We start from the raw sequence: 144179 nt of genomic DNA, 5'->3' as shown, positions 1-144179 counted from the left end.
GTTCAATATGTTTATAGCTACTATAAGATTGTATAGCTACTATAAGATTGCAAGGTGAAGATACTAATAATTGCCTACTAATAATCATATATTCTAAACTTAAAAGTACTGTTAAAAGATAAAATGACCTTTTCACAATTCATCTTCCCTCAGTCCATATGAATGAGTAGAGGCAAGCCAGTAATAGGTAATTTATTACCTTCACTGCAAGCAAACAAGTGGAGAACCTTCACTGCAATAAGTACCATTGCATTAGGCATGCCAAGGTAATTTATATCAAGTTGTTTCCAAAATAAGTCTTCGATCCAATTCTGTATGCTGTAGACACAAAATCAATTATTAATCAACAAACAACATGGGACACCTAAAGCCTAAGAAAAAAATAATTGACCTTTCTGGAAGTATGAAAGGAGAAGAAGAGGCTCTTGCCTCAAATGGTCTTCTGTCCAAGATTTCAGAAACATGCTTTCAAAATCTTCAATAAATCCAATCTACAAAACCCACAAACACAATTGAATTGAAGAAAACATGACAAAACTAAATTGACCCATCAATGAGATGCTAGCAAAACCAATGAAAAATGGCCTTTCCTTTGCTCAGCAACCTTTCGTTTTCCAACTCTCCTGAAAATAGTAGATCTCCAGGACCAGATTTTCTTATTCATAAGAAGCTCTTTGTTGTTTTTCATTTTCATCAGGAATGCATCCACAAAGGCACCATCATAAAAATGAGATGTGCACAAAATCCATCCAGTGAAAATCACAAGGTTTCCTTTTCTATTTGATCTCTCATAGCAAAAGTTAAGTGACAAAATACCCAAAAAAAACACACAAACCAAGGTGACAATATCTTCACAAATAGGAGAAAATAGAGAAACAGCATAAAGAAACATACTCTTGCTTGACTTGGGTACTGTAACCTGCTGTACTCTGTCCACCCAGTCCCACAGTAACAGCCTTTCCTGAGTTCAGCTATATACCACATTGACCAACCAAGATTACACCGATACTGTTAGACCCATGAAGAATGTATCAAATACATGGACTAAATACATATGTACAAGATGATAACCTTAGTGGAGGATGTTGGGAGAAGTTTTTGAGCCCAACCACGGCTGAAGATTGAAATCAGACGCTTTGCCATGTCTTCTTCCTTTGTTTCATGACAATTAAAATTAAAAAAATTCCACCATGAGAAATACATATATATGTTATAAGAGAAGAGGACTGGCAGGGGTATCAATTGATTTAAATCTGGTTTAGGCTAAATCAGACCAATGTATTGCTGGTCTCTAAGACTAAAATGTACAGTTTGATGAAACAATCCAAACAAACAAAAGAATGTAAACAGATCCAATGTTATTCAAGGATTGCACATTACCATAAATTGGCATATTCAATAATCAAATTGGGTTTTGTGGGATTTTAGCACTGTGTTAACGTCAAACAGGACCCAAATAAGGGGTTTTAACTGATCTTGGAACCCTTTTTTTCTGGACCCAAAATGAAAATCTAGAGTATCAATCTACTCAAGTAATATAACACTAATTTATTACTCGTAAAAACACCCGAAACACTTATAAGATGCACAGAAGTCACCCAAAGAAACTAAGAGAACTATATGCTTTAGTAGGCTTTTGACATATATAACAAGTGCTGCAGCTTGGTTTCAAAACCTAACAAAATGGTGCTGCTTTATGCATCTTCCCCTCAATCAATACTTCTTTGTAATTGTTTCAAGACTCTTTAACTTTCTTAACCAAAATGAATACAAAGTCCCGAGACAGTGAGAACGATTAATTCACAAATAATGGAGATATACAACTTGGCAAAATCAAAAGCATCCAGTCAAATCTCATGAACCAGCAATTGCAACCACATTCAAAATATCAAAACAACTCAAAACTATAAAGCAATCAAAACAAAAGTTATACACATGCCTAGAGGACTAAAGCAGTCCATGGTTTGTGCTAGTATAACTGAATCAATTAAATTAGATTTGCAACAGTGAAACTTGCTTCAATCTTTTCAACTCCCAACTTTCAATCTTGAATTTCTCGGGTACCAACCAGAAAGACCCAGAGAAACTCCATCGACGACTAAATCACGAAGTGGGATGTAATGGGTAGTATAAAAGAGGAGTCTTTAATGCTTTTAAGTTCATGGGTTCAGCCAAAAATTCCATCTTCCACCGCAACCAAACAGAAACAAGAGCCGAAGATCAAGAAAACGTAAGCGAGAGAATTAAAAAGCTCAAACCTTGAGGTGTGCTTCTGAAAGGTGAGACTTCCCGAAATGACTGCAACTCTGAAATGGGATTTTGGTATTTAAAGTATAGATTTTCTGGCGGGTTTCTCAGCAACAACGCTTGAAACCCAGCAAAGAGGTGAGTGAAACACCAAATTGAGTGAAACCCAGCAAAGGTGCACCACAAAGTTTAGATAGGTTATGACCCGAAAAGTGCAAATGCAAATGGAAATAAAATGCTAACTAACCTATCATCTCCTTCTCCGATTCACGAACACCCCGCAATTCGAATCCAGGGGGTTGGTTAAGCTCCTTCACCGATTTCAGAGACAAATCGTACCTTCGAAAAGGAAATTTGAACATAACCCAGACAAAAGATAACCTTGTATCCCCAATTCGAATATAACCCAGCAAACACAAATCAAATTTGAATAGAAATTTTCAATTAAAACCCTAAAACCCAATCCAAAAGAAACTCTAAATAAATTGATTAACAGTGAATCGAAGGGCTTACCCAACAATAGTGAAACAATAAGGATTGAAAGCGTTGAAATCTTCTTAAAACCAACAAGAACTCGTGAGAGGGATTGAGATGGTTTGGCTGTATGGTTTGAAAAAGTGATTGAGATGGCCGGGTTCTGTGTTTGTCGAAGAGAGATGGGGGAGATTGAGTTTTCAGTTTTGATTAGAGGAGAGTTTAATGGGGGAGATGTGCCAAGAAATTTGTGTTGAGTTGGGGCTGCTGGGTTCTTCTGTGCCTAAGGGAGAGCGACATAGATAGGGTTTCTCAGATGTGGAATAGAAAATTTTTCAAAGGGTTAAATTTGTCGGGGAGAGAGAAATAGCTTTAAAATTTGGCATATATCCCTTCATGCTGTGCCAAAAAAACAAACAGCTATGAAAAAAAAATTATCTCCTTTTACGAGACGACAGTTATCTGTCGTCTGAACAAAACAAAAAAAAAACCGGTACAACACGAACCGAAATCAAATTTATCTCCTTTGATTAGACGACAGATAAATGTTGTGTGAAGACAAACCTAATTCTCAAAGCTAACTTACCATGGTATGTTGCTATATTCAGACGACAGTTTTTACACTGTCTGTTGTTAAAATATATCAGACGACAGAAACCAACATGTCTGTCATCTGATCTCTGTCGTCTGATGAGGTTATTGGCATAGTGGCAAGACGCCTTGCAATGTTTGCTGCACATGACTTTTGGCTTCCATATTCCCCAAAGACTTGCTCATGGTGCTTAATTCTGATATATAATCAAGCAACTCACTGTCTGCTATATATCCTTTCCTTGATTCTGAAAGAAATGGGAAGTGAAAACAAAGAAACTTTAGAAGAACCTCCGTTTCAATTGATTTGACTGCTCAACAAATAATAGTACACGATGAAACAGAAGAGTCCCTCAAGGAACATACCGGGCATTGTTTTAGAGAAAGCAATTTTGATACTTAAAGCCAGGAACCTGTCACATACTATTGAGGAAAGGAATCCCATATTGATTTGGAGTATTCGTTATTGGGATTTTCTGTATCATCACAAGTTAATTAAGAGATTTGTATTATTATAGTTAGTCCTATAATTATGGAAAGAATTAGCATCCTTGTTGTATAAAAAGTTGTAAACCGTACCATTCTGAATGAAAAGAAGATATCACATATTATTCACACTATCAAATCTCTTTATGGTATCAGAGCAATTACCCTTGAGAACCTAGAAACCTACACAAACAAAATACCTCATGGCTGGTGACAAAGAACAACAGGTCATTGAACACAAGAAAGACCAGAGCTCTTCCAAGACCTCAGAACCATGGGAGAATTCCAATCATCCACTTTTCCTCCATCACTCAGATCAACCAGGCGCCGTCCTAGTTTCACAACCACTAATGGAAGACAACTACGCAACGTGGGTGCAATCAATGAGCAAGATCAAATCAGCAGATCGATGCCAACACGAATGATGCCACCAGCTACTAGAGAATTTGAATTCGACCAAACAGCCTTTAGCCAATCTTGTTGGTAACATTCCTAACTATGCGGAGCTCTTAGGTAAAGCATTTGCCCTCTCACAAGATAATAAAGATGTAACATGGATCCTAGACAGTGGGGCTAGTGACCACATAGTTTGTAATTTGGCTTTCCTCACATCTTTTCAACCTATGCACAATCGTACAGTGAAGTTGCATGATGGTACCACATTACATGTTTCTCACATTGGGACAATGTCATTTTCTTCACAATTTGTCCTTCACAATGTTCTATGTGTTTCATTGTTTTACCTAAATCTCATCTCCATCAGCAAACTTGCATTTGATTCCTTTTATATGACCATATTTCTTAAACAAGTTTATTTCATACAGGACCTTCAATCAGGGAGGATGATTGGGACGGGAACTGAAAGTGAAGGACTCTACTATCTCAATCTGCCAAAGAAAGGAACGTGCAATGTGGTGAACACCAAAACACATGACTATGACATCAAAGGCTCGGACACATCTAGCAAAGTGTCTTTATTATTTCCCTTTTTGCAAAATAAATCTTGCAATGCAAGTCATTGTTCCATTTGCCCTTTAGCTAAACAAACTAGAAGACTTTTTCCATTGAGTGTTTCTTCTAGTAATTCTTGTTTTGATTTGATTCATGTGGACGTATGGGGTGGCTACCACGTCCCATCTCTTTCTGGAGCACAATATTTCTTAACCATAGTTGATGATCACTCTAGAAGCACTTGGGTTTATCTCATGCATCACAAGTCAGAAACACAAGCCCTACTCATTCACTTTGTCAACTTAGTTGAGAATCAATTTGGCAAAAGAGTAAAAATTGTTAGGAGTGACAATGGTCCAGAATTTAAATGCACACAATTTTACTCTTCCAAGGGTATTTTACATCAGACCAGTTGCATCAACACGCCCCAACAGAATGGCGTCGCTAAGCGCAAACACAGGGACTTGTTGAACGTTGCTCATGCACTACTCTTTCAATCAAACTTGCCTAAACCATATTGGGGGGATGCCATACTCACTGCTACCTATCTAACAAATAGGACACCGACACCACTTTTGCAAGGTAAAACACCTTTTGAGACGTTATTTCACAAATCACCAAACTACTCTCATTTGCGTGTTTTTGGTTGTCGTTGCTTTGTGTCTACTCATCCACTCCGGCGTAGCAAGTTTGATTCACACTCTACTGAGTGTATCTTCCTTGGTTACCCTCATGGTCAAAAGGGATATAAAGTCTATAGCCTGAAAGATAAGAAAATGTTAGTCTCACGAGATGTCATCTTCTTTGAAATCGAGTTTCCTTATCAATCCAAACTCTCCACATCTTCGCCTCCTGTCAACTCTTTCGTTCTTTATCTACCTTACCTCACATTGATGACTATCAACTCTCCTCAAATCACTCGGAATCAAATCTTGATTCTAATCCCACAACTTCCGCTGATATCTGTTAGTGTGAGTCATAGTTCCCTATTAGGAATAGACTAATGATAGGAGCATAAAATGCTATAAATATAATGTAAAACCTTTATACTTTTCTTAGCTATTTCCTTTAAAAAGTCAGTTTTAACTTCGTTTTCTTTTTAGGTAGTTCATGAAGTGATTCAAGAGAAATAGGAGCTGAAAGGGAGCAATGGAGCCATATATCATGAAGTAATGATGCAGAGGACCAAGTTTGATTAACCATCTGTCCAGAAATTACAAGGGAAGTCCATGGAAAAAGTTGTGCAAAACAGTTGCAGCAAAGCAGAAAACTGCAGTTTCAGAATCAGCTTTCTGGGAACGGTTTTGAGGAGCAATTCTTGCACTCTTCCAGATGCACCTTTACAGAAAAGGCCAGCGATCCTTGAAGACATGATTTTATACTTCAACTACAGCCAAAGAACGGGTCAGAAGTGTCAACGAGACAGTAGGAAATCAAAGTCGAAGTATGCTTCCCAATAAGGCAGAAACTGTCAGCTTTTCACGAAGCTTTTTGGGAGATCTTTTCCGGCGATTTTCTTGGAGTTTTTCCAGAAGTTTATTAATCAATCTAGAAGATATGGTGTCATAGAGCATGTGGGATCAAGAATCATCTAGAAACTTGTCAAGACGAAGTCGTTCCTCGTCCAAGAAGGAAGCTTCAGAGTCAGAAATTGAATCCTAGTCAAAACAGGACAGTTTGGCAGAAATCTTCTTTGGACGGATTTCCAGGGCATTTTTGGAAGGTTATTGCTGCTGCAAATATGAAGGAGAGTCCTAGAATGATTCCTCAAGATTTTGGGAAGATTATTAAGGCTTGAAAATCATTTAATTATGCACCAATGAGAGTAATCCTCAAGCAATTAGGGGAGGTTTTCAAAGCAGAATTGGAAAAGGAAACTTGAGGGTGCTCCACATACACATAGGGCTTCTGCAAACGTTGAAAATTACCACCCTACAGCGCCATCTTCTGTCCCAAACCCTAGCACACAGTCTTGAAATTCCCAAGTCCTCCAAGAGCAAAAACCGTGCACACCATCATCCATCTTCATCAAGCCTTGCCGTGTACCATCTTGAGGGGAGTCCTTGCGTCCAAGGCTGCCTAAAAGTGAATTCGTGGCTCTCATCTTCTGCCCTTTACGGTTTTTATTTTCTTGTAATTCAAACTTATATGTTTCTAGTTGTGAATTTTGAGACAATGTGTGGCTAATCTACTTTTGTTAGGGGTGAGGTTTGAAGCCCCTAAGATATGTTTTTGACAATATTTTGATTCCTAGTTTCGTGATTGCTTTGTGGTGAAATTGTTTATTTGGTTTTGGTTTACAGATAACTCTTGCATGTTTATGTTTTATGAATGCGCACATAAAATATTATGATCATGTGAGTGGGGCTAGAAATAGGTATTTTAATCTCCTAAACGGTTAATAATGCTTGTTTCAATGGTAGTAAAACCTATAGGACAATAGGTGAAACCAAATAAAAAGGATTGCATGCTAGGTAGGCGTTCCACACTAGTTTTGCATATTTGTTTCGATCAAACTTCCACACGTGATTAATGCTTAGAATGAATTGTTGATAGGATAGCGTTCTATACCTTGATTGTTTATTCTAAAGGCTTAGTAATGGTGCATTCATCTTGCTTAAGTAATATAGGGAAGTAATAAGAACTCACGCATGCTTCATGGTTCGTTCTTGATTGAGACCTTTTTCACGACTTAGTAATTGAAACTAGGATGATAAACTTGTCTCAAGCATATTTTGGTGGTGGATTTCCAAGTTCCTAACATATTCATCCATATCTTTCAAAACCCTAAATTCAAAATTGTGTTCTTTTCTTTATTTTCTGTTTATTTTCGTTAAAAACCCAAAAACCCCAAATCAGTTTCGTTTCTAGGATTGCAGTGCCCTCTTCTATCCCCTCTCTGACCCTCCATCTTTCTTTCTTCTTTTCTAGTGTTTAACGTTTTCTTTAGTTTAGTTCAGATTTTTGTTATTCTTTTTTTTATGTGTTAGTTTAGTTTAGTTTAGTTTTCTTTTTTGTGAATTATAAAGTTACCCTCAATCCCCAGCTTGAACGATCCCTGCTTACTCTATATTGCTAACGACTACATCTTGCAGGGTTAAGTTGAGCGTCTATTTTGGGCGTATCAACTAACAAGGGAATATATTGTTGTAACTACTTACCTTGTATATGTTGTGTAGTACATTAGTACACAATAGTTGTAGTATGTTGTAGTACGATTGTAATTTGTTTATATACACCACAGAATGGGTGTAATGATATATCAGAAAATTCATTCTCCATAGCTTGTCTTATTTTAGGCCTCATCAAAAAGCCCGCGAATGCCGGCCCTGAGGGTTAAAAGCCCACAAAAGCCCTCCTCGGTGGGTAGTGGGCCGGCCCGCAAAAAACCGGCCCAGCCCGCCAAAGGCCCGCTAAGCCCGGTCAGTAAAAGCCCGCTAGGCCTGGCCCGTAAAATATTATATATGTAGATATTTGTGTGTGTGTTTATAAATATATATATATACACACACACATATAGATTTATATTTGTGTGTGTGTTTATATATATAATATATATATATAGATATATATATATATATATATGTGTGTGTGTGTGTGTGTGTGTTTATATATATATATATATATATATATATATATATATAGTGTGTGTGTGTGTGTGTGTGTTTATATATAGATATAGATATAGATATATATAGAGATATATGTATCTATATATATATATATAGATATATATATATATATGTGTGTGTGTGTGTGTGTAGAAGTTCTTATACTTCTATATAGAATATGTGCATTAGTGCATATATATATATTCTACATATCGGTTGACCAATTCGATTGGATTCTAAAATATGGTGAAATTGGCTAAATATTTTACCACATTCATAATTTATTGTAATAGTCTCATCCAACGGGCGGTTTTTCCATTTTCTTTGAATTGATAGGGGTTGCTCTTTGGAGTGTATGATATATAGATATAGGTTTATAAGAGTAATTAAGTTTGACCTAGTGGATCGAATTCGAGACGAGAACCAAATTGGCTGAATTTTCTACAACCACCATAAAACATTACAATCTCTCCATCGAGCAGTTGGTTTCTCCGAATTCATTTTCCACTTCATGGTTGCTTTAGAATGAACCTCAACAATTTAAATGTAATGTATAAGTCATACAACTTTAGGAAGAAAATTGGTATAGGCCAATGTGTTTGTAATTAAAATTAATTTTTTTTATCTCATGTCCACACACATCCGTCGATGGAATATTGACAAAAGTGATGTGAAAAAATAAATACGTTTTGCTGTCGTCATGCCATCGGTCAACCAAGAAAACATACAAGTGACGATGGTTGACCAATTTGATCGGATTCGAAAATATGGTGAAATTGGCTAAATTTTTTACCACACTCATAATTTATCGTAATAATGTCATCTAATGATCCATTTTTCCATTTTCTTTGAATTGATAGGGGTTGCTCTTTGGAGTGTATGATATATAGATATAGATTTATAAGAGTAACTAAATTTGACCTAGTTGATCGAATTCGAAACGAGAATCAAATTAGCTGAATTTTTTGCAATCACCATAAAACATTACAATCTCTCAATCGAGCGGTTGATTTCTCTAAATTCATTTTCCACTTCATGGTTGCTTTAAAATGAACCTCAACAATTTAAATGCAATATACAAGTTATACAACTTTAGGAGGCAAATTAATATAGGCCAACATCTTTGTAATTAAAATTGAAATTTTTATCTTATGTCCACGCACATCCATCGATGAAATATTTACAGACGTGATGTGAAAAAATAAGCACGTTTCGCGGTCATCATGCCATCAGTCAACCAAGAAAACATACAAGTGACAACGGTTGACCAATTCGATCGGATTCGAAAATAAGGTGAAATTGGCTAAATTTTTTACCACACTCATAATTTATTGTAATAATCTCATCCAACGGTCCATTTTTCCATTTTCTTTGAATTGATAGGGGTTGCTCTTTGGAATGTATGATATATAGATATAGGTTTATAAGAGTAACTAAATTTGACCTAATTGATCGAATTCGAAACGAGAATCAAATTAGCTGAATTTTCTACAACCACCATAAAACATTACAATCTTTCAATCGAGCGGTTGATTTCTCTAAATTCATTTTCCACTTCATGGTTGCTGTAGAATGAACCTCAACAATTTAAATGCAATATACAAGTCATACGACTTTAGGAGGCAAATTGATATAGGCCAACATCTTTGCAATTAAAATTGAAATTTTTATCTTGTGTCCACGCACATCCATCGATGGAATATTTACAGACATGATGTGAAAAAATAAGCACGTTTCGCGGTCGTCATGTCATCGGTCAACCAAGAAAACATACAAGTAACGACGGTTGACCAATTCGATCGGATTCGAAAATATGGTGAAATTGGATAAAATTTTTACCACACTCATAACTTATTATAATAATCTCATCCAACGGTCGGTTTTTCCATTTTATTTAAGTTGATAGAGGTTTCTCTTTGTAGTGTATGATATATAAATATAAGTTTATAAAAAATATTATCTTTAAAGATTTATTTGTAAATAAAGCCCGCAAGGCCCGCCCCAAAAAAGCCCGCAAGGCTTAGCCCTGCCCGGCCCCAAAAAGCCTGCGAGGCCCGCATTAAATGGATGGGCCCGGCCCGACCCGCTACTATTTAAAAATGGAGTAAGGCCCGGCCCAGCCCGGGCCAAGCCCGCTACCAATGGGCCGGGCTCGGCCCTGCCCGGCCCCTTGATGAGGCCTATCTTATTTGACTTGGTATCAGAGCAGAGATCCGAAAGGACTTTGTCTCGTTGTTTTAATTTCAGTTTTTGTTCAAACTTGAGGAGTTAGAACCCCGTTGTTAGGGTTTTTCACATCTTAGCGACGTTACTATCATCTTCGTTTGTCTGCATCCTGAGCGTCCATCAAAGAACGACCAGTGTCTTCTTCTTTGACTTCAGTAACATCATCTCCAGATCAGATCCGGCATCAAAGGTTTCAGTCCCCTTCGTCTGCATCAGACCCGATTCCCTTCTTCGTCCGCATCAGAACATACCCGGCTGTCTTCATCTGCATCAGAGCAGATCCGTCGGTCTTCGAATCACTCAGAACTGTCCGTCGCCGTCAATTTCCAGATCGCCCAGAATCGATGATCCTCACTCAGATCAGAACCGGAGATCCTCGCTCGCTCTGCTCCGTTGCCCAACAACCAGAGATCGACGCTCACCCATAAAAGGCAGTCCTCGCTCCTCGCTCCGCCGTCAGTTCTCTAGACTAGACCGGCCTCGTCTCTTGTCCAGACCGCCTTCGTCTGCCTCTTACATCAGAGATCGATCTCCGATCTCTTCAGTTGGTCAACTCAGTCACTCGGTCAACTTGATCAGTGAGTCAACTCAGTCAACCTAGCTCAGTCAACCCGAGATCTCCAAGTCAACTCTAACAGGTTCTAAAAAAAAAAAATCTGTTATTATTAATTTTGGAGCCGTCTATTCTTCTTAATTCTGCTGCGTACTTTGGGATTTGTGTGTTTTTCCTCTATTGTATTATTGCTGACAAGACCCACCCCGAATTCCACCCTGGAATCCGAAGTGGCCCTGCGGGACCCACCTTTAAAGGAGGTTTACCAAAAATTTCAGCATAACCTCCCTTAAAAATGGACAATCCAAAATCCTGCGGAAAACCAAAATTCACTTCTAATAATCCAACCACAACTCCTGGAGCCACCCTGCTCCCATAATTCAACCAATCCCATCTCAAAGATAATAACATCATACATAATCTCCCAAAAGGTAAAAGATACTACAATCACCAAAGTTAGGTCATAGACCTCAAATATAATTCATACAAGTCCGGGTCACATATCCCATAGTAATCATAGCATTCTAGGAATATAAATGGACAAGGAGTGCAGTAGGTTAAACAGGCAACCTACAGAATGTGATGGCGGAAGCAGGTTCGGTCACTATGGCTCACACTAGTACACCGAGCAGCAATACTGCAATCTGGGCATTTGAAACCGAAGGGCCCAGGGAAAAGTATATAAAAACGTTAGCGTGAGTGGACAAAAATAAATAATTGAAAGGAAAAAGAAGTTTATACTTTTCCACATTTATATCAATAAAACTCCCGATGCATGCAATAATTAAGAAAACCACGAGAAGCTCCGCTCAAGAAAAACCGACTAGCCCCGCTAGTCAAGAACAACAACAAAATGATATGGGGAAAAGAGTTCACCATACGGGAATGGAGCCCCTCAGGCTCTACCTAGCCTCGACTGCCACTCACACATAGATTGTGCGAGGAGGAGAACTAATAACCTCTACTTCCACTCACACATAGATTGTGCGAGGAGGAGAACATTACCTCGACTACCACCCACGTGAGGAGGAGAAAAGCTACCTCAACTGCCACTCACAAACACAAAGTAAGTGAGGAGGAGACCTAATCACATGACCCGCGTATGGTGAGGAAGAAGATCGTTGAAAGTCAATAAATCTGTATAGTTTCCCCACATTTCTCACGAAATAAGAATCCAAGTGTACAAAGACGTGACCCCGCAAGCCAAGATCATCTCAAGTTCAAAATAAATAGGATACAAATAAGTATAAAGTTTTACTTCATCGAAATCTCATTTCGTAATCTCATAATAATCTCAATTCGCTGAATATAAATATAAAATAAATAGTATAAATTCTGAATCCGCATAAATCAAAGTAATATTAGAAATCAATCATAGAAAACGTAATACGATAAACAATTTATCATTCGGAAGCAAATAAATGATTGCATGCATCAATCCTTGGAAATAAAAGTCCACTCACAGTATGCGGTCAATCCAGACGTCGCTCGTGATTTTCCTCGTATGGAGACTCCTCTCGTCCTGTACGAATAGCATTCATAAATATATATATTTCACAGGACGGAATTTTAACTTTACGATACTTAGAAATGGAAATTCAAAACATGCCCCTTCCAAAAATCCAACTCCTCAACTCTCCACAATATCCATCCTTAATACTCCAACATTATTCATTCATCGATGTAAGATCTAAAGTGAATTCGAAAGAAATTCGGCGATCGAATTCACGAAAATCAATAATTAATCGTTTAAACTCAATTCGTAATTTCTCCGATTTCCACCAAACTTCATGTATCAAATTCTACAATCATTATAGGATTTATGGAACTAAAACTACAATTAAAACGCAGCTCTACGCGCCACCAAGCGCCACCTACAATGGCGGCACGTGGGGTCCACGCGCCGGCGACCACTACCTCCGATGACCACTAAATTCCGACATTAGCATCAACACAACAGACCCAACAATTTTCCCAACAGCAACACATTCCAATTTTACCTTGAAGTAGTCGAATCAAGCCGGTGAAGAAAAGCCCCGAAACCTCAAGAACCCTAGAAATGCAAATCGTTAATTCAACCTCTACAATGCAAATTGGAATGAAATACTTTAGGGGAAATGATCTCCGTCAAAAACCGAACCTTCGACGTTAACTTGGTGGCCGGAGGTGGCCGGAATTGCCGGAAATCGACGAAACCCCCAAACTGCAACCGGAGCGAACCTTGCTTCGATCTGGAATTTCTCGGCCAAAACTCCAAAATCCCAGGTCACTAGGGTTAAGAGAGGGATGAGGTGCTTCTGTGGTGACCGGCTGCACGCCGGTTGGTGGCCGGAAAGTGGGGAATCGAAGGGAGGAAGAGAAAACCCGAAGGGAAGGGAGAAGAGTCGGGGGAGAGGAGAGAGAGAAAGGGGTGGGTTTCCGGTTTTGGAAACCTACCCGGTAACTTTCCATATTTATCTAAATTTTTACCATGAATAGTAACTTCTGTAATTCACTCATAACTTTTGCATACGAACTCCGATTTTTACGTACCACATATGCACGCGCTCGGTTTAACGTCCTCTACAACTTTTATGAAGGAAATTTTCTCAAATTATTAACCCATAAAAAGTCAATTTTTAGCCACCCCCTAAATGTTAAAATTATAACCGCGAATGGTAAACATACAGAAATTCGTGTAACTCAGTAAAAAGGGTACATCAGATGTGGGGTGTAACAATTCAATTGCAATGGGCGGTGATGACAGTAAAGGTTAGAGTTCCAAGGTCAATGATGTCCAGCAGGTTAAGGTGCTTGTGCGAAGTTCAGATGGAGGTTCTTTTGGGGGTACGGACTCAATGGTACAAAGGCCAAGTTGCCTGCACCTTTCCTGCAGCAGCAGAGTTCACTCCCCCTGCATCAGCCAAGTCCTCTACCAGGCTTCACTAACCGCCCTCGTCCTCAATGCTCTTATTGCAATGACCTTGGACATGTTCGGGAGACTTGTTGGAAGCTGAATGGGTACCCCAAAAAGAAAGGTTATCGTCCTAAGGCAAAGGTAGCTGCAGTTCAGTTAATTCAAGAACCTGACTTCTATGGCGTAGCAGGACATGATCATCATACTGCAGGTAGGGCTACTCCTACGGCCTCTATAGCTGGTTGTGGTAAGATTGGTATGGCTTTAAAGGTTTCTAACTTTGTTGGTTCTGATACATGGATTATTGATTCTAGTGCCTCTGATCGTATGACTTATGATAAATCGTATTTTACTGACTTGTCTTCACCACCAGTGTCCTATGTCACCAATGCCAATGGTGAGGCTTTTCCTGTGTTAGGGTCAGGGTCGGTGCGTATTACTCCCACTTTAGAGCTTCATAATGCGTTATATGTACCTGACTTGTCTCATCACTTGATATCTGTTCCACAGTTGAATACTGAGTCTAAATGCTCTATAACCTTTTATCCTATGTATGTGATTTTTCAGGATCTTCTCACCAGGGAGATAGTCGGTCGGGGGTATCTGAGGGGTATGTTGTTCCATCTGGATCAGACATACGCAGGAGAGAAACCAGGAGCACAGTCCCGAGTTGCTTTGACTTCGAATTCTAATAAGATAAGTGAAATTTGGTTGTGGCATCGCCGTTTAAGGCATCCTTCTTTTAATCTTATGAAAACAACCATGCCTACTCTGTTTATTGGTGTGAATGAATCTGCTTTACATTGTGAAACATGTGTTTTGGCCAAGAGTCATCGTGCTACTTATTCTCTAAAAGTGTCTCATAAAAGTGTTATTCCTTTTGAGTTGATTCATTCTGATGTTTGGAGACCTTCTAGAGAGCCCATTGTATCGGGTATGAGATATTTTGTATTGTTTATTGATGATTGTACGAGATTATCATGGGTTGCTCTTCTTAAAACCAAAGATGAAGTTTTCCAGCATTCCAAACTTTTCGTACTCTTGTTCAAACACAGTACCATAGCATCATTAAAGTCCTTTGTTCTGACAATAGGAGAGAATATGTTAATCATGTTTTCCAAGAGTTTTTTAACACCCATGGGATTGTTCACCAAACCACATGTCCACAAACACCTGAACAAAATGGAGTGTCTGAAAGGATAAACCGTCATTTACTTGATATGGCTCATGCCCTTGTCTTTAGTGCCCATATGCCTAAGTATCTTTGGGGCGATGTTGTATATGCTTCCTCCCATCTTATCAATCGTCTTCCCTCTAGTGCCCTTCAGGGAAAAATTCCATTTGAGGTTCTTGCATCTCATGTCTCCTTACCTTCATTTCATAATCTTCCAGCTCGTGTCTTTGGTTGTGTTGCTTTTGTCCATGTTCCTAAAAACTAGAGGTCTAAATTGGATGCTCGGCCACTTAAATGTGTGTTTGTTGGATATGGAGAGTATCAGAAAGGGTACAAGTGCTTTCATCCACCTACCAGGAAGTATTATGTCACTATGTATGTTACTTTCTTTGAGGACATGAGTTATTTTTCCTCTTCAGGTACAGCTCTTCAGGGGGAGAATTCATTTTTTGAAGAGCTGTATCATGGAGAGGGGAGGAATCAGAAGGAGGAGAAAAAGCAGGTGGTATTTTGATGGATCCAGTTGAGACCATTAGCTCACAGCCTCCAGAAGCAGAAGCTCCAAACATCCAAGCACCAGTTTCTATGGCCGAAAATGATGTTGAAGACACAACTGTCCCTCCTACCATTGCTTCTACCCCTGACCCACAGCTTCTTGGTACTGAAGATCACTTATTTGAGGTATTTCCACCCACTAGTACTAGTAGTAATGAGTCTAATGTTGGACAATATGTTTTACCAAATAGGACCACTCGGGGTCAATCAGCCAAAAGATATTAACCTACTCTTACTACCAAATCAAAATACCCAGTAGCCAATTATATGTCCACTAGGAGGTTGCCTAAGTCATGTGAATCTTTTGTGAATCAAATATCTGTTGTATCAGTACCTAACAAAGTGCAGGATGCATTGGGGGATCCAAAGTGGAGGAAGGCAATGGAGGAAGAGATGGAGGCGTTGCAGAAGAGCAATACTTGGCAACTTGTGCCTCCACCACAAGGCAAGGAGGCTGTAGGTTGTCATTGGGTGTTTACCGTGAAGCATAATGCAGATGGATTAGTGAATCGGTACAAAGCACGCCTTGTAGCAAAGGGGTTTACTCAGACATATGGTATAGACTACGATGAAACGTTTGCTCCTGTCGCCAAGATAAACACTATTCGGGTTCTGCTCTCATTCGCTGCTAGTTTAAACTGGCCACTCCGGCAGTTTGATGTTAAGAATGCATTTCTTCATAGAGAGTTAGCCGAGGAAGTGTACATGAGCCTTCCACCTGGGTATGTAGTTGCTTCTCCTAGTGATTTTGTATGCAGATTGAGAAAATCTCTTTATGGTCTTAAACAGTCACCTCATGCTTGGTTTGGAAGATTTTCACAGTTCATACGGAAGGTTGGATACAGACAGAGCAACTCAGACCATACGTTGTTCCTTATGCATCAACAAGGGAAGGTAACAGCTCTAATTATTTATGTGGATGATATGGTAATCACTGGCAATGATATTATTGATATGGATAGACTGCAGAGACAGCTAGCCTCTGAGTTTGAGATGAAGGACTTGGGTGAACTTAAGTACTTCTTAGGAATTGAGGTAGCCAGGGGGAGAGAAGGAATCTATCTGTGCCAGAGGAAGTACATTCTTGACTTTCTGACAGAGACAGGTTTGTTGGATTGTAGACCTGTTGATACTCCTATTGAGCAGAACCATTGTTTAGCTGAGTATCCAGATCAGGTACCTACTGATCGAGCTCGCTATCAGAGGTTGGTTGAACGATTGATTTATTTGGCTCATACTAGACCAGATGTTGCATATGCAGTGAGTGTGGTGAGTCAGTTATCCCAAGTGAGAGTCACATGGATGCTGTTATGCAAATTTTGAAGTACTTAAAGTCAGCTCCAGGAAGGGGCGTACTGTTTTCTAAACACAACAACATTCTTGAGGTTTATGGCTTCACAGATGCAGATTGGGCTGGAAACATTACAAACAGGAGGTCAACATCGGGTTACTTTACCTTTGTGGGAGGTAATTTGGTTACATGGAAGAGTAAGAAACAGAAAGTTGTGGCACGATCTAGTGCTGAGGCTGAGTATAGGGGTATGGTTCACGGAGTGTGTGAATTGTTGTGGCTAAGAAATTTGTTAACGTGATTTGGGTTTCAAAATCAAGAGTACCATGCAGTTGTATTGTGACAACAAGGCAGCCATTGACATATCACAGAATCCAGTATAGCATGATCGTACTAAGCATGTGGAGGTTGATCGTCACTTTATAAAGGAGAAGCTAAATGCCAAAATTATTAATTTTCCTTTTGTTCCAACTGAAGAGCAACTTGCAGATGTACTTACCAAAGGGGTTTCCAGGAAGGCGTTTTATGACTCACTAAGCAAGTTGGGCATGGTTGATGTATATGCGCCAAGTTGAGGGGGAGTGTTAGTGTGAGTCATAGTTCCCTATTAGGAATAGACTAACATGGGAATATATTGTTGTAACTACTTACCTTGTATATGTTGTGTAGTACATTAGTACACAATAGTTGTAGTACGTTGTAGTGCGATTGTAATCTGTTTATATACACCACAGAATGGGTGTAATGATATATCAGAAAATTCATTCTCCATAGCTTGTCTTATTTGACTATATCAATCCCACAAATCACTCGGATTCAAATATTCCACCATCTCCTTCTCCAAATACGTCACCACCAGACGTATCCACATCCCAAGATGCAATACCTCATTTCTCGCCTTTCTGCTATTGATTTGAGATACTTTTGGCGTGTGGGACACGTCGATGATATTTTCGGCTTACTGTGAGAATTGGGGAAGCTTTATGGATTTACTTGGTTTTCGGATTTCTGTTGCCATACTTTGGGTGATTATTTATCATGCTAGCATTGATATGTCCGCCTTTGTGGCGAGGTGATGGGATCACAGAAGCCCGTCCGCCTTTGTGGCGCTGCTTACTGTCTTTGTGACAGTAATGCTGAAGCCCAGTATCCTAATCGCTACACTAAGTGGCGTGTGGGTATATAACGGGAGTATATGGGAGTACTTTAGCCTGGGAGGCTATCACCCAAGCCTAGGAGGCTCATTCGTATGGCTATCTTCTTCCCCTACTTTTATATTATTTTTGACTAGCGGGGCTAGTCCTATTTTCTCTTAACCAGCGGGGACTGGTATGTTTTCATGAGACTCCGAGTTTAAACGATATACGTTTTATAAACGTTGCATGCATCGAAATTTTATGAATTTAAATCCGTGGGAAAGTAATACAACTTCTTTTCTTTTAAATTATTTATTTAGTTGTATATTTATGTCCACTCACGCTGATGTGTTTTTCAATTACTTTCCCCTGGGCCCTTCGGTTTCAAATGCCTAGTTTGCAGACGAAATTAGTTGAGGTCGAGCGTACATGGAGTTGAGGCATAGTCAACAACATGGCTTCCTTTTTATTAGATTTGCTCTGACTACCTGTGGGATTAATGTTATTCAAGTTGCCTTTTGTGTTTTGTGAATTGGACGATGTTGTGATTTAGGGAGCAGGATGGCTCCAGGAGAATAAGGATGGGTAATATGGGTAATTTAGAAGTGTAAATTTCCTTTCTACAGGTTTTGGGTAGTCCATTTTAGGGGAAGTTCTGCCAAATTTTTAGAAGAATTTCTTCTAAGGTGGGCCCCACAGGGCCACTTCGGATTTCGGGGTGAAATCCGGGGCGGGTCCTGTCAGTTGATATCAGAGCATTAGGTTGTCAGATTCTGTAGTCTTGTTTCTATCCTGTTACCTTACATGCTTGATGTTACACAGTACCTCCCGAGTGATGGCCCGACTGCAGCGGTTCCCCATCGTTTACTCTTCGGTGCTGATGTATTCATTAAGTGTGTAAGGTACATGTCTAGATGATGTTCCCTTAGGTGCTATGCCTCTTCTATGCCGACCTCCTAGGGTTTTCTTTGCGTAGCGGATTGTTCGCATGTTTTGCACATTTCCCTACTGATGGCAGAGTAAGACTACTCTATAATTTCGAGTTGTGCTACGAAGTATGATTCGAGGAAATGTTGTGGTTATTTCTTCCTTGGTGCCAATAAGTTTGTTGGAGCAGGGTTTAAGGTGCGGGAACGGAGTTCGATTTCGTGTTTGAGTGACTGAGACGAGCGACTATAGCTTTGGGCTGTCTCCGAATACTTAGAATCAGAATCGTTGTTTGAAGTGGGACTAACAGTAATAGTGGTTCTGACTTTGAACCGAGTTTCGGGGGATGTGTCACGTAGACGTGGTTGGTGTTGCAAGCAACATTTTGGAACGATATTTTGCAATTCACAAAGAAACCCGGATTGGAATTTTCCTCTATTTGGACACCTTGGTCTGTTGACCTGACCATGACTTGTGGACATAGTTTTGTTCAAGTGAAGGAAATTGATTTTTGGCTCTTTGAGTTATGAATATGTCTTCTTAAGTTTTGGATCGTAGTGAGTATGGAGATGGACTGAAGTGAGTTTTGAAGTCGTTTTGTGTTTTAAGTTTAAGTAGGCGGGACACTTAAAGTTTTGCAATGGAGTTTGATCTTGGTCGGTGAATAATGGAGAGGATTAGAATTAACTCTCTATAAATGATATTGGACGAGAGTGTGTGTCTTTGGTTATTGATTTTAGGTGAAATGGTTTAACGCAATTTCAGGTATTGATTGTAGTGACATTGTTGGGTATCCATAGTGGTTCAAGTGAATTACTATGTGATACGGAGTTTGATTCGGATTCTGAATCGTGAAGTCGAGGGATTGAATTGTGGTAAGTTTTTGATGGAGCAATTGATAGATGGAATGGTTGAGATTTTATAAGAGTAGTAAGAGTAACTCTAAGGATGTGGGTTTTCCCAGCTGACTAAGGAAGTATTTCAGGTCATAGTTTGACCAGAGTTCTAAGTTATATTTTGAGTCAAACCCCTTATGGGTTGAACTTGGAATTTGATTGTTGGGTGGTGGGACCACTTTTGGAATCTTGGTATCGCTGGAGGTGATACGAGATGTTAGACAACAGAGCTTTTTTGAAAGTTTACCTGCTGACCAGAAGCTCTTTCATAAGTGTTTAGAATCTCTCTAAAAGCATAACATTCTTCAGGAGTAGCTGAACCAAATAATAAACTGTCGTCTGCAAAAAGAGATGATGCAAGGTAGGAGCTTGTGGACACATCCTTAACCCTTGGATAGATCCAGAATGAACAGCTTGAGAAATCAAAGCAGATAATCCTTCAGCACATAGAATAAACAAGTATGGTGAGAGAGGATCTCCCTGCCTTATACCCCTTGTTGGCTTCACAGTAGTAGTAGCCTCACCATTCACTAAGATAGCATAACTCACTGAGGTAACACACCTCATAATCATATTGATCCAGTTGGAAGCAAAACCCGACTTTTTCGTAATATTTATTTTTCTTTGGATTCTTTGGCCATATATTCATTTCTCATAGGAAAACCCTAAGCGCCGTCAACCTCTGTGCGACGCCTCCAAGCCTCCGTGCATACCAACTCTTTGTCGTCGATCATGTGGCAGGGCAACATCCTCGTTTGGAATTGTCGAGGGATTGTTAATCAAGAAACACAAAGGGCACTTATTGATATGGTTCAAGCAAAACGTCCTCAATTGATCTTTCTCTCAGAAACTGATTGACACCATCACTGGTCGTGTAGGCTTTGTTGGAAACTTCTGTTTTCCAAAGCAAAAGGATTCTCGGGGCCTAGCTCTTCTCTGGGGTCCTGAAGTGCATGGGAATTTTCGTTCTTCTTCTCCAAATCATATTGATGTAGAAGTGTGTGAAAGTGGAGCTCCTGCCTCTTGGCGCTTCACAGGGATTTATGGTGTTGCGTCAAGGACTGAACGCAATCAAACTTGGTCCATGATTGAAACCCTAGCACAATAAAACTGCTCTTTGCCTTGGCTTATGGCGGGGGACTTCAATGAAATAATGTCTCATGCTGATAAATCAGGTGGAGTTCCTCGTGCTGCAACTGCAATGAATAAGTTTCGCCAAACTATGGTTGTAACGCCCCAAACTGCACCTCACCAGCTTGAGCACGTCACAGCGCCGCGAGACCCCAAAACATAAACCGAAGATTCGATTTACATTCCAGAACCCCGCAAGGCATTTTATTAAATAATTTTTCGTAAACCGCACAGCGAAAACGTCTAAAATAATATTGAGGTGAAAACTTGAAAACTCTTGAGTCAACAAGGAGTCAAGAAATAATCGACATCTCCGAGTATCGAATTTAGAATAAATGGTAAATGATCAATCAACTACTTCGGAGATAACACTAAATAATCAAGAAATGGAATTAAACTTCGGAACCTGTTCCCATTACAACTATTTATCGAAGTTGACTCCGCTCACCCGCTCCGTCCTTCAATCCCGTCACCAGTGCACAGTACCTGCATCCACACTGTTGTAGGGGTGAGCTTTCGTCCTCGCTGCTCATTAGGGACTTCACCCCGGCTAGGTTTTTAAATAGACTTTTGTGGCGCCAGTGTAAAAACATATGTAAATGCATTTTCTTTAAGAATGACAACCTAAATGGTTTTCCGATATAAAATCCGATGCATGAACTTCAAGTAAATACGGGCCCAAAACAATACCTGATGGCCGGTCCCATAGACCAACTACACGACCTTACCTCAAATCAATTCATAACCAGGTAAGCGTAGCGAGAGCGTCCGCTACCTAGCTACACACACGGAATCGGGTCGTCATTACGATCGCGCACCGTCCGACCGGTGTAGCTAACCCTCCGGAGGTTTTGGGGATCGAACCCAAGGAAGTCAGAGCCACCCTTCGCTCTCAAGCCATCAACGATATCTCTCACGGAATGGTTAGTATGCATTGCATTTAAACATAACCATACCATATAATTTAACATGCATCATGCTTCACTTTATATAAAACGGGAAAACTACTAACCGAGAAAGGCCCCGAATCCCCTACCTGGATTCCGAAGTCGTCCGAAATTCACGAACCTTCCGTTCCTCGGGTAACTGGAGTCCTAGATTCCGACATAATAATCGTTAATGGTCCGTTAAACACTTAATTAAAATCGCGACGATTATCTAATCGTCCAACCCACTTTCTTGGTTTGACCAGGATTGACCAAAGTTTGACCAAATTCAATAATTAGCCCAATTACCGAACATTTCACTCACTTAAAATTGGAATACTGACCAATTTATATGCCTTTTAACATTTAATTTCTGTTTTTCTTCACAATCACGTCACATAGTAATTTCATTGAATTTACTATGGACACCCAACAACTTTCCAATTCAAATGAAGTGTGTCCAAAACTACTAAGGACACCCACTTAACTCTGCAGTTGTACCAAAACCCGAAACCCAGAACTAGTACCAGGGGCGGAGCCACATAGTGGCCTAGTGGGTCCTGTGACCCACTAGAGTTTTAGTACAAATATATATTAGCTTCTCCACATTGTAACAAAGCTGCTCTGGTGTAGTGGTTGTCCTATTGAATCCATAACAATATGGTCAAGGGTTCGATGTTTCTTGTTGTAAGCTTTGTGGGTCTTTTTTTTTTCCTTTTCTTGTTTGGCTTGAACATGTGGGATTATATATAATTATGTATTACATATGTAGTTAATTATATATTACGTATGTAGTGCTATGGTTCTACTTTTGAATTATAAAATTAATATAGTTATGTTATTGCTTAGACAATTTACAAGATGTATATCACTTTAGTTTTTTTTTTTTTTTTTTTTGTAATTAAGTTTTGATATTTTGTGAGTGCCCCACCTTAAATCGAAACCTGGCTCCGCCACTGACTAGTACCATCGACAATTTCATTCATCAACCAAAATCATTGCAAACCAAATCACTACTTCAATTCCGATTAATAACCATTTTCTTAATCTTTACACTTTCACCTCTCCAATAACTTCTCCCTGTTCTTTACTTTCAAACCAAAACTCCATGCATAACAACACCCATCCGGCAACAGCAACCAAAATTCTCCAAGGCTAAAGATAGATAACGTAGCTCACCTAGGCTCAATTTCAAGACACAGTACTTCCCGGAATTTCGACGATGAACAAACGGAGGAACCAGAGTACACCAACCCAGCAGCTTCGAACATCCAGCTATAGTCGAGGTTGACACGTCTACAGGTGCAGGCAAGACGGAAAACGAACCCAGAAGAGCTAGAACAGCCGCCGGCGTCGAAATCATGGCGGAGCCGAAACCAACCCAAAATCGAAAATCATTAAACTCGACCAAATCCAAAACTAATTATACCCAGACGTATAACTCGACGAGAGGAGTACGTTTCATACCTCAGAAAACCCAAACGATGCCGGAGTCGCCGGAAAAGCTTCAAGTTTCCTAGCTTCGAATCTCTCCCCACGAGCCGTGCATGTATAATCCACCACCATGGGCGTGTTGACGTTGAGAAGAGGAATTGAAAGCTGGTGGTTCTCTGCCTGGAGATGGCCGGACGGAGGAGTTCCGACCGGGTCTTCTTCTAGGATCGTCGGGACGCGTCGCGGGTCAGAGGGAGCTCGAAGCATTCCCGAGCCTTCTAGATCAATCTGATCTCATCCCATCCAATTTAAAAGAAAACAAACGGCCACGATCAGTCGGTGGAGGAAATAGGGGGCTGAGATAGCTCCACGTGTTTTCTTAACAATTTCCTTTAACAATTTCTTTAATTCCAAACTTCCAAAATCCGTAAAAAATAGCTCAGGTATCCGAAAAACTCTCCGGAAATTCCCACGGACTCGTTGTGTCGTGTCTTTTATTATCAAACCCTTAAATCAAGAATTTCTCCTTGTGAAAAATTCTGAAAAATATTCCCAAGTATTTAAATAACCATCGAGGTCGAATATTTAACCCCTCAAACGATCTCACTAATATTTTTACATTTTTCCGGGGCTCACAATGGTCTTGGATGGATTACTTGACATGGGTTTTGTGGGATGCAAGTATACATGGTCAAACAAATTCACAAAGGAGCGCTTGGATCGTGATTTCCAAACTATTCAATGGAGAGATTTATATCCTTTTAGCAGAGTGATAACTCTCCCTCCCTCAGACTCTGATCACAATCCCCTTCTTATCGAAGTCAAAATGGAGAAAACTATTCTCAGGAGACATGCACTGAAATTCAGGTTCGAAGAAGGATGGTATGGGAATGAACAATGTTCTGAAATTATTCATCGAAACTGGGCAATACCCCTTACAGGTAATGTTCTACAACAACTTGGCACTAAGATTAAAAATGCTGGTTGTCAACTTATGCAATGGCACAGAGTTGAGTTTCAAAAACAAAAAACTGAGTTGCATGAAATCCAGGACAAGCTTTTTGACATTATGAAGCAACCCTACTCTCCAATGCAATATGAAATGCAACGGAATCTCCATGTGAGGCAAAGCAAACTACTTTCGCTCCAAGAAAAGTATTGGAAACAACGATCGCGTGCCCTTTAGTTGAAAGAGGGTGATCGTAATTCTGCATTCTTCCATAGGAAGGCTTCCAACAGGAAATGTTGTAACACTATTAAAGGCCTTAAAGATGATAATGGGGAGTGGCATAATGATCCAAGAACTATCAAGCACATGCTCTTGGAATATTATCAGAAAGTTTTTGCAAATGAAGGGGTGGATGATGATGCCATTTCTACTGTGTTTCGTGCCACACCAATGAAGGTTACTGCCTTCATGAATGCCGACCTAACTCTGCCATACTCTGATGAAGAAATAAAAGTCGCTCTATTTCAGATGCATCCCTCAAAAAGTCCAGGCCCTGATGGTATGTCCCCATTCTTTTTTCAAAAGTATTGGCATATTGTGGGACTAGATGTGTGCTTAGCCATTCGGAATTTTCTGGAAAAGGGTGAAAGTTGGGATGAGTCCAATTTCACCCATATCTATCTCATTCCAAAAATTACAAACCCTACTGATGCTTCACATTTTTGTCCTATAGCACTTTGTAATGTGATTTATAGAATTTGCTCAAAGGTGGTGGCCAATATACTTAAACGGTGGTTGCCTGAAATTATCTCACCTCTTCAAAGTGCCTATGTACCAGGCAGACTGATTTCAGATAACACTCTCATGGCTACAGAAGTTGCTCATTTTATGCACAAGTTGAGAACACAGGCAGAAGGTTTCTTCTCATTGAAATTGGACATCAGCAAGGCCTATGACCGCCTTGAGTGGTCTTTTTTGCAGGCTATACTTACGAAGATTAGTTTACCTTACACTAACAAGTTAATTAGAAAAGTCAAAAATTAAATTGGATCCACAAAAATGGAAAGAAAATGTATTGAAATCGTAATTAAAACCTATGAAATCTGATAATTGAAGAGGTAAGAAAATATCATTAATAAATTGAATTGATAAAATTCTAGATTCCATCATTTCAAAATTTCTCGATAATTTAATATTGTCGCATCCAAACGCAACATTAGGAAGTGTTCCTTAAAAGTCAAGTGAGACTTCATTAATACAACTGTTCGTTTATTTTTACATGAAAAAACAATCATAATGTTATTAATACTATGTAGAAATTCAATGAACAATAGGTGTATAACACAGCAATAATCAAAGAAAAAGTGCAATTAAGGAAGGTGTAAAATAGAAGTCATCGTCCACATTAACATTAAACTCAACTAACATGTCTTACACGAACAAATAAGTAATAAGTAGCTAATAATGAGCCAGTAAAGTTTACTGGGGACTTTTCCCTAATGGCATATTTACACTGAAATAGAAATCATCATCCACACTGAAATTTAAAGTCAGCTAACATGTCTTACAGTAACAAATAAATACTAAGTATCCAATGACTAGCTAGTAGAGTTCACTAGAGACCTTTACCTAATGGCATATTCACACTTAAATAGAAGTCATCATCTACTGAAACTGAAAGAACTAACATGTCTTGCACGAACAAGTAAGTATTAAGTAGCCAATGATGAGCTAATAGAGTTCATTGGAGACCTTTACCTAATGGCATATTTACACTTAAATAGAAGCCATCATCTACTGAAACTGAAAGAGCTAACATGTCTTGCACGAACAAGTAAGTATTAAGTAGCCAATGATGAGATGGTCAAGTTTACTAAGGATCTTTTTCTAATCGCATAATTACACTAAAATAGAAGTCATCATCCACATTGTCTTACAGTAACAAATAAGTACTAAGTAGCCAATAATGAGCTAGTAAAGTTCACTGGGGACCTTTTCCTAATGACATAATTACACTAAAATAGAAGTCATCATCCATACTGAAATTTAAAGTTAGCTAGCATGTCTTACACACAATAAGTACTAAGTAGCTAATAATGAGCCAGTAAAGTTTATTGGAGACCATTCCCGAATGGCATATTCACACTAAAATAGAAGTCATCATCCATTGAAACTTAAAATAAGCTAGTGTGTCTTGTATGAACAAGTAAGTACTAAATAGCCAATAGTAAAGTTCAACGGGGAATCTTTCCCTAATAACATATTCGCACTAAAATTGAAGCCATATATCATTCACATTGAAATTGAAAGTCAGCTAAGTACTAACTTGTCTTATACGAACAAAAAAGTACAAAGTAGCTAATAATGAACAAATAGAGTTCACTAGGAACTTTTTTCTAATGACATATTTACACTAAAATAGAAGCTATCATTCACATTTAAAAATCATTATTGTCTATTGAAAAATTTGGGATCAACAAAACAAGTATACTTTCAAAAATTAATTTCCTCATATGCAATATATTGTATTCCATATTAAGCAATTTCTTTTCAGATATCAACTTCCCAATCAATTTAGATGCCACGCCCCTGATTTTACACACATGAAAATCGATATATAATCCCATAATTACATATGCGTGAACGTTCAGCCATCAATACAAAATACCTAGAAACTTTTTCCCTTTTAACCCAAGTACATATTGATGCCCTGAACACACTATGTCAATATTGACCTGCTCCATAGAGTCATATATTACATAAGCTTACGAATTAAATTGTCAACAACAAATAAACGTAAATCCTGCTCAGAGTTAACTAAACAACGGAAGTCCTTATCAATGGTAAAGTCATAAAAATGGCTTCCTACCGTAAAGCTGCAAAGGCGCTACCTCAGCATCAGCCACGATTATCCTAACCTGCAGGATTAACCCCTACACCGTTTGAATGGTGTACCGGGTTGCTACACAACAAACCCGGTAAGCTTTTGCAAGCCCGTATGAGTAACTCAAAACCACACATGCACAACTCGCCCAACGAGGAAACCCATCAACTCGTAAAAAGGGACACACACCCTATTTTCCCAAAACAGCACATTCTTTTCCCAAAAGAAACGAATACAAGTCACCCCGTGACAAAGTCATATTAATTGAAAACTCTGACAATTCAATATGCATTTCCCAAAAATCACAATAAAGGTCACACCGTGACCAAATCATATAAATTGAAACTCTGACAATTAAATATGATACACAAGTCCTCCTAGGACAATTAAAAGAAAGAATCCCCGAACCTCCTTTTAAAACACATTCCCAAATCAACACAAGTCACCCTGTGACAAAGTCATAATAATTGAAACTCTGACAATTTAATATGATAAACAAGTCTTCCCAGGACATTTAAAAGAAAAAATCCCCGAAACTCCCTTTTAAAACACATTCCCAAATCAACACAAGTCACCCCGTGACAAAATCATAATAATTGAAACTCTGACAATTTAATATGATAAACAAGTCCTCCCAGGACATTTAAAAGAAAGAATCCCCGAAACTTCCTTTAAAAAAACACGTACTTATGAGCATCAGATAGCTCCCCGCTATCCCTCATGATGTACCATGGCAATAGACTAGAGCGCTAACTGATCGTATCCACTCACCCGCCCAAAGGTGTGAAGTCCCGATATATATGCCTGAGGTCACTCCCAGCAACCCCAAATCCTCAAACCTCCCCGGTCGTCAGATCAAAACCTTTCAAAATGGTCACTCAGGACCCAAAAGTTACTCAACTCACATAAAAGGAGATATCACCCCGTGACCTCCAATCATCAGACCTCCCCGATCGTCAAATCATGACATTAAATCAAACCAAAAGGAGAAATCACAACCTGTGACTCTCACATCCTTAGACCACCGGTCGTCGGATCAAAACGTTAAATCAAACCAAAAGGAGAAATCACAACCTGTGACTCTCAAATCTTCCGACCCCCGGTCGTTAAATCAAAACATTCAAATTACATCAAAGCAACTCACACCAAATCTTGACACTTTTCAACAATAGAAATTCCCAATTCCTACCCAATGTTTCCCAAAAAGTCAAGCCCCAAAACAATAGAATGAAACCCATCAATACCTATTGCTTCAATTCACTCATCAACCCACAAGAATATACATATTCCACATAAATAAATATATATATATATATATACGTCGTCATTCACTCAGGAAGGCCACTAATATCAACTATAGTTTGCAGTTAACTAAATAACTCTCAAAACAATAAGGTCAACCCATCCGTGAATGAACTTCGTGAGATTACTCACCTTGAAACTTCCGCTGCGTCTTCTATACAGAACCGAACTAACACTATCACCAACAACTCGTCCAATTCACCTTTAGAAGCACCTAATCACCAATGACCTCAAATCAGTAACAATTCACAAACTATTTAAGTCTGAAACCCCTGTTTTGAACTAAATCCCCAAAGTGACGCCAATCGAGGCGAAACCACATCCGAGACCACCCAATGTCTTCAGAACACTTCTACGATCGATATGTCCAAACCACAAGTTGATCGGACGCTCGGATCCTCACGGATCGAAGCATCAAACGGTCCGAAACCGTAAAAATCACAATATAATCATACGATCTCCAAAAATTGCGTATTATATATCAAAACGCTCATATCGACGAGTGGATGATATACAATACCAGAAACTAACCATTCCATGGCCGGAAGGCCACCATAACGCCTCCACAGTCGGCGATGCAACCACCACAACCACCACCGACCAAAACTCAAAATCACAACAATCAAGCCTACCAGAAATGTTCATCATGAAGAGTAGAGCAACTTTCATACCTGGAGCTAAGTCTGGTTCAGCCTAGATCGTCCTAGATCAAGCTTGCAAGATCGGCCAATCGCAGCCGTCAGATCAAGCCCTAGATTCGTTGTGCACCGCAGATTTTCAAACCTAGATCTTCCACTCCACACGCAAAATCGTCTTTCAAGGCGGGCATGAGGATGATCAGAAGGAGGAGGAGATTCCAAAACCAAGAAGGATCGGCCGAGACGTCACCGGAAAAGTGGATTTCTGGTCGGGTCCCGATCGCGTCGACTGTAGCTGCTCCGATCTCTACCTTTCGGTGAACCACCGTGCAAACCAACACCACAGGGAGGAGCGCACAGAGGAGGCGAAATGATCTGGGCTCGTCTGGTGGTCTGCCGTCGCCGGAGCTCGTCGGAAAATCCGGGTCGGATCCACCGGGTCTGGGTCGGGTCAGTCGAAAATCAAGAGAGAGAACGGAGAGAAAAGAGAGTTTCCGAAAATGGAAACTTACCAAAATGAAAATAGTAACTTTCCCGAAAGGGAAACCCCTATATATAGTAACTTTCCAAATTTTTCAAACGCTCATAACTTTCTCATACAAACTCCGATTTCCGCGTTCCACATGTCCACGAACTGGTATCGACGCGCTCTACAACTTTCGTGAAGGAAGTTTTCAGAGAATCTCAACGTATCAAAAGTCAACCTTGAACCCCCCCTAAAGTCATACTTTTCAAATAATTAATTCGTCCGAAACACTTCCGCTCCGTCCACGAGCCACGAAACCGTCCAACAACCATAAATTAGATTCCGGAAATTCCTCGGAAAATAATTACGAATTTCCGAGGCATCACATTAGATATCTAGGTTTTCAATCACCAGATTTTATGAGTTAAAATTACGAGTTAAATACATTTTCTTTCCATTTTTGTGAATCCAATTTAATTTTTGACTTTTCAAATTAACTTGTTAATGTAAGGTAACTAATCTTCCATTGATTTTATTAAATTTATTTATTAAAAGATTTAAATATTACTTCAATTTACCAGATTTCATGGATTATAATTACGATAGTAATATATATATATATACACACCACATTAATTCTCCATCGAAAATATATAAATTTTTTGGACGAATTATATATATATATATACACACACCCATACTTTTTTTTGAATATGTATAATGAAAACAATCCAAGATAATGAAAAAGAAAGAAAGGAAAAAAAACCAAACAATATTTTTTTAGAAGAAAGTCAAAATAATTTAGAGCCGTTATATATTCAACAACATATATATATATATATATATATTTATTGACTAATTATAGATAAATATATATATATATATATATATTCACAAAAATATATAAATATAAATTTTTTTAGACGAATTATATATATATAATAAAAAAAGAATAAAATAATGTATATTTTCTAGAAGAAAACTAAAATAATTTAGAGCCATTAGATTTTGAAATGATAAGATAGTCTTTTTATTCAAGAATGACATGACATGATTTAACAAATTAATGAGGTGTATAGGTGACATGACTTGACACCTAGGATTGAGGCCACAAATCTTAAGCTTCATTGAGGCCCTATATCATTGCCCTTGTTAATAATTTGGAACATTTCTATATTTTCTATAACTTAAAACCGCGTTTCTTTGATAGACGCACAGATGTAGATCCCCCTTGATGAGAATTGTCTTCCTCCTTATTACTTCCCCCTTGATGTAGATCCCGATGCTCACTAGATGATGAAATAGGTGGTGAATCATTAGAACTCAAATCCGAAGATGTAGTCTGACTAATAGAATGATCCCTAGAGGTGTTTTCAGCCAAGCTAGGATCCGTAGCCTTCACGGCCTCACCTTGCTTAGTAGGGCCGAAACCTTCCTCATCCCTAGAACTCAATCTTGAAGACGAACCATGTGTATCAATAGAAGTAGATGAAGTAGCTTCCGCCTTATTCCTCCCCCTTGTTGTAGATCCCTATATGATGATAAAAGAGTAGTGGGGCCAAAATGCACATGCTTAGGCGGTGCGAATAAAGAATTAGAAGCTTGAGACTTTGAAGATGTAGAATGAGATAAAGATGTCTTCCTTCCTTGTGCACCTCCGGGAAGTACATTTTCTTCCTCCCTGGCTTCCTTATCCACCCCCTTATTTCTTCCTTTTGTATACAAAGTCACATCACCCACTCCAATTTCCGGGGGTACATTTTCTTCCCCCGGGTTCCCATCCTCCTTTGAAATAAAAGTACGATGCATATGCACATTATCATTAGCAACATGACCAAGAGGTACATTTTCTTCCCCGTTGGCTCCATATGAATGCAACAAATTATCATCATTACTATCAATGCAATTTTCTACTAACACATGATCATCATCATTAGAATATGGAAATGAAGAGTGGCGATCATATATAGGAGTGGGAACATATGTATCATAAGAATGTGATATGGGAGAAGTGGGAGCATACATATCATCATGCACATTAAAATGGGAGTTGGAAGGTGTAGGCATGTGTACCTTATTGTCATAAATCCTCCCACTTCGAAGTGTAGTAATAGCCTTAGCTTGCTCATGTCTCGGATTTGGATCCGGTTATGTAGGTAATGCACCTTGTGGGCGTGAACCAAGCTCTCTAGCTAATTGACCCATTTGAACTTCTAACTTTCCCACACTTTGAGCAAGAGAACTTTGACTTTGTGTAAGAACCGAAATATTTTGCTCCGTCTTCACTTGAGATTTGGTCAATGCGGTTATTAACTCTTCCATATGGTTCTTTGTTGGCTCTTGAGTGGTATTAGGCACCCCTTGAAGAACTTGCCTATTTTGAAATCCGGGAGGTGCATTTTGTGCATGAGAACCATAAGAACCTCCATGAGAAGTACCAAATGAAGACCCTTGGCCATGAGAACCAAGAAATGAAGAATGTGGTCCTTGTTGCCCTCCATAAGAATAAACACCACCTTGTTGTGCACTAGAAGATCCTCCACTATCTCCCATGAGAAGTTTGGGTGATTTCTCCACCCCGGATTATAAGTGCTTGAATAGGGATCATTCCTTGGTCAGTTTGGAAAACTACCAACCGCTTTAGCATGCTCATCAACAAAATCCGGATAACTAGAGGCAAAATGACACTCACTAGTAGCATGTGTAGGTGACTCACAAAGTAGACATAGTGATGAAGGCATAGAGGCGGCCTTTACATGATGTGTAGGTGCACCATAATCTTGAGCTTGAAGAAGTAGATCAAGCTTCCTCTCAAGCTTTCTATAATCCGCACTAGAGCTCTCTTGAGCAACCCGTGTCTCATGAGTGCTTTTGGTGTCATAATATGGATCTTTCCTCAATCTTTCTCTCCTAGAGTCATGATCATCCCATTGCCTCGATTGTCGACCCAAGTGCTCAAGTATATCTCATGCTTCGGTTTGACCATGGCTATGAAATGAACCTTGTGCGGCAACATCAACCCTCCTCCTCTCATGTGGCAACAAACCACCATAAAAACCGTCAATCATCATCGACTTAGTCAAACCATGATGGGGACATGCATTGCAAATATCCTTGTACCTATCCCATGCCTCCCAAAATGTCTCATGATCGCGTTGAGCGAAGAGTAAGAGCTCATGCCTCATGCTAGTGGTCTTGTGTGGTGGGTAGTAAGCATCCAAGAAAGTGTCTGTCAACTCATCCCATGATCGTATACTCCTTGGTTGTAGCTTCAAAAACCATCCCTTTGCATCATCTCTAAGTGAGAAAGGAAATAACTGCATCTTGAACTCACCTTCCAGAAGTCCACTCTTTGACATAGTGCTTACAATCGCCTCAAAATCTTGCATGTGGTTGATGGCCTTCTCGGATGGCATTCCACGGAAAATAGGTAAGATGCTCAATTGTTGTGGCTTGATCTCAAAGTCCACATCTCTATCCGGAAGTACTAAGCATGATGCCGTATTGGTCATGGAAGGTCTAGAGAACTCCCGAATAGGTCTTTCCGCCATCTCTCTAACCGGTGATCTAATCGGACTCGGTGAGGGATTTCTTGGAGGTACTCTTGGCCTTGGTGGTGTTCGTGAACGATGCCTTGGTCTTTGTCTAGTAAGTCTTTGAAAAGTGCGACCACTTCTCAAATTGATAGGTAGTAACGTGTTGCTCATACACCTATAAAGAAACACTAGAAAATTAAGCACCTCAATAACCAAATAAACACAAAATATTCACCAAGTTTACTAACCACAAAATTTGATAATTAATTAGAGGGTGAGAAAAGAAGGAGACTTAACAAGTAGTGAAAAATAAAATTAAAAACTAAACAACTAAACAAAGAAACAAGAAACAAGAAATAAAAATAAAAGTATGCTAAAAGTGACCCTAAATGCCAATTACCAAGGGATTAAGATCCGAAGACCCTAATCCCCGGCAACGGCGCCATTGACTTGGTTCATAAACTCTTCGCAAGCGTACGAATCGTTGTCAAGTAAGGGAAGTAATTGGACCTTAGTTTATCGTACCTCGGGGATTAGGTGTTGGACCAAACCAAGATAATTGGCGGTAGGATACTAAAAGCACACAAGAAAAATAAAAAGTAAAATAAGACTATAAACAATCAAGGCACCAAGCCTTGGCAATGCTCGGCTTAACTCACACCAAGCCTATTCAAAGCCACTAACTTGTAGCCTCAAGGTGGGTATACACAAATGAGTCGATGGATTTAATGTTTGAGAGTGGATTTGAACTTAACAAAAAGTAATAAAATGTACAGCGATTAATAAAAATGCAAGGAAATTAAACTAGAAAAGTGTGCACAATATAATGGGAATGTCGGGTGCTAGGGAGGTTCCTTCATCCAAATCTCATGTGTCGGAAGCTAATCTAATGTAGATGCAAATTTCCTACTTTGGCAGTAGTCGTATCCAAGGCGGTTCAAGGCTCAAGGACCGAAATTCCCTTTCATGGTATTCCTACTCCGGTTCAAGGGTCGTAGGAACCCACTTGACATGAATTAGAGCCGGTTCAAGGGTCTCTAATTCACATCAAGAGGCCTAAAGATCGAGGAATTAGACTACTAAGCGACCCGCCCGCGCATTCACGCAACGGGTGTAAATCACCATGTTTATAACCCCTCAAATACGAAATTGAAGGTTTCTAGCTTAGGAATTAGAGGGGGTCAAGCCTCTAACTCCATCCTAGACATGCTCAAAATACACACCCTAGAGTTGACTAGGCTCCTAGACATGCATTTTAACCCAACAAAAATTGATATAAGCATCCAACAAATTAAATTGCATCATGACATTAAAATAGGCATCCTTTACGTAAAATTTGGACTAGGGCACACAACCCTAGCCCCCAACAACAAATCTACTCACTATCCATCATTAAACAAACATCAATATACAAAATTTAAAGAGGAATAAAGTGAAGAGAAGTAGGAGTAACAAGAATAAGCCACAAATTGCTATAAAGCAATTATGGCTAGCCTTGATTTATGGCTCCCCTCTTTTACCCAAATTTAATGGAGATGAATTTCTTGATGCTTGGGCTCCCCCTTTGAAATTTGTGGAATTGATGAGAAGATTGAATTTTAGTGAGGTAGATCTTGGTGAGGAGATCTTGGTGAGGAGGAAAGAAAATCTTGGTGAGGTGGGATGAAAAAGATGAGAAGGAAGAAATGGAGAGAGAGAGAGTTGGAGGTGGGTTGGTTTCGGTGGGAGAAAAAGAAGAAGAAATGGGATAATTGGGTCTGGGCGTGAGAGAGGGAGGAGAGGAAAAATAAATATGGGGTTTGTAAGAGAGAGGTCTGATGGGATATAGGGTATGCGGCGGAATTGGGGTTCAGAGGTCAGAGAGAATGCCATGAGATATGGGTTGTGATGTTGTGTATAAAGAAAAAGTGGTCGAGAGCTATAATTGTGTGGCTGGGCTGTGAGGAATAGAAGAGATAAAGGCCACTTGCCATCACGTGATTGGCTTAAGGATGAAAGAAAGAAAATTGTCTGAAATGGTCAGCAAAGGTTGATTAGGCAATGGGTCAATTGCTTAATTAATGGATCACCACGTGCAGATTCCATTCTTCATTTTTTTATTTTCTTTGCTTTTCTTTTCTATTCTTTTCTTTCTCCTTTCTTCTTTTCTTCATCTTTTTTTTCTTTTCCCCATTTTTTTCTTTCTTCTCTTCTTCCTCAACGCACTTCCACACATTATCAGAGATGGTTTGATTCTGCTCCCTTGATGGTGTTGACTACGGTTGACCCGCGTTGACTTTTTCGTCTTTTTGTCGAAAACTCCAATTTGCTCCAATTTCGCACCACTTTCTCTAGTTTCCACAATTCCGCTTATTTTCTACAAAATAAATAAAAATAGATTAATTACATATTAATTGACATAAGGATTAGCTTAATTCTAGTGTTTTAGATATAATTACACGCATATAAATGCGTATAATCATTGCATATGCAGTGAGTGTGGTGAGTCAGTTCATGCATAATCCGAGTGAGAGTCACATGGATGCTGTTATGCGAATTCTGAAGTACTTGAAATCAGCTCCAGGAAGGGGAGTGCTGTTTTCTAAACACAACAACATTCTTGAGGTTTGTGGCTTCACAGATGCAGATTGGGCTGGAAATATCACAGACAGGAGGTCGACATCAGGTTACTTTACTTTTGTGGGAGGTAATTTGGTTACATGGAAGAGTAAGAAACAAAAAGTTGTGGCACGTTCTAGTGCTGAGGCCGAGTATAGAGGTATGGCTCACTGAGTGTGTGAATTGTTGTGGTTGAGAAATCTGTTACGTGATCTAGGTTTCAAACTCAAAAGTTCCATGCAATTGTATTGTGACAACAAGGCAGCTATTGACATATCACAGAATCCAGTACAGCATGATCGTACTAAGCATGTGGAGGTTGATCGTCACTTTATAAAGGAGAAGCTAGATGCCAAAATTATTAGCTTTCCTTTTGTTCCAACTGAAGAGCAACTTGCAGATGTACTTACCAAAGGAGTTTCCAGGAAGGCGTTTTATGACTCACTAAGCAAGTTGGGCATGGTTGATGTATATGCGCCAACTTGAGGGGGAGTGTTAGTGTGAGTCATCATCCTCTATTAGGAATAGATTACAAGGGAATATATTGTTATAACTACTTACCTTGTATATGTTGTGTAGTACAGTAGTTGTAGTACGTTGTAGTACAATTGTAATCTGTTTATATACACCACAGAATGGGTGTAATAATATATCAAACGATTCATCCTCTCAATTTTTCCCAAGTTCTTACTCTCTTTGACTCAACCAACCTACAAGCCTGAAATTCACACACTTCTTCAGAGAAGCCTTGACATTGATCCCTACTCTGATACGCAAGAAATCCCCCAAAAACTAACTCCACAGCCCGTTTCTGCCCTCACAAAAAGACCAATTGCCTGGCCAATACACCGGCCTGTATTAACCACCATTTCATCATCCATATAGAGTGGAGGTAAACCCCGGATGCGAATCCAGAAATATTGAGTGTCTAATGAAACCGTGCAAGGATCTTCAGTGCCATTTGTAACCGCTACAGCAACCAAAGCCTTCTCAAAGGACCATGGACTGCCCCTCAAGATCCAACCAAGATCTGACTCCTGCTTGAATGAGAAGAGCAGTCTATTACTTCCACCCAGATTACACACCGAGATCCTCGACCTATCATGAGTTTTGGATTTTGGACTCCACAGTCTCCGTAAAGTACTGATAAGAGACTCCACTTTGTAATCCTTCTTGGTCAGTAATTCACATATCAGGAAAGCACGCCTTGGGCTACCTAGTAACGCCGACTACGGCATGACTACCTTGGCTTCCGTCTCCGATAAAGCCAATTTCCTGGAAAAACTACCGACAACTTCCTCCATCAAGCAAAGTAAGTGAGAGAGAATCAACCAAACTTCGATAAAGAAGCGGAAACAACCCAACATCGAACTGTAGAATCCCCGTCATCAAGTACACCTCCGTATCACAAATGAATCCGGCACCCATGCCAAACTCCCAAATTGTGTGAGAGAAGTGACAGTTGTGTTCAGTAACCGTCGCAGAGCGAACTTTGTCAGTAACCAGTCCTTTTATAGGAGAAGGAAGAGTGATATGCGTGCGGTGGCTAGCTCTTGTTGAACAATGGGTTAACTACGTGATCCAACAATGAAGATGAATTCGATTGTCCCCATTACTTCCTAGAGGTAAAGCTTCCCACTTGGCATGGGAAGATTGACAGCCAACTTAGCTTGTAATTGACATGCATGTATAGCTTCTTAGAAATACTCGATCTAATAGTCAAATTAATGTGGTCAAATATTGTCCAACTTAAGATTAGTTCACATGGAAATTAAAATGCCAAGCAAGACCGCCATGAGTGAGTATGTAGCAGCATTTTATTTGGCCAATATATGTATGAGTGTATAATCAGCATCAGCTTTAGCTAGTGTTGCTCTATTGCTTGAAGTGCAAGAAGTTAAGACCTATCAACGTCAATAAGAAAAATTAAGAACAATTAACCAAAAGCATCTAGGACAAGGCAATGAGATGATATATTCCTTTCGCATCTGGAGTTTGGGAACTAGGAAGGGTTTTCGACTTTTCAATTTTTCTTTTTGTATTTTCTCTGAGAAAAATTTAGAAGAAAATACTCATGTGTACATATCCATATAAATTAGAAATCTATTTAATTACGATGAAATGATTTGTCATGACAATGTCTATTAATTTAAAGTTCAAAACCACTGATCAATGTGAAATTTATGAATTTTGTCATAAAGGGCCTTGATCCAAAGCATCAAAATGGACTAAAATGGGTTAATTTACCCCAACAATAGGTTTTTATTCTCACCAACCCAATTTAAAGTAAAATGACAATTTTGCCCTCAGCCTAATTAATGAACTACATCCATGCCACTCTTCTCTCTCTGTCCAGCACGATGCCCACGACGCCGGCTCTCTCTCTCTCTCTCTCTCTCTCTCTCTCTCTCTCTCTCTCTCTCTCAATTCTGAACCAACATCCGATTCAACCTTCAGCAATAGATCCGAACCCGTCCAACTTCCCCATCCTCTGTTACATCATGGGCTACCTTCCCACCATTGGATCCAAGTCCACCATCAACGACATCTCCGACCTCGAGTCAATATAAATCGACGATGGCCAATCGCCGTTGATCAATCTCTCCAAGAAGTTCGAGAAGCTCATCCTATGTATATCGTTTGAGCTTGGTCACCTAGAAGAGCCAGAGCACATCGGAGCGGGACTGGCTAAACTTGGCCTGACACTGGGTTTTGAGGACGGCGACGCAGGAGAGAGCAAGACTGAGGAGTGGTTTCAACTTTGAGGTTTTTGGCTCTTTCTAAAGCAAGGTATTGAGCTTTCTTCCCATATTGTTTTTTGTGTGCTGCTCTTATACAAATCACAGCACAACAAAGGAGCTCTAGGTTGATTGCTCCTTTATGAAATGACGATGATAAGATATGGATCGATGTACGACCTTTTAAGGCAGAAATTTAGGCATCTGTTTGGATGCGGTTCAAAGTAAGGTTGGTTTGTTTGTTTGTTTTTTTTTTTTTTTTTTGTTAAGAAAAAGATTTGTTTGTTAATTGGTTTCTTTCAGCAGTGTCTGCATTTGTGGTGTATTAGTGTGAGCTATCAGCTGCTAGCAATTTGATGCTCTATCTAGCTAGGACACCACCACCTTCAATGATTTGAATCTTGAAATATAGACAAAAGATAATATTGCAGGTTTGATTATATATATTCTATATCATGTTTATTATACCGACAAAAGATAATTGAGTAGTAGTTACACCACAAAAGAGTAATTGAGTAGTAGTTTTCCTGCTTTTATTGGGGGTAATAAAATTTTTATTGATTTATTGCCTCCCAATAAACTTTTATTGCCCCTCAATAAAAGGTCTCGAATTGATATAATCTCCTTATCTTCTTCCTCAATTAAAGTTTTATTTGTCTAATTTTAAGAAGATTAGAAGCTTTTATTGCCCTTAAATAAAAAAGTTTTTATTGGGGGGGGGAATAAAGGCAGAGTCCGACAACCAGATTCAGGATTCCGAGGACCTCGACGGGAGTCCGCCTACCTCTGGCGAAGTCTTCTATGGCTTCTCTCTCTTTTATTTTCTCTCTCTATGTGACAAAGGGGTAAGGGCAAAATAGTCTCCAAAAAAAAAAAAAAACTTAATTGGATAATAGGGAACAACTTATAAGAGTTATTATGGGTAAGTGAGAAAAAAAATAAGTGAGTGGTGTAAGGGAGTAAAAAATTCCTAAAATTAGTGTAAAGGGACAAAATCCTTTTTTTTAAGGGTCCTTGACCTAAAGCACCAAAATTAGCCAAAATTATCTCATTTACCCTAACAACAGATTTTTATTCCCACTAACACAAATTAATAGCTAAATGACTATTTTGGGCTCTAAAAATTAAAAATTACATGTTGCCACTCTAGCACTCTCTCTCTCTCTGCAAGGACGCCGTCGACGACGACTACGAGAATCTTGATTATAAAAGCTGAGTTCGACCAACCCAACCCCAACGATCACTCCGAGTCCGATCCCGGCCTCTTCCCCGTACTCATCCCTTCATCGGACGACACCGTTTTAGCTCCTTGAGCGATGTAGAGAACTCCTTCACAGGGCGTGAGGCCACCTCCCGGATCATTGCCGTCTCCTTCTTCAACCCCTACCGGAGCTCTGTGAGATCACGGAAATAGGTCTGCAGCACCGATTCCGGTACGCAAAGAATATAAATTCTCTCTCTCCGTTTGACTCTGAATTGGTCTTTGAGTTGGGCTTTGTGGAAATTCAAGAACCTCACTAATTCCGTGCATAGTGGAAAAAACATGGAGCAGTCGTTAGTGACCGCGAAGAATCTCCACCGGATCACCAACGGCATCGCCCTTGCCGCCATCATGTTCCAAGGATTAGAGGATGGTTTCGGTGACCGAAGCCTCGTCGAAGATTTGTGAATAGATCACAGAGCCTCAACTGGTTCTCTAGCCGGAAATCAATTTTTGTGGGTGCCCAGAGCATTTTCTGGGTGCCCAAATCTATTTAAAAATAAATAAATAAATATTGGGGTAGAAGGCCAGGAAGAAAAGAAAAAAGGAAAAAAAAAGTTTTATTGAGGCAATAGACATCTGTTAAAGCGTTTACTGGGGCAATAGATGTTTTGAATTGATGTAATCTTCTCGTTTTTTTTTCTTTAATCAGAGTTTTATTTGTCTAAATTTAGGGAGATTAGTTCCCATTTCGGAGACTGAAAGTTCTATTGGGGGGTAATAGACATTTTGAATTGATGTAATATTCTCGTTTTTTTCTTTAATCAGAGTTTTATTTGTCTAAATTTAGGGAGATTAGTTCCCATTTCGGAGACTGAAAGTTCTATTGGGGGGTAATAGACATTTTGAATTGATGTAATATTCTCGTTTTTTTTCTTTAATCAGAGTTTTATTTGTCTAAATTTAGGGAGATTAGTTCCCATTTCGGAGATTGAAAGTTCTATTAGGGAGCAATAGACCTTTCTGGCGACCTATGATATTTCCGATGGCCGGTCACCGGATTCCCGCGGCCGGTGATGGGAATCCGGTGAATGTTGGCCTGAATCCAGTGACCGGCGACCGGAATCCCGCGGCCGGTGACTGGACTCCGGCGAAGTTTACTATGGTTTTTCTCTCTTCCATTTTTTTTCTCTCTCTCTATGTAACAAAGGGGTGAGGGTAAAATAGTCTCAAAAATAAACAAACAAAAAAGACTTAATGGGGTATTAGAGAAGAGCTCCTTAGAGTGTTTTGGGTAAGGGAGAATTAAAAAAACTTAATGGGATAAGTGGTGAAATGGGGTAAATGGACAAAAACCCTTTTTTTAAATATCGTGGTAGAAATTTTAGAAATTTTAAGACAATCATCACTCTTTATGGAAAAGCATATAAACATTTGTCTAATTAATATTAAATTTGTTTTGTGAGTAAAACAACTACGCACTTATCACCTTGATCATGACAAACGAAACTAGTTGTCTTAGCACAAATTCTTTTTGGAAGTTTGTAATAAATTATTAAAATAAAAAGAGTTGTAATAAATCAATTTCCGGCCACCAGGTTTTTCTTTGACCAAATTAGAATGAAAGATGTCATAAAAAAAAAAATTAGAATGATAGAAATACATGCATGCATCATGCATGGCTACCAGGTTTTGATTTTGACAGAATAAGTCCTTTGAAAATCACAATAAGTAATTCTTCTATAGGACAATTATTATTATTATTATTTACTATATATTAAGGGAGGTGTATTGTATACGAAATTAGTGGAACTTTTTAAGAAATTTATGGAATTTAAAAGTCTGGGTGTATTCAATATAGATTTTTAGCAGTCCATGAAAGTCTTGGGGTATTCAATTAGGATTTTTAAAGACTTTATGAATTCTACCAAAATCTAGGAGTATTCAATTAGGACTTTTAAAAATGAATAAAAGTTCAGATGTATTCAAAATTTCATTCATACTTATGGAATTAGAAAATCTAGGATAATCATGGACTTTGTAGTGTTAACTATACATACCAAGTAGGTCATAAAAGTGTTCACCGTCTTCCTTGTACGCGCCTCAGGCACCTTTCCAAAAAACCTTTAGCCGCTACCAAGCTCTCTCACCAATTGGCTGTCGTCTTCACCTTCTTCGGTATCTCTCTGGTTGTCTGAAAGTACTGGTGGCGACCCTGGTGTTCATCTTCTCCGCCCTTCCACTGGGAAGTGGCGGAGCCAGCGACTCATCGATGATTCAGCAAAAACCAGGGGCGGCCCTGAGGGTGTGCACATAGTGCCGCTGCACAAGGCCTCTGGAAATGGGCGGCCTCCGGCTTCGAGTTTCAAATATATATATATATATATATATATATATATATATATTGGTACAAGAGGAATATAATAAAGTTAGTTCCCCATATGTGTAGTCCAGTTGGTAGGCTGGCAACGTCTTGCGGCCATCATTCCCTTTTCACAGGTTAGAATCCCAGGCTCCGTACTTTAATCCTCCTTTTTTCATTTTCGTTCCTTTTTTTTTTCTACTTTCCGTGTCCCTATTTTTTTGCTTTTCTCTTTTTCTGTTTCAATCTTCCTTTCTTCTTTTCTCTTTTTTTTTTTTTTCTTTTTTTACTTTCGTACTTTATGATACCCATTTATTTATTTTTAAGTCATTATGCAATGTTCTTCAAAAAAAAAAAAAAATCATTATGCAATGAACACAAGACCTCGGTTAAATTTTTGCACTGGGTCTCTGAATTCTTAGGACCGGCCCTGGCAAAAACGTACCAAAAATGGTGGAGATATATCCTCTAATCTTGAAGCTCTGCGTATGGAAGACCTTGATTCCACCTTCCAACCCACTCCTACACTACAACCTAACTCGAGCTATGCTAGCAAACTGAAAAATCCTGTTGATCGATATCGACAGACCATGATAGAGGATTTTGAATTCACTGATGATGACTGCGTGTATACCCATGGCAAGCACGGTCAAAACGTCTCTTTCTCGAAGAAGGTACACAATAAACTTGACTATGGCTGTCATTGTGCTGTAGTTGTTAAGCTTATGGGCAAACCAAATTCTACAAACACCTTTGATTTCATGCTTTAAGGGTTTAAGAAGGAAGTGGCAGACCAAAGGAGGCTGGTAGCTCATTGATTTTCCTAATGACTTCTTCATTGTTAAATTCATTTCGGAAGAAGATATGAATAATGTTCTGTGTGGTGGACCTTGGATTTTGGCTGGTCAGACCTTAATTGTTAGGAAGTGGAAACCTGATTTTGATCCTATGAATGAGATTATTGGAAAAATGGCTTTATGGGTTAGAATTTGTGGTTTGCCTGTTAAGTATTTCAAGGATTACACTGTTGCTAAAATTGGCAAGATTTTGGGAGATGTGGTTAAGGTCAATCAGGTTACTATTGGCCAAGCTAGAGGAAAATTTGCTCGAGTATGTGTTGAAGTTGATCTAAGTAAACCATTGCGCCCTTTCGTGGAAGTGGAATATGTGGCCTACAATGTGGTGTATGAAGGAATTTCCCTTATATGTTTTGAATGTGGATGTTTTGGTCATGCCAAAGATAAGTGCCCTTCTGTGCATATTGAGCCTAATAGGACTCTTTCATCAACAATGAGGATCAAGTTATGCCCTCTACTGAAAAGGTTGATCTGCAGCATGAGTTGGACACTTCTAAAGTTCAAATTGGTGTTATTAAAGAAGATATGGGACCATTGATGTTGATGAACTATAGGAATAAAAAGAAAATAAGTGATACTGGGGGAGTAAAGAGAAATGCTAATAAGGGTTCCATATTTGCAGTTTTACAAGATGAGGATACAATTACTGAAGGTGAACCTAAGACCATTGATGACAATTCTGCAAAGATATCGACTCCTTCTATAATAAAATTGTGGACAAGTTTGCAAGATAAGAAAAAGAATTTGAATAAGGCCACTTCCACTATGACTGGTACGTCATCAGTTTTCAATGATTTTGGAGTTGGTAGTTCTGCTTCAGGGGCTATGAAAGCTACTCCTAGAGTTCCAATGCAAGATGTCCCTAACAATACTATTAGCAGTAGTGATTCCAAGTCTGCTATGAAGTATCAAAGGAAGACAAAAGGTACCATCTCTTCTATTACTAAACACCAGCCTAATGCTTCCAAAAATTTTTCCTTTGAAAATATTGATGCTAATGTGCTTGGTGATGGAATCTCTGCTATCTTTGGCCATTGTCCTCCAGAGGAGACTCTGATGGATGATGGGAAACACCCTTCCATACACCAAGCTTCTGACTATTTTGTTGAAAATACCTTTGCTAATAATAGTATGTTGACTATGGATGATAACCAACCTTCCCAAGTTGGGGAAGGAATGGTTGATGCTTGATTTGGGATTTTACCCTCCTCCCTCCTAATTGTTTGTATGGATCACATCCTCTTTTGGAATGCTCGTGGAGCTGGAGGTGAGAAATTTAGGTCCTCAATTCAGGACTTAGTTAAGATGCATAATATTGACTTGTTAATTGTTTGTGAACCTCGTATTCAGTTCAAGGGTGCTAAAAAGTATCTTCTTTCCCTTGGTTTCACTGATTTTAAAGTTATGGAAGCTAATGGATTTTTTGGAGGTCTTTGGTTTCTTTGGAATCAAAGAAAATTTACTATTGATATTATAGGCTCGACCTTTCAATCTATTTCTGTGAAAGTTATCTGGAATGGTTGTCAAACTTGGATGCTAACTGGAATATATGCCAGCCCATGTAACACATCTAGAAGTAATCTTTGGAGCTACTTGGATAATCTTTTCATCCATGTTAATCTGCCTTGCATGCTTGTGGAGATTTTAATGAGCTTCTATCTTTCTCTGATAAAATTGGTGGTTCCCAACACTATAGATTTAGGGGTATGCAAGACTGGGTCTATAGGATTGGTCTGATTAATATGGGCTACCATGGTGCAGGCTACACTTGGAAAAACAATACTCAATACTACAAAAATTGAATCAGACGACGGCTAAAAACCGTCGTCTGATATGGAGGCAAAGCGTCGTCTATCGAGGCGCCGTCTGATGAAGACTGATTGTAGGGAACCGTCGTGTGAAGGGCTCAGCAGCATGGCGCGCAGCATGTCGGCAGCATTAGCTGTTGCGTGACTATTCTTCAGACGACGGGCGACTTTAGAAACTGTCGTGTGAAGGCAATTCAGAGGTCACTTTTTTTTATGCCCGTTGTGTGACTTTCATTCAGACAACAGTTTTTTAAAGTATCCATTATCTATTTTACATTCAGACGACAGTTATTATTTTTCGGTTGTTGTGACTATTGTGCACATACGACAGTTTTTTGTGGTTATTGTTGTCATAATACAATGATTCAATGCATTATATTTGCTGGATGTGGAATCAAAAAAGACCAAATTAACTGATCAATATATATATAGAAGAAATTGTTATAATTCACATCATGCACCAAAATGGATTGTGCAAAGTTAATCTTTTATCCCCAAAAGGAGTACATCTAATAGCACTCTCCTAGCAAAATACATCCAGAAATTTACTTGTGTCTAGCTTTGCAAGCTTTGCTGCTCTCATGGCCTCATTGGAGTCTAGCTTTGGAAGTTTCCAAGCACTAACTCTGTAGGATTGCGAGTTTCTTGAAGCATCTTGCTGGTTCATGGATTACAAGCTCTCTAAAAGAAGATCATATCCTGCTCCCTCAGCAATCACAATAACCGTATGTCCTGCTCGAGGCTTATACATGTGTAAGTCAGATTAATAAGTCGGTGCAAGGGAAAGCAAAGTACTTACAAGAATACAATAAGTCGTTGTACATGACCTATCTTCAATTACTCCCAGACCCTCGTTCAAGGCATAGGCAGCTTTCTTTCCTATAAACTGTAGTAAACAAAATTTTAGTCAGTTTTGAACGCTGGTGATAGATTAGGAAGTTCACCAATTGTTTTCTCTAAGAAGCCTATATAGAAAGAATATTTAGATAAAATAGAACCAATCATAATCATCAAGTATCAGATAAAAGAAAGAGGAAACTATGGTGGCGAAATGTTATCTCTTAGTATAGGATAGAGAACATAACAAGACATAAACTTGTTGAATATCTTGAATGCAAAAGATAATGATCAAGTAAAGTGCTTACACATTTTGCACCAACTTGAACATAAAAGATAGAAAGAATTCCTGTGCCACAGCCAACATTGACTACCACCTGCCAACCAAACAAAAGAGGTTCTAGTACTGTAATGATGATAACTGCTATTTTATGTTCTTCCTTCTAAGGTAAGATTTGTGCCTTCATATGTTCAAAACATAATATGCTATTTCAAGCCAAACAAACAGAACATGATCATACCTAAGAGCACAAATATACCAAGTGAGAAAGGAGTAAAATGCAATCTAGTAACATATATTATTGAATGCCCAAGAGTCCTGAAACTTTAATCTATTAGGAAGTCACCAACAACCTATAAACAGAAGGCAATACCACCATGCTATAGAACCAGCTAGGAAGATTTGCCCGCGCCTTGCTGCGGGATTTGCTATTGTGATTGTTTTCGTACATGATGACAATATTATTGGTGTTGTAATGTACGGTACAGATGGTTTGGTTTGGTTGCACAAAAATTGAAGGTAGTGCAGCTCCAATTGAGGACAGTAAACATGTAATGAAGACCTGTAAATATTTGATAGAAGCGGTCAGTTGTAAAGATCAGATGCATATGATGAAAATTTGCAGTATATATTTGTATAATTCGTGGAAGCTGAATTGAGAAAATGTGTGAACTATAGTGTGAAAGTCATTTATCCTTGCATTCAAATATATAATCTAGTTTAAATTTTAGATATTTATCCCTGATAATAATAATCACAATTTGCAAGTATCATCAATAAACACCAAAAGGACTGAGTTTACAACAATGATAATTATATATATACTTATGCTAGTGCCACGCCTAAAATCATGTACATACCAATAAGGAGACAAAGAATTTAGTAACTATATTACATCAGAGATGAGGATGTAAAAATTTATAATTAGATGCAAGTTCAAAACATACAAACTAAACTCAAACTATAACCAAAATTACAGAAATATCTTCCTTTTTTAAGTAACCTAAACTGAAAAAAAAAAAACAAACAAACAAACGAAAGTCCAAAACAATAAAACCAAATTCTATCTTTTTGAACACTAAATATTTAAAGTTGAGAAAATTTTGACCTTCAAAGTCACACAGAAATTCAACATGGACTAATCATGAACAATCATTTGAATTATCATATCAAATGAAAATAATGAGTAAAATCATTTTAATTATGTAAACTAAACATGTTATCATTTGCAGTACCTATATACCTATGTAGCTATCCATTGGCCTACATTCCAATTCATTTGATCAAGTATTTTAAAAGATAAGATCTTTGCCTTTATTCTCCCCAACTCAAATCTAAATCTCTCTCAATGGGATAGAAACTGTAAACAACTAATTGCATAATCTGAAAGTGAAATTTCCATGCAACAAAAAGCTAAATCAGATACTCCTCTCACTATGTAAAAGAATTAGTCTGGTCAATTTAGAGGTAAGTTAGATTATAATAAAATTTATGCAACACTAAGATGTTAGCAGGTTGGATTGCAAGAAAATCAACAATCAATATGCTTTGATACATTTGGATTAAAGAATCAACTGCTAGCAGATTCTGCAATTATTCATTAAGAATGGCAAGAGTAGCTACTATTATGTATTTGCTGTTAAAATACATGAAGTGATGAACAAAGAATGGATTTTTAATGGCATACTAGTACTATTATGTATTCACTATTAGGATACATTAAGCGATGAACAAAGAAGATAGACAATTAAAATGGAAGAATACAAAATATAGACAATGAATTGAAAAGCCAAAGTAGGGATTAATGAATTAATAGTGGGTAGTACCAATTGTGCAAATTTGATCTTGTAGGGATAGTACCTCTTTGAAAACCCAGCAACCTGTTCAACCAAATTTTTCAATCTCTCGTCTTCTTTCTCTACCTCAACGATCTACCATCAAAATTAAAAACCTTACATCAAATCCAAAGGAAAGGAAACTACCATATTACAAAACTTCAATTCAATTCCCATTTCAGTTAATCATATTAGCCAAACAATAAACTGTTGGAAATTTGGTTGATGGATGTTACTTGAGTCACCATATTTTGATTCTCCTACAAAATCACACGAATACAACATATATTAGTAAAAAATAATAATCATAATATTATTGTCATAATAAATAAAATAACAAGGATTATAGAACTTATCTCTTCAATTTATAGGCTTCCGAAGGACATATTACTCGAAAAGAGTTTTAGGTTGAGGCGTGTGAATACTGCCCTTAAGAGTAGATTTCGCCACTCGGAGACAATGTCTCGGTGTAGCAGGTTTGTGGCGCCCTACCCTCCAGGGTACAACAACCTCGATCCTTGTAGGTGACACTCACAATACTCGGATCGTATCAAACAGGTTGAAACTTTCTTTTGGTGGAATAGATAAATTAAAGGAAACACATGAATACTTTGAGCTCGGAAAGGAAACAAAGGAGATTGAATTTCTTATTGTATATTTTTATCTGGACAGCTAGGGATTATATATATAGCAGGAATGATCAATGCGATGATAATTTAACAATAGCAATTAAGCTATGTAACTTATGTAACCGAAAGGAATATTATGACATTGATTAGGAAGAATCAAAAAGTCAAAATAGGAATGACATTTAAACTCTGTAACTTATGTAACAGAAAGACAATATATTTCTTGATATTGATGAGTAAATCAAAACGGAAGAAAGCAAATAAGGAACCATCATAATTGCAGACTTTGAACAAATGAATGATATATGAGTAAACTGATGAAATCTTTGTGTCAATCACAATCAAAGAGAGTTAATGGCTACTGCCATCTGCAATTAAAGGTCCAATGGAGGTTTCAAATATAGCTGGTATTTTGAAATATTCTAACTAAATTCCAACAATCCCCTACTATTTCAAAATACCAAAATTTCAAGGAAAGTGAAAGATAAGGAATACCAAAAGAAAGTGAGAATCAATGCATCAGAACTAGTGTCTTTTGAACTATGAACCAGCCATATGACAAATTAGTCGTGACCCACGAAACCTTGGTGAAAATAAAATTTTCTATGAACCAAAAATTTCTAATTGTGAATCAAACAACTAACCATCCACATTAACTCTCGAATCAAGCTGTTCGAAGCAGGGTGGCGCAAATAGGCCATGCGCCCTACCTAGATATTCATGAATGCTCTAGAGAGTATGCCTTGCTCTCATAGGAAGCGGCCCCACTTCCACATCCATATAGGTGAATCCATCAAGTGTGCACTGCAAACAAACACACCACCCAAATTTTTGGGCTATAAAACTCATTAAGAACATTTGTTCAACCTTACACATTACAGTTCAAGCACTATTTATTTACACCATAGGAAGGGACTATCAATAGTTTTATTTGATAGTGCAACACTGACCAACAAGTGACTTGTTCTTATCCATATGAACCTACTTCATGGGATCTCCAATCACATAGGTTGGGTTACCATCACTCTTGATCTTTGTCTATAGGCATAAGCCCTATCCCCCTCGATGTATTAACCACTAGCTTTGGCCTTTAGCCTAGTGGTTTTGTCAGAGTATTGGCCAAAATCAACTCTGACGTACACAGCTTATTGAATAATCTCAACAATAAGTGATCTTTATTGGATTTTTAGTTATCCAAACTCATTTAAATATAAGACTCGATTTTTCTTATTTTTCCTTGACCCTCGCATTTTTGAGTCTGCCTGAATTAGCCTCAGGCTCATAAATATAGGTAAGATAATATCAAGCCATATATATTTACACAATGAATCTTCACCGATCAAGGACTTAGAGAATTTAATAGGCAACATTATGTATCCGATTTCGTGACTTTGGATACTTTAGCCACCCCCACATTTGTAGCCATCAAGTGTCTCTTAATTCTTGATCAAAATTAAATTTGATCATGGAGATACATTGAATGTCTATTTTCTCAAAACATAAACCGAAGGCAGCAATCAATGAGATAGTTTTTCAAGGTGTCAGCATAAGGGACAATATCGCGGCGTCAATTAATAAAAACCTCATATATTTATTTGTTTTGAAGCAACATTGACCGAAAGGCAACAAAAATTCGAAAGGTAACAAAAATTCGAAAGACAACCCAAAACCTTAAGGCAGCATATGGAGCTAATCATCTTAGCAAATATGGCTAGGGAACCATGTTTAGAGACTTGTTGTCTCTGCATTATATCCGGAAGCACCAATAATATAGAATTAGGAAACTATTTTCTCGGTATCCAAATTCTCAAGGCAACCATGTTCATTACCTATTTTGACGTTTTGATTCTTCCTAATCAATGTCATAATATTCCTTTCGGTTATATAAGTTATATAGCTTAATTGCTATTGTCATCGCATTGATCATTCCTGCCATATATATAATCCCTAGCTTTCCAGATAAAAACACACAACAAGAAATTCAATCTTCTTTGTTTCCTTTCCGAGCTCAAAGTATTCATGTGTTTCCTTTAATTTATCTATTCCACTAAAAGAAAGTTTCAACCTGTTCTATACGATCCGAGTATTGTGAGTGTACACCTACAAGGATCGAGGTTGTTGTACCCTGGAGGGTAGGGCGCCACAAACCTGCTACACCGAGACATTGTCTCCGAGGGGCGAAATCTACTCTTAAGGGCAGTATTCACACGCCTCAACCTAAAACTCTTTTCGAGTAATATGTCCTTCGGAAGCCTATAAATTGAAGAGATAAGTTCTATAATCCTTGTTATTTTATTTATTATGACAATAATATTATGATTATTATTTTTTACTAATATATGTTGTATTCGTGTGATTTTATAGGAGAATCAAAATATGGTGACTCAAGTAACATCCATCAACCAAATTTCCAACAATCTTAAGAGTAGACATCGAAATCGTTGGTGGATGTTAATTCCCTTCTGGAAATAAAGCTTGGACATAAAGACAAGTCTGATATTCATTTAGTTGTTGTGAGTATAACTCTTTCTCATTAAACATATTAATTTTCAGCGCTAAAATTTGAAAAGAACATATTATGGGTTTTCAGTTTGCATTTGAATGTTGATCCTATAATGTGCATTTTTGGGTTAGTAATGCATGGTGTAATGATAATTTAAGTTGTGTACAACTATTAATTTTAGTTTAATTTGCATTCACTTCATTGTTCAATGCATTATGTAACTTAAAAACTAACTGTTTTGAACATTTACTTTTCTATATCAATAGCTATATATAATATCGTTTTACTATTTTCATACCATTTATCGTGCATCATTAATTGCTATTAATATTATGGTTTAGCAAGCGTTTTTAATTCTCTGTTATATGATTTGAACCATAATTATTTTATATGCACTAAAATATATTTTTACCGTTATAACTCGAAAAGTTGTTCCTTTGTTGTTGTCTTCGGAATACGTCCCTTCAAAATATTTTTTCTTCAAGGAAGAAAAAAAAAAATGTTGCCTTCGGATTATTGTTTCTTCAGAAATAATAAAGTTGTTACCTCTCAATATTTCCATTGCCTCTTGATTAAGATGATGCCTCGGTTGCCTGAAAAATAAATGTGTTATCATGAATAATGCATTGAGAAATTATTTTGTCAATTTTACATTGACGGTTGCCTATGGCAATTTGATGCCTCGGAAGATTAATGTCCCTACGGTTGATGTACTCGAAAAGAAAAGAAAAAAAATATAATGTTGCCTTAAAGTTTGGTTACAAGTAATAAGGATTGCCTCATTTACATCTTGAATGATGAATCAGACCATATCCTATGGATTAGATATAACGGTTGCCTCATACTTATTTAAACTCTATAACTTATGTAACAGAAAGACTATATATCTTGATATTGATGAGTAAATCAAAACGGAAGAAAGCAAATAAGGAACCATCATAATTGCAGACTTTGAACAAATGAATGATATATGAGTAAACTGATGAAATCTTTGTGTCAATCACAATCAAAGAGAGTTAATGACTATTGCCATCTGCAATTAAAGGTCCAATGGAGGTTTCAAATATAGCTGGTATTTTGAAATATTCTAACTAAATTCCAACATAAACGACTAGAGTTCAGATGAGCAATACAGATGATGAAAAGGCTTCCATACCATTACGCCCATTTGCCACAATTTCATACAAAAAAGGCTTCTCCCTGGAGCTCTACACAAACAATAAACAAAAAGAAACAAATGTAACAGACATGATGACAAAGAGTTGCTAATGCTCTTATACACAGTCCTTCCAACACCAAAATGTATGTAACAACAACAATCCCAAAATCATTGACAAACCGAAACCAAGCTCAAAACCCTGAAATCAAACCACCCACAAACACCCAAATCGAAAAGCATACAAACCAATAAAGAAACAGACTCAAATTGATTCTTAAAATCTCACTCACCACTTGTATCTTAGGAAGTGGCCATCAAGAGGGGCTGACTTCGGAACATCGTCGAATTCACAAACAACTCTGAGGCGGATACTGCCATTTACTTGGCCCCAATACCGCCAGCCTTGACGGACCTCCAAAAACCCTAACAATAGTCTTTGAATTCGTCCGCCGTAGATCGAGCCCTTTCGATTGAGATGACACGGGATTTCGAAGAAGGAGGATGGAGGGAGGAGAGGGGTTGCTCCGGCGCGTTTGTGGAGTGCTTGTAGTGCTGAAATCCCTCTTGGTCCCCTTACTACAACAAAGAAAACAATCGCATCAGAAATCAAAATCCCTAAAATTTAGAAGATCAAAAAGTTAGGTCAAAATCGAAAGGAAGAGAAATTGGATAAACTGTTTACCCATCGGTGCTGGAAAGTGAATGCTCAATTTGAGCCAAGAGAGTAATCTTTGGGGCCGGAGAAGCTCCTTGCAGATGTGGAAACTAGTTTGGTTGTTAGAGAGAGGTCTAGGGTTTCAATATGATGGATTTGGGGAATAGGTGTAGAAGATAGAGGGAGAGAGGAGAGAGGTCCAGGTTTGGGATCTGATGGAGAACAGAGATATGTGGTTGAAGCGGGGCGGTCCTGGTTGTAGGTTCTGGTTTTGGAGGACGCAGAGAGAGAGTGTGTGTGTGTATGTCTGTGTGTGAGAGATTTTGGGTTTTTGGTTTTGGTTTTGGATCTGTGTCGAGAGAGAGTGAGGAACTTTGGGTTTTTAGTTATGTTTTTTCCTCAAGCGTTAATGTTTCAAGCCCAGCCTATATTAATTTGGATACACCCTATCAATTCGGACAAGGACTCACACAACAGAATTTCATAAAAATGTGGTCTGAATGCAGCCATTTTTGTCTCCTATCAATTTGACTTCTCTATTAGGGGAGTTGGAGAAAACTGGTGGTGGAAAATCTCCCTCCTTTTTGTCAAAAATATTGATCAGACCACAGTTTTGTTATTTTTCGTCGTATGAACAAGTGCTACGTGGGGGGAAATTTGGGGTATGAGATGCGGTTTGGCACCACTTACATGGTGGGAAACTTTCCGTTCAAATTTTTTAGGATCATACAATGGTTCTGTCATTAAACGTCTTCTGAACTAATTCATAATTCCATATCAGATGACGGATTTTATAAAAACGACGTCTAAAAAAATAAAAATCAATCAGACGACAGAAAACTGTAATGCGTCGTCTAATTCAATTTTTGTAGTAGTGACTGTTAAAGAAAGGTTAGATAGAAGCTTCTGTACTTGTGAGTGGAGGCTTCTCTTTCTTGATGCTTGTGTGGTCCATTTGGCTAGGATGAAGTTTGACCATTGTCCCATCTTAGTCAGACTCAACCTTTTAGATTCCAAGCTATGTGGATGCAACATGAAAAGTATAATGATTTGGTCACTGATTGTTGGAATAGTTTCTCTGGTGACCTTTCAGAATTTGTGGTATCCAAAGAAGCTTGGGAAGACATGATAATCCTTTTCTTCAGGACCTTGAGAAGGAGCTGATTTCAAAATATGAAAAGATTACAGATGCTGAAGCTATTTTTTGGAAACAAAAATCAAGGGATAAATGGTTGTGTGAAGGAGATAGGAATACCAAATTCTTCCACTTAACTACAATGATAAGGAGGAGAAAAAATAAAATTGATGGATTGTTTGATGATGCTGGGGTTTAGTTTGATGACTCCACTATCATGAAACAAATTGCTATGGACTTCTTTAAAAATTTGTTCACTGCTGAAACAGGACAGGACTTGAGGTTTCATATTCCTATTTTGTTTCCTAATGTTGATGCAGGTGAGCTCCAGCTGATGGGCATGCCTGTTTCTAATCAAGATGTCCATAGTGCCTTGTTTAGAATTGGTAGGTTAAAAGCTCCTGGTGTGGATGGGTTTCCTGCTCTTTTCTACCAACAACATTAGCCCCTTTGCTCCTCTGAGATCATTAATGTTGTCACCACTGCTTTTCATACTGGTAAAATCCCTTCTGGTCTAAATCACACCTTTATAACCTTAGTTTCAAAAGTCCAAGCCCCTCAGCATATGCACCTTTTTAGGCCTATCAGTTTGTGTTGTACAGTTTACAAGATTCTATCTAAGATTATTGTCGACAGAACCAAGTGAGCTTTGTTCCTGGAAGGCATATTTTAGATAACATTATGATTGCTCATGAAATCCTTCACAAATGCAAAAATTCTAAAGGTGCTAAAGGGTTTATGGCTTGGAAGGTGGACTTGTCAAAAGCGTATGACAAACTTAATTGGCATTTTAGTGAGCAGGTTTTATATGAAGTGAAAATCCCTGATAATCTCATCAAGCTTATTATGAATTGTGTCTCTACTGCTAGCTATCAGGTCATAGTTAATGGCAAGCTTTTTGACTCTTTTAATGGTGATAGAGGTATTACATAGGGAGATCCTCTTTCTCCCTACCTGTTTGTGCTTTGTATGGAAAAGCTATCTCACTTAATTAGATCTGCTGTTGAGGTTTAGCAATGGAAGCCCATTCGGTCTTCTTAATCTGGTCCTTATGTGTCCCATTTATTCTTTGCTGATAACTTAATCTTATTCTCTGAAGCTAATACTAAACAGGCCAAGGTTTTAAAGCATTGCATGGACATATTCTGCGGTCTTTCTGGTCAATCTGTTAACTTTGCTAAGTTTCTGGTTTACTGCTCTCCAAACATTAAGAATGACATTGTTAAGGCAATTAGTGGAATTTGTGGATCTCCTCTTACTAATGACCTTGGTGTCTATTTTGGTATGCCTATGCTCCATTCCAGGGTAACTAAGAATACTTATGTTGGCATTGTCGATAAAGTTCAATCCAGATTGGCAAGTTGGAAAGGTAAGACTTTGAATATGGTTGGTCGCTTGACTCTTATTCAATCTATTAACTCTTCAATACCCTTTTTTGCAATGCAAACTGCCAAGCTTCCTATTTAGATTTGTGACAAACTAGATAAGCTTAATAGAGACTTTTTATGGGGAGACACGGAGCAGAAAAGGAAAATTCATCTCACTAACTGGGATTTAGTGTGCAGACCTAAGTGTAATGGTGGTCTGGGGATCAAAAAGTCAGTTGACATGAACAGGGCCATGCTTGCTAAGGCAAGTTGGAGAGTGGTCCAAAATGACCAGGGGCTATGGAATAAAATTTACAAGGAGAAGTACCTCCGTTCTGAGTCTCTTTTGCAGGAGGTTATAAAAAGCCTCTTAATTGCTCTAGTACTTGGCCTGGTATTGTCTATGGTGCTGGTCTTTTGAGGAAAGGGTTGAATTGGAGAATTGGGAATGGTGCTTGTGCCAAATTTTGGATTAACAAGTGGTCTCCTTGTGGTATCCTTAGAAATTTGGCCTTGAATCATGATACTATTAATATTCACTTTCTGGTTCAAGATTTTTGGACAAATAGATGCTGGAATCTGCCTCTCTTGCTTGCCAACCTCCTTGCTGATATTGTTGATATAATTTCTGCTATTCCTATAGCTAACAATGATCTACCTGATCAGGTTATCTGGGGAGGCAATTCTTCTGGTATTTTCTCTGTTAAATCTGCTTATAAGCTTGTTTGTGATGAACAAGGCTTTCAAATGAACCTATCCTTGGTGGAAAAATTGGTCTCTTCCTATCCCTCCTAAGCTCATCTTTCTTTGGACCCTTGTGTCAAGTAAATTTTTAACAAATGAGCAACGTTTCAAAAGAAGACTCACAGCTAACTCATCCTGCCATTTCTACACCAATGTTCAGGAAACTATGCTACATCTCTTTCGAGATTGTCCAATGGCCAAACAGGTATGGCAAACTTTTGATATCCCTACAAATATGATGAACACCTTTAATTTAAATTGGGAGGAATGGATTTTAGCTAACTTGATGCAAAAAGGTTACTACAAGGAAAATTTGAGCTGGAACATATTCTTCATTTTCTATTGTTGGTTTTTGTGGAAATGGAGGTGTAAAAGAGTTTTCGATGTGAATTTTTGTTATCCTCATAATCCTCCTAAGATTGGTTTTAGCTATGCTGCTGAATGGTTTAAGGCTATTGTTAAGCCTAATGTGAACATGAATTGTCATGTTGAAATGCTTTCTTGGATTAAACTTGCTATGGGAAACCATAAACTTAATGTGGATGGCTCAAGAGCAAACAATGGCTCAATTGGAGCAGGTGGTGTTATAAGAGATGATTCGGGTTGCTGGTGTGGTGGTTTTATGGTTAATATTGGTACTGGTGAAGTTCTACAAGCTGAAGCCTAGGGTTTGTATCATGGCCTTCACCTTGCTTTGAGTCTAAATATTACAAGATTGGAAGTTGAATCAGATTCTTCTATTTTGATTAGTCTCATCCACAGTGACAATGTTGGCTTACATCCTTTGGGGACTTTGATCACTAACTGTAGAAACCTCTTGAAAGGCTTTGATTTTATTCAGATTAAGCATGTTCATCGTGAACGTAATATGGTTGCTGATTTATTAGCCAAGAATAGTACTTTGCATGCCAAAGGAGTCTGCATTTTTCATGATCCTCCTGCGTTGGTGACTGAAGACCTTTTAGATGATATTGTCGAAGCTCCTAGAGCTAGAAGGTTTAATGCCAGCAGTGCTGGCTAGTGTTCCTTTTGTTTCTTTCTTTCTGGGCTGATTGCCCCACTTGTACCCAAAAAAAAAAAAACTATACATACCAAGTTCCAATAATTTTCTAGCCATCAGACCAAAGATTTGAAAAAGTCCATCAAAGATTTTTTTTTTTTAAATCTATCAAAGTTTTCTCTCTGCACGCAAAGAAGTTGGTTATCTATCATCTCTCTTTCTTGTTTTTTCTTATCTTTTCTCTAATCTTTCATGATATCAATATTTTTTGATACCCAACATGTTCATTCTAGTTGTTGAATGTGATTTTTTTTTTGTTTAATTGTGATACTTGGAACCTTAATAGCAATAAAAAATGATTTATGAAACCCTAAGACCCAAATATTGTGGTCTACCCCTAAAACCTTGAACAGTGTTGCTATGAAATACTAGGTTTTGTCTTATTAATTAATTATTCTTCAATATCATGGTTCAAGGAAAGCTTAAACAATTGAATTTCGATTGATTGATTATAGATCAAGACATTGATCAATATTTTTATGATATATGTTAATAGGTGAAAACAAAATTGATGAGAATAATTAACCATAAGCATCAAGTGATATATATTGTATTTTTTTTTTTTTGAATAAAGGGCGGTGCGGCAGCCCTCAAGCCTTGATAACATTGATTAAAGAAACTGTCGAATACAAGGGGGGATATTGAGCCTAAACCCCTGAATACAATAAGTAGCTAGAGAACATCCTGAAATACTATCATGAGTCTCTACTAAAAACTCGTACTCAACAAAGCACCAACTAGCAAAGAGCGCTCTACTGGCGACTCTATTTGCTTTAACTGCTTGAAAGCAGTGGTGACATGACGGAAAGATAACTTGATCTGCAACCCGACTGCAGCAAAGCATAATTACCGTATGCACAGCTTTCCCATCATGATGCCACTGAAAAATACATCCAATGACACTTAGTTTCTCCTTACCACTAGGAGGCAGCGACCATTTGACCAAGCAAGGAACTCGCCGCCTACCTAGAGCAGACATGTTACTGCCACTAGGAGGTTGCGACCATTTGACAAAGTCAGGAACTCGCCACCTACCTAGAGCAGACAAGACACACAAGGTGCAAAGACCGGCACAAGGCCCACTTCACCCTACCCAAACATGGTAGAGACTTATTGTCAACAAAACAACTAAACAAACAGAACAACTAAACAGTAACCAACAAAAGACAAAGCACAACCAGCAAGAGCCTAAGCCCAAAGTCCCGGCCCAATCACCACTCTCCCCAGTAAGGACCCCTAACGCCACAGGCAGCCATCGTCGCCACCATACTCTCTCTCCACCGCGCCGCCGCAACGCACCACCACGCCACCGCCTTGCCACACCACACCGCCGCATAGCATCGCTATACCACGGATCGAGTCCTTCTGACCACAGCAGCTGGACCCCAAGGCGGAACAGATCCCTTTCGAGATTGACTCTGTCCTGAGTTTGAAGTCGCTGCCATCGCCCAGATCTCCGGTGCTTTGATGACCCCAGAGTTCACTGCCGGCCAACCGAGCCATACCGCCGCTCCTCACATGCGCTCGCCCACAACCCGCGAAGGACAGATCGAGATTGCTCTGTCCAACTCGAGAGACAACCACCATCCACCAACCCTGGGCCACGTCTCAGCCAGAAACCCTCGCTGGAGTGCACAGAACCATCACCGGCCCGTCCGACGATGACGCCCCAAGGACGCGCCGCCGGACGGAGCATCATTCTCGCTCAAGGGCACCAGGCGCATGAGGCGCGTTCTCCAATCACTCTCGCTCAATCTATTATGGACACATAAAAGCATGAAAGAGTTTAGATAGAGCAAATAGGTAATGGCACCACTATTGGTTTTCCTTTTTAAGTTGATTGGGAGATTAGAAATTAGAACAAACTAGCTAGACATGGTAATAATCATTCATTTGAGTTAAGTTCTACTAGAAGATACTTGACCATTGAAGAGACAACTAGTTATTATCTTCTTTGCATTTGGATTGCATTGGTTGTGCTCTTTGTTTTTTATTTTTATTTACTAGAAAATCTATAGAAGTCATTCATAATAAAGTATATAGATTTTCAAGAATAATAAAAAGTCTGTTGCTAAAATTAATGGTTATAAAAAATCAATAGCAGTCTATCAACTTTTTAAAAAGTCTGCACAAATCCAAATACAATACATCCCCCTAAAGTTCATTTACCGTTCATTTAACAGTAAAATACTCTCTCAAAAAAAAAAATAACAGTAAAATACCGGTTTTCCCTAGAGTGCAATGGATAAAAAACAAACAGAACGCCAGATTTTGTAGCGGGTTCGGGAAGCCTCCATTGTTTTATCTTTGATGCTCGGGTTGGATTGAAAGTGAGTAAGAGAGAAAGGTCAGTCTTTTTCTCATCGGATTAGTTTCAGGTAGACGAAGAATACAATTAAGGAAATGATTAGAACACCAAACTGTCTGGCAATGGTAAGGGAAGCTTATTTGGTCAAGTGGCATGGGTTTTCTAATTTCTAGGATTTTTTTAGTGGGTAATTGAAAAGATTGATAATTCAGGTTGAGATTATGAATTACAGGATTGAGGGGGAGATATCGGGTCAACCTCTTATGAAGTAATAAATCCTTTCATGTTAAACAAAGGTATTTCAATTCATTCAATCTTTTTTCATCTTGCAAGATTAGGGTTTTCTAATTTCTAGGATTTTTTTAGTGGGTAATTGAAAAGATTGATAATTCAGGTTGAGATTATGAATTACAGGATTGAGGGGGAGATATCGGGTCAACCTCTTATGAAGTAATAAATCCTTTCATGTTAAACAAAGGTATTTCAATTCATTCAATCTTTTTTCATATTGCAAGATTAATTTGTTTTGGTTAGTTGTTTGAGTTCGCGTTTCTTTTTCTGTTTGTTCCAGCTATCTTGATTATGAGATATAGCAAATTGAAATTGGGTTTGTTCCTAGAATGTTGAAGGCAAATTGAAATTGCCGTCAGAGCTGAGTTGATTCTCGCTGACCTTCCAAAAGGGATGGGAGGAACTGTTAAGAAGGCTTATGACCTTTTGGAATCCACTCCAAATGCCCTTATACTCCAACAATTCTCAAACCCCGCTAATACTCAGGTACCGAATTATACAAATTTTCTTATCGTGCTTTCTTATACCTGATTTAATTAATTGTTAAACTTCTGCATCATTTTGGTATGTAGGACTGATCTTAAAATGGTGAAACAATAGGTACATTTTGAAACTACAGGACCTGAGATATGGTGACACCTTTGTAATGGGAATTGGTAGAGGAGGCACCATCTCTTGGGTTGGACAGTATCTCAAATCTCAAAATCCTGATTGTAAGGTAACAATCTCTTATGTTACATTACCCATATATTCATTTATTCATCTTTTTTGTGATGTGTCTCTTTATCTTCTATTTTATTTGTTCAATTCGTAATCTTCAATCTTCTTCTGTCATGATAGAGATATGGAGTGGAGCCTGGTGAAAGTAATAATATACTAAATGGTGGTAAACCAGGTAGACTAATGCTCGATTTCATATTTTTTTACTGGTTTTACCTTATTTCAAATTCTTTCTTTCCCAAATGCTTTGTAGAGTTAGTCTAAGGGTTGTAGAGTTTTTGAGGTAAAGGTCTATTGTCCTGTTTGACTTATTACTGCAATAGTAATAGGTCCTCATTCGATTACTGGCAATGGGGTTGGATTCAAACCCAATATATTGGACATGGACAAAATGGAAAGAGTACTTGAGGTGAGCACCAAATATATATATATATATATATATATATATATAGCGTATATATGCCTTTTATATGGCTTGATAAAGAGTCCATTTTTATTGATTTTGTTTCTTTACATTTCATATTTTGTAACTCTATGAGTCGAAGTATAATACATATATTTATTGTTTATACGAATTTCCATTCTTTTTACTAAAATCTGCTTTAATTTATTTATGTGCAGCTACTTCGTGTATGTGATTTCGCTGACAAAGTCTAAACACCAGTGGTAACTCTATGACTTGAGACTTACCTTCTTCATCCAACATGCATACTCTGTGCAGTAAACTGATAATCGATGCATGCATTTATTGATTAAGTATTCACAAAGATTGTTACAAAAAGAGACAGCTATAAATATCATATATCATTGAAATGTGTTATATTGTTTGTTATAACTGGTCTGAAATTCATGTTCTCATTTGTATTCATTCATTGCCAATACATTACTAAACTCAAAACAGGCTTTAAGGTGGTTTGAGAATTAACCATGAAAATCGTAGTTTGGTATTCAAACTAACTCCAGTTTTCAGATTTGTTTTCATTTGATTTAGAATATAAGTTTTTCTTTTTTTTTCTTGCAATGACTCATTTTATTTAGTATGGTTTAACTTTTTTTTTTCAACATTAAACCTCTGTCAGCAAAAAGACCACACTTTCTATAAGTATACTTTAGTTTTGCTTTGCTTCTATTCAAAGATAAGGTAAATTTTTTCTGTACAGCAATGAGATATGGCAATATCATGAAATGCTTTTTGAAACAAAAGCAATAAAGTTTACCAATTTTTTATGACAGTGCTTCCATTGAATGAAGGAGAGAATGGAGTCAAAATGGACTTTGACTGGATGATTGATCACTTTCTTGATTGAAGTGTGAGATTGTTTTGGAAAACCTGAGGTGCATGGTTTTGAAAACTTCTTACAAGTTGATCACATTATTTGCTAAAACAAATTTACTGATGCCCATGCTTTTTCAAGTGCATTTGTAATTTACTGATGCCCAGCAGAAAGAACACGACTTTATGTTCCTTTTCATTAATCTTTTTATTTAAACACAGTATCTACCTTTTGCAGAGACGAATAAAAATTTTACTTGGAAGAGGCACATGACTGGAAGCTTTCCACTCCATGCAGGTAAAACTCATCTACACAAATCTTATCCTTCTCTATCAACTGTCTAGAAAAATTGCTAAACCTGCATGATAGTTAAATGTCACTATTCATTTTAGTTTATTTTGTGCTGTTATTTAATAAGTACTCCTTTCCTGATTTATAACTGTCATCAACACCAAGAAAGGGCTGACGGTAGAAAATGTTGCATATGCATTACATTTCAATTCTGCAAGCAAATAAGGTTCTGATGTGATGTCTAAATTTTATAGCTTTGATTTCCTCAGTTTTGCATTGTGATTATATGTGTGTTCATGTGATACAGTTACATGTAAAGTATATGTTCTATTCAATACATTTAAGATAATCTTGCCTGTAGGAAAAATGAGTAAAGATAATCTTGCCTGAAAGTGCAGCAATGTAAACCTAAATGACAGTGTTCTGCAGATTATGCCATTCAAAGTGCACATATAAAATAGAAGCGCAGTACTGAATTTAACTTCTGCAGATATGAAAGCAATAAGTGATGTATTTGAACTTTGAACATCAAACGTGAAGTTATTTTGACTGAGACAAGAACTTGATCAACATAGTTCACGAAGAAAAAAAATAGCAATTAGACAATCTAGAGTGTAGAAACTTAATAATAAAAAAAATTAGGTGTAAAAAGATGGAGGTCGATGATATTAGGTGAAAATGCAATTGAAATTGCCTCAAGCTTTACCTTAGATGGTAAATGGTGGCAAGTTTTCAGATATGCGCTGTCAATAAGAAATGGTTCCATAAGAAATTCACGTCCATAGATAGGGCCAGAAGGATTTTCCTTATGTGGACAGATATGAAATTATTAATTATTTTTTTGGAGGAAGTTATTAATTGTTTTTTTTTTTTTTGGCATGCACTGCATTTTCCTAATGTGGACAGATATGAAATTATTAATTATTTTTTTGGAGGAAATATTCCATGAAGCTCATGAATGGAAATTAATACTCCCAGCCACTACATTATATTGATTCACTTAGAATACAGTTTGCACTGAAATCTTAAGTCCGGAAAATGTATTCTCCCGTAGTCCCATATCTAAATGAATCATGATCTAAACTTGGTTATTCCATTTTCCTTATTGTCTACACATCTTTTTCTGGTTGTCTTTTTGTGTCTTGCCATTTCTTTGGTCAATGCAGAGTTCTCTTTGGCCGGCCAGCACGTAATGGACCACACAGACTAAGCCCATCTGAGATGCTCAGTTTCACGAATCTATCAAATCAAAGTTGTCAGCTGCTTATTCAGCCAGGTAGAAATGTTTCTTTCAGGCTCCTCATTGATCTGTTATATAAATTTGCACACATTCATAATCAATGTTCAAATTAACTAGCTCCATATGATAAGAAAGATTGGTATATATATATATATATATGTATATGTATATATGTAGGTACTTCACATATCTATCTATTTTGGTGGAAGAAAAAAAAAACACTAAGAACACCTAGGATGAAAAATTGCAAAAAAATGGAGCAAAAAAATAATATTAACATTAAGTATTTCCTATTTCTGATCTGAATTTCTGAAGATTTTGGGTATGGTTGTTAAGTATAGGAGTCCAAACTGTAACTTAAATACAATTGTGTATAGACTTTTTGATCTGGGTTTTGCCCGATTATGAAGCTCGCAATGAGTAATGTTTGACTCACCCTGTATCCTGAGATATGCCTATTGAAACAAACAAGAGAGTTGGCTAGGGTATACTATACTATGAGCATTTAGTATTTATGTTTCAGGAAAAGGCATATATTTAGGTAGATCAAGTATGAGCGTCAGAGGTCATGGTTTTGGCATCAAAGGAGGTTTAATTCTATCAGAGGCTTCATTATGAAAATTATCTGAGATGTATAAGAATGATATGAATTTTGGTTTTGGTGTAATTTTGAGGTATTAGGACTTAAGTACTTCCAATTTTTTTTTACCCTTATTATCATCTATGAAGCTTTTGGTTTTTGAATGACTGACACTATTACCTAAATTCAAGTGTTGAAAAGAGTTGCCTGCTTTTACGATTCTCTGATGGCTTTTTCACAACCAGCTTCATACCACTATTGGGTTTATATTATTAGAAACTTTGGACATTTTGTATTCAAAAACTCTTTAGCAGATAAATGTTGATTTATCACATTAAGTCAACGGAATGATGATCTAGGCTTATAGAATATAGAAATATGGCATTATAAAGTGAATTTTTTTTTGTTTTAATGTATTAGAGTCATTACATGAATATATCTGATAATGCAAGCAGGCTTTTAATTTATCGATAGGCTCATATTAGCTTAATGAAAAGTGTAGGGGCTGCAATGAGTGTGTATTATAATGCAAGCAGTCAAAATTCAAAAAGCTAGGTATTTAGTACCAAATTTGTAATTTCTGACTATTTTGAAATTTGTAAATGCACAAGACTGGTTAGAATACCAGTTTTTGCAATCTGTAAAATAATAACAGCTTCAGTTACATTACATATTTAGCATGAAAATAAACCGATATTTCGTGAATTATATTTGCTACTTCAGTATGCATTGAATTTAAACTCGAATTTAAACTCGCAGCAAACCGCGGACAACTTTTCTAGTACACACATCTAAAGCCGAGTGACTGTTCATTCAACTAGTCAATAGCACTGTTCAGTAAACAGTGAAATGGCGGCTTTGCCCTTCTATTGAAAGATGCTCTTTTGCCGATTGCTGCTTCTGAGATATTCTATTTGTTTTGGTGTGGAGAGAGAGAGAGAGACTGTGAAAGGAAAAAAAGAAGTGATCGATCTGGATTTGTTTGAGAAAAGGCATAGAGATAGAGAGAGACCGTGAAGGGAGAGGTATTGTTGGAGTTTGGGTGGATTAGAGAGAAGAAGAAGAGGGATCTGAGTTTGGGTTTGTTTTGGGTTGCTCGGTGGAATTTGAAGTTTAGTGATCCTGTTGGAAGGGGGTGTGCAAGGAGAAGAGGTAATTTGAAGTTTATTGTGATTGATTGCTATACATACAATTCTTCTTCTTTCTTAATCTGCTGTTTGAGTCTGGCTTAAAGTGATTAAATTTATCTTTGTGAGTTGGAATGAATTTGTTTTCTAGTATTTAATCATTTTGAATGAATATTTTAAGTTCCATCTCTGATTATTTGAAAAAGGTAAGAGGAAAAGAATAGAACAAGGTCGGAATGTTGTGGACTGCAGTTTAAATTTTTTTCCTATTATTTTTACATGCTCTTCTTAGATTTGGATTCTACTTCCAGATAGAGGTGAGCATATAGACTCTTGGTTAATCTTGAAGATGACAGCTAAATGAAATACTTTGAATGAGTGGTTGTTGAAAGTATGAATGCAATCATTAAACTAATCAAAAACTAATGTTCATACTGACAAGGGATACCGGACATGCATATCATGAGGTTGATTGTAATATTTTAGTGGTATGATTTAAGTGTGCCACTGATATTAGAAACATGAAATGACGTCAGAGATCCTACAATCTAGAGCCATGCCACTGATATTAGAATTTCCAAGCCAGGTTTTGTTACTTATTTTTCATTTGTGGTATTCTTTTTCTCGGTTTGAAGTAGTAAAGTTCCTCTGTTCTTGAAAACCAAAGAAAATAGTAGCAGAAGCTGTGGATAGCATTTGAACTTTAGTGATGGTAACTTAAATTTTTTTATCAATTTTTGTTTTGTTATATCCTGTTTGCTCTTCTATGTTGAGTGTGAAAATGATATTGGCTTAATTCTTTTTTGTGAGTGTTTCCGAAGAGTTAAACATGAGCAACTGAGAGAGAGACATCTCTGTGTGAGAAGCAGAGAAAGAAGATGCACATTTTTTTTTCAATAGAAAAGGGTAGAGTGAAGATTAAATTTTTACAGAGATTAGGGGAGGTGCATCTGGGAAGTAGCAGTACTCCAGAGCTTTTGCCTCTTAATTTTTCCTCTTTGGAAAAGATCTGAGCTTCATGTATTCGTCTAAAAGTTTGTACATTGTTAATTTTTGCACAAATATGAAATGGGATTATATACTTCTCTTTTCTAGCTACTTAAAATTGGAAACCCATAAGCAATTAACCAGCTTCAAAGAGAATCAGATTTCAATACTAGCTATTAGAGTATTGGGTGTAGTTTACCAGTTTTTGCTGAGTATTGGGTGTAGTCCATTCTGAGTTTTAATTTAACAATCAACGGGTTTACTATACCTAATGTATAATTTTACCTATATGGTCCTGAAATCCTGATTGTGAAAAATAAGTGGGAGTGGCACCAAACCACTTGATTGGTTCAGATCTTGGAGAAAATTGGGAGGTTAGACCCATATGTATATGTTGTCTAAATTTGGAGATACAGACATTGGGATGTACGTGTTGCAGTTCATGGTGTGTGGGTCTATTTCATTGACGAAGAAGCCTTTTTTTTTTTTTGAATTGGTGCTACAGAAGTTTTTTAGTGTAATCGAAAATATATGCAAACACTAAAGGCAAAACCGTTCTGTGTGGATTTCTCATATATCACACCAAGATTTGTACCTCTATATATTAGTGAATTATTATATGAAGAACAAACATCAAGCAAATTCTAATCCCACTGCTTAGATACGAATCTATGCCTCTTTAACACAATCAAACATAATTGAATATCTGTATGTACTGTCTATAGATCATGGGAAGATGTACATGAATCTCAGTAGTCATTTATTTAGAATTTAGATAGATTTAGTGAATGCTGGTACTACATGGTTTTGCCCTTTACAATTATGGCATAGAAATATCGAATTATTTCGTATTCATGATTGATATGGTTATTTTTTTATGTGTTCTTGGGTGGTTTGTTTGAGTGTGATCACATTTGAGGTTTTGATTCTGGGTAATTTCAGAACTTTGGCTTTCAGTTTTTTGGTTTTTTTTTTTTTTTCTTTCTTTCTTTTGGTGCTCCAGTGGTCATAGTTTTTTTGTTTTGTTTTTATTTTGTAGGTTCTATGCAAAAGAATCTGCTATGTAAAATGGTTTTCACATTTGAACAGACTTAGTTTTGCAAAGCCTTCCTTTCTCCTTATTGTTTTGAGGTCTGTTTGTTTGTTTTATTTTTCTCAGATGTTGTGGGACTTTTATGTCTTCATTGATTATTGTGTTGTCAGTGTTTACTTTTCTTTATCTGTCTTTAGGCATTGAAAATCTGATCGTTTGTTTTCTGTGTAGTTGGTGCTTGGAGGTTGCATGTATTCAAGAAGCTGGGAATGCCAGATTTTTTGGTACTCTTAGAGGCAGAGGTTTGGACTGGAATCAAAGAAAGAAGGTTTGGTTTTGAATTTCTTTCACCTTTGGTGTCAGAGTCTGTTTTATGGAATTGGAATTCGACATGGTTATACAGATAATCCCATAGTTTTAGTACAGAAGTCGACTAGACATAACTACATCACCTAACGAGAAACAGTTTGTTTCCAAAACATCTTTTTGCAAAAAACATTGGTGTTTGATTATTAAAACATAGTTGGCAATGATTCAAGAATCAAAAAAGCTAAAATGGGGTTATTTCATACTCTTATCCCATTTCTTTTTTGGCATGACTATTCTTAAACCTTTCACTTCATATCATTTCAGCTCTAGAGTTCTGCTACTGTTCGGTGTGAAGAGATTGCTAATGAGAAATTCAATCATTTGACATCTAATGAGGTATGTATCCATTTCTCTCCATTGAGAGATGCTTCTATTTATGGTATAGTTGTGAAAAATTTATTGGTCAAAACTTGAATGAGCATGATGTAGGATTGGTTGTCATTGGAAGTAGCAGTGCTATAGTCCCCGATAAACTCAGTTTTGTTCATAAGTAGGAATTGAAAAAACCATTCTTAGCTTGATGAGAGCATATTATAACCACTTAAGAATATAACTTGGTTGAAACAATTCAGAACCCTCTCGGAGCTAGGTTCCAAGTAGTGGGTTATCATGCATGTACTACACTTTGTCAGCGTACAAAGAGCATTTTCAGTTCTGCATGCAATGTATTGTCCTGACTAACTGGAATAATATTCTCCATCCATATAATTTTACTGTTTAATGATGAGAGTTCCTCGCAGGGAACTCATCAGTTTCGATTATATCAAATCTTGCGTGTCATCATTATTGTTCTTACTACTGGATATATCATTTTACTTATTAATCTAAATAAATGTTATTCGCCAAAAACATACTTTTTTTCTTTCTTCTTTACACCCCGAAGACTCAGAAATTTTTAAGTAGAAACCCTAAAGTAAAGTAGAAACCCTAAAGTACTGCTAGAGAATCGATCAGACACCTATTTCTCTGAGTAATATGTGGTTAATTGTTTTTTTTGTTCCTGTGCATTAGCAACTCTTATTGTCAGTGGTTTATGGACTTCTATTGTCTCTATTTTTGACTTTATTTTATGTACATCACAGATATGACATGGAGGCCATCTACTTTGATGAAGGTGTAAGGAACTCAAGACGACACCAATTGAAAACAAGAGCATTGGTAGGTTCTCAATACCTAATTCTGAATTGATTTTACAACTTATCAACTCGATCAACTTTTAAACCATAGGATCCAACTTGAAACTAATCATCAACCGTCTGTGATATCATCTTTTAGTTAGAACTAGCATTCGTGCCCACGCGTTGCTGCGGGTTTTGAAGAAAATGTGCAAGTCTTGAAGGATAGAAAATTTATTTTGGAAGAAAATGTGCAAGTCTTAAAGGATAGAGAATTTAGTTCGAAACTAACATAGATCTTGTTTGACTAACATTACCATTAATATAGATGTTCGGGTAATGTTCAAATATATATTACAACTGCTGTTAAAACAGCTTATCAAAAATATAGTCCTAGGCTAACCTAGTTACAATCGTTGCTTCATTTGGGTACCAAAAAGAGATGTCGATGTCTACCAAAAGTGACATTAGTTGCTGAGAAGTTGTTAGCCTAGTGATGATTAGCTGTGGAGGTTGTCCAAAAAACTGCTTCCTCCATTTGTATTTACACAAAAAGTCACACCATACATTTTAGATTATGGAAAAAAAAAAAACTACACTACTTTTACTCATCTAAAGAAACCGACAAACAAATATTGCAGTTCATATCAATTCTTTTACCAAGGCTATTGAAACATCAATGCGTGGAAAACTAAAACTAAGGTAATTAACTGTTCAAATATTAGGATCAATACTTAATGTCTTTTGTGTACATGAAACACATTAAGTCAAATATATACCTGAATTGCAGAAAATTAAACTATCCGACAGCACACTGTTCCCAAAATCTGTAAAATAAAACAGGAACAATTGAAACTTTATAACAACAGTTACCATAGTTGTAGATGCCATAAACTCAATGTAGAAAAACAACACAATACAATGAAATCAAATGAAACCATTGGCTAACCTAACAAAAATTCAAGGTTCATACCTGAATAAGAATAAAAGATGGAGACAATGATAAACAGCAGACCAAGGAACAGTGGCACTGCAATGATACATACACTTTTTTGCGTAAAATCTGTAAAAAGCGAACAAAACTGCAACAAAATTATCAAATTAATCATATAACTCTTTACTGTTACATTTCTGTAGCCAGTTTCTTACTTCCGTTTTACTTTTTGATAAAACGTATTACTAAACAGTTCACATATGAATTGAAGAAGCAAGAGAATTACCAAGTTGATCACCTACCTCTGGTGACAAAAGTTGATTCAATGGTTCATGTATAGCTGATAATACAAACAGTAAATTTATCAGTTAGTTATGTATAAACTAAATACAAAAAAGAAAACAGCAATGAACTCATTTGGTATATAATAGTGATTACCTGATAGGGAACACTTTAAGACATATAATAAGTGTATATGCATTAGGCCTGGGCATGGTCCCAGCCCGACATGCATTTATCAAGGCCCGGGACCGAGCCCGAAATATTCGGGTCGGGCCCAAATTTTATTTTCCAACTTCAGGGACCGGAAAGGCCCGGACCAAAAAGAATGGGCCGGTCCTGCGGTTTATTTCGGTCCCAAACATTCAATTATGCTTCTATGCTGACATTCATTTTCTGAAGGATTTCTTTCTGATTTTGACATTCTGCTTAGAGCAATGCTTAACCCATCATACAAAGCAACAAAGAAAGCTTCAAACTGAAGAAAATATATAACATCCAAACCAAATGAAATGAAGAAAGCAAGGAAATGAAATAGCTAATTGCAGTAAAATTGAAGGAGTCGGTATCCTTGGGGTGATTATTGGTGTACCAAATCAACATCATCTAGAGCTTTCTTGCCGACAAGATTTTTTGAAGGATTTCTTTATGATTCTAACCTTCTGGGTTGAGGCAGTATCCCAATTCCCCAACTTCATCCTTAGTTCCCTACAATATCAGAAAAGGAAAAAAGTAAAAACCACTTCAATAAAAGCTTGCAACCAGTCCATAAGAATTCCAAATTCAGTCCAACAATCACAATATTAACATCGGGCTTTGCTGGAATGGCTGACTTCAACCTTCTTCCCATCCAAAACTTCTGTAATTGGACAATCAAACTTCTCAAAATGTTGGAGCTTCGACTTCCATTTTGGGTTCTGAGTCAACCTAGGGTTTAGAATGAAGGGGTTTAGAATTGGGAATTTAGGATGGGGCTTTAGAAGGCTGGGTTCTTCATTCTCTTCAAATTGGGAAATCTGGAATTAAGGAATTAGGGTTCTTATTAGAAGAATAGAGGTTGGAGAAGAGAAAAGGCTCGGGGGGTGGGGGGTGGTGTTGGGAAATGAAAAAACTGGAAGGAATCGGGGAAATAGGGAATAAATGAATAATGGATCGGGCTTTTCGGGCTTTAGAATACTTGGATTACAGGGCCCGGGACCGGCCCATAAATTTCTAAATGGTCCGGGCCTAGCGTTTTTGTGTATTTTTTATTTCAAAGCCCGGCCCGGACCTGGCGGTCCGGATCGGTCCGATTCGGGTTTCCGGGCTTTCGGGCTAAAATGCCCAGGCCTAATATGCATTATAACGTTGTTTCAAAATAGGCTAACACCTTAGAAAAGTAAATGATTGTCACATTATGTATTAAATTCTATGATGCACTGACACGGGTACGTGGTGCGGGGTGCGATACGACACGACACGCGGATACGTTTTTTTTCAAAATAACAGGGTACGAAACGTTTTTTAAAATAATATTTAATATATATATAATTATATATGGTGTTAATAAATATATTTAACAATAACCAATTTATATAACAATTTAAAATAAAAATAGATGGTTGCTACCGATCTGCCATAGGTGTCAATTTGGACATATAAGGATAATTGCTGGCAACCCGTAATTGATTCCAACCCCACTCAACCCCACTCACTATAATTGATATAATTAGTTGATTCTTTCAACCTGACAATGGACATACATTTGATTCCAACCCCACTCACTATAAATCTATAATTGATATAAGATGATTTTTTCAATCTGTACATAATAGATTAATAGCCCAGAACGGCCTTCAAGGCTTCAAGCATTCAACAAACAACCCACACGGCCACACCGCTTCAACCTTCAAGCTTTCCAATCAGATCATATCCATCCCCGTCGTGAAGAAGCAACCCACAGAGAAAGACGCCGCGAAGAAGCAACGTACAGAGTCAGAGACGCAAAGAGAGAACTGAATCAACCGATCGAGCTGCGAAGTCGCGAATAAGCAACGAACAGAGTCAGAGACGCGAAGAGAGAACTGATAGAAGAGTTGTGCGTATCCAACATCAGGTCAAACCGTATCCAAGACGTATCAACAAAGTCAACCGATGCTACATTGTCAATGATACGTTTTGAGGGTCTTAGATACGCACCCAGTGCGATGGGTGCGTATCGCATTCGTATCCGTTTCCGATACGGATACGATACACCATAGTCAGAATTTTGCCGTATCCATGCTTCATGGATTAAATTCATCAAAGAAAAGAATTTTATCATAAACATCTGGCAAGTTTATAAATATGCTCATAGTCAATAGTTTTAAATAGTCTGCATATTGCTGTTACTACATTCAGTTTTGAATTGGCAGTACTAAAAGACAAAGTTTCTCAATTCTGAATATTAGTAACTAAATGTTATATGTACTCTCCGTTAAAGAACACATACTGTTATATTGAAAAGACAAAGAAAACAAATTGTTGGGGGTTCTGCAAGATACTTAATTGTTGTATTTGATCCATTTAAATATATCAAAATATATTTGATATATCAAAATTTTAAATATATCAAAATTTAAATATATTTGATCCATTTAGTCGTATTTGATCAAAATCCAGAACACTTAATTGTCTAAACTTAGTTGTATAGTAAATAATGCAAGATACAAAAATAGTCAATCTAAATCTGTCATAAGGCTGGGTTCTAAATTGGCTTTCATTAAATAACACCCCAAAATAAACCCAAACCAATTCCTCCAATAAATGTTTATGGCAATTCAAAAGTTGCAGCTCAAGGAATACCAGCTAAATCACTGACTGCATTATCTCATACCAATTTAAAGGAAGTAGAAGTGATTAGACATGTTATCTCAAACCAATTAGAAGGAAGCAGAAGTGAATAGTTATGTTATTTCAAACCAAAATACATACAGGGACCTGCCATTAAGAATCTCAAATTGATCAAGTCACACACATATACACAATTTCACGCAGAGTACTATAGTTTCACTTACAAACCAACACAACTGTTTTGTTTTGAGTAAGAGCTCTCTCTCTCTCTCTCTTACTTATTTCGTCTCTTCTCCTTCTCTGCACTGGGCGAACAACAAAATCTGAAAAGAAACTTTAAACTCTAAAACTCACTGTAAAAAATAACTAACAGTTAAAGGTTTTCACTTATTTTCTTCATGTCTCATCTCTGACTAATTAGTACATATGAGTTTTTTTTTTTTTTTTTTTCATTTGGCTGCCTACAATTCAATATGGAAAGGCTAAGTTTCAAAAGCAGCAGCACTCAAGCCAAAGTCATGGGCACTTTAGTATCAATATCAGGTGCATTGGTAGTAGTTCTCTTTATGGGTCCAATTATTCCATCCACTACAGTAGGAAAAAATTGGGTAAAAGGTGGCCTATTACTCACTGTTGGGTTCTTTATGTTCTCGACCTGGTCTATCCTTCAAGTGCTTGCAACCTGCCCATTTCTACTCAAGTATACATATGCAGAAAATACCATGAGGACGACGTCATCATGTGCATTATGCTGTTCTCAATAAAGACTAATGTATTTATACTGAAGCAACAAACAGTTGACATCTACACGTAAACAACACCATCAAAAATGATCCCAACACCCAGGAAAATTAAAAACCTTCACTCTAGACATCCAACTCTCCACACTGTTCCATTTAGTTCCAAGCAATAAAGCATTAAATTCTTCAATGCCCAATTCAAGCTTCAAAATTTCACTCTACTCTGTTCTATCAGCCACAAAACACACCCAATATCCAAATAACACACAACAACAGCAAAACACATCACATCAAATCGTGAAAACAAAAAATAAGAACACCCATAAAGCTAAAAGAATCGAACCTGAAGAATTAACTCCAAATTGGTAGGGATCCTGAGTAACAGAACAGGCAGCCTCCTGGATAATATTCCCACTCTCAAACCACTCCATATCCTCCTACACTCTTCTAATAACAATATCCAACCAGGAACACAAAAACAGAGAAGAACCCAGTAGCTAAAATTCTCAATGCTTATCAAGGGTTGAATCCCAGAAAGAAAAATTTAAATATAATAAGCAAAAACCCTTCAAGATGAAATCGTAGACCACCCTCAACTTTAACTCCCTAAGAGGACAATACTGACAATGTTAGTTGAATCTCAAACATAAAATCCAACATACAATCACACTTGACATGGAGAACACAATTCACCTCCAAGGCACCCTATGCATTTCAAAATGTACCGACCCAATCCCAAAACATAATCAGACACTATTGAATCGCTATTCGCCCGGGTTCCTTATTCTTTTCAAATTAAAATCAACCAGAGCTGGTCATAGAGATAGAAAACAATTGTGGGTAGTGTGATTTCTAGCAAAGACCAACATGCAGACTCATCAGCAGCCAATTTTATACAGTCCAGTTAAAATATGATTAGAGTAGAGTGAATATACCTTTTTCAATTTTTTTCTAAACTGAAAATGTAACAGACATAGTTATAGAGGTGGAAAACAATCATGGGCACTGTGATCGCTAGCAAAGATCAACATGCAGATTCATCAAGTACCCAATCTGATATAGTCGAATAAAAATATAGGCCGGGTAGAGTGAATATACCTTTTGAACAGCTGAAAATTTCAAAATTCAGAAGCTTTTCGTCGAAACAGAAGCTTCATTGTAGCGATGTTGACGGAGAAAAAACCAAATGAGCTCGATTACGCGTGCATTGGTCTAGTTTGTTTTGGATTCCTTCATGCAGAATCAAATCTAATGGCTTAATACAATCATTCAATTCCTCTCCCGTTTCCTCCAGAATCGCCTTCCTTCTCCTCGCCCAAATCAGTCACACACCCAGAAATCTGTCACAAAAAAGACCAAATCAGACACATACCCAACAATCCTTCACAGAAACCCAACAAATAAGTGCTAAATCGAACAGAATGACGACATGCAGAACCCATCGCATGTTGAGAACAGATGCGCAGACCTCAACCAGTTCAATAGCTTTTATACCCAAGTCAAACAGAACACCGTAATTAGGCCAACAAAGGAAGGGTAAAATCGTCATTTCCAGTACCAGCTCGGCTTGAGCCAGTAAGCCGATGAACAGTTAACTGAGAATTAGAAGATTATAAATATTTGACTCAAAACTAAGGAAAATACTTCAGTACATTAATGTATCGATACATCAAGTAGACTAGGTTCAATACAGATGTAGACTAACTCAGTACAAGGGTAGACTAACTCCATGCATGTCTACCCATGTACTGAGCTAGTCTACTTGATGTATCGGTACATTAATGTACTGTAGACAATTCCAAAAAAAATAATAAGAAATTAATGTACTGTGGACAATCCCACTAAGGAAAATACTTCAGTCTAATTGATTTATATTACACTTAGCAAGATGAAAATTAAGTTTAGGGCATTCTACCAGACTCAGAATTTCCAACCTCGAATTCTATGTTATGTCGAGTATTTTTTTACGTTTAAAATATTGTTCATTGTGAAGTAAAACCTCATCAGGGAAGGCCACAAGTAGTTCTGCACCTGTTTCCTATTTTTTATCGATGTGGGTGAGGATCACCATTAAACCTCTTCAAGTTGAGTTGGTTTGGGTGGGAGAACAAATAATTTAAAATTTTTAGGAACATGGACACAGCTGGAACTGTCTCAATTTCATAATCACTCTCCAATCTGCTAATTAAATAAAGAAAGAATGATTTTGAAATGACCAATGTTTGCAGGATGAGCTATGTAATGGCAGTGACATTGAGAAGCGCACAGCTACTAGCATGAGCAGAAAGCAATTCTATGGAGAAGGATGGCTTGATGGTGAATGCTACTGGGTTAAATACTTTAAATACAGGTAGTTTTCTTTCTAGCTTGGTTTGTTATGTTCCTGTTATGTAGACCAGTTATATATTGTTCAATAGTTCAAATTTAATCCAGCCTTACCTGTTGTTCAATAACAGTTGTTATCTTTGAATTTCTTATTATTATTTTTTTTTATAGAATCTGTATTCAGTATTTACAATATGACTTGCATTGGGTGAGGTTTTTCGAGTAGACCAACCTAATGCATTGACACTACTGGGATCTGAAAGATCATTCAAATCTCTCAAAGGTAAGGCTCTTACACAGTCATTTAATTCATGACTTTAAAAAATTAATGCTGATGTTGTGAAAATAAGTAAAAGAAAGAAGTACTACATATAAAAAAGACTACATACTCTGATTAAGGAATTGAATATGTGGAGCAAACAAATGCATCTGTCTAAATTGTAAGCAACGGAATTACAAGAAACACTTTCGAGTGTGCATAAAATCTTCACAGTGCTCTTAAGATTTCGATGCATCACAGGGATATTACATGTTTATTAAGCTATAGTTGACACTGTGAAACTCAAATCATTTATGCCTTTGGTGTGACAAACACAATACAATTAAACTTACCTTCATTCTCACCTTTTTGTATTGTGTTTGTTGCACTGAATTTAGCGATCTAAATTAGAAATGAAACTCTTACTGCCCTTTGGGGTTCTGGTTTGATTTATTGTGAAAGCTACTGTAACCTGCACTGATTTTATTTGATCGAAAGCTACTGTAACCTGCCCTTTTTGAAGGGGAAAAAAAATCCTACTTTTTTCAAAATTCTGTTTGGTTCTGAACTGTACAATTCCAAACTTTTTAGAATCTCATTGCTTGGCAGGCTCTGTATTCTTGGTTTGAATTCAATTCATAGCTGGGTTTAATCACAAATAAAGTGGAAATCTAGTGTTAAGGAAAAATTGTCGTTGGAGTGGTGTATATACAAGGACCTAGCTTCTCAAACGATTTATGGGATAGCCAGATCAGCTAGAATCCACCACCATACATTAATTATGATGATTCTGTAAAAGTGGGGAATTAAGAATAACCTTCAAATTTTAGTTGCATAAACTGTGCACTCCCTGTTTCTTCAAATTCTGCATTTAGCATAAACTGGGCTCCACTTTTTCAGGTTTGTTCGCATTTGCTTCTTCAACAGACATGACGACTGCAACTCAACCCACCTGGGCTCCTGCAAAAGATGGTAATGAACAAGGTGGTACTTGGATTTTTGATTACTGGTTAATACCCATTGCTTACTGGTTACAAAGGGTTCACTTCAGTTATGAGTTTTCTTTATTCCATAAGGTGTCTTGATTGCTAATTGAGAATTTAATCCACTTTTATGCTTCAATAATTCGATCTTAATTTCAGTATCAAAAATCATTGATGTTGAACAGCATCACAAGAGCAATAATGACAGCTTTTTCGATATTGTGGTGCTCCTACGGATTAGGACCACATGCAGGGAGATGTGGTTTCTGCTTTTCAAAGTAAAAGAAACAGCTTTTTCGATATTGAGGTGCTCCTACAGATTAGGACCACATGCAGAGAGATGTGGTTTCTGCTTTTCAAAGTAAAAGAAACAATACATTGGTTATGTTGTGCATCAAAATTATGTATATGAACTGCAATACAGTAGGAATTGACACTGAATTATATCCAACGAAGCAGCTTGAGACGGTAATAGTTGCAAATTTGCTAATACACTCCCTTTTTGTTGTGTTAGTTGATGTATTCATTTGTTTCGTTCTAAACAAACAAAAAGCTACTTGAATTTTGTACCATTCCATAAGATTTTGATTTGATAATGTCTTTTTCGCACTATTTATTTCAGTTGCTATTGAAATCGATGCCTTGAACTGTGATTTTGTGGGGAGCAAGACGGAAGAGGGTCAGTTTGTTTGTGCTCAAAAGAAGGAACTTTTTTGTTGTTCAAGGGAATTAGGATTTTGGGTGAGTTGCTATTTGATAGTGAGCTTCTAGAGTTTGGAGACGTATGCTTTTCATTTAGCTGAAATGCTGAGTATTTAGAGATGTGTTGATTGTTCATGGCTTTCTCAAGTGTGCTTATTCAGCTTTGTTTATCTGTGTTCTGATTAATTTGGCAACTGTTCAGTTGAATGTATCGTTTGGTGGCTCTACAGGGTGACATGGTACAGAAGCTGATATATTAGATATACAAGAACCCTCATCCAAATATTGTTGTTTTAACAGTTGGAGCAGGTATTTCGTAGTTCTCTCATTAATCTCATCTTATCATATTCCATATACAAATACAAAGGGACAATTCTGAAATAAAAGTTAAAAGAGTCATTGATGATTTGAATTACTCAGGTGATATAACAATTGTAGGCTCAAAGCTGTCCAAACTGGAGATAGAAAATATGGTAACCCCATCAGTGACCAAGTCTTTGCATGACGTAGATTTGGTTCGATGGAGATGTCAACCAGAACAAAGAAGGCAGTTTTGGAAGTAGTTTGGGGAAAACAAAAGGTTCATCTTGACTGCAAAACATTGCCATCTAATGAGAATATATTGTCAAGCTTCTATACTGAAAGATAAAATTTATAACAGATGGACTTCAGGTCATTGATTCCCGCCACAAAAACTTTTGTGCACAGATGAGGAAAGACGATGACTAAAGTTGAAATCACCGGGTAGAAAGTTACAAGTTCATTTGGTTGCAAATGCATGTGAGGTAAATATCTTGTGTAGATATATTGTCTTTAGATTACTGTGAATTCTTATTACAAAACTATTAAACTTTGTATTAAACTTCCATAGATTAACAGGTTTATAGAAAGCCAAATTCATCAAATGGTAGAACAAAGATCAAGCAAGTAAAGATCAGCATTATCGTTTCTTGGTTAATCTCTTTAAGTAAAAATATGGAACTTTTTATTTGTAATTCAAATCAGTTGCTAACACATTACATTGTACAAATCTTAATCTGCAGTTGGGTTATGGAATGGAAGGTGGAAGACGGTCAAGATCAGATTGAAGGTACAAGTATATTTCTCAATTTGTATTAGATCTTTTGTAATGTCAAGAAACTGCCATGCTTTATTAATTGAATTGTATAAGATTAAAAGATCCTATCCTTTTCTTCATCTTCTAAACTTTTTCATTTCAAACAATTCTAATTGTTTTTAAGAGTGAGTGAATCAAATTATTATTTATCTGTATGAGCACATTACTCATCACACCTCACAATGTAAATACAACTAGAGTACATTACTACAAATAGATCGATTGATAATAAAACCTGCGGCAACGCGCGGACGCTTTTTCTAGTTACATACCACACTTCAAATCATGACATTACTAATATATGAAAGGTCGGTTTACTATTCACACCGATTGGCTGAAAATTTACAGAAATGATCAATATATTTGAACTTAAATATTAAACGGTTGAGATACCAAAATGAGATCGAAAAGTTGGTCTAATGCTCTATCCTTAGAAAAGACTAAAAAAAGAGATTCCTTAGTGAAAGGGCCTATATATACACACACCAAATATATGAAGATTAGAAACAATAATGTTGATTATATTTACAAGCAATTCAGATTTCGCATTACTTTAACGCATCACACAACTAGATACATCATTTGGCTTCTCATCTAATGTTAATCATCCATTTCTTCAAGAAAAAGAGTTTTTATTTTTATTTTTTATCCTACAATGTAATCTTTTCTATGAAACTTCACCAACCTTCTTCTCACTCTTCTTTAAAATACGTTTCTTTCAAACTTCTTCATCAATCTTCTTTTTGGTTATATTGAGATGATCGAATTCTTAAGGCAGCTAATTCTAATTCGGTTGTCTACCTTCACTACTTAAGCTAACCATAAGAGCACGTTCACCCGTTGGGTCACTCACTATTCACTACTTTTTAGTGTTTACTAGCAATGGTACCCGCGCTTTGCTGTGGGATTTGTTGTTGCTAACAATTTAAGAGACAGTTTGCTATCCCTAAAATTATTGAGTTTAAATTATTGCAGTTTTCAGAACATTCTACCAAGACATTCTATCACAACATCAAGTATTGCAGGAAGGAGGGAACCAAATGTACTTATATAGAAATGTACTTAAAAAAAGATCAAAACAGCTATGAAATTTTATTAAATGTAAACTAATTCTGATCATATTGGAAATTTTCTTTTTTAACACTCAGATTACCCATTGAACATGGAATACAAAGATGAGCTTCATCAAACATGTAAAAGAATAAGTATGTATTCTAAATATAATCTTTTGATCTAAGAATGATGCAAAAAAAAAGATTTTGTAATAAAAAAATTTGATCCAGATTTTATTATGTTTCTCAGGTTCTGCATGTGTATCATTCCCAACCTGAACTCCCACCAATATCACTCAAATTTGATCCAGATTGTAGTTCAATCCTTGCAGTGGAAGCTACTTGATCATTGAATTTCACAATGCACATTTAGCGAATTATCCTGAATCAAACATTAAACAATTGAGCCTACCATGTAAAATTATAGCAATAGCTAGAACATTGTCTTCTCCAATTTCTGCAGCTCTTAGATTTATTTCATTTCTGCCCTGGACCCATATAAAAAAAAAAGGAAAATGCTCATTTACCCAATTTTAGCTTAAAATTTGCCCACTTGCTTTACTAATTGTTTTTTAACCCCGTTTACCCAAAACACTCTAAGGGATTATTTCCCCTTTACCCAATTAATTCTTTTTTTCTTCTTTTTATTTATTTTTGGGACTTTTTTGCCCTCTCCCCCCTCACTGATTTCTCTCTCCTCCCCCCTTGCCGATCTCTCTCTCTCTAGACGACATCGGATTTCTCTCTCCCTCCCTCCATCCCTCCAGCAAGTCGCCCACGACGCCTGCTCTCGCCATCGCCGTGCCGAAACTCGTCGTCGTGCTCTCCGCTGCCAGGCTCGACGCCAAGCAGACGGTCCTCGTCGCTGAGAAGCTCGGCGAGGTCGGGTTTGACCTTCTGAAGGAATCGACGACGGACTGAAAACTGCTATCTGAGACTGAAAACTGTTATCTGCTATTGTGCAGTCATAACCATAAAAGTTGTAACATTAGTGCCCCCAGTAGACTTTGTATTGGGGGCCAATGATGACTGCTTTATTTATTGACGGACTGAAAACTGCTATTCTAAAGTAAATGTAGTGTTAAATTGCAGTAGTTGATAAATGAAAAAAATTGTGTGGTTTGTGTCAGTCTACTGGGGGGCAGTAGACAGAATATTGACCCTCATAATGTGTGTTTTTAGACATTATCTGTTGTTTTGAGTGTGAATAACTTCTATAATCTGTGAAACAAAAGAAGCGGTGTAATGTTTGATGGTCTATTGGGGGGCAGTAGACACATTAGTGCCACCCAATAATGTCTTTCTTAGGAGACAGTAATCATCTCTTGTTGATTATAAAATGATCATTTTGGTTTTGTTTGTGATAAAGTGCAATACATTGTGAATCCTTGAAACTGGTGCAAGTTTTAATGGTTTAGTGGGGGGCAGTAGACACATTACTGCCCCCAAATAATGTCTTCATACGAAGTCAGAACCCTTCACTTAACTATCATTGACAGATTATTGTACTTTAATAAACTCAAAACAACATAAGACTTATCAAAACTCTAATTTCAGTGATTAATTAACCACAGTTAAGAAATTAGTGGGGGGCAATAATCTGTCTATTACCCCCCAATAAACCACAGTTTTGACGTCGTCCGAGACCTGCAAGTGAAGCCCAGACCCGATTCCGGCGTGTAGCTTCGGAGCTTCCCGGACATCTGACGAACAAAACCGGCGATGCCCAGAGGGGTTGGGATCGTGGAATTAGATGGCGTCATCCTCTGGTGGTCCGACGGTGGGACAGAGCGGCGGCGGTGGACGCCGACATCGACGGTGGAGTGGTGGGCGTGGTGGCTCAGAGAGAGAGAGAGAGAGAGAAAGAGAGCCTAAGACGAGGTTAGAGAAAGAGAGAGAGAGAGAAATCGATGAGGGGGAGGAGAGAGAGATATGAGTGTAATTTGTTAATTAAAATGAGGGCAATACTGTCAAACACTGTTAAATTGGGTAAATGGGGTTAAAAAACTCTTGGTGGAGTAAGTGGGCAATTTTTGGCCAAAAATTGGGTAAGTGGTCACAGCCCAAAAAAAAAAATACCCAAAGTATATATGCACTAATCCCAGTAAAAACTCCATAGTGAAGGAAGTGGATAAGATTGTTCTAATCATCTTTAAAGGATGAGCACATGCATAATGGACTTTTGGCCGAGTAACAAATTAATTTGTAGAGCTAGAATGCACTAGCATACGCAAGTTTCTTACTCTATTGCTAAAAGATAATAATAGTGGAGATTTTAACAAACAGTGTGGAGGATTCCAGTTCAAATTCGTCTTCTGGAAGGAAACATACTTGATCAGACTACCTTCACCCGTGGATTTTTGGTGTCTGCAGTTTGACCTTTTTCCTCAATCAGCCCAACCAACTGCCCAGAACCTCCATCTGCGATCAATCAAATATAAATTGCTCAGAAGAACCAAGCTTTCAAATCAAATAGTAGCTTTCAGTAATTACAAATTTATTATGTGCCTAGATAATGGGCATACAGGTATGCATCTTATGATTTTTACCATAGCAATTTCCTTTCCTCCCCAGTCATTGAAACTAAATTCAATGAAGGCAGACGAACAAAATTTTATTTATCTACAGTAGCTTATGATAGACTAAGTTTAGAAAGTAACCTAAAGACTTTTAGATCATTAGTTAGGTCGGTTGTGAACGTTACATGGTTGTATACATCTGTAAGGGAGTCCAGCACCTTAATGGGGTAATGAAGAAAGCATGAGAGGTATTTTTCAAGTAGGTGATCAAAATGGATCACAAAGAACTCTAAGCACCCTAGAAATTCGAGCATCACAAATACACACATCTGAAAAACCAAATTCATCAATTCACAACAAACCATGGGGCATCAAGTAGGTGATCAAAATTCAAACTTGAAAATGCGATTCGGTAAATTCGAACAAAAAAATCAAATCAAATCAAACTCAAATACAAATCCAAATCAACCAAATATACGTATGAAAATCTGGAAGAAAAAAAATGGTGTCATTAGAGCTAACAAAGAATAATGATGTCGGCGGGCATCGTAGTTCAAAATAGATCTATGCCTTTTCTTGTCAAAGCGCTAATTAAGCAGTGAACTAATTAAACCACACATGAAGGTCAGAATTGACCTAATCGTGGTCTAGATCCACAATCTGATAAGAGAATACTAACATAACACACGATCATAACAATTCAGGCCACACATATCCTAACCTACATACTACTGCATATAGTATTGGCAACTAATACACTTGAAGATACATCATGTTCATAACGATGAGATCGAGTTGGTTAAAGTGACCATAAGTAAACTGAGAGCTAGATTTTGCTTTCAGTATTAACTGCATAAATTAATGTTGGGTCGGTGCAAACCCACAGCTTTGACATAATGTTCCAAAATTTAGACTTAAAAAACCCAACCATGGCTCATAAATAGGTATTATTCCCTCATCATTTAGACCAAAAAGAAAACCCTTCAAGAGCTTTTAATCACCTGCTTTTCTTATTTTCCTGTTCTCCTGCTGAATAAAACTACTAGTAGATCCATTCTAAAGCAAGAGATATGGTATAGCCTAGTTGCATTTGTTGACTCACTCCAAGAGAAACTGAATGTCTAGCTTTTCCTAGAATATCAAAATTCTTGACCAAAATTCAAAATCCAGTACTGGAAACAACGCAATTAGCACCATTTTGATACATAACCAATAGGCATAAGCATATAAAAATTGAACCTTGATTTCGTAAAGAGGAGCAGAAGGACAGCTGAATTTTAAACAAAACTCAATCAAATGAACTCCTCACCTGGTTGATCTAGCACGATTATCTTCAAAACCCAAGCACGATTGGTTTAGCTGCAGCAGATCAACAACCCAAACACAATTATCCTAAAACCAAAGATAAACTAAATTGTTAAAAATGGAGTTAGAAGCAGAAATGAAGTCAAGAAATAGGGTCTAGGGTCTTTGGTGAAAAGCAGAAAGAACTAACAGCCCAGAAATTAAAAGGCAAATCGGCTCAGAAAGAACTAACTTCGTGCACAGATGATGAGGTGAAAATCCCCTTTCCTGACTATCAGCTATCTCTGTCTATCTCTCTGTGGATCGTTTTTGATATCTCTCTGGATTGCTCTCTATCACACCCGATCTCTCCATCTCTCTCTGGATCGTTCCTCTCTGTCTGTAGATGTAGGTCAGTAGCAGTCTGGAAGTCGTGGAACTTCTGGAAAGGTCAGTGGAGGTAAAAAAAACGAAGGCATTGGCAGCGTCAAATTGTAAAGCAAAGGCAAGGGTAAAACCGCCTTTTCCACACCCAATGAACATGTGTGAATAGTAAACCGACGTTTCGTATATTACTAATTTCTACCATCTGAGTCACCGGCACAGTTTCTAAACTGACCTAGGTTAAATAGATATAAAGACATGTAGAGATTGGTACTATTGAATCTCTAAATGCAAATTGTCAAAGCAATTATTGGAAGAATTGCTTTCATTAAATTAGTTGAAGATGCCATGGTTTAGATTTTGTATGGAAAATGTTAAGGTCTTACTACTTGCATTCCTTGTGGCCTGTTCTCTTTCGAAACTATTTTCAACCAATTCTTCAGTTCAATGTCTGCTTTCATACTTCTCTTTTCTAAATTGTAAGATGGTCTGGGAAGACTTACTGTGTTTGGAGGCTTTCATAAACTTCAGTCAAGTCTTTGTCTCTTATCTTTAGACATTGAAAGAGATAGAATTTATAGCTAATCTAGTGACCACTGGCCAGCTTCAGACCTTCAGTCTTAATGCACTAAAGGACTAGGTCAACTTCAACTTTTCAAGGGGTTTAATGGGGTCTCCTTAAGTGCAAATGAGTAGCCCACCACGTTATGCTATCACCTAATCATGATAACATTAAAAGATTAATGGCATTATTTTTTATTTCATTCCAGTTTCAAATGTTTGTATAAACTTGTATTTGAATAGTGGTTGTCTGGATGTGCCAAAGAGTACTTCATTTAGTTTTGTTTTTGGGAATTATAAGGTCCCTAAATAAAGTGGTCCATTTCTTTTTTTTTTTCCTGGTAAACTAATTAAACTCCCTTTCAAGTTGCTATATGCCAAGTTCTTCTAGAGGACAATTACATACTACACTTCAAATCATGACATATATAAAGACTGGGCACACTGACGTATGCCAACCAACTTATTGCTAATCACTCTTAGAATACAACTAGTCTAATGCATTAATTAACATCAGATAAATCCAACGACGACTCGGTACTACTAAAACTCTGATCAATCATCGCCCATCATCGTAGGGCATTAACATTTGAATTTGCATGCTATCATACCCGGTATTTGTAACACTCGAACCACCGGCACCTCCACCTCCAATATCCATCACGTAAGCCGCTGAATTTGGTGACCCGAGCAAGTACTCAGTCTCCTCAAAGCCAGAATTGCCATTTTTCCATGGATGCTTTGCCATAATTCTCATCCCTTCTAACTCCATGGCAACGTCTTTCATCGTAGGCCTTTCCTCACTTTTTATCATCAAACATCTTTTTGCCAGAATCGCCACTTGCTCTACCGTCTCTATGTTCTCCTCATTCACTATATCAGCATCAAGAATTTGAATCAAGCATTCGTTTTCTATTGAAGAAACAAAGAAGCTTGCTAGGCATCTCTCCTTGTCAGGCCTGGCAAAAGAAAGTGCAACTCTACTTGTTAGTAGCTCCGCTAGGACAACTCCAAAACTATAGACGTCACTCTTTTCAGTTAGTTGGTTTGAATGAAAGTATTCAGGATCCAAGTATCCAAGCGTCCCTTGAACCAGTGTTGAAAGTTGAGTTTGATCTAGAGGAATGAAACGCGAAGCTCCAAAATCAGACACTTTGGCCGTGTAATTGTCATCCAATAATATATTCGTTGTTTTCACGTCTCTATGTATGATTGGAGTGGAAGTAGCTGAGTGTAAGTATGCTAATGCGCCTGCAGTTTCTGATGCTATCTTCAATCGTAGTTCCCATGAAAGCGAGGATCCTTTTCCCTTATTGAATACATGCTCGAAAAGAGTGCCATGAGTAATGTACTCATATACCAGTAAAGGCACTTCGGTCTCGAAACAACAACCTAATAGTTTTACTACATTTCTGTGGTTTATCTGAGAAAGAACGATAATCTCATTAACGAACTGATCACTTTGAGTTGGAGTGCCAATCTTTGGCTTCTTTATGGCAACAACATTCTTATCATGTACTATTCCTTTGTAAACCGTTGCATAGCCTCCTTCACCAAGGATTTCATCTGCATGGTAATTGTTTGTGGCTTTCTGAAGTTCCTCTGCAGTAAAGATTTCTACTGTCTCAATAGATCCTCCATGACTAGCGAGATGTTGCTGTAATGTTAAGCCGCCATTTTCTTCGAAGTACTTTTCTTTGAGTCTTACTAGTCTTCTTTTGTTCATTCCGCAATAAGTCCACCAAATTAAAACCACTAAAATGAAGAAGCCTATACTGAGACCTGTACATAGTTGAAATATCAGAAGTAAATTACTTTGAGTTACAATTTGTTAGACATTTATGTTCATCAATTTATAAAACAAATATGCAAACAAAGATGACGTATATTACAAAAAAGGTCAGCCTTTTATAATAATTGTCAAACAAAGATGACAAATATTACAAAAAAGTTCAGCCTTTTATAATAATAATTGTGAGATGACGTACTGAAACGGGATTAAGCAGATAACTTCAATCAATTCATTTTAATTCTTTAATTCAAGAAATTGGTTGGAGTAGTCAAATAAAGTTGAGTGCATATATAACTGTTCCAAAAAAAACTTTGCACTTGTGGGTTTTTAGATCATATATGGTTAGCTGCCTGGCGTAAGTAGATAAGTAATTAGGTAGCTTATACATACCCATCGAAATTTTCAGGGGAATGTTCTTTGACACGGGAGTGTTTTTTATGCAAATCTTTGAGTCCTGATTTTTGAAACCTTTGTTACATAAACAGCTGTAACCTCCAGGTGAATTTTGGCATATTCCATTGTTGCAGGGACTTGATGGAGCCATGCACTCGTCAATATCTGATCACAGTTAAAGCAGGTTATCCCAAATTTTGAACTTTAATTTCCAACTATAACGATAATTGACATGCATACGTACAAAAGACTGAAAGAGATAGTTACAGAAGACGCACCTTGGCAACCATCTGGAAGATATGGGTTCCCTTCGAAGCCTGGCAAGCACTGGCAATAATAACCAGTCGGTTCAGTCTGGTAATCGACGGTCCGATTGACACAGCTGCTATTTGCTTTGCAAGCATAACCAGAGCTGTTTTGAGCTAGTGCACACGACCCTTCATGAATAGCCCAGTTAATAATCACGGGAAGTTTTTTAGTGTTGTTGAGTTCTTCAAAACTTGTTTTAGGGTTGAATGTGAACCTGCCTTCTTCCACAATGAAGGCGTAGCTGCATGGATTGTTGTCCCACACCGCCGTGTGTTGAGAATAGCTATCCAATTTGACGGTGCCATTTTTGAGTCCGCTAGGGATGGCAGTTTGGCAACACCCAATGCCAGAGCACGAACCGTTAACTACACTGTCAAGATTGTTACATACAGTTATGCATCCGGTGATGTACCTATCTTCGTCATGAGGGTAATGGCGGTACCCTTTGAAAATTGCCCAATTGTCGCAGCCAACGGCAATAAACTTGTTTCTGGTCCCGGAGATGGTGAAGGGAGGTTGCAACCGGAGACTAGGGAAATTGTACATGTCTTTTGTTTGATTGCCCTGCTTATCATAACAATCATGGGATATGTTATTCATAACCTCCAACTCACCTTCAGCAAGCAATATGTTAGTAACCGTGAAACTACCATCGCCCCAGAGTGTTGTTGGGGGTTTGGCGGTTTCGTTACAAGTGAGGTTGAACCCATTCCGCAAGAAACAACCCTTCCCAATGCCGAAAGGATATGGGATTGTGAGATTACCACAGTGGTCGGGGCAGTTAGGTCGCGCTTGACGAGGTGGGGTTCGATCAGCTGCTGCTGCTGCTATGGCCACCGCTATGATCAGTTGCATAACTAGCATCCTCCCGTGCACAGCCATGAGACCGTTTATAGTAACAGGAATCAATAGTAGTACAACAATGTATTCTTGTAATGAGTTAATCAAGTATGATTAAGTGCTAGAAATCCCACTCCTTTTAAGGGGATTTGGATTTTGGAAGGAAGTCCCAGTCTTCCAATCCGCGTGGCAGCTCATAAGCTTTGATTGGTCAGACATGAGGATGCTTTAAATTACGCGGTATTATTTCCAACAAAAAAAAAAAAAAAAAATAAGAATAATAATAATCTAAAATAAAAAATAAAGACCACCCCAATCAAATTATTGTTTAACTCCAGATTTTTTTTTTTAAAGTTAAAAAGTTCATCAATTTGCAATCTAACAAACATTATAATAAATAACAAACTCATAGGAGCCGTTATACAGACAACACACTTGATTACACGCATTTCTATGCACGTAATTGCATCTTAAACACTAGAAATATGTTGATATTAAATACTAGAGTCTGTGGTCAAATAGATATAAAGACATGTATAGATTGGTACTACTGAATCTCTCAGCAATTATTGGAAGCATTGCTTTCATTAAATTAGTTGAAGATGCCATGGTTTATATTTTGTACGGAAAATGTTAAGGTCTTACTACTTCCACTCCGTGTGGCCTGTTCTCTTTCGAAACTATTTTCAACCAATTCTTCAGTTCAATGTCTGCTTTCATACTTCTCTTTTCTAAATTGTAAGATGGTTTGGGAAGACTTTCTGTGTTTGGAGGCTTTCATAAACTTCAGTCAAGTCTTTGTCTCTTATCTTTGGACATTGAAAGAGATAGAATTTATAGCTAATCTAGTGACCACTGGCCAGCTTCAGACCTTCAGTCGCAATGCACTAAAGGACTAGATCAACTTCAACTTTTCGAGGGGCTTAATGGGGTCTCCGTAAGTGCAAATGAGTAGCCCACCACGTTATGCTATCACCTAACCATGATAACATTAAAAGATTAGATGTCATTATTTTTGATTTCATTCCAGTTTCAAATGTTTGTATAAACTAGTATTTGAATAGTACTTGTCTGGATGTGCAAAAGAGTATTTCATTTAGTTTTGTTTTTGGGAATTATAAGGTCCCTAAATGTGGTCTATTTATTTATTTTTCCTGGTAAACTAATTAAACTCCCTTTCAAGTTGCTATATGCTAAGTTCTGATTTGTCATTGTAATTTCCATTGGATTAGATGATAGAGAACACATAGGTCAATTTGCAGAGGATTAGTAGCTTAATGGGTGCTTAATTTCTTAAAATATAGAATACAAGTCAAGCTCTTAAAGCCCCCTGCAACCATATATAAAAGTAAAACTATATGAATGTCTTCCATATCTCTCTGATTTTTCTTTTCTTCTCCACCAATTTTCTCAAAGAATTTCGAGGAAAATTAATGAGCTCTTAGTTAACATCATAATTGATTCATCACTTCAAAGAGATTTTGACTTGGTAAAGAATGAGAACTTAATTTCAAGTTGGGTTCATGTTTGCCTATAGCAAATTGCGAGCCTAGCTTGTGTTCTCTTTCTCTTCTATCATTTCTCATAATTTTTTATATGTTGGATGATGTTTTTGATTATGGGTAGTGAGTAGTTCAATTTTGAGAGTTCAGATTGTGAAGCCCTAACTCATATTGTATAAATATTGATGTTTTAATTAAAATTGATTAATTTGTGTATGCTTTAAATTCGAATTTATTGGTCCTTAAAAGTATGTTTCTAGACTTTATCACCATTTGAAATTATGTTGTGGACAATGGTGATGAATAAATTAATAAATTGACAACTTATTAGTGTTGTGGCATCTATGATTTAAGTGCATGTGGTAATCATTAACTAGCTTAATTGTAGCTAAGTGATTACACACATTTTCATGTGCGTAATATCACATTCTAATCACATAAATTAAGCTAATCCCTAGCTAATTATTATAAATGATCACTTTAATTTTATTTGTAGGAAATAAACGGAGTTATAGAGATCGAGATAATTTGTTTGCAAAAATTAGAGTAAATTAGAGTTTTCGACAATTGGCGGAGAAAAAAAAAGGAGAACAAGAAAATGGGAGTAGCTTTAGTTAAATTAATTAATTATTAATTTAATTGGATAATGATGGCAACTTAACAATTAATTAAATGGTTCTTGACCCATAGCACTAAAATGAACTAAAATTAGTCCACTTACACCACCAAGAGAATTTTGTTCACACTAACCCAAAAGCAAATGTATCTAGCCATAGAAAATTAAAATATTACAGCCTGCCACTACAGTAAATTCACTACGTGGTATGGTTTCCCATTTCAGTTTTCAAAAATTCTCTTGCTCTCAATTCTTAGATTCTCGATCTCGTTCTCTCACTCTGGCAAAAACAAGAAACTTCACCATTGCCGGCGGTTCAGAGTAAGATATCGGCTGGGTTTTACATTTCTTCGGCCTTGATCGGGATTCGCAAAAGTATGTAAAAATTCAATCTCCAATTTCAGTTTTTAGATTATGCTGTTTATGTGAAATTGAATATGCGTTTTAAATTTGTTGATGTAATGCCCCAAACTGCACCTCACAGTGCCGCGAGTCCCTAAAAAATAAACCGAAAACTTGATCTACATTCTAGAGAACCGCAAGGCATTTTATTCGAAAAACTTTTTGTAAAAACACAGCGAAAGCTTATAAATATTGTTGAGGTGAAAATCTTTGAATTACTAAACTCAATTATTAAGAATTTAGCAAAGTTTGACACAAGACTCACATCCAACAAGTTCTGGAAAACAAAGTTCAAGAAATAGAATTCAGAATAAAACTCGGAACCTGAGTTTTGAAAAAGGGTTCCCAGCTCTGTCCGTTACTATCCCGTCACCAGTGCACAGTACCTGCATCCACACTGTTGTAGGGGTGAGCTCTGTCCTTCCTGCTCATAGGGACTTTACTCCAACTAGAATTGAAAACTGACAAGTAAATAAACTTTTAGACTGGCCAATATGAGAACATGCTTAAACCAAATATCTCAAACAACGACAGACTTTTTTAAAAATATCATCTGACTCGAAAACCGAGGCATGGAACTCCAATAAGTAAGGAAGCCAAATATTACATGATGGCCGGTCCCATGGACCCACTACTCGACCTGATCTCACATAACTTTTGAAACTAGGTAAGGGTAGCGAGAGCAACCGCTACCTAGCTACACACAAGGAATCGGGTCATCATTATGATCGTGCACCGTCCGACCGGTATAGCTAACCCGCCAGAGGTTAAAAGGATCAAATCCAAGGAAGTTAGTGCCACTCTTCGCTCTCAAGCCATCAACACGTACCTCTCGAGGTTTGGTTAGTATGCATCGCATTTTAATGTGACCAAGCCATAACATGCATCATTTTATAAACGATATAACATAAGAAAATTACTAACCGAGGAGAGTCTCGAATCCCCTACCTGGATTCCGATACTTTTCCTCACTTGCTTCGAGAGTCACGAACATTCCGTTCCTCGGTAACTAGAGTCCTAAGTTCCGATATATCGATTGTTGTCCAACCAACTTTTTCTGATTTGACCATGAATTGACCGTCTTGACCAAGTTTGACTAAATCACGACTAGTTCCACTTTCCAGACTTATCATTTGAATTTGAAACATTAATGATTAATTTCAGTTTACCTCCCTGAGGTTTGGGCCTAACATCATGTTAGTCCCTGATCTAATCAACAACACTCCTATACTCTCAAGTTTGATCAACCGTGTCCAATTTTTATTGTTCCGTCCAAATTTGACGTTAACCATTGACGTGGATGTTAAAATCTGGTCACTCTCCCAAACTTAGAGGCTAATTACGGTTGCACCCGCAACTATCTCTGACAACTATCCCCACACTCTGACAAAACCCATGACAAAAAAAAATAAAAAATAAAAAATTAATTATTCTTCTCTTCCTCTGATCCTCCTCTCCTCGCATCTATCTTCGGCACCCAAAAATTCCAGACGAAGATGAAGGGGATGTTGAGGTGCCTCCGCCAACTTCTGGCTTTGAGTTTCCATACAAGGAACCCAACCCCCTGACTTCAATTCCTCGCTCGCCACCATGAGCAGTGAACACATTACACCTGATCTGATTATCTCTTGCATCACAAAAATTCAAGCCCTAACATCGATATATATCCCAATTCACCTGCAAATTAACCAAAAACCCCCAATCTGAAAACTGTAGATTCTTCCACTCTAATCAATTTCAAACCCAACAAACCTCAATTGAATGCAGACCTAGTTCTATAAAGCTTTCGTACACAAAATTGAACTGATTAAACAGTAAAATGAGATTAAAGATCCAATTCTGTTTCGATTCGAGAGTCCAAGCGAGAGAGAAGAGCTGTAGAAGCAACTTTCAATCTCAGCGGTCACTGCGACATCACCGCCGGAGCAATCTTAGTTATGTATTCCGTCCACCTTAATCTCCATCATCTCTTGCATTTTTCTAGCAGCTAAATTAGACTAATCAATGCTAATGTGATTTGTCAATGAAGGATATTGATAGGAGCGTAAAATGCGACGTTTATAATGTTTAAACCCTATATTTTGCTAAGTTATTTCCTTTATCTTGATCAATTTAACTTAGTTAGTGTTTTACAGGTAAAATGGAGTCTCAAGGTCCAAAAATGTCTAAAGGAGAGTATAAAGGGCGTGGAAGACATGTGAGAGGCATGTGATGGTAAGGGAAACCGAATTGGACACAAGTTGTGCTGTAAAAGTCAAATCCATTACAGATTCGGAAAACTGCCAGTGCAGATCAGTCAATTTCAATAGAGTGTCAAAAATCTGTCAGAGCTCAGAAAATTATGATCTTTACATGGTTGGAAAGCTATGGATGTCTAGTTTCCAGAAATTTTTACAGCTCATCGATATTTATTTTCTAGAAGAAGTTATGACTGGTTTAGTGCACTGAGGTCAAGTCTGCCGGAAATCTGTTTTGTCAAAGAAGTTCTAACTCAATTTGGTTTCTACAACCTAAAAGAGATATTTTGGGAGTTCTAAATCAAATTGATTTCTACTTGCTTGTGGAGGATTCCTATTGGTTGAAGATTCCTATTCCAAGGCTATAAATAAAGAGAGGAGGGTGACCAAAATAAAAATATATACATCTCTTCCTTCATCCAAGTTTCATCTTGCTTGTCTCTCCATTTTTCCTTTTCATTCTCCAGTCTTCTAGTTCTGCATTTTCAAGCAAAGAGGAGAAGAAGAAGAAGCCGTGAGCAATCCTAGCAGCCATCGTTCCACCTTGTGCCGTGATAATGAATCCTTGCTTTCAAGATTCAAGATCAACGTCTCAAGCTCTTCATTATCCACTCCATTCACGGTGTAATTCAATCTTTTTCCTTGTAACCTCATTTGGTTTTCTTTGTTTGGATTTGTAGAACTATGAATTCTAGTTAACAAATAATGTTAAGGGCAAAGTTTAAAGCCCGTTTATATGTTTTGAAATAAAGTTGTGATTTCTATATGTTGATTTATATGTTGCTTATGTGAGATTGCTTGATTGATTTTGGATTAAAGAAAACTTTTGCATGTTTATGTTCTTTGGTGATCAACTTAGGATATATTCATGTAATTGGAGCTAGATTTAAGTAGTGAAGGCTTTGGACAAAAGTCGAAATCAATTAAGGAGGATTGCAAATAGATGAACTTTTTCATACTAGGTTGTGCACTTTGGTTGACATCCTTTCTTTGTTCTTCATGCGTTGAATATGTTCTTGATTAGCTAGCTTTCTAGACTATGATTGCATGTTCAATAGGTTTAATTTAGGTTCTTTCACTTAGATTAAATATTGAAGGAAAGTAAAATATGGGAAATCGTTTGCTTATTAACGTTTCACATGGTCAACTTATTTCTCATGACATAAATAATCAACTATAGGAATTGTAATTGGATTTCAGTCATATGATTGTGATTTTGATCTTTGTTCCTTGCGTTCCACCCTTGTAAATGTGTTTTTACATTCTCTTTATTTTATTTTATTTCAAATCCGATTCTATAATCATAAAACCCCTTTTTTTTTTTGTTCACTTGTATATATTTTCTTTTCTTTGTTTTATTTTTGTAAATAATACTTCTTATTGTTTAATTTCTTTATTTGTTTACACAATTACAGGTGTACCCTCAATCCCCGGATAGAACGATCCCTATTTACCATATACTAACGATGACTTACAGGGTTAAATTTCGCGCTTTCTTTCTAGCATATCAGATATTTGAGATGGGAAAAGAAAACCAGAACAAGAGTTACCAGACGATGTCGTCTATGGAGATCGAGAATCCCAAGCCAAAAACCTCTAATCAGTTTGGTCGTTCTCCGATCCATTCCTTAGGGGAGAGACCGAAACGGAAAAACGAAACCGAAAAGTCCCAGAAGACGAAGACAAAGAGGCTGTGAAGCATCCAAAACTCTGTCATTGAAGCGGATGGCTTGAGTTCTCTAATCTCGATTACGACGGTGACGAATCCCAAAGAGGAAGAGAAAGGGAGTCGCTTGAGGGAGACAGAGTAGGAGGAGATGATGCATCCTGCAATGCCAAGATCGAGATTCTCGCCTTCTTTATTTCATTATTACTGAATTGACAAATTTATCCCCTCAGGTGGGCCTGATTGTAGGAGTCTGAATGTCCACGTGAACAGTTAATGACCAATTTGGACTAAGTAATAAAAATTGGACACGGCTAATCAAAATTAAGAGTATAGAGGTGTTGTTGATTAAATTGAAACTGCAGGGACTTACATAATGTTAGGCCCAAACCTTAGGAAGGTAAATAGAAATTAATCCAAACATTATTTGATTCTCATTCTCATTTGTAAATTCGTCTCATAGTAATTCCGTCAAATTACTATGAACACCAATGGTACTACTTAGACCATTTTCCTCAATGTGATTCCAAATTTCACACTTTATACTTTAATGACCAAGAGTGAAATATATAAAAGCATTTCACCTGTCTTGTTCTAAGTTTTGCTTATTCAACCAAAGTAACAGACGAAATCAATGTCATTCTCGGCAAAAAACAGATTTTAATCAAGCAATCAATTCCAGTCCATGATTTCAATACCACAATAGGTTAATCAATTCTTTCCAAATTCCTTCTTAACTCAACATAACTCTAACCACCACAATTATACTTGATAAATTGAACATATAATAGGGAAGATCGATTTCAGTTTCAACACCTTAATCACAAACAAACCCAATTCCAGAAGCTATCTGACAGGACCCGCCCCGAATTTCACCCTGAAATCCGAGGTGGCCCTGTGGGGCCCACCTTAGGGATAACTCTACCAAAAATTCGGCAGAGTCACCTCTAAAATGGACTACCCAAAAACCTGTAAAACACACAAAAACACTTCAAGCAAACCAACCTTATACTCCTGGAGCCACTCTACTCCCAATTACCAACAACTCAACTTTCATAAAACACAAAACTCAAAAATACTAATTCCAAAGGTTATCAGAGCAATACTACTATACACAGGGATATAAAAAAGAAGAGTAAAGGATCAAGCGATCCTACACTGCGGAAGTAGTGACAACTATGCCTCAAATGTCATGTACGCCCGACCTCCACTAATTCACCTGCAAACTGGGCATTAGAAACCGAAAGGCCCAGAGGAAAGTAGACGAAAAACGTTAGCGTGAGTGGACAAAAATAAACAATTTAAAAGAAAAAGGATTTCATACTTTCCCACATTTATTTCATTAAAAACCGATGCATGCAACAATTAGAAAAATACATTTAGCTTTAAATCCAAGAATTCCAAAACGATAAATCGACTAGCCTCGCTAGTCACCACATTCGAAAACTATATCGTAAAACCGAAATCTCTTTTCTCAAGAAGATAAGACCAGCCCCGCTGGCTACATTGAAAATCGGACTAGCCCCGCTAGTCAAGCAACGATAAAATATGGGGAAGAAGTTTCACTATACGAAAGAAGGGAGCCTCCCAGGCTCGGGTCGGAGTGTCCCACACTCTTGAGCATCCCCTGCTCTGCTCTTACTCACCCACAAACACATAGTAAGCAGGGAGGAGTACAAATAGGCTATCTAGCAATAAATATGACGACCCAGGTATGGTGGGTTAAAATCATACGAAAATCGAAAATCAGTAAGGCTTCCCCATAAGTCTCGCGAATAAAGAAAACACGGGTACGATTCCCAACCGTACCCGGAAATTCTCGTAGAAAGTCACATAAATCGACAGCGTGTCCCACACGCTAAAAGAATAATTAGATCATCAACAAGGCATTCCCAATGCCAAAACCGAAAGTCGATAAATAAAGCGGAAATAACTTCATCGAAATCCCATTTCGAAAATCTCTTATAAAATCTCAAATCGACGAATAGAAATATAATATAAGTAGTACAATTCCGGAAATCACCTCGGAAAAATAATTCGTCGAAATTCAACATAAATTATAAACTTGAATCCGAGCATAACAAATTAATATCCGAAATTCACAACCGGTATAAATCATAATTACTTCATGAAAATCATTATTGAAAGCAAATCCACGAGATAAATCGAAATCAAATTCCGAAATCAATTCATATGCTCGAAAAGTAATATGTTAATTAAGCATTAATTCAGGAAAACAAACGCATGCATCATTATTTAAAACAAAAGTCCACTCACAGTACTGTTGGGCGACCACGCAAACGAGTTCCTTTATTTAACCGTAGCTCGCGGCATTGCCCTGTACACAATTATATTTCCGTAAACGGCAATCCAATAAAATAATTACGAACCTAAACGAAACCTGAAAATCCCTATCTCCATTACTTCTCAAATTCAACCCAAATCTCTCCCACAACACCAATTCCTCAATTAACATATTCCTCAATGAAAACGAGGGAAATCCGACGGCCGAATTTCTAACAATTCAATCATAAAACTTCAAACTTTGGAAATTCACAAATAATTCCACACTCCTCCATAATTCACCAAACTTCACATACAAGCTCTACAACATATATACAATTTAATGGGCTAAAAACCGAAATTAAAACACTGCCCTACACGCCTCCACGCGCCACCAACAGTGGCAGCGCGTGGGCCCCACTCGCCACCGTCAACCACCTCCGATGGCCACCAAAATTTGGCAGCACCATCTACTCGACAAACCCAACCTCTTTCTCAACTACAACAAGTTCCAATTTTACCTGGAAGAGCTCCAATTTGGCCGGTGAAAAATTACCAGAAATTCCAAGAACCCTAGAAATTGAAATTGTTAATTCGACCTCTACACTACAAATTGAAATGAAAGAACTTAGGGGAAATGATCTATGTCAAAAACCGAACCTTTGATGCTCGCGCTCGGTTTAACGTGCTCTACAACTTTCATGAAGAATATTTCTCAAATTTTTACCCGAACAAAAAGTCATATTTTAGGGCCGCCTAAAAGTACTGAAATGACAGTAAAAGTGAAAGTAAATGTCGTTTACCGTCCTAATGATTAGTAAATCAGTAAATTTAAGTTCGGGACGTAACACTAACCACACAAGACAATGCTTAGGACTTCAAACTGAACCCAACTAACCTTCGAATCAAAGAAATCCAGACAAAACATCTGAGCCGCCAAGATACTTTTCCAAGGAAGAATACAGCAACCAAGAGTTTCCCTTGTTTTTCTACTATTTTCAAACTTCGCAAATTCTGTGTTTACGAGCATAACCACGTATCAATAGATAACTCACAGTACAAATCAAAACTACGAAGTTACCAAGGAATATCGAAACTGCCACCACGACAATAGCACCACGACTGTAAACTTACCCAAGATCATTAACTCGGCCTAGCGCTACAGATTTAGCTCCACCAAGAACCAATTAGTATTTAAGGGTGTTGAAGCAGAATCCAGGAACCCAAAAACAATCGGTGACGGCAACAACTTGTTAGAACCTATTGGAAGTTGGAAGATGATCCCACATTGGAGACAAGGCTCTAGAGGTGGCAAATGGGCCACAAAGCACGAGCACGGCACGGCCCAAGCCCATTAGTGGCCCGGCACGACCCGAGCATGTTAGAATAACGGGTCGGGCTGGGCCTAAGAATATTGGCCCATTGGCTCGGCCCGGCCCGAGCACAACATATTGTGGGCCGGCCCGTTACAAACACAAAATTTCATTTTAAAAAAAAACATATTAAAAAACTATATATGATGAGATTTGAATATGAGACCTTTTTATTTAAAATCTCATGAAAATTCCACCAATACTTTCTTTTATATTGTCAAAATAATGAAACAAAACATTATATCCTTGTTTTGACATAAGTATTTTTTCTAAATATTAAATATATGTTTATTAATAAAGACTAATCTGATAATAATACAACTATAGAATGAAGGAAAGAATAATAGATACTAAATCTTCATTATATTAATAAAGATTAATCTCACAATAATATACTAAAAAAACAATATATTTTGAGTTTTTTTTTTCTTTCTTATAGTGAAATATAAAAAATTATTAGAAATCTAATCTTAAAAAGCTAAGATTAAGAAAAACGTTGTAGAACTTAATTTATTTTAATTTTCTAAATAGTTAAATAAAATTAATTTTTATTTGTTCAAATTAAGATTTTAAAATCGTGCTTTATAGTGGGTAGGCACGAGCACGGCCCGGCACGATATGGGCTCGGGCCATGGGTCGGGCCGGGCTTAATGTTTAAGTAAATGGGCCGGTACGAGCCCGACACGATAATAAATGGGCCGGCCCAAGCACGGCACGAAGCACGACTAGGCCAGCTTAAAATGGGCCGAGCCGGGCCGGCCCATTTGCCACCTCTACAAGGCTCTAGTTTACACAAAGAACATATTAAATGGACAAGCTCAAAGGGAAGGCCCATTGGATGGGAGGTAAGCCCTTTTCTATTAGATATATTGTAAATATATATTTAATAATATCAAAGATAGGGCCTTGGGCCGAAATTAAAATTCCAATAATTTTTTTTTTGTTTTATAAATTCGGATAAAGACAATTTTGGGTTAAAACTGATCCAAAACGGTTGTAACTGTTCTAATCAAATTGAAATTGAACGAACAGTTGCATCTTCTTGTCCATTCTCTATAAAAATGGCGTGAATGTTCATTTCAAAATGACATCAATCAATTTCGACATCTCTTCTTTTGAAAAACACTTCAGAGAAACACAAGTGAAGTTCGCTAGGTTTCAAGGCATCCGTGCAAAGGCCTTGGAACGAGAGTTGTATCCTGCTAGGCAAACATCTACAATCAACCACAACACCAGTATGTGGACGAATTTCTGTCTTAGGACATTGAGCTGCGTACACAAGCCTCTCTCATAAGATCAAGTCAATGAATTCTAATTTTCCTATTTGTATTTATTTACATATTACTTTAAATATATATATATATATATATATATATATATATACACTTGTCCATATATATTTGTCGTAGTATTCTGTTGATTGTAAAATTTCCAGCGACTAGGATTGATCAGGGATTATCAATCCCCACATGAACTAACAGAGCTACGACGACGTCGAAGCTGGCTCAGAAACATGATCCATTAATCTTAATTGAATTGCAAAACTAATTAGACTAACGCATAGAGCACAACGAGGGGAGAAAGATTTATACCACATGCAATCCAATCGGTGGCTGAAGTAGTCGAAATTCGCTGAAACCCGCCAAGCTTTCTAGCTTCCTATCGTCCTCGTTCGTTGCCAATTGGATGATCTTCTGTCAGGGAAACGTTGGCTCCAAGGAGAGGGTTCGAACGCCGGTGGTGTCCACAAAGCTGAAGTAGCCAGAATCGAAAACTAAGGCTAGGTGGATCACCATGTTTTCGGGTCGTGCGATCGGGTCAGAAGATCTGATCGCGTCTTGATCATTCTAGAGCATCCGTCTGATCTTGCGGCTATATAGGCCTTCTCTAATCAATATTCGACGGTTGTGATCAAACGGTGGAGGATTTGCAGACCCAATTGCACCGAACTAATTTTCGTTTTTCTTTAAATAATTTTCTAAAATCCCATAACTTCAGAAAATCACAATAAATAGCTCGGATATCCGAAAAATTCCCCAAAAATTCTCACTAACTCGTTGTGTTGTGTATTTTATTATCCAACTCTTAAAGAGGAGTTCACCTTATGAAAATTTCTGAAAATATTCTCGAGCACCTTTAGTAACTGAAATCATAAATAAATAATTTATCAAACGATCTCAATTAAGCTCGATAAATTTTTCGGGGCTCATAGTTGATAGCCTAGATTTGGTTAATTGAGTTGGTAAATGAGAAGAATATGATTTGCATGTGTGAAAATCTGTAAAACCAAGGGTTTGTGTTTGAAATTTGTTATAAATTTATGTTTATTGAACGTTTTGTGTTAACTAGACAACAAAAAATTGCAAAAGTGAATGAAAATAGACATGTATTGTGAGCTTATTGTAGGTCAATAAACATTTACTGCCCCCAATATGCCCCAATAAGGGTATATTGGGGGTCAGTAAGCACATAAAGCTTAAATTTAAAAATGTTAAGTATAATTAGTGTTTATTAAGCATGAATAAACAGTGGGTGGTTAGAACTGGAGATTTTATGGGAGTTTTTACATTTTGGGGTTGTTAATGGGTAACAAAGGTTTATTGGGGGAATAAAGGTTTGTTGCCCCCCAACAACTGTTCATTGCCAATAAAAAAAGGCTTATTGCCCCCTACTAAACCTTTATTAGGGGTCAGTAGTTGAGCTGTGGGTGTACAATAATGAATTTTTCTTTTTTGGTTTATGCGCAGAATGGCAAGGACAAAGAGACTAGAAGTTGCACACTTGAGTTTTGAAGAAACTAGCGAGCAAACAAAAAGTTTAGATTGCTCTGATCAATGGACTACAGCTTCAGAACAAAAAACACTAATACAGAAGATGTTAGAATTAAAGCATGGGAAGAGGTCTCAAAGAAAGGAAGAAATAGAAACTGAAGAAAGTGAAGGCAAACAAAACAGTAATGAAGACGAAGAAACAAAAAAAAGCACAGAAGAGGAAGAAGAAGAAGAAAACATTTCAAGAGATGTAGAAGAAGAAGAAAAGGAAGAAGATGATGAGAGAGAAACAAGGAGGTTCTATGTGTAGAAAAGAAGTCAAAGGAGGAAAACAAGAGAAGAGTCTGACGAGGAAGACGATGAAAAGCCAAAGAAGAAGAAGAAGAGAAAAGCACCAATGCAAAACATAAAAGAGCAAAAGTCAAAAAAAAGGGGAAAGAAGAGGAACCAGAGTCTGCAAAGATCGACTGCAGGCAACAGAAATGCACTGTAAGTGCTTTTTGGAGACTAATAGATATACACAGCAATATAGTACCATAAGCAGCTTGGGATGTACGTGTTAAGGACCACTGTCTTTTGGGGGATGATACATAGCAGGACCCAAACCGGATTTCACCCTGAAATCCGGAATGATCCTGCGGGGCCTACCCTATAGGAAATTTTACCAAAAAATTTGGCAGAATTTCCCCCTACAGATGAGCAACCCAAATAAATAAACCTGGACAATAAAATTCAACCAACAATACAACAACTGAAACTGAAACTCAAATGTCAATTATCTTCACACTAACACAACAGAATGATGGTTATCAGAGCAATTCTACATAAATGAACAGGAATAAAGTAAAAGTAGGTGTTAATGCAGGACTGCCTCATTCATGACGTAGTCATATGTGGCATTTGGGCAATTACAATTTAGGTGGTACAAAAAACTTGCCTTGTGGAGTCCTTGCTTGAAGGCCTCTAGCGCCATTATTTTGTCAAGATCCTGGCATCTTGATGTGGCGGTCCTCCACCTTGTGACGAATGGCTTTAACGACTTATCAACACCTTGATTGATGCTGAATAGTTGTCTGGAGTTGTGGTATCCGTCTGTTATGAGGATGAATCTTGACAGAAATGCATTTGACAGAGCTGAGAATGAGTCCATGGAACCTGGTGGGCATTCGAAAAACCAACTCATTGCCTCGCCATCCAGCCAGTTTCGCTGAACAGGTGGCAAAGCGTTGATTAATCAAATCCCTTGTTACCTGTTACTTTCTTGAAGGTGTCCATGTGTACGAATGGATCTGTTGAGCCGCCAAATTGGGTGTTTTGGCATATGTGGGTCTGACAGTTTGCAAGATTTTGGCGGTAAATGGACCAGGTTGTGCTGCAAAGAGCAGATTCTGCGCTAATAGTGGAGTGCCAGCCTCAGCTCTGAGCAGCCTTTCCTCTAGTTCCAGCATTTTTTCCAATATCAAGGCGGTGGAGTCTACAGTCGGTCTGGGCATATGTTGGGTTGGTGCCACGATCTGTTGTCGTGGTGCCAGCATGTTTCCAATTCCCCTTTGTTGACCGGCACTGAATGAATTATCATATTGCGGCTGTGAATCCGCTACCTGCTCTTGTGCTATTTGTACTGGGGGTGTTGGTCCTAATCCCGCTAGTTCAGCCGGGTTTAGGGCGACACCCATTGGGATTATTGGTAGTGGTGCTGCTCTTGTCCCTATGTTTGGGCTGGGCCTTGCGCTTTGAGAGTGTTCACTTTGGCTTGGTCGCGCACTTGTTCCTAGCGCTTTTTTCAGCTCGTCAAATTTTGACAATAGCGTCGCCACTTGATTTTGAGCTTCCGCCTTCTCCTTTCGTTCCTTTTCTTGCTCTATGTTTGCGTTGTGCAAGTCTGCCAAGGCTATCTCTAACATAGCGGCCAGATCCCGGCCTTGAGCTTGATGGCTTGTGCCGGTCTGATTTTCCACGACAGATTGTGTTTGGAGTGCCTCGGGGGTGTTGAGATTCTGTCCGTCCACGTTAATTGGTGTGGTGAACAATTCACGGTTGACGGTTGGTGAGTTGGTAGGGTTGGACTGAGGGTTGGCAGCTTGATCTGCTTGGTTTCCAGTGCCCTCGCCGCTTCCGCTAGCCATGATAGGTTGAATGGGAAATAACTATTAGTTCAGTTTCCCACAGACGGCGCCAATGTTAATGCTCAGAATACAGCCGTATGGAGTCGGCTTCCGTCGGCTTCCGAAAACGTGGACAGGAGTCCAATCTTCCGATATGTGTATGTTTCTGAAACTCCCGCTAATCTGTCAAGAGAAATACAATGGCGTCAAGAGGGGAGACCGCGGTTGGCGGTCTTCGCTCCTCCGATGCTAAAGTTAAGCAATGTACTTGTATTGACAAATGTAGCGGTGAATAGCTGTTGAATGTCTATCTAATGAAGAGAGAGAAGTGGACCTTTTATAGGTGAAAGAGTGAGTTACCTCACTCTTGTTTTCGATGTGGGACTTATATACCTCAGTTTGTTGAGTTTCGGTTCTTTCTGCAGAGCCAACTTTGGGTGGCGCGTGTCGGCGGGTCGAGGCGTGTTCCGGCCTGGATTTGACTTGTCGGTGGAGGTTGTCATGCTGTGTTTCCGGGGGTTACACTATATAAGTCATTCTGACAGTGTGACATGGTCAAGTCTTGAATGCTGATTATGGCCGGCAGATGCTATGCATGTACAGTAGGTATGTAAGCTATAAAGGAGATGGAAGTTGTGGTCACTATGCCTCGACTCTTACACAAGCTTAACCTTAACTATTATGCAGATTGGGCACAAGAAACCGAAAAGCCCAGGGAAAAGCATTTTAAAAGCCATTAGAGTGAGTGGACGAAAAATAAATAATTATAAACAAAACAAAATGAACATTTAATGCTTTCCCAATTAATTTTCATATAAAAACCGAGCATGTAGAAAAATCTTGTGAAAATACTCTTAGTCCTTCTCTTTATTGAAATCTCAACAGGTTATATAAATCAACTCATTTGAAACTCGAGCGTTTCGTAGAGTATCTTCAAATCATCAGGGAAAAATCATCTCAAAACTCTTGGAAATCCTATAATCTCATAAAATACTCATAGCTTATGTAAATCAACTCAAAATACTGAAACTTATCTCATGAAAATCAGCAATGACTAGAGGGAACTGCCGACTAGTCATCTCATGCCATCTGGAGGGTACTGCTGACCAGATGACACATCGGTCGGTTCTGTCGACAGGAATCTAGGAGGCGGTAGTAAGAGGGTACTGCCGACTAACTACCTCATGCCATATGGAGGATACCCGAAGTTTTAGAAATTGGGTTTTGATTAGGCAAGATCCGACTATTGGATCGACCATATTATCGAGTCAACATAATCTATGGAATTTGAGATTGTTCCGATGAAAAGTTGTTTGTCTGATGATTATTGTTGAGAGGTTTTGATATCCTTTTATTTTCAATTTTAACTTTCGATATTCAAATTAATAGTTATAAATTATCGTATTGCTCAGGATGACATATAGATCGAGCTCAAGGAGGAATTTGTCGGACGGCCATCATAGCTGCAAATATGTGAGTGGACATTAGTTTTTAAAATTAATGAGCATGCAATATTATTTTCTAAATATTAATCTATCTTATTGATTTAAATTGATAGTAATTGAGTTGATAATTGATTTTTACAATTTACTTATAATTTATTAGGATTTCTTGATATTTTTTTTTGACGAGTTATTTATGATTTATCTGCAATGAGTTTATTTTTAGTTATGAAGGACTTTCGTAGTTTTTGCCGATATTTGAATTATCAAGACCAAAGCTATAGGTCGAGCAATTCAAGCAATTCATCCTCGCTATTGTTAAACAAAATCAATAATAATCAAACATGATTTTTATACATGCCAAGCTACATGTGCATTCATAGGGATGGCAAAAATCCCCAGCGGATTGGATACCTGCCCCTAATGGGGGGAGAATTCAAGAACAAACGGGGAATAGGGATGGGGATCCCCAATCCTCGCTATCTAAGATTGGGGATGGGGCGGGATGGTATTGTGATCCCCATCCCCAAACCCACCCTAATAATATATACATATATTTAATTTATATATATATATAAATTTAATTTTTTATAATACAAATCACAAATATATACATTTACTATTTTACTTTAATGGCTACACTTTGTGTTTTGAATTTTGCACTCATTGAATTATGATTTATGAATTTAATCATGTTTTAATTTTATTTGTTATAGATTTTGATTTTAAAAAAAGTAATATGAGAAAAAAAATTATTTTATTTATTAAATTCTTATTGGGGATTTGGGGCGGGTTTGGAGGTTTAGTCTCCAGTGGGGATGGGGATAGGGAATCCCCAACATATATATTTTTATTGGGGATTGGGGCGGGGATGGGGGTGGAGAATTACCCCGAGGATGGGGATGGTATTGTGATCCCCATCTCCAACCCGCCTCATTGCCATCCTTACTCATTCATACTCCAAGCAAGGAACCATGCAAAACTATAATTCAATCCATTGAATTAATATGGCCACGCCAAGCTAAGAAACACGATTTCCATGATAAACCAAGGCAACTAATATCATGCTACATCACGCTTTATTACAATCACGGCAGTAAAAATACCGGCCACAACAAAGCATACTATACAAAGTGATGCCTATAAATCAAATTCAAGAAATTTAGCCATACAGAGTGAAATGAATGAGCAAAGTGTTGGAGGAAGCATAAACTGTCTTATCATAAAGTCTTTAGATTTCCAGCTAAATGCCTCAGCTTCTATTACATGCTTTTTAATGAAAAGTGAGGGACGCTCTATGCAAGCCTCTCAAGCCTTGCAAATCTCAAGGTAGGTGATTGTGAAGCTACGAGTAAGAATATGTTGCTGGGGTCAGATTGGTTGATCCAAATTCGGCCTATAATTCAATAATATACAATCAAGTTTAATTGTTGGTACCAGACTAGAAGAGATCACTAGAATGGTTAAATATCAAAAGTTTCATTCTACTCTAACTAGTACCATGCTGAGGTCAAGACCGCAACTTTTTTCAAACTAAGCAAACATATAAGAGCACATAAGTTTAAAAGTAGTGGGGATTGATGACAAGCAATTTGGATGCAGTATCAAGAGTTATTCATATTCAGTCAGTTGCCAAAATTGTTAAGCATATTGGAATCCCAACAACAAACGAAATAAGCTTATTAGTGGCATTAGACTTCAGAAACAGCCAGTATGGAGTCAATTGGGGATGTTAACAGGATTTAAAAATCATGCCATGCAAAATGATGATGTTTGGCTTGAAAATCACAATGTGTTATGATATAATAAGAAGGCTAGGGAAGGGAAGACATGCTTATAGATTGTACATCTTTCAAATTCAATTGCAGCAGCAAACCAATGTTACTGAAGTAATAGGCAATCACAGCAGCAAATCAATATCAAGCAACAAGCAATCACAGCAACAAATTGATAATGTGAAAACCAAAATACACGAAACGCAGCAAATCAATCATAGTAGCAAATCAGTGTCATTGAAGTAACAAGAAATTATAGCAGCAAACTGACAATGCCGAGAACCAAAATATGCTACAACACAGCAAGGATAACTGCAACTATTGTCATCGCTAAAATAGAAGAAGGGAGAAAGACAAAGATAGTGGAGGAAGGAGATGCTTATACTGAGCAACAGAGAGTCAAACCTAGCAAGCTTCCATTCCTTTCTCTTGGGCGCATAATCTAATTAAGAAGCCTACCAGAGGCTTGATGCAATCAATCTGTTCTGCAAGGCAATAAGGAGGTCATGAACATGGTTTCTTAGACCAAAAGACTTTGAAGGAAGACGAGCTCCTTTGCCTCAAAACTGATGTACTCTTGAGAGAAAGACGTCTTCTGAAACCAAAAGATGAGAAAATCATAATGGATTTCAAGGGCCAAGACCACTTTCCTAAAAGAAAGGTGATTGGAGGTTGGACTCTTTCCTTCTACGAGTTCGATGATGACTACCATTTTCTTTTCAAGCTTAATAAGTCGTAGCTCGTATCAGGAGGATTGCAAGCCAATATATCCTTCAAGTCAATATACCGTGCAATGACTCTTTTGATTTGATTATGTAGCCTGTAACATGCTTCCACGACCTACATAATCAAGGGGCTAATTTTGATACCCAAAAATCCAGCTAAAGAGCCCAATCCATGCCTTAAGCCCAATTCATATTTCAAGGTGAATTACACCCGCAACCATCACGCCACGTTCGTGGACCCAAGCCACATTCACGCACTTAGAGCTTACAAGAATAGGTGTGGTGTGGAAGGTTACGGAAAAGTATGATGTCCATTGCGAGTTTTAGGCATGTTGTTAATTTTGGACTTAGGACCAAAATTCAAGCCAGCAGCTAGATTCTCAACATGGACAAAGTGAAGATGAGAGATAGCACAATTCAAGCCCAAAATCCCTTTGATAGGAAGGATAAAGCCAAACCCAACAAGCAAGGAACCCCAAAAGCCCAAACCCAGGTGCTTTGGAACCAAACAAAACACTAAATGCCACATATAATCCTATCCCAATAGCATAAACATAATCCCAGCAACACGAGCAGAAAATCCTGGATTGCAATTGTCACGCCCCTAATTTTGAATAACAAATTTAAATCTGAAACATGAATAATAACCAAAACAAATAACGTCCTGAATTTTTTTCTTAACCAGCGTCTCGCAAACCATAATACAAACCTCGTAGCAAACTATGTCTCGAGTCAAATATTACAATACCACCATAAATAAAAGTTACGCTCAAAAGAGTCTACAACACACCAAAATAGGCTAAGTGCTGACGTCAACCCCGCTGCTCTACTCAGCTCGCTCTCCACCCTGATTATCCTGACCTGCAGGATTATCCGCTACACCGTTTGAATAGTGTACCGGGATTGCAACAACACAAAACCGGGTAAGCTTTTTGCAAAGCTCGTGAGTAAATAAGAAATGAATGGTTGATTTAATAAATCACAATTCTTTTAATTCAAGTAAAACAATCCAACAATCCGAACACACACAACAACCCCAACAATTTAATCACCAACCCAACTCACGTGGCACAAAGTACTCACAATGCAACAACCTAGTTACCACCATGACCGTACTCCCACAACAGACTAGAGTTCTATCTAAATCGTTACTTGTCACCTTGGCCCAGGTGCAAGTATCCGATATACTTCGGTTAATACTATAACCGACGAACTTTGGGTCTCCACCCAAATCATACTCACAACAATACCAATTATCATAATAATATGGCAGATAAATCCTTCATTCAAGTATAAAAACGAAATCATCAAAAAAACCACATATTTCAATGTCACACCATTCCGTATAAAATCACGTAAATATATATATATATATATACACGTAATCATCCACTCAGGAATGACCACTAATACCAACTATAGTTCACACGTAGTAAAACCAAGAAATTCATTTTCCTATATACTTTAAATTTCATTTTCTTAAAACCATTTTCTCACACATAACAAATAATTGTGCAATAAGGAAATTCGGTTCGTAAATGAACCATGTGAGATTTACTCACCTCCAATCCCGCTGCGTCTTCTCAACAACTTAAAATACGGTTTCCAATCGTCCACCAACTCAAACCGTCAATCACCTAACCAAATACGATAATTAACTTAGCGTACAATTCAAGAACGCACTTATATGAAGATCCAACGGTCGGATATTCACCCGTGACCACACAAAGTCTTCAGGACAGTCCTACGATCATTATATCAAAACTGTAAGTCTATCGGACGGTCCGAATCTTCACAGATTACAAATCGAACGATAGAAATCGAACGAAATCGTAAAATTCATAACTAAATCATACGATATCCAAAATTCACATGCTATATATTGAAATGATTGTATGAACACGTAGAACATAAAAATGGGCAGAAACTGCCCTTGGGATCCCCGGAGGTGGCCGGAAAAGGCCGCCGGAGTTAGCGACAGATCCGCCGCCGACCACCGCCTATGGTGTCGGGGCCGAGCTTTTCCTCTTCGTTTAATTATTTTGAGCAACTTTCACAACTAGCTCGAAGTCAGAAAATGAACGTAAGTGATCGAAAATACCTCAAACAGTCCGGTTTGGTCAGAAAATTTGTAGAAAACGGCGAAGCCTCCGACGAGCGTGAAATCGATCTCCCCAGGTCCGGGCCTTCTTGGTGCTTGTTCAGAAAGTTTAGACGAGTCTAATGAGCCAGGAATATCGAGTTTTGGTGGCCGGTAGCTCGAGATATTCACTTCGCACTCAAAATGGCCGGAAATGGAAACAAGCTTCCTGACGCCACTACAAGCCGTGCCACGGCGCAAGGCTGCCACTGGCAGCTGCGAAAGCTCAAGAAGAAGCCGTGGGAGGTGGTTTGGTGTGGTTTGGTGGCCGGAGGAGGGAGAACGGAGTCGGAGACTCCTTTCTCTGTTTTCGGCTCGGGCTCGGGAGGGAGAGAGAGAAGAAAACGGTGCGGTTGCCAAAAATGGAAACGCTAGCTATTTTTGGAAATTTCCAAAAATAGCTAGGTATAAAATGGAAATTTTTCCAAACCCGATAACTTCTTCGTACGAACTCTGATTCTTGCGTTCCGCATATGCACGAACTCGTATCGATGAGCTCTGCAACTTTCGTGAAGTAAGTTTTCCCAAATTCTGTACGTACAAAAAGTCAATTTTAGTGAACCCCCCCCCCCCCCAAAAAAAAATAACGTTTGTGTCGAAAATAAACTCATTCGAAACCAAATTTCTCATACAACAACATACGAATCATGCCCCAAATTCATATATCATATACTTGAACAAATATCAAATTACGAAATATTTAACTGAGAATTTCGGGTGTTCACAGCAATCCCAACAGCAGATTTCAACAGCGAAAATCTTGGAATGGTAATCCCAGTAGTAGGATTTCTGTGATTACAAACACAGCTACACGCCAAAGGCAAGGTAGCAAGCTTAATGCTACATCACACATCAACTCTCCTATAAATTGAGATTTCTTACTATTGTAAAAGTCATTCAGAAACAACCCCAAAGAAATCCATACGCAAAGCAAACCCAAGCTATTCCCATACTCACCGAGAAACCCATTCAGAACCAACCTCGAAACATATGTGAAAACCCAGAAACAAAACCAAGCAATTCCCCCAACATGTATCCCAAAAACCCACTTCGAATTCAAAAACCCATTAACTATAATTTGAAACCAAGCTTTCCTAGCTGCTGTAAATCTCTCATCTTTACTATAAATCATGCTTTTTTAGCTCCCACGACACATGCATCTTGCCAAGCCTCTTTCAGAATGTTCAATTCACTGCTAGTGAATATACAAGGAGCTACCGGGAAGAAAAACAGCAACATTCTTCTTAGGACTCATTGTCCTTCAAGGTCTGCTCGGCCTAGTTGCTGCTTACTCAGACGAAGGGGTAAAATCTTAGGTCCTTACCCATGAATTCCCATTGTCGTACAACTCCAATCAAAAGACCCCCTCACAAAATTCAAAATGACTGACACATTAGGTCAGTTTCAACCATGGTTTCAAGTATCAAAATGAGATTGCCATGGTATAAACCACCACTCCAACAACAACAAATGAGGGTCTCATAATAAGACTAGTGCTAAAAGAGGTCTCAAACCAATAACTAGTCCTCTAAAATGTCTCAAATTGAAACCTGGGTCACACATGAGTTTCAGGTTAAGAAATTAAGAAACTAAACAGATTATCTTGAATCTAACGGTCCAAGAAATTCGTAAAATTAAATCAACACTTAATATTAAAGTGTACAACCTTTTAACTAACAAATGGTCGGAAAAAACTTTTGAAAAAAAAAAAATCAGAAATTTATTTAAAATATCAATTAATATTATAGTTAAATTTGTCAAAAAAAAACTAATAATAAGACATCACTATAGTTGGAGTTTTCCATTTTTACATATTCTGAAAACTAAACATCGCCTTATCATTTCATTTCCGAGCGTTCACCAATTACCGCCAATTGCTTCCAGACTCCCCGCGAAAATGGCAACTCTCCATTTACACAACCTCCTGCCCAATCCGACGTCGTTCAAATCACCATTTTCAACTCGGCCCTGACCGCGGTCCAACTCGGTCAGGTGCGGCGGCAGGCTACTCAGGTGAGCAGCAGCAGCGAGACCAACCGAGTCATAGTGAGTAACGGCAGCGATTCGTTGGACATATGCCGTGTCCTGAACGGAATGTGGCAGACCAGGGGCGCCTGGGGCCGAATCGATCGAGACGACGCTGTTGATGCCTGGGGAGGATGGAGTCTTTTTCAAACTCTTCTTCAGACACTCAAAAGAATTGCTTCTAAACATGGTGTCACAATCCCCAATCTTGCTGTGAAATACATACTAGATCAGGTACAGTCAGTTCAACTGCTACATAAGAACTTATAGGATCATATTTGTTCATCAAAGGTCATTTTTACAGCAAATGTCATAAGATGTATAATTTGCTTTATTTGGGTTGTAAATATTGCAGCGAGGTGTGGCAGGATCGATGATAGGCGTTAGACTCGGGTTGTCAGAACATATCCAAGACTCTAATGCTGTGTTTTCACTTGCTCTTGATGAGGATGATATAAGCAGCATAGAAGAAGTCACAAAGAAAGGGAAGAATCTCCTTCAAGTTATTGGTGACTGCGGAGATGAATATAGGCGTTGATATAAAATTCTCTTACAGTTGAAAATCGGAAGGAAAAGAACTTTGTTGTTTGTGTATCTGTCTGTGCATTGATATACCATTCCCATGGGAGCGTATAGTGCAAGTCACTGTCTATCTTGGCTAAGCCAAAAATTAGTTTCCAGTCTCTTTGAGTTGGGAATGCTGTCTTGAACATCTGTAATGAAAAGTTCAAAAACTTCATATAGGTCTTAAATTAAAAAATAATAAAAATAAAAATAAAAGTAAATAAAAAAAAATCGTGTGTAATTTTGCAGTTCCGAACTCGAAAATTTTCAATTATGTAGTTAGTCATAGTCATAATATTGTATTTTTTACATACGTCATTTGAAATTTGTGTGAGATATTTCATGCTAGTTCCCTACAGCACTGTCAGCACATCAACCTTGAAATGTTTGCGTGAGCATTTACTGATCACACATTTTCTCAAACAAACATCCTTCAAAACGCAGAGTTACTCATTATTACTATATGAAGCAAACGATTACTATTGCCGATGATCATAAGGCTTAGGTGTTTGACTTTGTTCAAGAAGGATGATCCTAAATCAAGTTGGTCTGCAAGGTGTTCATTGTATAAGATCAAGTTCTAAAGAAGAATCCAAATTCTCACGATTTGTTTTATCATCCTAAGAAAATATGTAGGATGTTTCCAGTACTCCTGTAACTGCATGCTAAGCCAAAAATTAGTTTCCAGTCTCTTTCAGTTGGGATTCCTATCTTGAACCTCTGCAATGAAAACTTCAAACTTCAAACTTCATGTAGGTTTTATAAGTAATTTTGCCGTTCGGAACTTGAAAATTTTCAATGAAGTTATGTAGTTAGTCATAGTCATAATATTGTATTTTTACATACCGCGATTGAAATTTGTGTGAGATATTTCATGCTAGTTCCCTGCAGCGCACCAATCTTGAAATGCTTTTCGTGAGCATTTACAGATCACACATTTTCTCAAATAAACATCCTTCAAAACGCAGAGTTACTCATTATTACTGAATGAAGCAAATGATTACTATTGCCAATGATTATAAGGCTTATTCTTGAATTGCTTCGACTTTGATATGTGGTTAAAAAATTTATAATTATTATCAATCATCAATACCAATTTTTTTTTTCTCTTTTCCTTCAAGGAGTAGTAAAGTTCAGATAAACAAGTTCTTGAAGTTGATATTCATAATAAACATGATTTTATTTCTATTTTATTCACTTCCTTTCCTATTATCTAATACAACAGCGTCATATTGGAAGAAAATTAAAGTATAGTTGTTTCACTCAAAATTCAGCTGATCTTCGACCTCATCTATTAGAAATCAAAGTGTATATGGTTAACGGTTCTCCTTTTATTCACTGCATTGAAAAAAAGAGATCGAGGTCTCTGTTTACACTTATGTTTTTTTTTCTGTATTGACAAATTGATAGTTGGTACAGACTGTAAATATTTTTTATTCTTTTGTAGAAAATTCTTTTGAATTAAGAGTCTATCAGACTTTTATTATTTTAAAAAAATGTTATGAAATTTTAAAATATCTATTCAAATTTAGTGGTATTCAAAAGTTGAATGATTTTCAAGGATTTCATTAACTGATGGATTGTAGAGGATTTTAGAGAGCTTGATATAAATAGCAAACTGAAAAGAAATCCAGTCTCCCTCCCAAGAAATTTTGACACACTCTATCTCTTTTTGAATAAAGTGTTGATGCTCCATCAAATGATGATGAGTCCACCTATATTTCCCAACGAACTTTTTTTGTGTGTGAATGATATCAACAACTAGTGTTTTGTGAGCAGTCTCCAACTTACAATAGACTTATACATGTTACTTTTATGAGCTGGGAGGGGAGCTTCTATTGGTGCCAATTGCTCGGGGGTATCAAGCTGAGGCGAGAACCGGGTTCAATTGACAAAATCAGATATGAGATATTGGCCTGAGGTTTAAGGTCAGTGGATGGACATCTCGGAAAATTTGAAACCTGTTGAGAATGTAAAGAAGAAAGTAGGGGTAAAATAAGTTGGATTGAGCCACAAGACTTATACCCAAAAAAAAAAAAAAATTGTCACCATCTGATAAATATTTATCAAAGGGTCCTTCACTAAAAGCACCACGTATTTATTTGCGTAGGGAAGTGGCTCATTTCACTTGAGCTCTCCCAGTTTCCGTCTTACAATAAAATCATCAGTCCTCACTAATTTAGCCTTTTCATAGGAATTGAACTGAACTGCTCTAATTTAACCTTACAATAAAATCATCAGTCCTCACTACCTGGGTGAGAAATATTTTCTATTTCGCTAATGCTGCATACCAGGTGTTTGATAAAATGCCCCAAAGGCAACCTCGAAGCTGAACTGCTCTATTTTTCAATGGGTCCCAGTATAGTCATAGAACGCTCGTTGTTAATATACTACCGGATACTGAAATCTTTGAAACTAATTTTGTTTCAGACTTGGTCTTTCTCCAATACCCATGTTGTTAAAAAAGTGAAATGTTTATACAGCTACTGGGTTCCGACAATTCTGTCAATATGTTCCATAAAATGCCGCAATTCACAGAAAGACTGTATCCATTGTTTCATTCATCTTTTTTTTGTTTTTCTTTTATAATCTCCAGGTTCTACTGTCCTTCGGTCGTGAAGCCTGCATTGGCTACCACTGCTTTTGGTCGTGGAAGGTTAACAAGAAGCAACCATGGATGGTACGTGCAAAGTTATATGCTTTGATGTTTATTAGTACTCGTCGTGTTGATAATCTCGACCCTTCACAACTTTTACGTTTTGTTTTTTGTGTGTTGATGAAAATTGGAATCGAGTCTACTGCTGTAATGGTCTTGTGTCCACCAAATTGTCTCACTATCTTTACAATCATCATGATTTCAATTGCATTACCTTGTACTGTAGCACTATATTACTTTGGTTTCAATGGGTTATATGATGCTAAACGATTTTGTTCTGGTGGCTTGGAAAAAGAATTTTAAAACAACAAATATGAGTTCAACTAAATGGCCTTCTTCCGTAAATTAATCTATTGATAGTCATGATTTTTAGGCCTCGTTCCAGAATATTAAATTTCTGAATTATGAAGAGTTTGTCGTAGTTTCCACTATCCAATTTCAATTGTTGCCTCAATAATATGTAACAAGCTCCTCCTTTGATGTTGTCACCTCAACCTGTCACCTGTTGACATCCAATCCCAACTTCTCTCCTCTTTTTTTCTTTCACTGTTGATGAGATGTCAGAAATTATTTAGCCCAAATGATATATTTCTTGAATTTGTAACTGAGTTATAAACTTATGATCAAGATTTTGATGCTACCTTTTCTGGGCTGCAGTTGATTCACAACCAACTATGGAGGAAACCATTTTGGTGGGAGATGATCTGATGATGGGCCCGCCATCACCAATAATTCCACCAGAAATTGCTTCTCATGTGCTTCTCATGTGCTTGAAGGTGTTGATTTGCTTGAAGGTCTATTTCTATGTAAGTTCTGTACTTTATTGTTATAATGAATTTGACTCATTTCATGCATTCTATATATTTTATTTATTTATTTATTTTAATACAGGGGAAACAATTTGAAATGCCTAGCATAGACTTTATATGCCTCTCTTTGCTAAGGTTTTGAAATAACTGGAAATGAGGAAATCCATAATAGTCATAAATAAACCTAAACTTTTAAATCAATAATCACTGATTCTAGTTTAAACAACCTGGGGCATAGGTATAGTTGGTTTCTTGATGGATTGGACCAAAACTTTTGCTATTAGGAATTGTTTTATACTGAAGTCGTTGTATTGCAGGTCTGCAGGATCGGGAACTGAGGAAACGACTTCAGGACAGTGAGCAGAAACTGGGGTTGTCGATGCCTTTAAATGATGCAAAGGAAAGAGCTTCTCAGCTTGAAACAGAGGTCACATCATTAGATAGGTATGTTCTGAAATGGTTACAAGTAATGGAAGTAGCTATCAAGTACCTGAAGCACTTTACTTGATTGTTGTACCATCTTATCATATGTTAATTCAAGCAATGATTGGCAAGCACAACCTGTCAACCTTTGTCATCGTATTTCATTGTTAGTTTTCCTATTTGAGTTTTTCTTGAAATAGGATAAATTAACTGCGTCCTAACTTCTTACACCAAGTTTACACTGCATGGTTGATGACATCTTTCAGTCCTTAGGCCTTAACACCAGATTATAGGTCTGATTTAACTTGGTTATATTTCACTGATCGGCGGATAAGTTCATAGTTTATTATTTGTGTTGTTCTGTTCGAGAACTTGGTGCATTTGTTTTAGGAGCTAGCAGATACAATTTTTGGAGTTCTCTGCAAGTTTCTATGCTAGCCTTTCCAGCATTTTCTGCACCAAACTATTTACAATCTAGTGGGATATATATATATATATATATATATATATATATATATATATATATATATATATATATATATATATATAGGATGTGACCAGTTACCCATTTTTAGCCCAATATTGGCCCAATCACTCCACCTTCAACTGTTTGTGCCCACTTACCCAATTCGACAGTGTCAAGACTCATCTAGGCTCCGGAAAAAAAATGTTATTACGGTAGTGCCACTACACTAAAACCGCACGACTCGTCAGTTACCCATCTCTATCAAAGGTCAAACCGATTCAAATCTTTTCCTCCCTCCATACCCGATTCTCTGTCTCTGCCTCACTCCCTCTTTCTCTCTCTCTCTCTCTCACCTGGATTCTCACCGTTCTACGGCGACGACGCTTCAAGGTCCGGCGATTGTTTTCCCTTTTTCGGCTTCGAAGATATTGAAACAGGTAAAAACTCAATTTCCGCCTCCGTTATCCAGTTTTTTTCATGTTTTCTGAGGAACCTATTACAAAATCTTCCATTTAAAGTAGTTTGAAGTTTCATTTTGGTTACATATCTGTGAAATTTGTCGAATGACTTTGCATGTTCCGAAATCAGTGAAATATAGGGTTTCTGGTTCATAATTGAGAAAATCTGATACGAATCTTGTTTGTCGATTCTAAACTATTAATTTAGATAAAATGAGGTGTGATTGAAAGCTTCTTGTGGAGTCCTAACCATAAAAGTTGTAACATTAGTGCCCTCCAGTAGACTTCGTATTGGGGGCCAATGATCACTGCTTTATTCATTGACGGACTGAAAACTGCTATTCCAAAGTAAATGTAGTGTTAAATTGCAGTAGTCGATAAATGAATCAAATTGTGAGGTTTGTGTCAGTTTAGTGTGGGGCAGTAGACATATTATTGACCATCATAATGGGGGATTCTGGACATTAACTGTTGTTTTGAATGTGAATAACTTCTATAAACTGTGAAACATAGGAAGCGGTGTAATGTTTGATGCAAATTGTGAGGTTTGTGTCAGTCTAGTAGGGGGCAGTAGACACATTATTGACCCTCATAATGGGGTCTTTTAGACATTAACTGTTGTTTTGAGTGTGAATAACTTCTATAGTCTGTGAAACATAGGAAGCGGTGTAATGTTTGATGGTCTATTGAGGGGCAGTAGACACATTAGTGCCACCCAATAATGTCTTTCTTAGGAGACAGTGATCATCTCTTGCTGAGAAAGAAGTGATGGCATTAGTTGGAAAGGAAAAACATAAGGAAGGGACCCATGCCGAAAAGGAACAACAGAAGAAAACTCCAGAGGTACATTCTATAGTGAAGAACGTGAAGACATACCAGAGGGCTGCCAAGAAGGCTAGAGAGGAGAAGTGGGAGTACGATACTCCGGAAGAGGCAAAAATGATAAAACGAGCTGCACCTAAGAAAGTAGGAATCATGCTGCAAGCCCAGGGAAAATTTCACAACAAGATTAAGCTTAAGGGGGTCAAATGCGATAAACAAACATGGAAAACACTGGACCCAGCAGTGGCAAGGTATTATCGAGACTTCTTCAACGTTGCTTTGAAAGACACGTAAGTACACAGCCTGGTTTAAAATTGGTGTAACAATTCAATTTCCATTTTTCATACTGATAAAATCTGCATTGGAATCAAATGTTTCTGTTTGAATAGGACCGAGTACTGGATCAGCAGTGATCTTCTACGCCGGATCACCAAGCACGACTTAAGAGTAATAATCCAAGAGGGGGACATCGAAACTGACGTAAGTCCTTCAATGAAAGGCTCCATTTATTGATTACTGCCCCCGGTAGAATGATTACTGCCCCCCAATAAAATCATCAATTCATGCAATTTTCCTTTATCTTGTTACTTATAATGTTCTGATGGAAAATCCACTGACCCAATTTGCAGGTGATCAGCGTTTATATTGACTTGCTGAAGTCTGATGCAGAAAAGAATAATGCGCAAGTGAGATTCCTCGCAGTAGACGCAGGGGTAAGTAGCCTAAACCAAATGCAATGAGTTATGTGTTTATTGGAAAGCAACACTGTGTAAAATACTGAATTATGGAGTACTATTTGTGTATACTGGGGGGCAGTAATCATTCTACTGGGGGGAAGTAGATTGATTATTGCCTTATGTTCCGGTACTGAATATATATCATTTTGTGTTTTGAAGATGTTCTGTTTATTTCTTTCATATTGAATGAAAAACAAGTGTTCTATGTCGGTCTATTGGGGGCCCGTAGGCATATTATTGCCCCCCAGTAATGTGTCTAGTGCCCCCACTAAACACATTACTGGGGGACAACACCAGTTTCAATGATAATCTTTAGTGTCAACTTGAATTAACTTGGTTACATTCTGTATACAGTAATATGCTATAAAGTATGACCAGACCAAAGAACAAGATGAGGACACTATACATTTTGAGTGTGGTGTCGAGACAATGATTTATGAACCCCTGTGGTCAGTCTTCCATTTCAAAAAGGTGCTATTACCAATTCACCACACCACAAGCATGCACTACACCTTGCTGGTAATTGACAATGAAAAAAGGAGCTTCAGTCATATGAATTGATTGAGGCCACCAATAGATGAATTCACCAATGAGGAGAAGTACCACCTGAATGCAGCAAGAGTGGTATGTAGTAATTCCACAAATTCAGTATTATGTTTTCAATACTGTTAGCATGAATTTGTTGAACTAAAATTCTATATCTGCAAAAAACAGGTAAAGCACATAAAGAAATTCTTACATGCTGTGAACTTGACTAAGATGAGAATGCCAGGAGAAAGCCAAGATCCAGATGTCACTCGAGAAAAATGCAAAGGCGAAGATGATAAGGAAAACCTGATTATTGTTGAAGAAGAAATGACCGAGGAGGAAAAATAAACCAGGAACTGGATCTTACAGAAAACGTTGTGGAGATAGACTATGAACTCTATGAAGACTTTGACTGCCCGCAACAGAACCCATCATCGTAAGTACATTAAAGCAAACTATTTGTCATTTCACTTGTGTAACATTTGTCGTTGCTGCCTACATCCCTAAACATAAATTATTTTTACTTCTTTACAGCGGTGATTGCGGGCCCTTTATGCTACATTACATGGAGAGCATTGTAAATGGCGTAGAACCAACCAAGGAAGGCGAGGACAACATGAGGAAAAGATTGCTTGAGAGGTTCATGCACCTACTAATGGGAAGAAAGTGAGGCATGAGATTAGATATAACATATTTAGACATGTAGTTTTCGTATTCAAAGAGTAGGGATTGTAAAGTTCTCGTACTAGCCTAATCTTCAAACTATGGTGAAATGAACTGCATTATAGGATGATATACTGTTGCTGACTTCAATTAGAAGCAGGCACTTTACACAAATGCTCTAAAGTAGACATGTTACTACCTCCCAATAATTTTTGTTATTTAAGAAGATGCCATTCAGTATTTCAGTTGGTATTTAAATTTGTCGGTAACATTTGAAAATGGTTTCAAATTATTAGGTGTCCAAGAAAAGATGACATTTCTGGGGGGTAAGAATTGGTTTATTGTCCCCCCATAACCCAACTGTATGCATTCAAAACAGCTTAAACTTGTTCGAAAATTGACTTCAACTATATAAAAGCAATTGCAATAAACACAAAATTATAATTCTGTATTCTTAAAAGAATAATGATTGTTTGAGCCTGAATACAGAAGGAGTTTTTGTATTGATGACATTATTGGGGGGCACTAATATGTTTATTGGCCCCCAGAAACCACCTGTAAGCATTAAACCTGTTGGAAAATTGAACTTCAGCTATGTAAATGCAATTTAAATCATCCCAACAGAAAGAATCTGACATCCCCAAAAGAAATATGATTATTTGAGCCTGTTAATCAATAATTACTGGCCCCCAATAAACCAATTACTGCCCCCCAATAGACAAATTCAAAACCTAAAAACTCTTTACAGAAACATATACTACTGCTGAACGAGAGGTTCAGTGCAGCTCAACTTGTTATGAGTGCCCATTTTGCCACAATGACCACAACGAATCATCTTCTTTTCAACCTCTCCAACAGACTTGAACCGCTTCACCCTAGGCCTCCCGGGGGGCCTCTTCGCAAGGGGAGGTAATATACATTTAGAAGCAAATTCCGAAGAAGACATATCAACATTGGTTATCGGACAGATAGGAAAACTGTAGCTCTTCTTGAACATATCAACATGAAAGTATCTATCAATATAATCATATACATTTTCAGAATCAGCTTGTAATGCAGCAAGGCCGTGAGGACAAGGAAAACAATTGATCTGCCATTTAGCACATGAACATGAATGATCGGAAATGTTGACCACATAAGAAAAGTCAGATCGAACCTCATAAACTCCAGGGCTTGAATAATGGACACTGAAACGACGAGATTTCTCCATCTGCACCTTCAACCTTTCCTCCATTTTGGGAGTTAGTTCTGTGGTCCAACGTTCTGCCTTTTCCCTCCTTTTACCCGCCATCTCCATTTGTTTAATTCTTGTCTGGTCCAGCATACAATAGACTGGCATCAAACGCTCAATTGCAATCCAAGAGTTAAATGATTCAGCAATCCCATTAGCCATAATTCCATATCGGCAGCTAGTATAAAATGCACAACACCAATTTTCCACAGGCAATTCAGCAAGAAAAGGGTCAATAATATCGGCACCACCAACTGCTCTAAGCAACCGCAAATTAAAACGGTATTCCTTCTGTGTAGATGAGGTTCGCCACCAAGTGCTTGTAACAAAACAGATGAGGATTACCAGCAAATACCTTATCGAAAGTACTCAACAACCCAACACCCCGATCACTAATAAATGTGATAACTCTTCCTTGAGGTTCAAGCAGACTCCTCAGATGCTTGAAAAAGAATGTCCAGTTTGCATCTGTCTCAGAATCACAAATACAGTTACCTTGATTCCCATTCCTTCCAGTTGCAGACAGAATCTGCCCCTTGTAAATGCTTTTACCAAACGTTCCATCAACATACAACACAGGCAAACAGAATTGGAAGCCTTCTACACAACCTCCGTAAGCTATGAAAAGCCTCTAAAAATGATTTGTAGATGGTTCAACCTCCAACACAAAAGAAGAGCCAGGGTTACTCTGCAAAACAGCTTCCTTATACCAAGATAACTTGCTGAACGTGTCTGCATCGGAACCATAAATCTCTTCCTTGGCCCGATGCTTTGCTTTCAAGGCAACCTTGTAGGAAATATCAAACCCATATGTTGATTTGAACTTGCTCATAATCTCCCTTGGCTTCAATGAAAGATTAAAGCTAACATCAGCAGCAATGCAAGTCTTGACAACCTTGGATCCCAAAAGCTTGTGCTTTTGAGTCCTAACTACACCCTTGCAAGTGTGAATATTATTCAACTCTGTTATATAAAGGCAACCATTGGCAGATGATGAAAAAGCACGAAGATTCCAATCACAACCTTCAGTTCCAACATTTGCACAGACTGCATCAATACGGTCCAAATCATTTCTCAGGAATACAAACTCGAAACCAACTGCAATTGCATACTTCCTGAGCTTCTCACGGAGATCAGCAGCACCATGAAACTTATCCCCAACATGATGAATATAAGAACTCCACTCATCAGACAAATACGTCTTGTGAACTTCAGTCCTGAATGCATCACCCAAATAATCATCTTCATCAATAACTTCCGAACCACTATCCACCAAACAAGTTCTCAAAAGACCTCCCCCAATCTTTAAAACTGAAATATCGACACACTCTAACCTATGTATTCTAGCAGAGCAAAACAGCATCTAGAAATCACGATCGTTACGAAGAAAACACACTTCACAACCTGGAACTGAATACTGAAGCTCAATAATATCACTTGGGAAAAACTGGAATGTACGGAAAATGTCTTCATGCAACTCAGAGTAGCTCATGCATTGATTCAAAGGAATCATATAACCTTTGCCAGAGTAAAGGCACCTAGCAACCAGAGCATCAGCCATAGACCTGCGAAGAAAACACAGGCAAACGAATCTATTATTAAACCTAAAACACATATTACTGCCCCCCAATAAACTGAGTAGTGCCCCCCAATAATTTAATCAAAACTACCAAAACGAAATAGAAGCAGTACCAAATTACTTTTAAAATAGAAAAAAGGATAACTAGTCAACAATTACCGCGACTTAATAACACATAAAAACATTACTGCCCCCCAATAAACACACTACTGGTCCCCAATAATATAGTCAAAACAGCAAATAAAATTTGGAAGATGTAATAAATTGCAATGCATTCAAAAAAAAAATCAGTAAGCAACAATTATAGATACTAAAATATCGTTGAACACACATTATTGGCCCCCACTAGAAATATTACTGCCTCCCAAAAATATAATCAGAACTACCAAAACACTTCGAAAACAGCTCAAACCCAAATCCAAGCATGAATTCAGCAAAAGAACCACGAAATCAATACAGAAACTCAAAACTAACACAATGCACTCAAAAACACCTGGAAGTTCAAATCAAAATTACAAAAACAATTCAAAACCAAAACAGACATAACGCGAAGCTCTGATTCAGAAAAATCAGTCCGAGAATAAGACAACAATTCGTACAAAAAAATTCCTAAAATCAAACAGATTAAATAGAGCTAAAAGCCAAACTGATTAGATAAAGATAAAGAAACAAAAGCAAACCGCATTGGAGGAACACAAAGAGCATCTCGATCTCGATCCATGTGAAAATCGCAGCAGATTTTCTCTCTATGAATCGTAACTCTTATACCACCAGCTTTAAATACAAATCGCAAGAGCTTCACACACCGAAATCTCCGGAAAGCTTCACAAACCGGAACCAGGGAGCTTCTCTCTCCTGTCTATATAAATCGCACAGCTCCTCTCTCTCTCTAAAATGATAGAGCTCCACTCCCAAAAACCAGGGAGCTTCTCTCTCTACAAATACAGCCGATCCTCTCTCTCTAAAATCGGAGAGCTTCGCTCCGTAAATCATGTTTCTGTTACGATTTGAAAGCGTTTCAGTTATAGGGGGGCAAAAGCGTCAGGAAAATTGAATAAAACAGGCACGTGTTGAAAATGTTTGGTAATTGGGGTTGAAAAATGAAAACTGTTGATTAAGTGGCAATCTCTTAAAGTGTTTGGGTAAGTGGGGTTAAATGTCCCCAAAATTGGGTAAATGATCATTTCCTTATATATATATATATATATATATATATATATATATTGAGATTAACTTATAAGCTATAACATTTATAAATATTAGTTAATGAGGTTATATTTAATTAACTATCTCTCTAAATCTCTAAATTAATTTTTATTTAACAAAAGAAACAAGAATTAAAGAAAATAAAGCTTAGGAAATCAATTACAAAAAAAGAGATAAGTTGTATGCTATAGAAAAAAGAGAAATTTATTTTTAAAATAGAAAATATTAGGGCTTAAACGGGCGGGCCTAGAGGGCCGGGCCGGGCTTGGCCCTAACAGGCTCAAAAGGGTAGGGCCGAAGGGCCGGACCAACTTTCAATTGCATGACCCTTACCCTACCCTATTTGAGAAAGGGTCGGGCCGGGTCTTCGGCCCTATGGGCCGGGCGGGCTTAGGGCCGAAGGGCCAAATGATGAGTTCTAGCTTGGATAAATTATTTTCTTCAAGCAGCTCCTCAAAACACATCTTCTTCAAAACGGCCATCTCCTCAAACTGTCACCCAAATAGCCATCACTCATCTCACTCAAAGCATCACTCAATCAAGATTAGGCCTCTACTATCTCAACTGAAACCATCACTCAGTCAAGATTAAGGTTCCATTTGTGGGTTCTACATATTAGGAAGAAGGAGGAGGTTCTTTGATATTTAGGTTCTTCCATTTGTGGGCTTCTCGATTTGGGGATTTCACGGGTACTCAATTATCCACTTCGACAGTCCAATCTTGCTTAGATTCATTCAGTTTACTTCGACATCCATAGCTTGTGAGTTAAATTCGAGATTTTAGATTAGGGTTTTGATTATTTGGCAAAATATAAGAAATCTGGTGTTTTCGTTTGTGTTTAATCTGAGAGTGGACATTGGGGCTTGCTAAATCAAATCAAAATTATTCTGTCATGGTCTCAGAGGATGGAACTGCTTCGGCTACTACACGAATGGGTAATCCATTCTCTCCTTCTCATTTTTCTATCTTTTGTGGGTAATGGGTAAACCAAATTGGGGTTTTTTGTCTGATTTTTATTTTGGGGTTTCATTCTGATTTTGATTTTGAGGTTTATTTCTGACTTTGATTTTGTGGGTCCTCACTCTGAGGATGACCGCAGGAGGCGTTCTAGAGGCAATCCAGATTCAAGAGAATTTTTATGTTTAGTGGGAGCAGTCTGGTTATCGAAGAACATTTAATATTTTTGTACATAGGTATTATTTGCGCATCAGCATTATCGTTTTGAATGTAAACTTTTGTTAGGACCCAATTCTATGATCTCCAAGTCCAAGTGTGTATCGAGGCCCATAATAGCTCTTTTGGCTGTGAAAGCCCATAGTAGGTCCACTTATGTAAAACGACGTCGTCGATGCTGACTATATAGCTGGAGTCCAGCTGCATTGTAGAAGGAATCTGAGAATTGAATTGAATTTGGCTTTTGTTTTTCTATTTCTTTTGTTTTCCATTTCTCTTAGGGTTAGGACCTAACAGCTGGTATCAGAGCTCCAAACCATGGGGCCGAGGAGAGCTGGAGATCCACCACCATATTCATCAACACCACCGCGTCCACCTGACCCAGGTAATTTGAGGATGAAGCTCCAAGTCGAGTTAGAAGAGACGGCGACGGGATTTCGTGAGACAGCGGCGGAATGTCGTGAACTTCACAAATCCATGGCATCAATGGCGACGGAACAGGCTATATTTTAGTCCGAGATTTTAAACGAATTGAGGCAATTTCGGTTGGAGTGAACAGCTCAGTTGAGGCCGCCGCCGCCACCACCAGCTGTAATGGCGGATCCCTACCATTACCAGCAGCACCAACCTCCGCTGTCGTCAAGACCACCAATCCTTCACCAGTAGCAAGGGGTATGGTACTCGAGCCAAAACCAGTACCAGTACCACTCATTACAGCCCCCGTCGCTTCCACAACAGTGGGTTCCGCCACCTCACGCCGACCATCTACCTCCCTCGCTGGGCTATTATCATCCGCCACCGCCTCCTCATTATGCGCACCATCATTATCCTCAATCTCTTTCTCACGGACCTCCTCACTCTTATCATCCTCAGCAGCTCAATCGGGAATGGGGAGCTCAGAGTCCACCGAGGTTGGTGCAGCAGAAGTCGGGAATCGGGTTAGCTGAGAGGGGCCCAGAGATCAACTCGTTTTGCTCACCGGGTTCTTCTCCGATTATGACGACGGGCTCCGTTCAAGTGCAAGCTATGGGTTGTTTGAGCACGATGGATGAATCTAAAATTAAAGGCATTGAGGTTCCAATAGGTGTGAGCTTGGAGAATGGATTCGATCAACTTGGCTGCGATGTTGAATTGCAATCCGAGTATGACAAAGTGTTTGTTGCTGTTGTGAATCCAGAACCAGTGGCCCAACCGTCTTGGTTGTTGAAGCAGACCGAACAACGAAAATTCACGCTACATGATGGCAATGGAAACGCATGCAATTGCTACAGCAGTAGCTTGGGCTCCCAAGAGAACAACAGTGATGTAAGTTCAGTGCCTCCTATAGTTTCTGAAGCTCTGAAAGCTCAAGAGACCTTAGATTCAATTCATTCCTTGTGTTTAAAAACTGAAAGAAAGAAACTTATTTGTGAAAATGCTACTGAGTACTTTGTTAGCCTTGCTGTCAATATAAATGTTGATGTCAATCATAATTCTGTGAGTGAAGGACCTGAGTTGGTTACTGCTAGCTTGAAACAAGAGTTGGGTTTAGTTCCTACACAGGGAACCTCCATTCATCAAGTTAAACCAGGGTCTGCCTATGACGTCGAAGTGAATGATGAGAGGTTAGAAGACCATGCTCTCCACCTGTTTGATAGAATGCCTAGGCCAGATGTGGATTTATCGAATGCTATATTGGGTCGTTCTGGTAAAGCTGGGAGGTCAGGGGATGCTGAAGACCCATTTCCAATAACTAAAACCTATATGATTGGTTTTCCTGAAGGACATGAATCTTATGGTAAATCCAAGGAGTCTTTACAAGTGAACTTTGATACTAGTGATACAGGTATAGATCAAGCTACCCACTCAATTGGTCCGGATGATAAAGAAAAAGATGGAAATTGTGATGGGAGTGGAGAGTCTGGAAACCGCAGCAGAAAGGGACCCATAGAAGAAAACTTATACAAAGATGATGATGCCAGTGATTTTGAGAAGATTTTTGCTGGTATACCTGAAGTTAGTGTTTTTTATTGGAATGTCAATTTGATTGCAGCTTGTGTCCGGTTTGGTGATAAAAAAAGTGGCCGTCAAATGTTTGATAACATCCTTTGCTCAAATGTGATTTCAAGGGATGCCATACTCTCTGACTATTTCCAGAATGAAGACCACATGGAGGTAAAGCATATATTTCATAATATGCAAGGATTGGATGTCTATTGGAACGCTACGATAGCAGGTCTTTTAGTCAATTCTCAAGATAAGGAAGCTTTCACGTACTCTAAGAAAGTGAGGCAACATGAGATGCTTCCCACGCAATTCTCTTATGCTCCTATACTGAGTTGTTGCTCCAAGCTAGCTTCTTCATTTCAAGAGAGACAGAGCACTGCTTCACTGACATTAATGAAAATTTTACTTGCTAAAGTGTTTGAAATGGAAATTGATGGTGGGTTCGCAAACAATTTGGAGAAGATGTGTTTGTTTATTGCTCGTAGGTTTGAGATAATGGAAGGAAATGCACCAATATCTTGGAAGGATATGGAAACCAATTTGTTTGCTCTTAGTGTGGTCGTTGAGGTACACCTACAGGAAAGCCAAATCTTGGATTTTTCGGTCATTATGCAGTTGGTGATGATTTTGTCCACTAGGCCTTTGGATGAACTGAAGGGCATCATGTGTATTAATGTGCATAGTTCTCTTGGAGACATTGATTACTCCTATTCTAAGTGCATCTCTATTTTTCAAACAATTGCTAGACCCTTACTGTTATTTCTTGCTGCTACCTTGCTTCTAAATAATGTGGAAAGAGATGAGAATTTAATTGCAGCTCTTGCGTCATCTCTTGGGAAAGATTGTAGTGGTTGCATTAAAATTGGTGAGCTTGATCAGTCTTGCAAGAACATTTATCTATGTCATGAGCAATTCAAAGCATTGGTAAGGTCAAACTTGTACATCTGCAAATGGTTTGGGTTATCAGTGATATGCGTACAGGGGCTTACATTGTTATTGGCCATAATACTCAAAGCTCTTGGACTATGTCATTATTATGATGGTGATGATGATTATATTCTTGAGAGGTTTTCACTTCTGAATTACTCGCCTCATGGTGTCTTTAGTATCACTACTGATGGGTCCAAAAATGATGCTTGGCATGTACTGATGATCATTTTTGGGGATTATTTGTGGACTATGTCTGATCAACCTAAAGACAATATTCTTATTGGAGATATTGAACTACCTGGAGTGCTTGCAATTTTTATCAGTGCATTGGTCCTAGGTGGAACTAATGATCAATTATTCTGGTATTACAAGTCAAAGATCATGAAGTATCTCAAGGAATTGGCTAAAGTCTTTGACATTAAGAGTCAAATGGAGACTCTGGTGGATTATCAAGTGCGGCCACCACAAAAGAAAATATGCTCCAGCTTTATTGTTGACTTTATTCTACTGCCCTTTACATCATCTTTTTGTAGCTTACACTTGCAGTTGGATGCTAAACGGGTTAAGACTTCACAGCATAGTCCTACCTTGTATCGCATTGCAGAAATACGTGTGAAGAATCTCAAGGTTCTGGCGATTGAGAAGTACTTGAGGGATGCAATTGAGTCATGGTTAGATGGAATTCTTGATGAAAATGGTTCTTATGAGATTAAATGGGGTGGCAATTTTACTAAACAAGGATCATTGGATTATGGTGCAGACTTCGGGTTTGGACTTTACATTGATCACCATTATTACTTGGGTTACTTTCTGTATGGCATTTCAGTGCTTGCTAAGATTGAACTGGAATGGGGGATGAGGTATAAGCCTCAAGTTGATTCACTTGCTGCAGATTCCATGAACTTAGACAAGAGGACAGGTTTCCATTATTTACTAGGCAGATTATTTCTTAAACTTGAGGTCAAGTTTCAATTGAAGAGGGGTGGTGTTGTTAGGACCCAATTCTATGATCTCCGAGTCCAAGTGTGTATCGAGGCCCATAATAGCTCTTTTGGCTGTGAAAGCCCATAGTAGGTCCAATTATGTAAAACGACGTCGTCGATGCTGACTATATAGCTGGAGTCCAGCTGCATTGTAGAAGGAATCTGAGAATTGAATTGAATTTGGCTTTTGTTTTTCTATTTCTTTTGTTTTCCATTTCTCTTAGGGTTAGGACCCTAACAGCTTTGTTAGTCTTCAGGGTAGAGTTTCTTTGCTTTGGTATATATCACTAAGCTTATGTGTTTTTGGTTTGCACAGGGAGAGGGAATTTCAGTAGCAAGATGATCGATTTAGCTATGAAGACCACCTTAAACTCTTCACCGACAACTCTAGATCGATCAAGATCAAGCTTACAGTTTAGTAATCAATGGTGTTTCTATTCATGTTATTAGTATAAAGCCTTTAACTGTAAGTACAAGATTTTGCACATGTTATTTGTTGGCATTCCCATACAAAGCTAGTGAAGTATATCATGACAATTCATCACTGAAGAAGCTGGAAAAGGGCCTAATACTGATCTCAAATACGTTACAGGTAAATGCATCTCATGAGTCAGCATATGCATTGGGATTGCAATCTGTGTTGCAATCCTTGAGTCAGTCCTAGGTTTTAGGAAGTTTGTTTTTGGAAAGTATCTTTCTATTCTTAAATTTTATTATGCAAAGATTTTTTTCACCAGTTAAAATCGTCCCATTGAAGACCTAATTGATTTAGGTCTGTTTATTTTAATTGGCAATCTTTTGTTAAAAAGATCTTTCCTAATAGGAATCAATTAGGGTTAGACGCATAGATTGTACACGATTCTTTCTCCATATAATTATGAAAATATGGTCTAGGTTTAGAGAGCTTTTAATTTGCATATCATATCAATTTGCATGTGATTGATGCATATATTGTGGGTCTAAACTCTCCAATTCAAATAGTGTTTAAGGAAAGGAGTTTAGGAAATCTTATCTGCATTTAGAATTGTTTTGAATACATATCAGATAAAAGATTGTGATTGCATATTGTTTTGAAAAACCTTTCCATGTTTATCTCAATCGGTGTTTAATGTGATTGGATTGAGGGGGAGTCTTTATCTTCTATAAAAGGTTTTGAAACTGCATTATGAGATGTAGAGTTTTTCTGATTGAGAATTTTAATTGTGCTGCATAGTCTGCACTAACTGTTTTACAAAACTCTCATTGTTTGTTTGATTGATTGATCATACTGCTTGTTCATTGCATTCATCATTTGCATATGTGATTGAGATCAGTGAGGCTTCAAGGCAAGATTGAATTTGAAGGCGTGTCCAGATTTCTTCATCTATACAGATTGCTTCATAGTTGTTTAGAATAGGTCTTTTACAGTTGTGAGCAAGTTAGCATTGTTGCTAGTCAATGTGGTTGTGTTGAATACCACTACTTGTGATATGTAACGATTTGATTCATATTGGATTTGATTCTCGTGTTGGCTACGTTAAAAGCCACGCAGTGAAGTTTCCTCAGTGGAGAGGTTTACACTGCGTCAGCAATTCTTGTGTTCTTTTATTTGTGTTGTTGCTTGTTTGAATAACTGTCATTACTCAAACTCTATCAATTTTGATCCATCCGGTAATTACATTAAGCCACTTAATATGTTCTTTAATTTTCTAGGATTATTCATATGATATGAAGTAGAGTATTCATAATTGTGTTGAGTTTTGATTTTTGCGTGTGCTTTTGTCAAAGATGGATGCTTTTGTTTTCAATGGGATTTCCTAGTGGTGGTGGCATCAAAATGATTTTGTTTTTAGTTTTTGTTTTACTGAAATTGGAAGGCTGCTGTTAGCCTAATCGCCAAATTCAAAGTCACTGGAAGTAGATCTTGGTAAGGAGAAATGTCTTTAATAATCTACCATCAACAACCCAACTCAACTCAGGCATTTTCTTTGTCCATCTTCAGTAGATCTTGGTAAGGAGAAATTTCTTGGTAAGGCATTTTCTTTCTCCATCTTCAGCAGATCTTGGTAAGGAGAAATTTCTTGCTAAGGCACTTTATTTCTCCATGTTCAGCAGATCTTGGTAAGGAGAAATTTCTTGGTAAGACATTTTCTTTCTCCATCTTCAGCATTTCCATCAACAACCCAACTTAGGCATCCTCTTCCTCCTTCTCCTTCTACATTGGGTAAAGGTCATTTTTCATGTTTGCTTTGCTAAGTTCTTTGTTTTGATTTCTGGGAATTTGCTAGAAAATTTTTTGACATTGGAATTTAGCAACAGGTGGTATATAGCCCATAAGTGGATGCGTTGAGAGTGTGGTTTTGATATGGGTTTCAAAGTTTTTTACTGTTTGTATTTGAATGCCACTCCTTGAAATTGGTATCATGTGTTCACTTACTAGTCAGCATAATATTTTGAGCACTTTTGGTAGTAGTAGAATTGTGTTTTCTTGTGTCTTGTGTTTGAGTAATAAAGTCTAGAATGAGATGAGATGAGAATGCCTTGAGAGTGTAAGTAACAAGGTTTTAGATAGTCTAATGCTGTAGGACATAATGAAAGAGATGTAAAATGTAGAAATTGTCAGTGACTGATTTACACCATCCCCCAAAAGATATTAATTGTGTACAAAAAATATATGAATAAGGGATGGTTTACTCCCATTTTCTCCATTTTTGGTACCCTAATTTGCAGTCTTGATGCTTCATGAGCAAGTAGCTCCTGCAGTTACTTAAAGAATGCTATCTACGTATACTTTGACTCCAACTACTTGAAGTTTGACAAATTCGATGATCTTTGCCTGCTTGCACTTGTTAAAGAGGTACAACATCAATCTCTATTTTGGTTACCTATGTAACATGACCCATTTACGTTGATATTATAAGAAAATGTATGTTTGTTGCGGTGCTGTTTGTTATTGTAAGGCATTGTGACTTAATCCTTGACAATAAGCCATTTCTTTTAGAATTTTGATGATGTACTAGTTCCTACTGATCATGTAAGTGAAAGTTATAATGATAAATATTGCTATATGGACTCTCAAACCGTTTTGAGGTGCCATACAAATGCTCAGCAACTATAGCTTGAAATTCAAAGAGAACTTGTCTTTGCGGCAATCCTTAAAGCTTTGTGTAGAATTCCTTAAAGCTTTTCCCAAATGAATTTGTTTCTTAAATCTCAACTATTTTTCAAAGCAGAGATGAGCCATCCTTGTCAATGGACTGGACATGACTTGGATTATATAGGAGGAGGGCCCCATGTGCCCCAATATAACTTTGTCTTTGTTATAGCTTTGCTTCTCTTTTTGAGTGTTGCTGCTATAGGCTTGATCATTATGCTTTGTATTAGAACATGTGCTTTCAGATTTGGTAATACTAGATGAAGACATGTGCTTTCTGATTTAGTAATATTAGATGAAGCTCAGATGCTAATGTTTGAGTTATTAGCTCACTAAAAGTACTCTTCCTATATATTTTACAGATAGCATTGGAGGCAGAACTTCAAGTTGCAATGAGTTAAAGGTTGTCACTTTTGGTAGTCGAAAATACAAGAAAGCTAAGATGCTAAAGAATTTGTTCAAGAAATTGTCCAACCATCAATGTAGATTTTATAAGAGGCCTGTTTTAGAACAGTATGTATTTGTATAAGCTTTTGATGTCCCAAGTAGATGAACCTCCATTTGAATGCTTTTCTTCTTTTGATGTTGGCTTGGATGATTGAAAAATGCTCAATTTTAACATTTGAATACTTTTCTTCAAATAATATGAGTTGGATTACTCATTTCATAGATTGCAGTGTCTTTTATTTACAAGTAATCACTGTTCATTAGGTAAAATGAAGCATTATTATTAATGCACAAAATCTAAAGAAGACAATTATCATACAACAGAATTTCTAATGTTAATAATGTTATCTGAAGTAACAATACAATGAATCCTTATAATATAACCATACAACGGTTTTAACAAAAATACGTCTTCTTACTTACAATCACACAACTGTATTAACTAGAATACGTTATCTAAAACTAACACACCACGATCAGATTTCCAAAAGTGAAGTGTGAGGATAACTCATACAACAGAGAAAATAAAATGATGTTGTTTGATGAGCATTTCATTTAACAACTGGGAAACGACTTTTGTTCTGTGAATGATGCCAATGCCATGTGCAGCATGACTGCACGGCAGCTGTGTCTGACATCTGCCAAGAGAAGGCACAACATTGATAACAAAATAACTGTCGACTGTTTGTGTTTCATACAACGGGTTTCCACCGTTATGCCATTTTTCATCACACAATGCTCCGATACACAACAGAGATCGCCCAAATCACACAATGGTTTTTTTCTGTTGTCTGTTAGCTTTTTTGGCCTAGTGTAAGTAGTAGTTTTCCTGTTTTTATTGGGGGTAATAATTTTTGTATTGATTTATTGCCTCCCAATAAACTTTTATTGCCCTCCAATAAAAGGTCTCGAATTGATGTAATCTCCTCATCTTTAATTCCTCAATCAAAGTTTTATTTGTCTAATTTTAGGGAGATTAGTTCCCCTTCTCCCCAATAAACTTTTATTGCCCTCCAATAAAAAAGTTTTTATTATGGGGCAATAAATGTCTTTGGCGACCAATGAGATATTCGACGACCTCCGGCAATGTTTTCTGCAGAGTCCGACAACCGGATTCAGGATTCCGGTGACCGCGACCGGAGTCCGGCTACCTCTGGCGAAGTCTCCTATGACTTCTCTCTCTGTGTGACAAAGGGGAATTAGAAAAAAAAAAAAAACTTAATTGGGTAATAGGGAACAACTTATAAGAGTTATTGTGGGCAAGTGGGAAAAAAAATAAGTGAGTAGCGTAAGCAAGGTTTCAAATTTCTCCAAAACTGCCGAAATTTCTGCAATTTTGAAGTACCGAAACGAAATTCATATGCTATATTATTTCCGTCAGAAGTTTCTTGAAATTTTTTGAAATTTTCTACATATTTTTGAGAAATACAAAATATATTTAAAAATTCACACCGAAATTTTGTCCGAAATTTCTGTGAAATTTGTATGTCACTAACAATGAATTTTTTACTTCATACTTCCATGGAAAAATATGAAATATGAAATATATATATATATATATATATATATATATATATATTGCAATCAAGTTTAATACAACAAAAACCATTTTTGCTTTTATTTGTTACAAAGTTGAATGTTCCAACCACAACATGATTCCCTTTTTGTTTCATCTCAAATGTTGTATGCTTCATATAATTATGAAACACCATATTAGGTAATTCCACAATATCCGATATATAGATTGCATGTGGGAAGAAATCAACACACATAAAATACTCATGTGATGTATCACACCCTGAATTTTGAATAAAGAAATTCAAATCCGAAACGCGATAACTTAATTAACAAGCACAAGAAAACACTTAGAAATTTTTTCATTTAAATTAAGCAACTAAACAAACTGAGCTCACAATGTCAATATAGACTCGTTCTTTAGAGTCACATTACATTATAGACAATTTACAAATTAAATTGAATAACAATTCAATAAGTAAACACACCCACCACACTCTCTACACAGCGGAAGACTAAAACTAAGAGTACCCTTCTACGTCCATACTACAGAAGGTACACCTCAACTTGGACAACGATTAAACGATATTCCCACTTGCACAATAACTCCTGCACCATGGAATAGTGCACCGGGTTGAAACAACAAACCCGTTAAGCTGTTGCATGCTCGTATGAGTTAACCAAAATAATCACAAACTCTCATTTTGACTCAAGGACAATAATCAACATAATAATTAATTTCAAACACTAAATCCTTTTCTTTTAAAGGAACTCATGTCACCACTGTGACAAACCACAAAATTGAAATCTCATCTATGAAACCAACAATTCATTGTTCTTTTAAACTAAATAAACCTGTAATCCCTGCATAGCAAATTAGTTCAGGAGTTCGCATTAAAATCAATAAATAAAATGAAAATAAATTAAATAAGGAGATCAAACCACTCACACTAAAATTAAGAAATCATCCTTTTAATTCCATTTAAAATTACTGTAGATACCTCTACTAGCAAGTTAGTTTTGCTACTTCACCAAGCATAAGTAACTCTCTCTTAGCGGGCCCACAGGCCATGATAGGGCCCAACCGAGACATACACCTTGTAGCCCTATGTCCAAGCTACGCCTCGGTAGTCGGAAGCGGTCGATACCTCGCCGGAAAGCCACCTTTCCGGCCTTGCCAAGTTGCCTCCATAGTTGGCCTTTATGCACTAGAATAGTGGTTTTGCATCCCACATCTAAGAAAATGTAAATAGGAGGGGTTCTCTTACCTATAAAAGGGAACCCTCCTCCCACTTAAACATCATCCCATTACATCTCTTGTAATCTCTTTGGGCCGCAAGGCCCAACACACATAGTTAAACATTCAAGTGAACGTAGTTTCCGGCTAAGGCGGGAAATGAACCACTATACTTCTTGTGTTGTCCTCTCTCTCTCTCTCTTTCTCTCTTTTACATTAATTAGACATTAACATTGGCGCCGTCTGTGGGAAGCCGATACAAAGGTTTTGTCACTTACCATTGAGTTAGGTCATCTTAACGGAGCTCAATAATTTTTCTTTGAGTTATATAATTGATATTCTTAGCGGCAACTTGTGCCATCTACCAAGTCAATGCTTGGTCAACGCTGAGCAGGGCTGGTCAACTCCGGTCAACGCCCATAAGAAAAGTCAACGCTGCACTACCTAAAAAAAAGAAAAGAAAAAAAAGGAGACTTTTTGGTGGTCATTCACTCTGGACACCCGGAAAACTTCTCTGGGCACCCATGACCATTCTTCAGTCCCAGCGGAGCTCCAATCCTAGCGGAGTATGAGGATCCTAGCGGAACTTCAATCCAAGCAGAGTATGAGGATCCCAGCGGAACTTCAATCCCAGCGGAGTATGAGGATCCCAGCATCAGTTGCAATCCCAGCGGAGTCCAATCCCAGCAGAGCTTTAATACCAGCGGAGTATGAGGATCCCAGCATCAGTTGCAATCCCAGCAAAGTTCAATCCTAGAGGAGCTTCAATCCCAGTGGAGTCCAATCCCAGCGGAGCTCCAATCCCAGCGGAGTATGAGGATCCCAGCATTAGTTCCAATCCCAGCGAAGTTCAATCTTATTAGAGCTTCAATCCCAGCGGAGTATGAGGATCCTAGCAGAGCTTCAATCCCAGCGGAACTTTAATCCCAGCGGAGTATGAGGATCCTAGCATTAGTTCCAATCCCAGTGAAGTTCAATCCTATAGGAGCTTCAATCCCAGCGGAGCTCCAATCCTAGCGGAGTATAAGGATCCCAGCGGAGCTTCAATCCCAGCGGAATATGAGGATTGCAGCATCAGTTGCAATCCCTACAAAGTGCAATCCTAGCAGAGCTTCAATCCCAGCGGAGTCCAATCCTAGCGGAGCTTCAATCGCAGCGGAGTATGAGGATCCCAGCATCAGTTGCAATCCTAGCGGAGTCCAGTCCTAGCAGAGCTTCAATCCCAGCGGAGTCCAATCCTAGCAGAGCTTCAATCCCAGCGGAGTCCAATCCTAGCAGAGCTTCAATCCCAGTGAAGCTTTAATCCCAGCGAAGTATGAGGATCCCAGCATCAGTTGCAATCCCAGCGAAGTTCAATCCTATCGGAGCTTCAATCCCAGTGGAGTCCAATCCCAGCGGAGCTTAATCCTAGCGGAGCTCCAATCCCAGCGGAGTATGAGGATCCCAGCATCAGTTGCAATCCCAGCGAAGTTCAATCCCAGCGGAGCTTCAATCCTAGCGGAGCTCCAATCCTAGCGGAGTATGAGAATCCTAGCAGAGCTCCAATCCCAGCGGAGTATAAGGATCCCAGCATCAGTTGCAATCCCAGCGAAGTTCAATCCTAGCGGAGCTTCAATCCCAGCAGTGCTCCAATCCTAGCAGAGTATGAGGATCCTAGCGGAGCTCCAATCCCAGCGGAGTATGAGGATCCCAGCATCAGTTGCAATCCCAGCGAAGTTCAATCCCAGCGGAGCTTCAATCCCAGGGGAGTATGAGGATCCCAGCATCAGTTGCAATCCCGTGCCTTGCCCACGGCATTCAGGACCAAAACAAACTATCTGCGGTCATTCGCCAATCACATGCAGTGTCATGCTTGGACAACTCCAACATGATTTGGGTACTTGCATCAATTCCAACTCCAACTCGCTCCAAATCAGCATAAGATAAGTAACTATTTCTTATCTTTTACGCTCTTGCAATTAAAGCCATTGCCATGCTTTTACATGCTTTTACTACTTTTAAGCATGCCTACAAATATATCACACTTGATATGCTTTTACATGCTTCCATGACTTTAAGCATGCTTACAACTTGCGTCAATTTTAGTAGCACACCTACTAAGCTTACATACTATTTCCATGTCTTAACATGTCCCCATGATCCTTAAGCATGTCTACAAAAATACAAAAGCAACTTTACTACAAGTACATGCTATACAACTATGCCATGCTTCTATTTAATTGCAACTCAATTAAATAAACATGTGATGCTTACTTAGACAAACTATGCCATGCTTATTTGTTGTTCATACAATTAGCAACGTTTACGTGTACACTATATGTAAAATATTTTGTCTAGCCTCCTGGCCACCATATTTTTTCAAAACCTCCCCACGGGAAGGAAACCTAAACGGGTCTAAAGGCTCCACGACCAACCTCCAACCGCCAAGCGGTAAGGCAACGCCTCATAATTACAATGACCGCTACGCGGCATTGCAATCAAGCTTTTCTCCTCCAGGAAAGAGTAAAGGGACCGGTTAACGTAGCCCACGGTAGCCATTGATCTGGCGGTTAACTCATGACGCTTAGGTATCAAAGATTAGGTTCGCTACCTAACACCTATTGCTCATACGCAGCTCCCCTCATCAAACAATTTTTCGACCATACAGAGGTCTATAGCCAGGAGTTGGGGACTCCTCGGAGGGCCTAGCAAGGGGCCCACCCGAAAGGGCATAAGCGCTCGCTCCGACAAAATTCTAGATGGACGACACACTTGCACTAATTATGCTCGACATACAGCCCAACATAATTAGCAACGGTTACGCTCATGCCTCAGGGCATCACCTTCGAGCTACCCGTTAATGCCTCAGGGCATCACCCCCGAGCTTTCACGCTCTTACCTCAGCGGCACCACCGAGCTCTAACGCTCATGCCTCCGCAGCACACCGTAGCTTCGCGTTCACGCCTTCACGGCATCCTCGAGCTTCTCACTCGCGAGCTCTAACGCTCATACCTCTGCGGCACCCTCGAGCTTCGCGCTCATGCCTTCACGGAATCCCTGAGCTTCTCGTTCAGGAGCTCTAATGCTCATGCCTCCGTGGCACCCCCGAGCTTCGCTCTCATGCCTTCCCGGCACCCCCGAGCTTCCCTCTCACGAGCTTTCCGCTCATGTCTTTGCTGCACCCCCGAGCTTCCCGCTCACGCTTTCCCGGCACCCTGAGCTTCCCGCTCATGCCTTTGCGGCATCCCCGAGCTTCCGCTCACTGGCTTACAGTTAATGCCTTCCCGGCAACCCTCGAGCTTTCCACTCACGCCTTCCTGGCACCCCCGAGCTTCCCATTCACGCCTTCCCGGGGCCCCCGAGCTTTCTGCTCACTCCTTCCCAGCACCCCCGAGCTTTCCGCTCATGCCTTCTTGGCACCCCCGAGCTTTTCGCTCATGCCTTCTTGGCACCCTCGAGCTTTTCGCTCATGCTTTCCTGGCACACCCGAGCTTCCCGCTCACGCCTTCCCGGCACCCCCGAGCTTCCACGCTCTTGCCTTCTGGCATTCCCAAGCTTTACACTCGCATCCCCTTCACATAATACACATTAATGGAACATTGAATTCTTCTACCATTTGTCGCTTGCAACAAATTGAATTCTTTTCGCGTTCCATTAATACGAGTGAAAAACCAAACAAACACAAGCGTTCGCGTATGCATCGTTCACGAAATTACAAACGCTTACTTTCATGGCACTCGTGTAACTTATACCGAACGTAACCTCGTCAACTCGACTCGTTCATTTTCTTGCGAGCACCACGCGCATCATATGCAATTCATATGCTTATTCGTGATATGTTCACACAACCATACTCATTCTCGACTTTATACGTCATAACCGATCATACTCGGCATCATTCATATATATGCATTAACATGTATCATGCACATCGTACATTCGTATAGGCCAATACATATCCGCGCAACTCACATACGTTGCCCAATACAACAAGCAATCTACGTGTGATACTCCTATATTTGTGTTGCAGGTTAAAGAGTCTCTTCTCGCTTAAGGAGTTCGGGGACTTGTAGGGGCTAGGCGCCTCTTGGACGTCACTTATGCTTGATGACTTCTTGTTTATAACTCCCCAACCAAGAAGCTCCTATTATTGGGGACTTCAAGGACTTGTAGATACCTCTACTAGCAAGCTAGTTTTGCTACTTCACCAAGCATAAGTAACTCTCTCTTAGCGGGCCCACAAGCCATGGTGGGGAACAACCGAGACATACACCTTGTAGCCCGATGTCCAAGCTACGCCTCGGTAGTCGGAAGCGGCCGATACCTCTCCAGAAAGCCACCTTTCCAGCCTTGCCAAGTTACCTCCATAGTAGGCCTTTATGCACTAGAATAGTAGTTTTGCATCTCACATCTAAGAAAATGTAAATAGGAGGGGTTCCCTTACCTATAAAAGGGAATCCTCCTCCCACTACATCTCTTGTAATCTCTTTGGGCCGCAAGGCCTAACACACATAGGTAAACATTCAAGTGGCCGTAGTTTCCCGCTAAGGCGGGAAACGAACCACTATACTTCTTGTGTCGTCCTCTCTCTCTCTCTCTCTCTCTCTCTCTCTCTCTCTCTCTCTCTCTCTCTCTCTCTCTCTCTCTCTTTTACGTTAATTAGATCCCCACGGATCCAAACATTAACAATTACTCAACTCAAGAGTAATTTATAGTAACCAAAATCAACCCCACAATTCATTCGAAATCAAAGTCCCACATGGTCGATAAAAGAAAAGACAGCCCAAAACTTTCTTTTATAAATATATAATCATGAGCACGATAACACAAATTATCCTCCAAGCAGTATATATTGTACTCAAGAGCACGATAACACATGGTTATCCCCCAAGCAGTACATTGCACTCAAGAGCACGATAACACAAAGTTATCCCCCAAGTAGTACATTGCACTCAAGAGTACGATAACCCAAAGTTATCCCCCAAGCAATGCATTGGCAGACAGACTAGAGCTCTAATTGAATCGTGGCCTGTCACATTGGCCAAGGTTCAAGCATACAATATAATTGCCTCGATCACCAATGTGACAAAATATCCTTAGACCGAAACATTTAAAAGTCCACATGACTCATATGTTACCAAAACTCGATTACTCTTTCAACATGAAAAAATCAACAATCCCATGATATAACATATTTCCATAAAGAGTAAACGCACAAAACAATATTCTGATCGAATAATTCACAGTTCATACGCACATCACAATGTCACGCCATCCATATATATTTATATATATATATATATATATACACACGTGGTCATCCAAACAGGAATGCCAATAATACCAACTATAGTTCACAATCACAAAACTAGAGAAATTCATTTTTATACTTAAAAACTCATTTTCTATACCTGTGAACCACAATCCTATGAACCGTAGTTGATCGAGTTCATATCGTTTAAAAAAAATATTCATTTCCGAAAACAATTCACAATTTATCATTTAATTCTGCAATTAAGTAAATTTGTTTGTAAATGAACCACGTGAGCTTTACTTACCTCTAAATACCCGTTGCATCTTCACAAAATTAGGTAATTTACAGAACGTATTCTGCTAAGCACCTCAGGAAAATATAGCCTCAATTCAGTACAAGAATCACAACAACAATTAAATTTCAAATCTCCTAATTCGATCCAAAAATCCTAAAGTGACGCCAATCATGGCGAAACCTCATTCGACACCACCCAAAGTCTTCGAAATAGGTCAATATATCAAAACTATAAGTCGATTGGATGGCCGAATCTACAAGGATAGAAAATCGAGACAATCAAAAACTGTAAAAACCCTAACAAATTCATACTAACTCCGAAAATTACGTATTATATCAAAACACTCGTTCAACGAGTAGAAGATATAAAAAACCAGAAACTGCCCCTGACAAGGCCGAAATGCCGACAGGCACACCACAGGTGGCGGCACTTTCACCACGGCCGGCCACACTCGATCAAAACCACACTAATTTAACCGTCCAAAATGTGCACAATAAAGAGAGGAGCAATTTTAATACCTGGAGTTTTGGCCGGATTGGCCTAAATTGGCCGAGATCAAGCTCACAAGTCGTGGATATACGGTTAACTTCAAGTTGACTATTTTCCGGTGAAAAACGTCCACAACCACCACCATGGATCAAAAGAGAAAGCTCCCACGAGAATAATAAGCTTCATTTCACGCCTTGTCGTCGCCAGAGTTGAGATTTCCGATCGGGTCGGACAACCGCCACACTTTGCGTCGTTTGATCTCCATCCACGTGCATGTCGGGGTGAGCCGTTGCCATGGGGAGGAAGAGGACGTCCAGACGAGTCAGTCTGGGCCGAGTCCAAAGCCATTGGCCACAGGGATCAGAATCTGGAACCAGGTCGAGTCGGCTGCATGCACGAGGGTCGGGGGTTTGCTGAGAGAGAATTTTTCCAGAATTTTCTAGAAAGTATCCATTTTTGGAAACTCTGATTTTATTTATAAAAAATTTCCATTTATACTAAATTTGGAAACTTTTTCCAAAGCCCATAACTTCTTCATGCGGACTCCGATTTTCGAGTTCCATATATATCCAAGAACTTGTATTGACGCGCTCTACAACTTTTATGAAGGAAGTTTTCACAGAAACTCAACAAATAAAAGTCAAACTCTTGTGATGTATTGTTTTGTTTCGCTCCAATTTCATCATCAGTAGTTCACAAATCTCAACAATTGGCATATGAATATTGTCTTGGTCAAGTCCTCAGTGACAAGCAATTCCCCATTGGCATTTGAGTATGTTCAACCAAAGCAATTAAAACATTCTTTGGGTGCCATTGTATTAACTTTAGTGATGACCATGTGATTTACCGAAACTCTCACATTGAGCCATTGAGGAATTGATGCTGAGTGTTCTAGTGTAATATGCTTTTCTTTGGGTCTCGTTTTTTTTTTTTTCAACTGCAGCAATGCAATAGGTAGTCTCTTACTAGATATTTATCTCAATTTATTTTAGCAAAAAAAAAGAAAAGGATATGTATTTAATGAAAAGATATTGTGTATTGTGAATGAGGATAGTTTCGGAAGTTTGGGGTTGTATTTCTAGTAAAATATTAAAATAAAAGGTTAATAGGTTGTGTATTAAGTAAGAGATGTGTATCTATCATTTAGCAATATGCATGTGAATAAAATTTCTCTGTTCATTTTCATTCACGGCGTTTTGGTATTACGTCTCCCTCCCCATGTCCCGCTCCGTTGTAATTTTCTAATTATTAGTGAAAATGAGGTGATGGCCAAATATCTCACTGGGTTCCAGCCATTAAAAAAAAAGTAAATCATATTCAGATTTGTTAAAGGAAAAGCATATTATGTGTCTTCGTCAAAGAAACAGACGAAGAGGGAATCAAGCAATTACAAATCACAGCTCAATCAGCATTTAGTATCATCAATGTAATTGATATTTCCGTTGTAATCCTATCCCTATATAAAAGGGTTATGAATGAAATGAGTAGACCAATTCCAATCCATTTTTACTTTTACACGCTATTAGCACGCTCAGAGCCAATAGCCAAGAAAAAAACCCTAGTCTTCCAGTCAATTGTCAAAAAAATAATAATAATAATAATTCCTTCGACTTGGCCTAGCCCTGCACGCCGGAGACCTTGCTGCCCAGCCTCGATCTGCCGAGTTCTTCCCCGTCCACCTCACTGGCGCTCCCCTCACCGGCCGCAAGTCACCCAAAATATCCTCTGACAGGCGCTGCACTTGAGACCCGATCTCGACCTCGAATCAGCCACCGCCTGCAGCACCAGAGTCCCATCTGCAAATCAGACGGAGGATCCCAGCAGCACTCGATCCCAGTCCCAGCAGCAGACCGGCCTTCTTCCGTGCACAATCCAGACCAGCCTTGTCCTCCCAGCAGCAGACCAGCCTTCTTCCGTGCAGCATCGATCCCAGCAGCAGCTGCCCAGCCAGACCGGCCTGTCCTCCCAGCAGCCCACCAAACCCAGCGGCCACCGATCCCAGCAGCCGAGTCGGTGACACCGATCGATCCCGCTGGCCGATCCCAGCGGCCACCGGTCCCCGCAACAAACTAAACTTGCACCTTACACCGGCGACCTACCATCCCAGCCTTGGCCCACCGCTGCAATACTCCCATCTGCAAACCAGCAGCAGAAAGAAGAAGAACAGATTGAGGAAGAAGACGCGAAAAAAAAAACACAGAGAAAAGAAAGAAGAGAGAAGATAAAAAAAAAAGGGGTGGTCGGGCCAAAGTAAAGACCCAGCCCAAATTGACAAAAAAAAAAAAGGGGGCCAAAGAACAGAAGGCCCAGAACAGAACAAAAAAAAAAAAAAAAAAGCAGGCCCTGCAGGCCCAGAAACGAAAAAGAAAACAAAACAAAAAAAGAAAAGAACAAAGAGAAGGCCCAAAGAAAAGACCAGGCCCAGAAAAAAAAGGGATCAAAGCCCACTGCTGAAAAGGGAGAGGAAGCGGCTCAGTTTTTTTTTTCTCCAGCACACAAACATCGCTACGCACGCCTGCATCAACACGCGCGTGCGCTAGGATTGTTTTATTTTCTCAAAATCAAGTATGTTTTCTTTATTTTATTTTATGATTTTAACAAAGCATGTGAATTTTATTATATTTTGTTATTAAGCATGTTTAGTCGATAATTTTTTATCATTTGAAGCATGCCTTGTTATTTATGTTTTATATAATTACCTTTAAGCATGATTATATATTTCATTGTTTATGGTTTATTTATGAAATTATGAGCATGTTTTTATTTTATTTATCCTTATATAAATTATTCCTAAGCATGCGTTTATATTATGCTATCATTTGTATTTTATTTTATGCATGATATATTCTTGCTATTGTTATATGTAGTATATAATTTGTTGTATATTTGTGAAATTTGAGCATGCCATGTAATTTATTTTTATATATGCTATGTTTTATTATTAAATGTGTTATAGTTATTTTTGTAATACAACATATAAAAATTCTGCTTTGCCATGATAATGAAAATTCATGCGCGTTTATACACACAACATTACCGTGATAAAGTATCTTCACATTGCATCAGAAAAAAATGTGACCATTACGAATCTTGGTCTTGAAATCTAATTCATACGTTTGGAAAATAATTCACGTGGATGTCTTTATGACTGCGTAATTTATTTCTTCTCTCTTGTTTATGTAGATGGCTGATCCAACTCGACTTGAGTTTGACATTTTGGACTCAGACGGACTTGAGTACCACCGTTGGGTTTCCGATGTAGAAACTGCCTTTGTGGCAAGAGACTACACTGCCACCATCAAAACTCCCATTGACCCCAAAGACGATGGACCGTCTGATAAGGTTAAAGCAAATGCCTTAATGTTTTTAAGGCGACATATTGATCCTAGCCTACGCTGGGAATACCTTCAGTTGAAGACACCCAAAGAACTGTGGGATGCCCTTAAGGGACGTTTTGGGAACATTCATGTCACCTTGCTCCCAGAACTGACCGTTCAGTGGAATGAAATCCGCTTGCTTGACTACAAAAGGGTCAATGACTTCAACAAGGACATGTTGCGCCTAAAGGCACGTCTAAATTTCTGTGGAAGGGAAATCACAGAAGATGATATGATCCAGAAGACTCTTTGATCCAGAAGACTCTTTCCACTTTTCCTAATTCAGCAATCATACTAGCGAACCAGTATAGGCTGGAGTATGATAACAAAAGAATCACAACCTTCAACAAACTGATCAACCTACTGCAAGCGGCTGAGCGGCATAATGAGGTTCTGTTAAACAACAATGTCAGGCCTGTTGGAACAAAGAAAATTCCTTAGGCTAATTATGGCAAAATGAACGGTGGAAAGAATCCCAATGCAAAGGGGATTGGACGTGCTGATCCCTAC

At 38.1% G+C, this 144179-nt stretch overlaps 5 protein-coding genes, 3 long non-coding RNA genes and 1 other non-coding gene across 9 annotated transcripts; 5 read left to right on the top strand and 4 right to left on the bottom strand.

The window, feature by feature from the left end:
- Positions 1 to 20008: 20008 nt before the first annotated feature.
- On the bottom strand, positions 20009 to 23799 carry LOC121048995. The gene is made up of 3 exons (XR_005799094.1): positions 21874 to 23799; positions 21552 to 21642; positions 20009 to 21255 (listed from the first exon to the last, which is right to left on the bottom strand). It is a non-coding gene; the product is annotated as an uncharacterized LOC121048995 (long non-coding RNA).
- A 9026-nt stretch (positions 23800 to 32825) lies between these two features.
- On the top strand, positions 32826 to 32932 carry LOC112168528. The gene has a single exon (XR_002924289.1). It is a non-coding gene; the product is annotated as a small nucleolar RNA R71 (small nucleolar RNA).
- A 42830-nt stretch (positions 32933 to 75762) lies between these two features.
- On the top strand, positions 75763 to 78688 carry LOC112166414. Its single transcript, XR_002923241.2, has 6 exons — positions 75763 to 77182; positions 77337 to 77455; positions 77647 to 77725; positions 77837 to 77996; positions 78078 to 78201; positions 78460 to 78688. It is a non-coding gene; the product is annotated as an uncharacterized LOC112166414 (long non-coding RNA).
- A 6006-nt stretch (positions 78689 to 84694) lies between these two features.
- LOC112202262 (wall-associated receptor kinase 2) lies at positions 84695 to 87765 on the bottom strand. The gene is made up of 3 exons (XM_024343206.2): positions 86797 to 87765; positions 86516 to 86683; positions 84695 to 86115 (listed from the first exon to the last, which is right to left on the bottom strand). Exons 1-3 carry the CDS (start codon positions 87707 to 87709, stop codon positions 84893 to 84895), a joined length of 2304 nt encoding a protein of 767 aa, XP_024198974.1. The 5' UTR covers positions 87710 to 87765; the 3' UTR covers positions 84695 to 84892.
- Positions 87766 to 92988: 5223 nt separating this feature from the next.
- LOC112166733 lies at positions 92989 to 94527 on the top strand. Its single transcript, XR_002923391.2, has 2 exons — positions 92989 to 93048; positions 93840 to 94527. It is a non-coding gene; the product is annotated as an uncharacterized LOC112166733 (long non-coding RNA).
- Positions 94528 to 110783: 16256 nt separating this feature from the next.
- On the top strand, positions 110784 to 111545 carry LOC112168026. Its single transcript, XM_024305137.2, has 2 exons — positions 110784 to 110963; positions 111085 to 111545. The coding sequence occupies exons 1-2, from the start codon at positions 110799 to 110801 to the stop codon at positions 111265 to 111267; spliced, it is 348 nt and encodes a 115-aa protein (XP_024160905.1). The 5' UTR covers positions 110784 to 110798; the 3' UTR covers positions 111268 to 111545.
- Positions 111546 to 113414: 1869 nt separating this feature from the next.
- LOC112168038 lies at positions 113415 to 117696 on the top strand. Its single transcript, XM_040507366.1, has 7 exons — positions 113415 to 113548; positions 113890 to 113973; positions 114607 to 114755; positions 115076 to 115202; positions 116766 to 117217; positions 117317 to 117407; positions 117557 to 117696. The coding sequence occupies exons 5-7, from the start codon at positions 116874 to 116876 to the stop codon at positions 117665 to 117667; spliced, it is 546 nt and encodes a 181-aa protein (XP_040363300.1). The 5' UTR covers positions 113415 to 113548; positions 113890 to 113973; positions 114607 to 114755; positions 115076 to 115202; positions 116766 to 116873; the 3' UTR covers positions 117668 to 117696.
- A 1916-nt stretch (positions 117697 to 119612) lies between these two features.
- Positions 119613 to 120248, bottom strand: LOC112163726. Its single transcript, XM_024300001.1, has one exon. It carries the CDS (start codon positions 120246 to 120248, stop codon positions 119613 to 119615), a length of 636 nt encoding a protein of 211 aa, XP_024155769.1.
- Positions 120249 to 120717: 469 nt separating this feature from the next.
- LOC112163725 lies at positions 120718 to 121647 on the bottom strand. The gene is made up of 2 exons (XM_024299999.1): positions 121491 to 121647; positions 120718 to 121397 (listed from the first exon to the last, which is right to left on the bottom strand). The coding sequence occupies exons 1-2, from the start codon at positions 121645 to 121647 to the stop codon at positions 120718 to 120720; spliced, it is 837 nt and encodes a 278-aa protein (XP_024155767.1).
- Positions 121648 to 144179: the final 22532 nt, after the last annotated feature.

This window comes from Rosa chinensis, chromosome 5, assembly GCF_002994745.2.
Source record: "Rosa chinensis cultivar Old Blush chromosome 5, RchiOBHm-V2, whole genome shotgun sequence".
In the NCBI taxonomy this organism is placed as follows: domain Eukaryota; kingdom Viridiplantae; phylum Streptophyta; class Magnoliopsida; order Rosales; family Rosaceae; genus Rosa; species Rosa chinensis.
The sequence above is the reverse complement of the archived record's forward strand: the minus strand, read 5'-3'. Positions and strand labels throughout refer to the sequence as shown.

What these genes read in the sequence shown, in the direction of transcription:
- LOC112202262 (XM_024343206.2), bottom strand. Translation starts at nt 87,709, where the DNA reads ATGGCTGTGCACGGGAGGATGCTAGTTATGCAACTGATCATAGCGGTG. An exon ending in TCTTCCAGATGGTTGCCAAG is followed by an intron (nt 86,684 to 86,796) that starts GTGCGTCTTCTG and finishes AACTGTGATCAG; the next exon opens with ATATTGACGAGTGCATGGCT. An exon ending in TCCCCTGAAAATTTCGATGG is followed by an intron (nt 86,116 to 86,515) that starts GTATGTATAAGC and finishes AACTATGTACAG; the next exon opens with GTCTCAGTATAGGCTTCTTC.
- LOC112168026 (XM_024305137.2), top strand. Translation starts at nt 110,799, where the DNA reads ATGTGGCAGACCAGGGGCGCCTGGGGCCGAATCGATCGAGACGACGCT. An exon ending in TGAAATACATACTAGATCAG is followed by an intron (nt 110,964 to 111,084) that starts GTACAGTCAGTT and finishes TAAATATTGCAG; the next exon opens with CGAGGTGTGGCAGGATCGAT.
- LOC112168038 (XM_040507366.1), top strand. Translation starts at nt 116,874, where the DNA reads ATGGCATTAGTTGGAAAGGAAAAACATAAGGAAGGGACCCATGCCGAA. An exon ending in AACGTTGCTTTGAAAGACAC is followed by an intron (nt 117,218 to 117,316) that starts GTAAGTACACAG and finishes CTGTTTGAATAG; the next exon opens with GACCGAGTACTGGATCAGCA. An exon ending in AGGGGGACATCGAAACTGAC is followed by an intron (nt 117,408 to 117,556) that starts GTAAGTCCTTCA and finishes CCCAATTTGCAG; the next exon opens with GTGATCAGCGTTTATATTGA.
- LOC112163726 (XM_024300001.1), bottom strand. Translation starts at nt 120,248, where the DNA reads ATGGCTAATGGGATTGCTGAATCATTTAACTCTTGGATTGCAATTGAG.
- LOC112163725 (XM_024299999.1), bottom strand. Translation starts at nt 121,647, where the DNA reads ATGGCTGATGCTCTGGTTGCTAGGTGCCTTTACTCTGGCAAAGGTTAT. An exon ending in GCTTCAGTATTCAGTTCCAG is followed by an intron (nt 121,398 to 121,490) that starts GTTGTGAAGTGT and finishes TCGATATTTCAG; the next exon opens with TTTTAAAGATTGGGGGAGGT.